At 36.5% G+C, this 144,179-nt stretch overlaps 3 protein-coding genes across 5 annotated transcripts; all 3 read right to left on the bottom strand.

Moving 5' to 3' along the window:
• Positions 1 to 40,394: 40,394 nt before the first annotated feature.
• LOC129259608 (2-oxoisovalerate dehydrogenase subunit beta, mitochondrial-like) lies at positions 40,395 to 87,349 on the bottom strand. Of its 2 annotated transcripts, XM_064098308.1 has the most exons (10): positions 87,076 to 87,349; positions 81,338 to 81,415; positions 79,373 to 79,441; positions 76,000 to 76,133; positions 69,838 to 69,993; positions 67,555 to 67,663; positions 61,980 to 62,042; positions 59,416 to 59,561; positions 53,313 to 53,399; positions 40,395 to 42,893 (listed from the first exon to the last, which is right to left on the bottom strand). In XM_064098308.1, the coding sequence occupies exons 1-10, from the start codon at positions 87,221 to 87,223 to the stop codon at positions 42,753 to 42,755; spliced, it is 1,131 nt and encodes a 376-aa protein (XP_063954378.1). In that variant the 5' UTR covers positions 87,224 to 87,349; the 3' UTR covers positions 40,395 to 42,752. The 2 variants fall into 2 exon arrangements, 1 of the variants encoding a protein (XP_063954378.1); XR_010293341.1 differs by lacking the exons at positions 40,395 to 42,893; positions 53,313 to 53,399 and adding an exon at positions 55,827 to 58,339 and having other exon boundaries at positions 58,531 to 59,561; positions 87,076 to 87,279.
• Positions 87,350 to 88,049: 700 nt separating this feature from the next.
• On the bottom strand, positions 88,050 to 108,531 carry LOC129259080 (coiled-coil domain-containing protein 60-like). 2 transcript variants are annotated; one of them, XM_054897347.2, is made up of 17 exons: positions 107,284 to 108,531; positions 106,486 to 106,664; positions 105,487 to 105,556; positions 104,826 to 104,953; positions 103,769 to 103,819; positions 103,007 to 103,240; positions 102,307 to 102,417; positions 101,624 to 101,735; positions 101,036 to 101,059; positions 99,074 to 99,266; positions 98,334 to 98,394; positions 97,070 to 97,145; positions 96,092 to 96,192; positions 95,437 to 95,580; positions 94,301 to 94,459; positions 93,500 to 93,689; positions 88,050 to 92,921 (listed from the first exon to the last, which is right to left on the bottom strand). In XM_054897347.2, the coding sequence occupies exons 1-17, from the start codon at positions 107,686 to 107,688 to the stop codon at positions 92,808 to 92,810; spliced, it is 2,352 nt and encodes a 783-aa protein (XP_054753322.2). In that variant the 5' UTR covers positions 107,689 to 108,531; the 3' UTR covers positions 88,050 to 92,807. The 2 variants fall into 2 exon arrangements, with proteins under 2 accessions (XP_054753322.2, XP_054753323.2); XM_054897348.2 differs by lacking the exon at positions 101,036 to 101,059.
• A 4,599-nt stretch (positions 108,532 to 113,130) lies between these two features.
• LOC129258486 (uncharacterized) lies at positions 113,131 to 120,210 on the bottom strand. Its single transcript, XM_054896746.2, has 2 exons — positions 120,039 to 120,210; positions 113,131 to 119,833 (listed from the first exon to the last, which is right to left on the bottom strand). The coding sequence occupies exon 2, from the start codon at positions 119,822 to 119,824 to the stop codon at positions 117,425 to 117,427; it is 2,400 nt and encodes a 799-aa protein (XP_054752721.2). The 5' UTR covers positions 119,825 to 119,833; positions 120,039 to 120,210; the 3' UTR covers positions 113,131 to 117,424.
• Positions 120,211 to 144,179: the final 23,969 nt, after the last annotated feature.

The following is a 144,179-nucleotide window of genomic DNA, read 5'->3' as shown; positions in this document are numbered from 1 at the left end:
GATGGTTTGAAACTCATGAAGAGAAGCGAGGGTGAAGAGAGAGAGAGAGAGGGGGTGGGGGCAAGGCGACCAAAAACAGCAATATCTTTGGGGCCCCATTGCAAGATCCTATATATCTGATATAATGCTGATCAATGGAGGGGGCTTCTCGCACTTATCTTGATATATCTTGAGTTACTTGCCGGAGTACGATCATGTCCTTAGTTCTTCTTACAGACACCCCCCCCCCCCCCCACGGTCACATGCCCTGATTTAATTTGAAACTCATTTGATCAATAAATTGGTCTTCACGCAAGACTAGCACTAAACTTGATGTTTCATTTCTCTTTCATACACACAAGACATTGTAGGTTGCGCAATCAGACCAATCAAAACGAGTGAAGGATTAATTTGCACAGCAGACATACCCTCGACCTACCCCCCCCCCCCCCCCCCGCCTCGTATGAGCCCTTTCCACTCCATAATTCCACGTAAATCTGATTTCTAAACCCATCCCCCCTCCCTCACTCTTTCCATGATCTTCATTATAGTACCATGGAAAACCAGAGATAACACCTCTCTCCAATTAAGGAGTGTGTCAAGGATTGACCGGGGAGGGGAGGGGGGGGGGGGGAGCAGAGGCAAACAAAATACGTCAAGCTCAGCAATATCGAAAGCCATTGCTAAAAAACATCCAAATAGAGCCCCTGGGCCCCCTGTCGCCGCCCCTGTCTGTCTAGAATAATTATCCTCCTCTTGGTAGTCTGTTTTATCTAATTTGAGCTTAGTATAATTTACAAATTTAAATATCGTGCAAAGAAACTTTTAAAGAAAAAAAGGAAAATATATAATTTTTCCTATGCTATAAGAGGCCAATTATTGATTTGAATATGTATTGAATATGTTTTATGGTTAAACATGCAAAATCGCTAACCATAATCTGTCAACTATTATCTGTAAGGGCCTCGATATTTCTGTACATCTCTCAGGGGCCGCAAAGGGGGGGGGGCTGGAGGGGGGCTTCAGCCCCCCAGTTTTTTCCAAAACCATGTACAAAAACGTAAAAATGACCATATGATTATGATTTTTTGCATGGTCAGCCCCCCCCCCACATTGAAAACCGTTCTGCGGCCCCTGTCTCTCTCCCTCTGTATGTCATATTTATATTTATTTATGTAATTGATTTGTAACTTTGTGTTTCAATGTAATTGTCCATAAAAGTGTTTATTTGTATTATTGAGAATGATCCAATATGTGTGGATTTTAATCAATAAATTTTGAAACTTGAAACTAACCAGCAAGTACAGTATAGGGAGCCGCGGAACCGGGGGCGGGGGCTTCAGCCACTATACCCTTTTTCACGAAATGTGTGCAAAACCACTTCGCGGCCCTTGGAGAGAAGTGTACCACACGTTATTTTGATGACGTAAAAACGCTCCAGTATTGTACCAGTTCAAGGGCAGATTAACAACTAAGCGCATGTCCCATTTTGAAATGATACAATACATTCAATAGCTGACGTACGTCAACTATATATTATTCTAAAAGAATAGACCTACATGATGGTTTACTGGTGACTCTTTTCAAGTAGGCTATGTATTATTGTATTGTTTCATACTGTGCATTATAAACCATGCCACCCATGGAAATATTAAATGTACATATTGCTTGTTAAAACAATATGAAATATGAAAATATGGACACGAATGAGAGGGAGAGAGAGTGAGAGAGGGTCAGAGGTAGGCTATAATTATGAACAGAGAGGAATGGAGTAGGGAGAGAGAACGAGAGAGTGGGGGAGAAGGGGGGGGGGGTACCCGTAAATAGAGGGATGAGAGTGAAAATATAACAGGGGGAACAATAGCAATATCATGTCATTAAAAGTTGTATAAAGAGGAAAAATTACATTTCTTGGTGCTCCTATCCATCATTTTACATTATGATTATGAAGGTAATTAAAAACTGATAGAAATATTAATATCCCATATCCCCCCGAGTGCCTTATTCTTGAACTTTTTTCTTATCAGTCCCAGCAATACGCTCGACCTTCGCAATGTAATACTCGATGGACCTTTTTAACAGGAAGTAGAATCTTATTTAAACCCCGTTAATATACGGTGTTAACACAATTGCCCTTCTATTTATATATAAAAAAAATAGTCAACGATTCTAGAATCTCCGTTCCAACATCCTTCTCTTATATAACTTCAGCCTGAAAGGAAAACACAACAACAATAAATTATGTTCATGTTAAACATTATACAATGAAGGGGGAGGGGGGGGGGGGGTGCGCTCGACCATCGAGAAATGCTAAAAAGGTATCAAGTGGATAATAGGAAATTATTTTTATTATGAAAGGGTATGTTTATGGTATAATGTGGCAGACAGTTTTTCACAAATTCTGATTTTTAAAGAATTATATTTTCAAGATTTCAGTTACAATGTATATTTAGGACAGGGAAATACTTTTATGTTTAGATCGACAACATCTCTCCGAAGTGCGTTTTATTTTTGCTCATTTGAAAATGTATTTTCAAATTCATTCATTTCTTTATTTGTTTTGCCTATTTTGCAACCAACTGACCAATATGTAGATTTTGGTAGCGAGAAAATCATTTGTCTTTGCATTTCGAAGTGATTGCCAAAGCACGTGTGTCCTATTTTAATTTTTCCCCCAATATTTAGAACACCGTATAATTCAAGCGACTATAGTATAATGACCAACCGGAGACATGGGGAATATACGAATGTGGGGGGGGGGGGAGGTCTGGAGGAGATTATGTAAAAACAACTTTAGGTTTCATATTACCAATTATAGAGTATTATTTATATTTCTTGAGATTTTATCAAATAATTAGAGGCGACTGTAAAGGGGGGAAAGAGGAGAGACTATACCCGCTACAAGTTTTCAACTAGCGAGTCGTGTAACTAGAGTATATACCCTATTATTTAAATTTAAAAATATGATGTCACCATTTTGGTCGTTCCCCCTCCCCCCCCCCCTCCTCTTCTCCCCTGGCGCAGCCACTGGAACTGGTTCATATCATTATTTTGTTCTCTTTTGTAAAGCGCATGGAGAATAATCCTGTTTAATATGCGGTATAATTATTATAAGGGATGTATATTTATTATCATTGCATTATTGCATTATTGCAAATTCCACACGAAGGAACACACATGGAATATGGTTTAGGCGGGAAGGAGTGGCCTTTTTTAAGTTTCCGATATGGAGGAATCCTGCTTTTAATATTGTAATTGAAATATTAGTAATGAAATAATTATTTCTGATATATATATGGAAAACTGATGTAAATAAGGATGGTGGTTATCGATACTTTTTATACCTGCATTTGCAAATGATACAATATTCTATTTTAATCACTGAAACCATGCATGGAAACGCGGTATAGAGTTTTTTTAAGCATGTTAAGTGAATTTCCCTATTCAGCAATTTGTCTTATCCTTCCCGTTTGTTTATTATGGGACGTTTATTATAAAATGAGTAATAAGGCAATAACTCCATAATTATATACATCCGTAAATATTCAAATCACAAAAAATAAATGTATCAAATATGAATAAATTGTCACTTATTTTCGACTTTATCTTTATCCAAGTTCATGAAGTTCCAACAGAATGACTGCATCCTAATGACATAAGTACATTCGATGGGGGGGGGGGGGTATTTAAATGAACGATAAATTCTTCTCCGATATCGTATTGATTTTTACATCGTTTTGGCCCGCATGCATGACCGCATTTTCAGTAGATAGTGGCAAAAGGGCGAAAGTTACATCTTAGCATGTTTAATCTTGCATGCAATACAATTTGGCTCAGAAGGAACTTTTGTTTGGTATGTCACAAGCTATCATTTGCAGTGGCGTATGAGCAAAAAATTGAGGGGCTATGGCATATCGGGCAAATTTTATATATTAAAAATAAAAGTTGCGAGCGAGCACAACTTTCAACATTTTTATCAAAAATCAAATTCTGTGATAATTTTTAACGTAATATTCAGTATTCAGGAAATAAAATGAGATTTTACCCCTTCTCGTTCCCTTTCTTTCTTTTTCTCTCTTTTCTCGTTGGTCATGAAAAATTGTGGGGGGCGAACCCCCAATCTGTCTGTACGCCACTGATAATTTGCCACTGAAAGCCACACGGCCATATGGTCACCTTGGCCGCTGTGTCTTTAATATCGGACCTCCTCAACCATACCAATTTCCATATATGAGACTATATGGCCAGAAAATAGTACTATTGTGATGAGTGATGATATTTCTCTATAAGTTCTAGGTAATACTATATTAACGCTATTGATTTTTATGTTGGGAATGAAAAAAAGAAATAATTAAATTGAATAGATTTAATTTAGATGTAGACCTAAATTTATCATGATTTTCCAACAATTATCGATTGGTCTAATTGGACTATCATTTTGGCCTTCGACGAATTTATGTGAGAAACCAGAGGACCATTGGCCTAGCCCCCAAAATGGCACTATTTAAATGACACACCAAATAGGTTTCGAACCAAGGGCTCCAATCATCAAGGTGACGAGACGACTTTGTCAACTTAGCCTCGAATCTTTATCCCTTGTTTGTATGATGTCATCTCTGAACCCTCCCACCTGCTTTTCTTCCATTAAGCCTGTTCTATTTCTTTCACTCTGATCTGTCCAAGTCCTTCTACCCAGACCATGACCTTCAACACGACATTCTACACAGTAACGGATCCACCCCCCTCCTGGATGACCAACCGTCAGTGCATTCATTATACAACGAGATGGCGAGTGTCCCACCGGGGTAGGGGAGGGGGTGTTTGATGACGTTTAGTTCTTTTTGCCATTTGTGTTTACGGAACATATGGATTCATAACATTTCAATTGATTTTCTCACAGTTTCTTATACAATAATCACAATGCCACCACGATAGAGTAATATTTTCATACCCCTTTAAGCGGTACAAGGATCTTTATTATTATTTCCTAAATTTGGCCATGAGGAAAAGGTTGTTTGCGTGATTCAAAATAATCCCCCAAAACATCGCAACATCGGGACTTGAAAGATTCATAAAGCCCTATACCCTCCTCATTCCTGACTGTATAATTATTATCATTTCCGGTGAATTTCTCTGAAGATTCCCCCTTTCCTCTTTGCGACGTACAACTTTCCATGACAACTTCAACAAATTATGATATTCATTGTTGACCTCAGACAATTTTTATCACATTATCCAACGGGTATGACAGGGGGCGAACCTTTTTCTGATAAATTCTAAATTTAACCCAGCTTCCTTTAAATTCAATAAATCAATTAGGAAAAGGAATAGTCTGGGTAAAACTTGACCTTTGTAGTGTCTGTAGTAAAATCACCCCTTCTCCAATCCTGGTTAAAGTGATTAGAAATTGTAGATGCTATTGGAATGTGTGCAAAATTTTGTTTGGTTATCTTTTATTCACTGATAATCGAAAGTGAAGAAATAAATCCTGTTCATGGAAAAACTATTTTGATTTACAACCTATGCAGATCGAGCCCCACCAGTCTGCATTCATGACAACAATGACGATGATTATGGTAATAATGATGACGATGACGGTGGTAATGATTATGACGATGATGATGATGGTAATGAAGATGATGCCTATGATGGTGATCATCATCATCATGAAGATAATGACGACGACGGCGATGATGATAATGATGACGATGATCACGATGACGACGACGATGATGATATTGACGATAATGATGATTACGATGACGATGATGATGATAATTATATTATAACAAATGATAATAACGAATTTCACCTACATGCGTACTACTTCATATGATTAGGCATATTATAAAAATCTACCACCACCTTTTTGCATATAGGCCCCTATTCTAGTCTTTGACATGTTTGAAAAATTTCAAAATGGCCTTCGTTAGAAGTAATTAAGGTTATGTTATCAGTTATCAGAAATGCTACTTCCTCAGGGAGTTATTTTTCATGGGTGCAAGCCCATTGCCATCCTTGTAAGCATAGCTGTAATTATGATAATTACCCTCCCCCTTTTTTTCTCTCGAAATTTCAGTATAGAAAAAGAATCAGTAGCTTCATATCAACTGATTAATGCATGGATTAGGTCTCGGGAGCATCGGACTTCCAAAAAAAATTCCGCGACCAAGATTTAAAAAAATTGAAAAAAGGAGAAAGGAAAAGAAGAGGAAAGGAAAAAGGTGAAAGATAAAAAGATATTTTGAATATAAGTAAAAATTTATTACATGATTCGATATTTAGTTTAGAAAATGCATATATATTCGCTTGCAAGTGACTTAGTTTCTCCCATATTTTGCACATCCTCATATTTTGTGTGCTCAGTACGTCACTACATAATAATGAATACAGGCCTATCACTGGGTAAATGGCATTTCTAATAATATATAACTAATAACTCCTAAATGACTCGCTGACTTGAAATAAATCATTGTTTGCCGTTTAACAATATGCAATATACAGCATTTACAGTATGACACGATATGTTGCATTTTGGAAAACCACTTCACATGCTTTGGACTGGAGGCGGGGGCGGGGGGGGGGGGGTAGGAATATGCTACCGCTGTTCGTATTTTTTTTTTTTTTTGGGGGGGGGGGGTGGGGGTAACCTTTTGATCGATAGGTAGACTATATAGAGTAAATGATAATGACCTTGTATTCACGAAAAGGAGATTGTTATTACGCCCGCATATTTGCCATCATTTCCAATGCTGTACTAGGAATAAATCTTGTCAAGCACCGGATTCAATAATGCTTGAATTACAGTTCTTTTTTTTGCATGGGTGATATCTAATGCCATTTTCCTTTACGATCCGCAGAGTGACACTGACATTTCGTATCACTTGTCTGTCACGCCCCTGGAAGACGCAAAACTACCAGTCAGTGACACCGGTGTACTACGGGCAGGTAGGGTGATGGGGGTGGTACGAGAGTTGAGACACAGAATTTCAAAGGGTAGTTCTTTATCTGAAATATTTGTGTTATCATCATTTCTTTATCGAATTTTCTATATTAAATGTGCAAAATGGAAACTCTTCTTGTAGGGCTATCTATACATATTTTAATAACAAAAATAATCTTGAAAATGTCGATTTTTTTTTGTACGACTCGATCGCTTCAGCCCATCGTAATTTTTCAGAACTCACTATTGATATCGTTTAAGTTGTCAACCCCTCACAATTATAATCAGGTTTTTTTTAATCTTTGATTTGATCAATCTTTTTTCGGGGGGGGGGGGGGTAATGGAAGTCAGTGACATGGCGGGAATATATAAACATAATTTTTAATTAATTCATTAAAGCCACTTGACAGACATGATTGTTTGTTTGTTTGTTTGCATTTATTTCCATATAAAAAGAATTAAATATATACATGATCAAATTCAACAAATCGTCAAATAAAATGTGGAGGATGACCCCAATTCAGCGGTATTAACAGAATACCACTGTTCTGGGGTCCTTTTCTGATCATGAATACCTGACAGTTTAATGAGCTATCAAACACCGTATTTTTTCCTTCGAATTCAGATGGGTTAGGATCGGATAATGTTAACATGTGTACGTAATTAATAAGATAAATCCTTCGTGTGATAATGGCTTAATAGCTTTCATCACACCTGTTAACTGTTTACATTCGATTAGAAAAATAGGTCATAGGAAGTTCCAATTGTCTACAGTCCACACGAATTATAATGTCACTGGTATAGGATTCGGAGTGGGCGGGGAGGATTTGCGGCGGTGGGGGGGGGGGGGGGTGTTAGTAATCCTAAGTAATTGGCGCTGCTGATGTTGTTTTTGTTATTACTGTTATCATCATTATTATCATTACTATTGTTATTATGAATATTATTATTATTATTATTATCATCATCATCATTATCACAATTATTATTATGTTGTTATAATAATAATTGATGATAACTGCTGATGAGGTTTTCAGGGTTAAGTGGAGGGTCCGCGGGGGGGGGGGGGTGGTGCTAATATTTAAATATGTATATATATCAGTCCAATAATTATAATATTCCAAGATTGCCGTCACTACTGCTGGTGTTATTATTATCATTACCATTTTATTTACTGCTGCTGCTGCGGCTTATGAAGATGATAATCATAATGAAATGACAATGTTTGTCATGACAGTTATGACAGGTCTGGATATACAGAATCGAATATTTTCATTTAAAATTTCGATATCCTTTGGCTCAATCGCTTCGCCCGCCCGTAAATTTTCTGAAATCTTGCAGCTGCTCTTATTTTTGTATACTACTGCAGCTGTTGATGATGATGCTATCATAATGAAATGATCGTAATTATAGGCCTGATAATGCTAATAACAATATAACAACAATAAAAATGATTGGTGATAATATTGATCAGTTGATTTTATAATAATAATAACATAATATTGTATTAATTTTTAATCCGCCACTGAGCTGATGAAGGAAACCTAGTAGACGATTATTAGCCCGGCTAACTTCTTTCATATCACCATCATTTCACTTCTTCATTTCAATTTAGCATTTACACCGATAATCATTGCATGGTGATACATGTATTTAATTACAAAATACCAAAACCAGACGGACACTAACACCTCCCACGCCATTACAATAATAGTCATGAGGCGAATAGCCAATGATAATTGGTAAACGAGGGGAGGGGGAAGGGGGCTATCCAATATAGGGAGGGGCAGCTATAGTTGCGTTGGGGCAGATGGATGTATTCTGGACGCCCCGTTGGTTATTAACACATTGTATTTTAGTTTTTTTTTCATAATGGAAGGGGGGCGACTATATATGGGAGGGATGGTATCAGTGCTTTACGATGCGTAATACCACCAAATATACTCTTTAGTCAGTTGTGTTCACAATCAGTGGACTTTCGCTCTTGATATAATTAACGCCTCCGTATATTTTGATTGGTTGTGAAATGTGATCAGATAAAAATATAGACTATAGTCAATCTAGTTTATATAGAGCCTATACGTGTATGAATATGTCACTTGCATATGCAGGCTTTGTGACCATAAAAGGACATCGAGTTCATTAAGATTATAGTCATGCAGTTTAACACCATATTGCGTATCGCTTCAAGTTCTAAAGTAGCATCTTTTCAACTTGATTATTTTGGTGTGTGGGCCTGAATCAGATTCAGGGCCTTCACATTAATGGTTATATCTTATATACACTGGGGAGGAGGGGGGGGGGGGGGGGGGGGCTTGGGGCCATACTCCAACAGTTCTACGACAACGAAAATGAAAGAAAGGGAAAGCAAAATGGTAAGATAATTTTCTAGATACTATGTCAAAATCTATGACAAAATGTAAAAGATTGTCATTGTGAAAAGGTCAAGTTTTGATCGCTTGCTTCTCTCACTCGGTAATTAATGTTCCACACATGCTATCCTGTGCCCCTCAAGGTTTTTACTCATTACACTACTGGTAAAAAACATTTTAACCTCCCCCCCTCCCCGAAAGTGGCTTCATGTGATACAACGATATTTTAGGGGGGGGGGGGGTTGTTGTTCGAGTATATATGGACCTTACGTAGTGTTTCCTCTAAAATACCATTTGGCTCATCGCCATTTCTAAAAAATGGAAAATGACTGGTATTAATGGTATAACTACCAGATTTAGTTTTTGTAAATGATCAGCACGAAGTTGCAATACTTCCGGATAGAGCGTTTCAACAACATTTTGTCGCCTGATAAGTTGCAATTTCCTTGATTTAGATTGACTGAGAAGCACAATCGTCTGACGGTTACTATGGTAACTATCAGATAGAGAAAACTTGTCAGTGCATACAACTTTCATGAAATGGATCCAATGACATAGAGGATTTACACAGATGATAACATATCTGCAAAAAATTAAATAATTGTCAATTGTCAATTTTTTTTTTTTTGGGGGGGGGGGGGGCGCTTCAGCACCCCCAGCACTCCCGCTTCCAAGTGCCATAAATAAAAGAAAATACTACCTCCCCACGATTTCTGCCAGTTTCTTTATAATTATGATACACTCTTAAAAATATTTGTCACTAATATTCAAATCTGTTTGTGCATGCTGTGGATATGTGTATGAGTCAGACCAAAAATAAAGGTCAAAATCAGCCAACATTGTAATAAGCTCTCACCAATAATTTAGTTCACCATTTGGAGGGATATTCACTAATACACTGGTTATTCTGACCAAAATAATTTGTGAGAGTGGACAGGGCATAGTAGACATGTTATAGGCATTAAACTACTATACCGATACTCGTCACGGACTGTATGTCTGTCAAAGGAAAACTGTCTCACTTACAGTCAGTGCTACCAGTGGCGGCACCAGGGTTTTTAAAAATGGGGATGGGGCAAGTCGAGGGGAAAAAATAAAATGTTGTGGGGGGGGGATTACTCTCCAAATCTTTTCTCAAATTTTCACTTTTTGATTGGGGGGGGGGCGCCCCTTCTCCCCTTGTGCATTAACTGCCGCCGGGACTCTTTACAGGTTAAAGTGTTGAGAAGGTGACCCCTCCACAGGAACACACAAACCTCCCGCAGGGACAAACCTTGATACAGAACTTGTCCGTATTAACATATGTTACTACTCCATCATAATATCATGAACCTAATACGAGTACTCGATCAGAGTAAAGGCGGATGACGGTTAACTGAAAGTATAGTCTGTGCAATCAGACCGTTAGACATGTTTGATGTGGTGCTATGTCGGTAGATTTGACTGATAGACCTGCGTACGGAGCCTAGCTTGCGTGCATAATAGTCTCGCTTATCATCTGAACATTTAAATTTAGCATATTATGTGCAGGTGATAAGAGAACCAAACAGAACAAATTATAACAGTCTAAAAATGAACATCTAAATAAAGATGGGGGTGGGGCGGGCTCGAAATTCATTTTAGGATGAGTTGCCTATAAAAACAGTTTAGAGTAGATACAAAGGGAGAAAGGCAAAGATGACTGTAGTGTAAGGAGAATACATAGAGAAGGGAAGAAAGAAAGGAGGAAGAAGGAAACAAGGGGACAGATAAGAAAGAAAGAACACAATACATAAATAAATATATGAATAAATAAATAAATAAACAAATAAATAAATAAATGAATAAATAAATGAATAAACAAATAAATAAATAAATAAACAAATAAATAAATGAATAAATAAATAAATAAACAAATAAATAAATGAATGAATAAATAAATGAATTAATAAATAAATAAATAAATAGAATAATTGAATAATAAGAAAGAAAGGGTAGAATTTAAAGAAATTGCGACAGCTAAACCCAGGGGCAAAGAACCACCCCAAACAAGAGCTAGTCAAACGAACGAACGCGCTGACCCAATACAAAAACCACTGGCAGACAGATTGACAGTCAAAATAAGGGATAAAAATAAACTAATAACAAAAAAAAATGAATGAGAGAGACCGCATCAATGGAGTATTTTGAGATAATTAACACCAGCCTTCCAGCTTTTGACTTAGACCTCTCCTGAAATTGGAGACTATAATCTGTGTCGTATACTCTCCACGGTATTCTTGTATATTAGAAGTTTTATTTTAACACCAGTCGGCAGAGAATTTTAGTGTTCTTAATTTCATATCCATATTTGTATATCCCGTATGAATGGAAAGTATAATGCACTGTACATGGATCCAACACACCCTTCATCTATAACCTAACTATATCCTGTATATTTTTATCGTATGAGTAACGCTATTAAGGTGTTTTCCGATAATATATTTTTTTAAATTATCCATCTGATGGATTTAAAATCCCTTTTTTTTTTGTACAAACAACGATTTAGTTTTATTATAGCGATCCGGGAATCTTGGTGCGACAAATGCGAATATTTGTTGGAGTTGTTGTTATTTGTTATTATCAGTCTGAAACATGGATTTATTCACTAAAATCATCGTTGTGGTTACATCATTACATCTTGCTTAATAAATATAAGCGTAATGTATAATTTACAGAAAATAACCATATCGCATGAAACATATTTGTGAATTGGGACTTCCAACATTTTATCATTTAATCACGAACGCATTTTCTATTCACGTTTGCATGCGTCGGTAGAATATAGAAATTGTTTTGATAGAAAATATATAATTAGGATTATTGGAAATATAATGCCTGTGATACAATAATATGCGTTCACAAAAGCCAGCTGAGTCAATAGACAAATGGACATAAACATGATAAACGAGGTATTATATTGGAATTAAAGAAAAAGACAAGGAAAATACCACTGGGTTAGATATGTGTTCCCCACCTTTGAAGGGCGGCGTCAGAGTATTTTAATGGAGGGAGGGAGGGGGGGGGGGGGCAATCAAAAGGTTACGTCGTATTTTTCCGAACATGGGCAAGGCCCTGGAAACGATTAAAAAAATTAATAATTTAAACAGGGGTGCTGATGTAAATTTAACAAGAAAGCCATTTCGCACCCGAGAAATCTGACGAGCCCCCCAAAAAAGTTTCACTACAAAATATACGTCATTTTGCTGCCTATGGAGAAAAACACGCAGCACCCCCCACTAAAATCTGGGGGGGGGGGTGCTTCAGCACCCCAGGGCCATGGACATGGGTATGCCTAATATAGGGATACGCAATCAAGACCTCTGTTGTATTCTTTTTCCATTTTCCTTCTTTCTCCCCATCACGTCTTTCCCCTTAATACGAGTTTAAGAGTAGCTCCAGTGTATTTCGATGGGGATAAGGCAAACCAAATTTGACATTTTCTCCTCCCTTTGTCCCCCACAACTTATAAAATATCTTAAATCGCCCCTACCCTCCTTGTCGTGTCCCAGACTGCATAATTTAAGGACGCGTATACAAAACTCAATTGAAAGGGTTTAATTTTGTTTAACTTCTACCCATTACATCATTGTGCCCAGCGATGCGGCGTAACTGTAAACAGGATTCTCCATAATCGTGTCCCATGGGCAAAGAATCACAAATGGTCGTGTTCATTTTTTTTAAATTATTATCATTCTTATTTTTTTAAAACAGAATTACGTAATTGTCTAGCGGAGGACTGATTTACACCCAAACAAACAGGACGCGCAATAGCGGAGGTTTCGGATTCCGGTGACCCGGGTTCGATTCCCACTTGGTGCGCTAGTGCCCTTTGGTAAGGCATTAATCCTCATTACCATGTCCCTCGGAGAGGACCTTAAGCAATCGGTCCTCTTGTTGCCTGCTTACAAGCATTAATGCCTTTTCAGCAACCAGGTAAAAACTCGTCAACACCAACCCCCGAGAAATTAATCTTTTAAACTTTTTAGTAGATCTATAGGGACCTTTCCGGGGGGACCTTTTCAAACGTAAATCTTGAATCATCATTGGAATAATGATTGCAATTCGTCCTTAGAATCATCGGACCTTACACACGCTCACTCGAAAACTGTGATTTGAATTCGAATTCCCGAGCGAAGGCGGTATGTGTCCTTGGTGACTTGTCAATCAAAGCACTGCATCGCAGATACAAACAGTGACAATTGTATTACGTAATTACGTAATTCTGTAAAGCTGTCCGCGATTACTATTCTCACCTTTCAATCATGTGGTATGATGCGAATAAAGTTCTTGGAATTGCAAAGATTTGCCACTTCTCAAATCAACCATTCTTTGCTTCGGACAAGACAAGGAGACATCCCTTGCGATTATACAGGGAATTAAAAATGGGTAAAAATAAATATTTTTGTGGAAACTTAAAATAAGTCAAATAAATAGGATAATGGATAAGAAAGTTACATGCTCGTGTAGGGGGCATATACATTTACATTTACATGCAAGCCTGTAATATCTTGAATACAGGGGCGGCCAAGGGCCAAAGGTGATTTACAGGGACGATTCTTTTTTACAGTTACAGACAAGTTACAGACCTCTGTAATTGATAGTCTTATCTATTGTTCTATTACATTTCCTCATCTTTTATCATTTTTGAAATTATAATATTTTTCTCCAAAATCCCTGCCATAAAATTGATATAGCAGTTATTACAAAAAGATAATCACACAAAATAGATAAATAAATGAGGGGAAGCATAATTTTGTATCCATCATAATTTATTCCCAAATAGTTAAAAATACAGGGTAGACAGTATAGGCCTATTTACTCTGGCAAAATGTGAATGATGTAACAAGAATACTTATTCTGACTGCATAATAATAATACATTATAGTGTTTCCAGTTCATACTAAAATGTCTTTCAGTGGTATGACCAACACACATAAATATCTGAAACCATGTACATATTTCAACAAATACATTGGTCAACATACATTTACGCTTTCACATGATAATGAAAATATTGAATTGAATTTGATTTCCACAATCAAAATAGAAGTGTACAAAGTCAGCATATTATAATACAGTGGAGGGGATAACAAAAGTAAATTACTTATCTAGTTATCCCCTTACAAACAACAAGTACACATGCACATATAGATTTAAACATTTCAAGACCACCAAGGATTTTGTGCATATTTCAAATATTATATGATTATTAATATTTAATATCCCATTCAAATCATAGTTCGAAAGGAAGATATAGAGCCACTTGAGTACAGGAAAAAACAAAACAAATAACAAGAGGGTGTGTGTGTGTGTGTGGGGGGGGGGCTCCCATGAACCCTCGTGCAAGTTTTGCAGGTGCATACATGGTAGTTTAGTCATGTTTGTCTTCATACAAATCAATAGAGGGGGAAAAACACCCCATGTAATCACAATTTTCTTGTGAAAGCATGTAGATATCCTATGTTCCCAAATTTGTAGATTTTAAAATAATCTTTGTCAAATTAATGGAAGCACTTCCATATATATTTCCTTGATCAATATGCAATGTAAAAAAACTATCTTATGGGACCAGACCAAAATTAGACCAAGAAAATGCACTTGATCATCATGATCATACTTGCACCAAGCTAAATTTGCCAACATCCTACGTCATAGTGCACTCTTACCAAACAAACCACAAATTTAAGCGTATGCATACAAACATAACAAGCCTGCTCTGGTGCCCCTGTAAGTAAATTGACTTAAATCAGAATACAGTTCTACTGTAAACATATATCCTTTTCAATTCCTGTCATCTACAAGCAAACATGCTTCAAGTGAATATTCATCATTATGATCGATTGACAAAAGGGACTCCAACTTAAAAAAAAAAGGAAAAACAACTAGTCAAATTTTTTCCCACTTTTAATACCCCCTCGTACATTTATCAGGTTAATTGCTTCTCAATAATCATGTCCAGTAAATGTATCCAAGAGAGGGTTGTGATATTATATACAAAACAATAAATATACACATTTAGTATAAGATCATGTTATCATGAGTGTGTGTGTGGGAAGGGGGGACTGGGCTCAACCCCGAGATATTGAACATTTGAACAGATTAATAATTGACGACATTGACCTTCAGAATTAGTTCACTGAAAAACATGAATACAAAAAATATTATTGTCATACATGTACTCATGCAGATCATATTGACTCGATGAACCCAAAATCTGAAGTCCAATTCAACTTTATAGACCATGGTCTAACTTTGTGCTTAAAATTACATGAAGCTGTAAATGTCAAAACGTGTGTGTACAATGTATATTTTAGATGTTTACAGGAATTACAGCACTCTTTAAAGGACAAGTCCACCCCAGAAAAATGTTGATTTGAATAAATATAGAAAAATCAAACTAGCATAACGCTGAAAATTTTATCAAAATCGTATGTAAAATAAGAAAGTTATGGCATTTTAAAGTTTCGCTTATTTTCACAAAACAGTGATATGCACAACTCAGTGACATGCAAATGGGTCGGTTGATGATGTCCATCACTCACTATTTCTTTTGTTTTTTATTGTTTGAATTATACAATATTTCATTTTTTACAGATTTGACATTGAGGACCAACTTGACTGAACCATTTAGTATTAAAAAATGCTAATTCCATATGTTGAGGGAGGAATTAATCTTTGTTTCACTTGTCAATCAGGAGAAAATAAGAATATTTCATATAATAAAATACAAAAGAAATAGTGAGCGGATGAGGTCATCCGTCTCCTCATTTGCATACCGACCAGGATGTGCATATAACTGTTTTGTGAAATGAAGCGAAACTTTAAAATGTCATAACTTTTTTAGTTTACATCCGAATTTGATGAAATTTTCAGCATTATGCTTGTCTGATTTTTCTCTGTTGATTCAAATCAAAAATTTTCTGGGGTGGACTTGACCTTTAATCATGCTTTACGGTAAAGAAAACAATTTTTACCATTCCCTGTCATTTATGATTATTTGATTGTCAAATGAGCTCATAAGTTAATTCTACTCTATAGAGATTAGTGTCAGTTCACCAACCACAATTCTAGAGGGTTTCAAGGAAAGATCCATGACATTTGCTCCGGCGACAATTGCTCTGCTGAAAATTCCACACACCGATTGAATGACCAACCTCAACCCTGGGTTTAACACTATACCCTACCCTAAACCTAACTGTAAACCCAACATGAAACCCTATAGCAACCTTAACCCTACCCCTACACCTTTGGAACAATTAAGCCCGAAGCAATTGTCCCTGGAGCAAATTTCATGTTGCCTAAAGGAATTGTTTCCCATCAGTTGTTCGAAATTCTTTCAGAAAGTCCTGTCATAAATGAAAGGGTCACAATGTGTCAAAGTTGTTTAAATGGATCTCAACCACAAAATAATTGCCTTTTACATGCTGTCAAACTACATTTTATTCCTAGGATATCTAGTATGACAAATTAGCTGTAGTTACTGAACTCGAGAATGATAAACCTTTACCAAGGCCTGAAGGCTATCAATACCAGGTTTTAATGAAATGAGAAATTGTCACTAATGATCCTCTGCATGAAAGTGCCGAACCATGACAAGCTTCGTCAATCTCAGTCATTTTTGTGCCTAGATTATGGAAATGATACTTGGATATCATTCCATTGTTTTATGGTAGAGACATCTCGGTCTAGTGGAGCATATAATGTATAATTATAAACTTTACACATTAATGATTATATTATTTGCGTTGAGTTTTAGCATCACAAAATGATATTCATCAGTGCATCATTAGGTTTCTATAAAAATATATATGGTATATGAAGAATTTCAAGAAAACACAAAAAGCACACAAATGTTGTAAAGAATTTGTTATTAATAACAAATGATGGAAATTTACAATAAATTTGCCCATAGCCAATCAAATTGAAGGATTTCAGTAGCCTATAACAAAACTTATAATTCATCTTTGATGAAAGAAACATGAGTGGGTTGGAATTCAGTAATTAATTCAACAAAGTCAAGTGAATCTAGTAAGTCATGATAAAAACATTATAAAATAAGCGTCTACACACTAATTTCAGTGGAGTCAAATTTGACTAAGAATGGGATTAGGTGGGAGTGTATTCTACCGACTCATATTGGAGTAGCAACTAAGAATCCTGAGGAAACTGGAAGTCAGAGTAACTGGAAAACAAGTACCCATATTCAGCTGACTACCTGCTGACACTACATCCAAGTTGACGTTGACTACTACGAAATATGAGAGTAGTCCGATCTATAAACAAGAATATCTTTGATTTCAAATCAATTTGACTTCCAGCACATCCCATTTTCATGGTTGAACTTGAATTTGATTCAGAGGGTAGTCAGACCTGCCAAATGTCTTGACTCTGTTAACAGAGTGTTGAGAATACAAAGAAAATATATCTTATTTACATATCAGCAGAAATAGAATGAATGCGATCCACACAAGCAGCGGTGGCACGGGCACACATCTCAGATCTGTAAATAAAGAAGAAAGAAAAGAACGTACAATCATAAGCTAAACATGACTTGCATACCACTGAGCTTCTTGATACTTGGACAACTAAAATATCATGTTATCATAATTCAAAGTTGAATTTTACTTCCTCAGAAAAAAATAGAGAGAAAATTAAATTACTTGTGTTCTTCAATAGTTTCCATTTTGTAAAGGGAGGGGGGGGGGGAGATGCAGTGTGTGTATTGTCATGTTCCCCTACCCCTCCCCATCAGTCTGACACCCATCCCCAGCATAAAAAAAAGAAGAGAAAACTTAGAAAATCTTTATTGCATAACTTTGGAGAGACAAATCAAAGAACCTGTTCACATTCATTTTCCTAACCAGTTCCTACTAAACCAATTCTGGGGGACTGCAGACCAAGTGCAAAGCACCAGAAATCTGAATATAAGTATACGTCTACATTTTAATATCGAATGTCATCAAATTAGTTATGAAAATAGTGAAATTAGGGGATATACAATTTAATATCAAATACTTTCTCCCACATGTTTAATTATCAGAAAAACAAACAAATAACTAATTGGATTATAATAAACAACTATAGAATTACAATACCACATGAGAGTAAAGTAGGATTGGAAGAGAGTATGAGAGGAATGATTATTATTCCTTAAGTATTGAAGGTAAAAGAATGTCACTGCAACAAATAATCACTAGAAAATCTTTAAAATCAAGGTTAATTGTTACCATAGTTTCATCTATCTAGATCCGGTACATTAATGTAAACTCATATCCTTGTGAAATAATAAAATCTTAGCTGGAAACTGATAATTCTGATGAATACTAACACAGAAAAACATATGCAGGACAGTGTATTAATATTGCTTGGAAAAAGACCCATTTGATGGAATTTGGTGCTTACTTTGCTCATTTATCAGCAATTCACACATTTCAATTGCACATATTTCTTATTTATACACAAACACTTGGGTGGTCGTTTTATTGGATTCTGTTTGAATTCATATTGAGACTGTTACCACAACTGGCATTTATCTTGAAAGGAAACCAAAATACAAGGAGTGTATCAATCTCATCAGAGAGAATAAAATATGAGGAGCAATCTAAAACTTGTTTCATCAATATCGGTTACAAAATAAAAGAATTATGGATGTTTGAAAAGTCTTGAGTGTACTTTCTATGGGGATCCTCAAATTAGCAAACATGCTTCAAAATGGCTGATTTTGTGGTCAACTGTCCATTTGTTTTATACAAAAATTTCAAAGATTTTCCCCTTTATTTTACATATTATCTCCTCCTGACCTTGGCTTATGTGGTGTAGATTATATTTTCCCATGACATATGTTATGATCAGGAGATGCAATTTGAAAGATAATTAGGAAAATCTGAAAAATTGTGTACAAAACAAATGGAGAGTTGTCTACAAAATCTGCCATTCTGCAAAATCTGCATGTTGGCCAATTTCAGGATCCCCATAGAAAGTACAACAAGACATTTTAAATGTCCATAACCGATTTTAAAGAAACGTGTTTTAAAATTTTCCTTTCATTTTACTCTTTCCAATAAGATTGTTTCTCTTCTTGGGTTTTGGTTTCCTTTGATTCTCCAAATAAGGAGGCAATAAATTGTAACCCTCGGACTGATGGTATACACACTTGATGAAGAAAAGCCAACAAATGCCTTTAAACAAAAGAACAATTATGAAGAAGAACCAATAACAAATCAAGAAACAGTCATAACAATGAATAGAAACTGAAAAGGAGCCTTTAACCAAAATGATTTTGATATCACGTGCATATTGAAGTTGGAAATACATGTAAATGTGGTAAAAACCCTTGTGATCTGAAAGAGATATGAACTTTGTTCTGTAAATAAAACACTTAAGTTATTGCATCAAATAAACAAAACTATCATAATATTTGCTCTTCTTCATGTGATGTACTGCGAATTGAATAACAGATAACACAAAGGATACCATTTGTATCATTTAATTGAAACATTTGATATTGATGAACATGGATCAATTTTCAAGTAACTAAATACTAATTGTAATGAAAAGACGAGCCCAGGCTGCCAGCCTTCCTTGTAGCATTTGAGCACTTTTACTCTATAAGAATTTTGTTGTTGTTTGAAGTCAAAATAATAAAAAGAAAGCATGAAAAATACATAGAATTGCAAAGAGTTTGGAAGGGTATATATATTTCATTTCCTTTCCATTTCTAAAAGTACAATTATCTTTTACAATATCATATTGTTTACACTTCAATCTTGAAAAATAAAATGAAAACAAAGGGTTCTCTTTCCCTTGTATCCTGTACTTGTGGTTTGTAACGAGATTACTTTGAACAACAAGATACATGTATGATTCCAGTTGAAGACGTTATTTAATGTTCATCATTGGAGGCGTCACATAAATTTTGTTATATTAATCAACTGTGGACATAAAACTTAAATATCATTTTACATGGGAGGGGGTGGGGGTTTATTACAAGAAAAGGGAAGTTAAAATGACAAGAACAAAAAGAGAAGAAAGAGTTATATGGGTTTACTAGAATACACATCTATTTTCCATTGCACTTATGCAGTTTTATTATTTAAAAAAAGCCAGTGTGAAAGGAAATTAATCATAATATCCCCAAAAGAAAATACTTGCTAGGTAATTGTCAAAATGGTGGGAGCTTTTGCGGGAATTTTCCGAGGTTGCGGGTGTTCTTGCAGAGTGGAAGCAAGCAAATAGGGAGAACTTTCCAGCTCAGTGAGTACATTGGGTCGTTGTGTGGCTACTTCGCAGTTTGCATGCTAATAACAGTTGATTTTCATTTGGTCTAGAATAATGCCAATTCGTCCAATTACCAACTCACCTATCATTCAGTCTACCATCAGTTTGTCCACTATCCACATGGTCTGATCGCCATTTTGGCCACTCACCATTTCGTCTAATAACCAGTTGGTCAAATAGCCATTTAGTCCATATACCATTTAGTATAATTGGGCAAAATGAATGAAAATAAAATGGATATTGAACCAACTGGTTATGAGACGAAATGGTCATAGACAAACTGGTGATTAGACGAAGTGATGATTGGACAAAATGGTCGTTAGATAAAATGTTGATGGAGGAAATGGCTTTAGACTATGAAGCTAGACCATGCGATATGTGGACGTGCTGGCAATCGATGAACTGGCAGTTTCCCCTAATAACTTTCAGAACTTACACCGAAAGGGTCCGGTTCGGTTGGTTATCAATGCAGGACAATAATCCTCAGAAATTCTGAGGCCTGAACAAGCTCTCATAAATGTAATGGTATTTTGGTGATTGAGTCGGTGTGAAGTCACCCACTGGTACCATCTGAGTGAAACAAGTTGCCTACATGGCAACAAACTTTTTTTGTTTTTTACACCACACACAGGCACTGACAGTTACTTAACACACCAAATGGTATAAAATGGGTCATAATCAAGCGCAGTTCAAGCAACCTGCCCATATTAAGTTTGACGTCAAAATGCAAGTGGACGGAACCAGCATGAAGGGGATGATGCAGGCAACTCATATCTGGCTGTCGTCACGGTTACGATGAGATCTGGTGGAGCGCGGTGGTATGAAGCCATCGTCTCATCTAGAGCGAACCGCATCATAACACCATCTGGTCCTGGCCTGTTTGAGGCTCTGTTCAGACCAGAGGAAATTCATAGGGATACAGACTAGAGAATGTACTTGTATATTGCAAAATATACAACCTGGTTGAAGACACTAATTGATCGCTTATTATTTAAAATTTAATGAAAATATTAGAAATTCATACCGTAACGTTTTTCTAATAATTATTGTTTAAAAGTTAAACATTGTTGTTTTAATTCTTAAAACATTTGTTTAAACTCTCAAACAATAACTGAAAGTTTATTTAGAAAACCTGGTTTTAATTTTTTTGTGTGTGAAATTTATTTTTACTGTGTATGACGAAACTACACATTTAGGTCAAGACGACTCGCCAATTAGAATTTCACGATTTCAAGCTCCAGCCACTGATTATCATCACACTAAAGGAAGTAAGAAGGCAACTGAAGAATAATTTTGAATGAAAACTATAATTTCAGCCTACCACATGAAAGGATTGAAGACAACATTTTTTAGTTTTCACTGAAAACTGAAGAGAGGCAACACCAAACAGCATGAAATGAATATCTATGGCCTCGGCACTCTTGTTTCCTGAAGACCAATTTTTATGGTTAGATAACAAGGACCAAATTCAAGCAATTTTCCACTGTAAATATTCACTTGATTTCCTAAATCAAGTTTCTTTTCATAGCTTTAAGCATTCTATCGCAATCTGCACCCAATGTTTTACATTTAATTGGATATTGTTGAAACTAGGCCAGAACCTCATCATGCTACGCAAGACCAATGTAGTCCACTAAATGATGAATCTGTCAGTCTGAATGGGGGTATACAGATGATACCTAGGAAGGAGATATCTGCATTAATGCACAGCAGTTCAACGTCACCTTTAATGAAGCATACGTTTTGTTTAGACCCGAAATGCAATGAATAACTAACAGATGACCCCCAAAATAAAATAAATACCTCCAAATTGGGGCCTCAGCATGTTACTGCTTACAGTATCGTTAATTTTGGAAACTGAAATTGCTATTATTGTGGTTAATATCTTGTCCTTTTATGATGACCTTGTGTGAGGAAAAATAAACCAACCAAACCCCAATGCCATCACCACAACCTTGGTGACAACAAAATATTCCATCACCATGGTATCACAGTTTCATATTAATGATCCAAATGACAGTTGTCCCCGTCCCCCCCAAAAGTTTTTTTATACAATTATAAAAATTTGAAATTATATACATGAAATATAATTCTCAAACAGGAAAGGGACAACTTCTCCATTGGTCTAATACAAACTCACAGAAATTAATTATTTCTTTGCAAGTTTCACTCAAATAATGATATTCTTGTATGAAGAAATGTACTAGTAGATATTTTCTGTATTATATTTTTATACCGTCCAGAGAGAAAACCCCACATCCCTAATGTACAAGTACATGTGAGAATTGTCTCTACCACTAGCAAATTTCAGATTTACCAATAAAGTACAGGTGTACATGATCATTTTCCCCCAAACAGCCATTATTTTCTTGTTCCTCATCAGGTTTCTTTAAAACTTCCCCAATTCAGTTTTTGTCTTTTTCTGGTAGTCTAGATAGTTTGTTCGGGAGACCCCTACAGTACACTCACTCAACTCATTGCCCCGGGGGGGGGCCACTTCCATTCACGAGTGGATACCATGCGCGACCATGGTGTCTCGAAAAGCACCCTAAACACGTAATTTCCATATTCTGAAAATGCACCCCTTAACAAGTATTGGCGTGTGAAACCCTACCCTTAACAAGTATTGGAAACAAAACGATACTCTTGGCAAATGTTCCCTGAAATGAACCCCTAAACAAGTACAGGAATGTTTGATTGTTACGGGTCCTTCGGTCGTCGGCTTTACCTTATTGGTTTAGTACGACCCCACCTTCTACACCTCGCGCAAATCGGACTCTAAACACGAAGTGTTGGGGCAAAAAGGACATCCTTTATAAAACATTTTAATTTTGTTTTATCATCCCCGCGAATTCTACCCTAAACACGTAATTTTCATAGCGAAATAGATACCCTTTTTTCATTATTTTTGTGTTTTTGACACCCTTATCACGTTACGTACGTAACATGCCCTGTCGTGAAAAAGACATCCTTTTTACGTGTTTTTTTGGTCGCGCATGGTATCCACTCGTCAATGTAAGTGGCCCCCCCCGGGCTCATTGCACTTCATACACAGATATGCCTATTCCTTTGATTTTTTTCAATAGGCATATTGCCAAGTAGTAGACTTGTTAACTGCAAAAAAAGGGGTGAACGCTGCATTTTTGAGTACAAATGTCCCACTTGGCACAAATGTTCCTTGAGTCAAAAGAAAAGGATTCATCCAAAGAGACACGCTGTATCTATGCAAATAAGCAAGTAATTTGCATAAATTTGCATATTATGTCGATATAGTAAAAACAAGTATTTCAGAATAAATTTTTAACCAGAACTGCCCTAAAATTGGTAATAAAGACTTAGGGTAAGAAAGGGAAGAAAATTGTCATAAAATAATTGGGATATCCTTGTTTATTATTACCTAATTTACATAAATTATGCAAATTATAATTTAAAACAAAGTATTTTTTCATGAATCCTGAACTGTTTTATAAATAACAGCAATTAATACACAATGTCAACATTCTACATGGAAGAGAATATATTAGCGAAAACATCGATATGCTTCATGACAGTATTAGTGTCTTAATTTGCTTAGAAAGAGGGCAAATATGTCAAAATGTATGACGTGCTATTGCGCTAAAACGAGACCAAAACAACCTCTATATCACAGTCACACTCACGAATCGGACAATAAAGCGATCAATGGTATGTCATTCGAGATAACACAATCTCAACACAATAGCTTCCATCGGCTTCTCGTATCGCTTTTGTTGGTGTGTCTGCCATACCGTAATCTATGGTATATACGGGCAAAATGCATTTCGGTATCGGTAAAACACTATTAATTTTTTTTTGTTTCTAATTTGTTTCTCTTGGAAAATCTACAGGAGACATTGCTTTGCAGGTTACTGCTTTAATGAAGCTCTGGCACATGAATCATGACGAACGTACCCCACCTCAATCCATATTCTAACTTTATTAAAATATATATCTTTTGGAGACCCCGAAGTGGCAAAACTGCATTCCCCACGGCATTCCCGCTACTTTACAAAACCAGTTTGACTTGTATTATCGACTTGGAAAAGACAGAAGTATGAGACATCAGTTAACATGTTTCCAGAAGATAGTTTTTTATTGTTTATTTAAGCCTACGTCCATGGGAGCCCTCCGAATTTACCCCATCCCCTCTCTGTATTTCGACACTACATAAAAAAAAAATATCGTGTTTTAAAGCCACCGGCAAGGCAAATTGCGTTTTTGGTATAATAAAGCAACTTTTATATCTATATTTCATATTTATCTATATTAATATTATTATTATCATTAATATTATTATTATTATTATTATTATTGTTATTATTATTGTTGTTGTTGTTGTTTTGCAGTTTGTAATAATGCTCTAGCACAGTAAAGGCTATAACTCGACATGAGCGTGCCTAGGATACCCTTTCCCCTTTTGGTTTTATGTATTCAAAAATAGTTTATTGTCTTTAGAACTCATATCTTGGAATAGATTGAGGTGAAAATACTCTACAATTGACATGTAGAAGAGCTGTGGTACATTGAATAAAAGCCACACGTAAGCTCTAAAATACCCCTTTATTGATTCCACTCTATGTTAAATTTAAATATTTTTAGAGTCCATTCGGAAGAAAGATACATTTCTACTACACACAGTAAAGCCTCTTTACTTTCTCCTCTTGAAAAAAAAAACATAGAAGGCATTGTTTTATATCGCATAAAATAAGTTCGTGTAAATGACGGTGGCCTGTCGAAGTTGCCCAACCCTTTATTTTGTTTTGACAATATATATTTAGAATATCGTCTAAATGAAGCCCTCATCTGGAAAAGGGCACTTATTAAAGGCAGCATCTACATTATATAGAGGAGGCCCTGGTACTTGGAAGCGGGGGCTGAAGCACCCGCAAGATTTTTCTGAAGGGGGGGGGGATGTGCTGCGTGTGTTATTCTCCATAGACAGCACCCCCTGGAATTCCGGCAGATGTGACAAAACGAAAAAAAAAAAACGTTACCAAAAAAAACCCCTTCATTTTGTAGTGCAATCCATTTTGTTTATTTGCTTGTTAAATTTCTTGATGTAAATTTGAAAAGCAAAAAAGTTTCAATGTAAAATTTTGGTCCGAAGAAATTTAACAAGCTTCAGTCCCCTCTTCCCAGTGCCAGGGCCTCCTATATATGGTGTAGATGCTGCCTTTAATAAGTGCCCTTTTCCAGATGAGGGTTTCAGATCATTTAGACGATATTCTAAATATATATTGTCGAAACAAAATAAACGGTTGGGCAACTTCGACAGGCCACCGTCACGTACACGAACTTATTTTATGAGATATAAAACAATGCCTTCTATGTTTTTTTTTTTCAAGAGGAGAATGCAAAGAGGCTTTACTTTGTGTAGTAGAAATTCATCTTTCTTCCGGTTGGGCTCTAAAAATATTTAAATTTAACATGGAGTGGAATCAATAAAGGGCTGTGTGGCTGTTCTTCAATGTACCACAGCTCCTCTTCATGTCAGTTGTAGAGTATTTTCTCCTCAATCTATTCCAAGATATCAATACAAACAAAAGTAATCTTTTAAGAGTTCTAAAGACAATAAACTATTTTTGAATACATAAAACCAAAAAGGGAGAGGGTATCCTAGGCATGCTCATGTTGGGTTATAGCCTTTACTGTGCTAGAGCACTATTACAAATGGCAGAACAATAATAATAATAATAATAATAATAATAACAGTAATAATAATAATAATAATAATATTAATAATAATTATAATAATATCAATAATGATGAATGTAAATATAAAAATATAGATATAAAAGTTGCTTTATTATACCAATAAACGCAATTTGCCTTGCCGATGGTTTTAAAACACGATATTTTTTTTATTTAAAGTCGAAATACGGAGAGGGGATGGGGTAAATTCGGAGGGCTCCCGTGGGCGTAGGCTTAAATAAACAAAAAGAAAAATCTTCAGGAAACATGTTGACTGATGTCTCATACATCTGTCTTTTCCAAGTCGATTATACAAGTCAAACTGGTTTTGTAAAGTGGCGGGAATGCAGGGGGATGCAGTTTTGCCACCTCGGGGTCTCCAAAAAGATATATATTTTAATAAAGTTAAAATATGGATTGAGGTAGGATACATTCGTCATGATTCATGTGCCAGAGTTTCATTAAAGCAGTAACCTGCAAAGCAATGTCTCCTGTAAATTTTCCAAGAGAAACAAATTAGAAACAAATAAAACAAAATTAATAGTGTTTTACCGATACCGAAATGCATTTTGCCCGTATATACCATAGATTACGGTGTGGCATACACACCAACAAAAGCGATACGAGAAGCCGATGGAAGCTATTGTGTTGAGATTGTGTTATCTCGAATGACATACCATTGATCGCTTTATTGTCCGATTCGTGAGTGTGACTGTGACATAGAGATTGTTTTGGTCTCGTTTTAGCGCAATATCACGTCATACATTTTGACATATTTGCCCTCTTTCTAAGCAAATTAAGACACTAATACTGTCATGAAGCATATCGATGTTTTCGCTAATATATTATCTTTCATGAAGAATGTTGACATTGTGTATTAGTTGCTGTTTTTTAAAAGCAGTTCAGGATTCATGAAAAAATACTCTGTTTTAAATTATAATTTGCATAATTTATGTAAATTAGGTAATAATAAGCAAGGATATCCCAATTATTTTATGACAATTTTCTTCCCTTTCTTACCCTAAGTCTTTATTTCCAATTTTAGGGCAGTTCTGGTTAAATATATATTCTGAAATACTTGTTTTTACTATATTGACATAATATGCAAATTTATGCAAATTACTTGCTTATTTGCATAGATACAGCGTGTCTCTTTGGATGAATCTTTTTCTTTTGACTCAAGGAACATTTGTGCCAAGTGGGACATTTGTACTCAAAAATGCAGCGTTCAACCTCTTAACAAGTCTACTAAAGTGTAGAGTGCAACCAAGGAGAGGTGATATCTCCTTGGTGCAACGAGTCGTCGGTGCACAGGTTTTCCGAACAAAAAAACCCATTCGGATCTAGATTACTGGAGGATCACAGCTGTTTAACTGTGTGGCCCACTTAAGAGGAAAGGGTTCATCGCGTCTGTCATCGTCCAATTTCTTCTTCAAAACAACTTGTGATTTTTCAGCTTGAACTTCTTCAGAAGTTGAGTGAAAGTAACTGATGTAGAGTTGCATCTTTGACCTTTCAATCCCTTCCTCCTCCTCTTTCTCCTCCTCCCTCTCCTCCTCCTTCTTCCCTTCTCCTTCTTCCCCTTCTTTTTCTCCTCCTCCTTCTCCCTCTTCTTCTTCTTCTCCTCTTTCTCCTCCTCTTCCTTCTTCTCCCTCTTCTTCTCCTCCTATTCTTGTAATTCCTCCCCTTCTTCTTCTCCTCCTTCTTCTTCCTCTCCTCCTTCTTCTTCTTCTCCTCCTCCCTCTCCTCCTTCTTCTTCTCCTCCTCCTTCCTCTCCTCCTTCATCTTCTTCTCCTCCTCCTTCATCTTCATCTCCTCCTCCTTCCTCTCCTCCTCCTTCTTCTCCTCCTCCTCCCTCTCCTCCTTCTTCTTCTCCTTCCTCTCCTCCTTCATCTTCTCCTCCTCCTTCCTCTCCTCCTCCTTCTTCTCCTCCTCCTCCCTCTCCTCCTTCTTCTTCTCCTTCCTCTCCTCCTTCATCTTCTTCTCCTCCTCCTTCCTCTCCTTCCTCTCCTCCTCCTTCTTCTTCTTCTCCTCCTCCTCCCTCTCCTCCTTCTTCTTCTCCTCCCCCTTCCTCTCCTCCTCCCCCTACATCTTCTTCTTCTCCTCCTCCTTCTTCTCCTCCTCCTTCCTCTCCTCCTCCTTCTCCTCCTTCCTCTCCTCCTCCTCATTCTTCTCCTCCTCCTTCCTCCTCTTATTCTTCTTCCTCTTCATTTCCCCCCTTCTTCAAAGTGTTTGAGAAAATATGAGAAAGAGCAAGGAAGAAAGAAAGACAGAGAGTGGTCCTATACAAAAACCCAGAGACACAATAATATAAAATGGAGACCCCCCCCCCCCCCGAGTAAAATGGATCAACATCAGAAGTTCTGTTTATTTCCATGCATTACTAGAAAGTTTCCTTATTACCAAGGCAGATGTGGATAAGTTGAATAAAATTCCAATCTCATCAAAGTATACCTAAACATATTCCTTCAAAATACAAAATATACTTTGAAATAATGCTCGCGATGCAGCTGTCTGAGTTTAAAAATGAATGCGTTCAAATACGTTTGTCAGCTTGTCACGTAGTGGGCTTTGTTTACAAAAACATGCAGAGTCAACATATCAACAGTCAAGAGATTCTTCAGTAAAAACTAAGTTTGGACAGTGTGTTATGTCTCCTCAAGCTCAAGAATAGTGTGTATGATGCAAAAAACTCAAGAGGATGGTGAATTTTGCCTTTCCTAAAGTTTGTTGTGATTTTCAAGTGTTCATGAATATTCATTGCAAAAAATATACAACACAATTAATACACAAATTATAACAACACTGACATGTATAGTATGCTACATGTAAGACAAGAAAAGTACAGAAAATAGATTTCAAAATAAAGAATATCGCAATTCAAGTTTTGCATTAATTTACACAAGAATCCAATGACCAATTTACATAAGCTTATGTTATAACCCTAATGATTATGGTTGGAAATACATTGCTTTATAGTAAAATTTGAAAAATGAGCACAACAGGCCCATTTCTGAGTTAATTATACCTATTTGTGTTGAAAATGTTCAGCATTCATTATTTCACAAGAAAGTACCATCTCAATTCACCTTGAGACTTTCTCTCAAATTATTGTTTACCATCGAGTACTCTAGTCTGGTTCTAGTGTTTTGTTCCCAGAGCCCTGTCTACCAAAAATAGTGATTGACTTGATCTGATCGATCGTTACTTCAGATAGCCAACAACCCTAACATCTAGAATGCATATTGCCATTCAAAAAGCACTCTAAATATGACTACCAAGTACTCTAGTATGGTTCTAATGTTTTGTTCCCACGGCCCTGTCTACCAAAAAGTTGTGATTGATCTGATCGATTTTAACTACAGATAGCCAACAGCATCTAGAATGCATATGACCATTCAAAAAGCACTCTAAGGCTGTGTTTATGCTTCCACTTTTCTGGCCAGAATCAGTGTTTTCATACGTGATTAGTCCAAAACACGGTTGCGACCGTTGTGTCCATGCTTACTTTCATTTAAACGACGTTTCAGAATGCCCATCGTAAACTTACAAAAGGTGCGTTTCTAAACATTGTTTGACCAGAATCAGGCATATTGCCATTTAAAAAGCACTCTTAATAGGATGTACACATGTACTCCTGCATGCACCTTCATCTGAACAAATCAGAGTGCTGCTCCTTATTTAAAAATACACATATGAAGAATTAATAACATTGACAGATTTCCACAATTGCCATTGATCAGATTGGTCAAAACCCTCTGTGTGGCAGGCAACAGGAATCCGTCTGATTAACAAACTTCTCATTGCATCACTTAAAAATTATAAAATCAAACTTTGAACTGGACAGTATTGGGAATTACAATAGCCAAGTGAGAAAATGGAAGAACAAAGTCAACGGCCTCTTTGCAATGATTCCTCTTCATTATCCCAAATCACAAACTATATCCCCTATGACCTTTGAAACGAAAATTGTTTCCCCATGCCCCTTAACGCACCCACTCAGAGTGTATGATTAATATACACAGTAAGCATGGACTACCAACTAGAAGTAATCATCACTTTTTCAGCAATGGAAATTTATGGCACTACGTGATTTCATACCTCCCAGATCACAAGAAATACCTTGAGGATATTTTGCCAGTGCAAAAGTATACTGCTTGTACATGTAGTATCCCAAAATCAATATACAGGACTACCTGCAGAGTAGAAGGTACTTTTCAAAGTTTGTGAAAACTTGGGCAGGGGTTCCTTAAAGGACAAGTCCACCCCAACGAAAAGTTGATTTAAATAAAAAGAGAAAAATCCAACAAGCATTACACTGAAAATTTCATCAAAATCGGATGTAAAATAAGAAAGTTATGACATTTTAAAGTTTTGCTTAATTTCCAAAACAGTTACATGCACATCCTGTTCGGTATGCAAATGAGGAGACTGATGACGTCATCCACTCACTATTTCTTTTGTATTTTATAATATGAAATATTCTTATTTTCTCCTCATTGTCAAGTGAAACAATGATTAATTTCTCCCTGAACATGTGGAATTAGCATTGCTTAAGACTGTATGGTCCACTCAAGTTGGTCCTCATTGTCAAATCTGTAAAAAAATGAAATATTGTATGATTCAAACAAAAGAAAACAAAAGAAATAGTGAGTGAAGGACATTATCGACTGTCTCATTTGCATGTCACTGAATTGTGCATATCATTGTTTTGTGAAAAATTAGCGAAACTTTAAAATGTCATAACTTTCTTATTTTACATCCAATTTTGATGAAATTTTCAGCATAATTCTAGTTTGATTTTTCTCTATTTATTCAAATGAGCATTTTACTGGGGTGGACTTGACCTTTAATGGTCACAGGAACAGTGTGAAAGCAAATTATGAGAAATATTATTATATGAGGAAAGAGTTATAGGTCTGTATCCTTTCTCAATACAGGAATGAGAGGATCGTATTCAGAACTCGGGGTTTAATTCAAAGAGCAATGCTATACAGAGCAATGTTTTCCTGGCTTTTTGCCCGCAACACAAAGGTTAGTGATCAATCGCTAAATGAAAGGGCCTATCAAAATCGTTGTTGCATGCAGGATTTGCTCGTTAGACTGACGATGAACCAATCAGAATTGTCCTTTCAAATGACTTTATTAGCGATTAATCGCTAATCTTTGTTTTACGGGCCCTGGTCTAAATTTGTGGTCAACTATGGACAGCCAATTGTGTTACAAATCTCTTACAAGTAGAGGTTGTTGATCCATTTTGCTGGGGGGGGGGGAGGGTTCTCTGGTTTTTGTATAGGCCCACTCTCTGTCTTTCTTTCGTCCTCGCTCTTTCTCATATTTTCTCAAACACTTTGAAGGGGGGGGGGGGGGGAGATGAAGAGGAAGAAGAAGAGGAAGAAGAAGAATAGGGGGAGGGGGAGGAATAATGGATGAGAATAGGAGGGGGAAGAATGATATAGAGGACAAGTGTCTTCACCTTTCAGGAATGGGGAAAGGCCATAGTAAACAAAAGAATCATGCATTGTAAACAAATTTTGACATATTTGGCTTCCCATGTGCAAACAAACTTTAGCGCAAAGTAATTACCACCCTAAAACTAGTTTAGTGGAAACTAGTTTAACGTGTCATGAGATCAGTCGAAGCGGTCTTGGAAGCGATTTTCTAAACCAGTTCGGAAAACCATCTCGAGACGTAGTTTTCAAGATCGCTTTGTATCGTTGTGCGGACACAACCGTTCTTCGGGAAGCCATCTTCGCACATTTTGAGCTCCATACTCCACAAACTGTGAGTAGAATGATTACGTTGCGGTTTCGAATTTCACGCGAAACATGTCACCCCCACTGAGAGCATTCCCATAGCAACAAGGACGTTTTTTCGGCTGATCAAATGGGAAAGCTAGCAAGGTGATCTTCCAAACTGGTTTCCTAAATCGGTTTCCAGCAAACCAGTTTTAGAAAGTATAATGAGAACAGTGTCAAAGACCATGGTCCAAGTTAAACTAAATGTCAAAATACGGTCAAGAAAGTCTCATTGCAGGGTCATGACCTTGAGAAATTAACCACCCTTTCACACGGTGAAAAAAATTGTAATTTGAATGATTATTCAAGTGAAAAATAAGGCTAATGACGAATATTTAGCATGTGTGAAACAAAACAAGAACATGATTAGAATCATGAACGCTAATCACAATCACAAAATCAAATTCAACTCCGGAGGTGATTACGGTACGAATTTTGCGTGTGAAAGGCTTGACATCCAAAACATCTTTTCGGGGGCGGAGCTTACGTGACCTTTAGAGCACTTCCGTAGATAATACAATTGTCATGCACTGATCGTAGTTTGTATTTGCGATGCAGTGCTTTGATTGACAAATCACCAAGGACACATACCCCCTTCGCTCGCGAATTAAATTCACAGTTTTCAATTCAGTTCTCAAATGAGCTTGTGAAAGGTCCGATGATTCTAAAGACGAAGTGCAATAATTATTACAATGATGATTCAAGATTCACGTGTGAAAAGGCCTTAGATCTGTTTCAGACAGGTGTAAATGCACAACAATTGAAAGAGCTGAACAATTTCTTCTAATCAAGAGGTATTCTTCATAAGCCGGCGAGTGTGAATATCCCTCTCAGAACATCTGGAAATTGGGAGAGCGAAGATGGCAGTCTGGACTGAGTGACACCATCTTGACCTAGCTTCTAAGCTTCTAATAACTGTAAGTTTGTTGCAACATAACAGGTTGATATTCCTTCAGAATTTTCCCCATATTTTGGTATTTTGTGGTACTCGCCCCCCCCCCAAAAAAAAAGGGGGGGAGGAATGGGGAAGTAAGGTTTCTGTACCATACAAACTCTATGCGAGTCTTGTAAATGAATTTGTCCCTGCCCATTCTTTTCGAGCAAATATGAACCAGCAAAAATAAAACACTGTCTGAAGCCTAAATCTCAACATGATGAATTCTAAACCATGACAAATAATAAGATGTAGGGCCGACAGTAAAGGATTGGCAATTGTATAAACTTAGAAATTAAATGCAGACTCAGCTATACTTCCATCACAAAATATTACACTTCTACAATGAATATAGAGAAGGTCAAATAATTTAAAGCCCCCCCCCCAAAAAAAAAATAATAATTACAAAAATATTAATCAAATGAAAACACCATTGGGATTGATCAATAAAAATAAAGAAAAAAAAAAGGTCAGTAATTTGCAGCTGTTTCTGCTTGTTTGATTGATTTAAATTGTTTCTCTTGCCTTTAGCTGTAGCACACAATCACATCATATTTAATACCCGCTAGTTATAACACCCCCCATCCCCCCTAAAATGTCTGGACTGACTTGCGAAGTCAACAATCAGGTTTATATCACCATGTATTTTTGCATTTTCAATAGTTAAATTGAAGGATTTGGTGCACAATTTTGGTGAACTATAATCAAAATTTTGGAAAAGAAGTTAATTTCCATTTTCTTTCTTTTTTTTTTGTTTGGGGGGGGGGGGGCTGTGACTCTGATTTTTCTTCAAGAATGCCTATTAATAAATGGATACGTCTGAGGATTAAAATTCATTTTTTTTTAAATTTTTTATTCTAAAGGCAATTTGTACACAAAAAAAAGAGTCATCTGTGACATAAAAAGAAGACTAGTCTTTTACAAGGACTGGAATTGGCCTGCGTGAAAAATGGCTACTTGCAAAAGTATAACATACATTGGATTTCCTTTTGTGAAATTAAAACATTTAAAGAATTAAAAAAAATATATAGTTCCTCTTCAAATGGAGCATGCAACAACATTTTTTGTAAAAGTATAATATATGTAAATATGAAATCCATACTTTTTATGTTATTGTAATAAATCCATGCCCATTAAATTAATATTAAATTAACTTAAAGAAAGCTATTATTCAATTAACTTAAAGAAAGATATTATTCAATGAAAATGAAATTAAAGGAAGAAATATGAACTATCAAAATAGGAAATGTGTGTACGTGCATACTAGTCACTACTTATACAAATGAAGTACTTAAAATGATATCAACTTACTTATAAATAAGAGTGCTAAGTATTTCCTAGAGCAACAAATACTGAAAATTCTGTTAACCCAATAGAGACTGGGCCTGCATATATGCGGGCTGGAGTTTATAGAAAACATGCATTATAGCAAGATCTTAAAGATATAATGTGACCTTGCAGGCCCGACCGTGAAAGCATGTTATGATATCACAAACTTTCTTTTAAAAAAAGGCAAATAACCCATGAAAACAATAACCATGATTATTTTCCTCTCATAAAATGCAATGTTAATTACAAATAGTTGATAATTTAAGCTTCCACTAAATTTCCAAAAACTCTTCTACGTTCTGTTGCATTGAAGTCTACTTGAAACAAGGAAATAATGCTGTAATTCTAGAAATATACCGAGAGAGATTCCATCTTCATCTCTTAGAATATAATGATACATCTATGTCATAAACAGGATGCTTAGAGCTATATGTGGTGACAATTCCTAGTATTTGTGTACCAAATTATAAAATAATTTCCCCCTTTTTGAAGTGTACTAAAAGTAATTTGTTTTGTATCAGAGGGCTGTGTTAAAGATACTGTTTTACACTGTATACTTTTAACATTGACAAATTTGGGTTCGTTTTGTATAGTGAGACTGAGGGGCATCATACTTGAGGAATTGTGAACCTAATGCACTATTTGGAAACAAAATCAATGCACCAAAAAAAAAGAAGAAGTGGAATGCCTCTGGCGGTCTCACCTGCATCACGCGATTCAATATAGCAGCAGTGCTGACTTTGAAAACTACTATAACTTGCACAAGATGTTCAGTGATACTTGGTTACTCTAATGTACACGTTTTATGAACTAGACCAATACACTTACAGAGATATGATGGTAATTCAACAAATACCCCCAACATGACCAAAGTTCATTGACCTTACATGACCTTTGACCTTGAACATGTGACCTAAAACTCGCACAGGATGTTCAGTGATACTTGATTACTCTTATGTCCAAGTTTCATGAGTCAGATCCATAAACTTTCAAAGTTATGATGGTAATTCAACAGATACCTCCATTATGGCCAAAGTTCATTGACCTTTGACCTTGGTCATGTGACCTGAAATGCGCACAGAATATTCATTGATACTTGATTACTCTTATGTCCAAGTTTTATGAACTAGACCAATATACTTTCAAAGTTATGATGGTAATTCAACAAATACCCCCAATTTGGCCAAAGTTCATTGACCCTAAATGACCTTTGACCATAATCATGTGACCTGAAACTTGCACAGGATGTTCAGTAATACTTGGTTACTATTATTAGGGTCCAAGTTTCATGAATCAGATCCATAAACTTTCAAAGTTATGATGGTAATTCAACAAATACCCCCAACATGGCCAAAGTTCGTTGACCTTACATGACCTTTGACCTTGAACATGTGACCTAAAACTCGCACAGGATGTTCAGTGATACTTGATTACTCTTATGTCCAAGTTTCATGAGTCAGATCCATAAACTTTCAAAGTTATGATGGTAATTCAACAGATACCCCCATTATGGCCAAAGTTCATTGACCTTTGACCTTGGTCATGTGACCTGAAATGCGCACAGAATATTCAGTGATACTTGATTACTCTTATGTCCAAGTTTTATGAACTAGACGAATATACAAAGTTCATTGACCCTAAATGACCTTTGACCTTGGTCATGTGACGTGAAACTCATGCATGAAGTTCAGTGATACTTGATTAATTTTATGTCCAAGTTTCATGAACTATGTCCATTTATTTTCTAAGTTATGATGACATTTCAAAAACTTAACCTTAGGTTAAGATTTGATGTTGATTCCCCAAACATGGTCTAAGTTCATTGACCCTAAATGACCTTTGACCTTGGTCATGTGACATGAAACTCAGGCAGGTTGTTCAGTAATACTTGATTAACCTTATGGCCAAGTTCCATGAACTAGGTCCATATACTTTCTAAGTTATGTTGTAATTTCAAAAACTTAACCTTCGGTTAAGATTTGGTGTTGACGCCACCACCGTCACCGGAAAAGCGGCGCCTATAGTCTCACTCTGCTATGCAGGTGAGACAAAAACTCTGAAAGATAAAAAAATGATATCCCTACGGCAAAGTATACATGTACATGTATTTGATTGAATTCAAATTATCGATAAAAAATCATATTTTCTATTTGCTAAATGCAGAGATATGACAATGGATGAAGATTTCAAATTTTTCATTCCCTAACTCTTAAATGTGGCTAGGGAAAAAGAAAATCAGACAAAATATCACATGGGTGCAAGTGGTAACTGGCCAGTGGAATGTTCAAATACATATAGCCCTCATATATGGAAGTTGCAATTGAGCACCTGTAAATTTGTTACTGGTTTTTAACACAAAGTGTAGTTTAGTGTGATTTGAAGTGGGTAAAATAGCCCCCACTCATTTTTTTTCTCTGATGAAACCCCCCCCCCCCCCCAAGATCAGTAGAAGATCTAGATAAGAAACTCATTGCATTCAAAAGTGACCTATCCATTTACATGTACATCTAGGTAAGGATGTAGTCTGTAAGCACAGACTCATATTTGACAAAAAGTAACAGGCATAGAGTGAAGACCAGACACCAAAGACTCTGTCTGTGTCAAAAACAGTACATAGTGAATCTAGTCTCACTATTTCAGACTCTCCATTTTGCAGTATGTGAATTGCGAGAATCAAAGGTCTGTGCCTGCACGCTAGCTATGACGCCCCTGCCATTTCCAGCAAAGCTAATGTAAAAGTTTTTTAACAGTTGTCAGAATTTTGTTCTAATCACAAACAAATCACTCAATGAATTGGTACGCATTATATTAACTGATCCTTGTATAGAGTTTAAATATTAAAAAAGTTTATCACTTTATTGTACATGTACTCCAAGTAAATGTGTGAATAAATTGAAATTTGTTGGAAATGTCAAAATTACTATTTTCACCAAAAAATTAGCATTCTATTAGCTACTTAAAGTGTCTTAACCCAATAAGACGGGGGGGGGGGGTTGATTCAGTCCCCAACATTTTTCACGATAAATCCGCTGCGCCAATTTTATTGACCACGTCGCTCACTGAATTTTTACTTTTAAGTCTCGCGTAACTTTAGAGACCAAATTGCGATCAACGAGTATGCGGTTCTGAAATAACCCAACATTTTGTGAGTGCATGCAAACCCAAAATTGCTCAAAAACGTGAATTCTAGTACCAATCCAATGCAAATTTAGTGTTTTTAGCAAAAATTTATAAATGTATCATTATTTTTCCTCTTACTGATTAAAATCAATTAATTTCATGTTATTTATGGTAAAAATAAAGTCCCCAACAATTTCTATTAAAAAAACAATTTAAAAAGTTGAAAAACAAAGAAATACATAAGAAAATAAATTTGTTGTTGAAATTTTTTTGAAGTACATTTGATCAGATTCCTGTAAAGAGTCTGTGAAAAAAAAAATGCATTTTAGGGGCATTACTTAATTAATTAGAGCAAAATTTTCAATTTATGCATAAATTAACAATGAGTTTTTTGCAGAATTTGATCATATATGGTTTTGTATTATGCCATGGGTAACGAGCGTACCAATTTATGTCACGATCATGTGATCGACGGCCGAGATCATAAGGGGGGGGGGGGGCTGAATCAGCTTTAGGGTTAAAGGAAAAAACATAATTTCGTGCTGTACATTTATTTGCATCATTAATTACTTTTAAAATATAAAAAAAAATAACTTTAGTCTTTTAGTTCACATCCAGCTCTACGCCTGTGCATATTTTCATGCCGATCAGCAGCCAAGATCTAAAAAGGAGGGTCAAATTGACCCCCTCCCCCCGTGAAATCCTGGTCTGAAATAGTCCAGCTAAAATTGGGTTAAAGGGGAAGTACACACTAACTTAAAGTTTATTCTGATAAAATCACAGTTATGGCTTTGGCTTTTTACTCAGTGATACTGTGACGTCACAAGCAAGCAGCTCTCCATTCCACAACATGCCATTTCATTAGAAAAGTGAAAGTGATTTTACTTTTACATTCAATATACCAACTGATATATGATTTCATACCCAAGCTATATTAAAGGAACAAAATTGAAAGGGAGGAAGGTTATGGAATTTATATTGCATGACATATGGGACAGCTGCTCACAAATGAAGTCACAAATTCAAATTTTATAATTTCAAAACTCTCGATATTCTTTGAGGGATTTTCCGTCATATCTTCACCAAAATATTCTCTTCTGCTATCTTTAAAACCAACTTCCCTTCAAAATATTGATTTAAAAATGAGGCTGCATACTCAAATTAGTTTCAGTCCATTTGACAACCAGCTGGATTGTGTGATAATCCCCTTTATAAAAGGTGGGATAATACTAGATTTGCATTCTTCTGTGAGCCTATGCACTATGCACATAACCTGTTGAACATTTCTGCATATTATCACACATGCAAAAAATTAATTGATTTTTAATATTGATTTAATTCTTCATATAATCAAATGTACATGTAGATTAAACAAGGTTATGAAATCACCTTGCAAGGATTCATTATTCAGAATAATGTGAAATTCTAAAGCCTCATTTCAAGTTTTAGTAAGTCCCCTCAAAGATAACAATATATTTGTAAAGCGCATAGAGATGTTGTTCCAATGTATTAAGCGCTATATAAATGCGTAATATTATTATTATTATCAAAGATGCACATCGCTATTCCAATGAATAAATAAGATCATGTTATACTGTCGGTATTTTCCTGGACTTCTCCAAGGCCTTCGACACTATAAACCACGAAATTCTTCTTCATAAACTACGTCATTATGGAGTTAGAGGGAAGGCCTTGGAGTGGTTCAGGAGCTACCTCACTGATAGGACCCAATTTGTATCAGTAAATAATAGCATTTCATCTACTCTTCCAATTACTTGCGGTGTCCCCCAGGGTAGCCTACTAGGCCCACTTCTTTTTATTACTTATATCAATGATATAAAAAATACATCAGATTTACTTTCATTTATACTTTTTGCTGACGACTCCAATATTTTCTTTTCCCATGATGATATTAACCAACTCGTTAGAATCATAAATTCTGAACTAACAAATGTTACAGATTGGATCAAGGCCAACAAACTTTCGCTTAATCACCAGAAAACAAACTACATGCTTTTTAGTAATAAAATCAATACTCTACCAGACAGTATTTTCTTTGATAATTTCGTTCTTAATAATGTTTCCACTACCAGATTCTTGGGTGTCCTTATCGACAACAAATTATCCTGGAAGCCTCATATCGATAGTACATGTAAAACAATTTCTAGAAATATTGGAATTATTAATAAACTCAAACATTTTCTCCCTTCTCGAACTTTGTTAATATTATACTACACACTTATTCTACCATATATTAATTACGGAATAATTGCCTGGGGATGTGCAATACACACACAACTAAAATAGAATATCACTTCTCCAGAAAAAAGCTCTAAGAATAATTTTTCAAACACACTTTAGATCACATACTGATATCTTATTTTTTGAAAATAACATCCTCAAAGTAAGTGACATATACCTCTTCGAACTAAGTCAATTTATGTTCAAATTAAGCAAGGACGAGCTCCCCACTATTTTCTCAAATATGTTCCATAAAAATGCATCCGTACACTGTTACCCAACAAGGCAACGACAATATTATCATCTCCCATTAACAAGAACTCTATTTGCAAAGAATTCATTTGTCTTTTCCGGGCCTGCCTACTGGAACTCTCTGCCTCAAGATTTTAAAGAATCCCCTAATATAAATATTTTTAAACGCAAACTGAAAAAAATGTTAATTTTGCAATACTCGTTGCAAGCAGATCATGCTGAATAACTGAATATTATTTGTTATTACTGTTTTCTTCTTAAAATTGCAACTAGCCAAAGTACCTGCTCCTGCTGCCCGCTTTCTTTCTATGTTATGTACCCTGCACTTCTCTGTCCCTCCCCTCTTCTCCCCCTCACATTCCCCCTCTCTCCCTAATGCTATAAAACAAAATATTTCTCACATCAGTTACTTTTTTTTTCGTAAAATGCACCAAAATTGTATTTATTCTTAAAATTCTTTATATCATTACGACCCAGTGTTTTTTGTTTTTTTTGTAATGAAACTAAGTTTATTTAGGGGCTTGCCTTTTGTACAAGCTTTGCTTTTTTCGGCAAGACCCTCCGTTTTACTTTAAAATACAATTGTCATACAAGGTAATTTTATTTATTGAATTGTGTTCCTTAAATCTAAGATTATGTTATATATATTTTATTACGTCTTGCATTATTTTCGACCTTGTTTTGTTATACTTATCATGCTTATGTTGTGAAACGGAAATCAATAAATCAAATCAAATCAAATCAAATGTTGATGTGTACACCCTAGAACAGTTGTGACAGATACACTGTAGAATAAAAATTTGCTTGAGTTTTTTATTTTACATTTAAAAATAAAATAAAATATCTGCATAGTTTACTTCCTCTTTGATATAATAAAACCTCTTCCCATGCATTAGATGGGCTGAAAATTCCAGAATACAATCTTCGTAGTTTTTTTTATATCAAATCAATGAATTGGTATTAATAAGTGCTCAAAAGTCCCTTGTTTTAGTGAACTAGCATATCAATGATGTGGAGCTCATCTGGCATCTTGCGACAAAATTTACCACAATTCTTAATTTCAGCCCAGTTGACACTGTAGTGAATTATATCGGTGACATATATATATTGAGGAAACAAAATTGAAATTAATGAAGAAATGACAGAGAAGCATTTTTTTTTATTTATAAATAAATTTCCTATAAATTAGCATGAATAATTTTAAAGTCAAAATTTCTAAATTTTCAAAATCCGTCAACAAATAAATAAGCATTTCTTGTGAGTTTTGAAAAATGTGCATAAATTAGCATATTTAATGAGTTTCAAAATTCTGTGTAGAAATTTTGTATCCCTATCTAGAGCTATCATATAAAGCAAACAGAATTGAAATTGATCAACAAATGAAAAAGAAAAAGCATTTTTTGTGATTTATGAATAAATTTTGCATAAATTAGCATAGATAATTTTCTAGTCAAAATTTCAAAATTCTGTGTGGAAGTTTAGACCCTCATGTAGCTCTACCAGATGGATGAAAAAAAAAAAATTGGTCAAAAAATAAAGAAGCAGCATTTTTTTGTGATTATGAATAAATTTTGCATAAATTAGCGTAAATAATTTTCTATTCAAAATTTCAAAATTCTGTGTAGAAGTTTGGTGAACCTCATGCAGCTCTACCAGATGGAAGAAAAAAAAAATCAAAATCGTTCAACAAATAAAGAAGAGGCATTTTCTGTGATTTATGAATAAATTTTGCATAAATTAGCATAGATATTTTTCTACCCAAAATTTCAAAATTCTGTGTAATGTTTGGTGAACGTCATGAAGTTCCTCCAGATGGAAGAAACAAAATTAAAATCGGTCAACAAAAGAAGAATTTTATGTGAATTTTTAAAAATACCGGTATGCATAAATTAATTTCGCATCAATGAGCATTAAAAAATTTCTCATAAAAAATTCAAAATTCTGTGTCGAAGTTGGTGAACCTCATGAAGTTCTACCAGGGGAAGCAAAAAAAAAAATCAAAATCGGTCAACAAATAAAGGAGAAGCATTTTTTGTGAATTTTGAAAATGCACATAAATCTAATAGCATATTTCATGAGTTTAAAAATTGTGTAGAAGTTTTGAATCCCCCACCTAATGCTATCATATATTAGCAAACAGAATTGAAATCGGACTTGAAATGACGAAGAAGAAGCATTTTGAAATTCGGTCAACAAATAAAGAAGAGGCATTTTGTGAGATTTATGAATTTCGCAAATATAATTTCTACTCAAACTTTCAAAATTCTGTGTAAAAGTTTGTGAACCTCATGAAGCTCTACCAGGTGGAAGCAAAGAATAAAAAAATCGGTCAACAAATAAAGAAGGAATTGCATTTTTTGTGAATTTTGAGAAATGTGCAAAATTAGCATATTTAATGAATTTCAAAATTCTGTGTAGAAGTTTTGAATCCCCCCCACTAGTGCTTTCATATAAAGCAAACAGAATTGAAATCGGACTTGAAATGACGAAGAAGAAGCATTTTGAAATTGTGGACGGACGACAGACGACGAACACCATGCCACGGCATAAGCTCATCTGGCCCTTCAGGCCAAATGAGCAAAAAATAAAACAATCATCAAGAGAGGGTGTTAGGAGAAATTTCAAATTGAATTCTGAATGAGATGAGACTAAATGAGCATAAATAATGTGTTTTACCAAGCTTCTTACCTTGCTGGATACTTAAGCATCCAGAGCATATATTCTTTATACTTTTAGGAGGAAGTAATACTCACCATAAATATTGCAATATTCGGTTTTCAGTAGTTTAGCATCTTCTTGATAGAATCGAGGCATCTCCATTTATCTGGGAGGTAGAATGGTTCAAAGACGTGCGGGAACGGCGAGTCCCAGCCGCAGACCCTCTGGATAGGAGCTTCGAGGTTTAGGAAACACTCCTCCTGGAAAAACAAGATACAAGAAAATCTTGAGTCCAGGTGGCAACAATACTTGAAGGGAATGAGCTCTACATGTACAAGTATGGGGGGAGGGAGAATGGTAGTGGGGTGAGCCTCGGTCCCAGACCCTCTGGATAGGAGCTTCGAGATGTAGGAAACACTCCTCCTGGAAAAACAAGATACAAGAAAATCGTGAGTCCAGGTGGCAACAAAACTTGGAGGGAATGAACTCTACATGTACAAGTACGGGGGGAGGGAGAATGGTAGTGGGGCGAGTCCCAGCCGCAGACCCTCTGGATAGGAGCTTCGAGGTGTAGGAAACACTCCTCCTGGAAAAACAAGATACAAGAAAATCATGAGTCCAGGTGGCAACAAAACTTGAAGGGAATTAAACTCTACATGTACAAGTACGGGGGGAGGGAGAATGGTAGTGGGGTGAGTCTCAGTCCCAAACCCTCTGGATAGGAGCTTCCAGGTGTAGGAAACACTCCTCCTGGAAAAACAAGATAGAAGAAAACCGTGAGTCCAGGTGGCAACAATACTTGAAGGGAATGAGCTCTACATGTACAAGTACGGGGGGAGGGAGAATGGTAGTGGGGCGAGTCCCAGCCGCAGACCCTCTGGATAGGAGCTTCGAGGTGTAGGAAACTCTCCTCCTGGAAAAACAAGATACAAGAAAATCATGAGTTCAGGTGGTAACAAAACTTGAAAGGACTGAACTCTACTTGAACATGGATAACAGGGGAAATATTACATGGGTGCTCCTTAATGCACAGATGAGCCCTGGAAACTCAAAATGGAGCCATGGAGAACCTCCATCCATTGCAAGGTTGAAGATTATCCAATGATGCAGATTTAGTTGTAAAAAGTAGCCTCTAAAAGTAAAAACTTATCATTTTGCCTGATAATAAATCTTGGAGGAACAATGTGATTGAGGGTGAGTACCAGCAGCTTCTAGTGTTAGGAAAATGAGATAAAGAAAATGGTTAGTTTCACAAAAGGACTTGTTGGATGTTTCATCTGACAAAGTCTATTTCATCCAACAGATACATATACCATAGTAGACATCAGATACCTCTGCTTCTCAGCCAATCAAACTCAAGGAAAGTTGTCAGAATTTGATAACACAGTCACCTGGTAATGACAAGAACTTGAAGGAAATGTAAAGTCTGGGAAGACAAGGGGTTTGAATGTAAAAAAGAATGGCAAGTCCCAGCCAATCATCATTTGGATTTAAGCTTTTTTTTACAGTAGAAAGACCTACAAGAAAATAAAGGAACATGGTTTGGTGAGTTAGGGTCATGACAATAAAGGCGTATATTAGGGATAAGAACCCTAAATTGTGTTTCTTTGGAAAAGAGAAGAGTTTGAGGGTGTAGGAGAAGGGCAAAATAAAGCCATAGGTACATTGTATATGTGCAGGGAATATTGTTCTAGCCTGAAAGAAGGAAAGAGTAATGAAAGCAGAAAGTGTATTTCTAGGCTATGGTTGTAACTTGCTGCAACTTGAAGCAGTTCATCCCTACTAATTTGTAAGTGGGTATATAACAAAGCTTTCACTGGTTAACAAAAGTGCAAATAGTGATTAATAGCAGTTTTCCCCTGGCCCTGGATATTGATAGCCTTACTGGACGCAATAGAATAATGTCTATTCTATACAGGCAAAGCTTCAAACATTGTAGTCAGGCAATTAATATAATTCTTTCCATTGCTGATTATGCTATAAGAAACCTTGTGGATGTAGCCTAATCATCATTTCAGATCACCAGCAGGGGACGTAATAAATTTTCACTCTTTCTTTTAAAAAATTGTGTTTGTTCTAATATTGAGCTGTTCAATGTGTACACTTAAAAATGTACTTGTTCAATAGAATTTGACTTTCTCCATTATATGTAGTTTTGTTAAAGTGACACATTTTATATTGGAAAATGTATCTGTACTTCCCCACCATCAACGTGCGTAACAAAACAGAACTTAAGCAAATCATCATAGCATGGGATCTATAGGCCTGCTCCTGGCAGAGCCCCCCCCCCCCCATTCCCCATTATTAAACAGTATTCAGAGGTGACACCTGCCATGGAATGGTGCCCAGGTCAGTGGTATTCTTGAACACTTTGAATGCAGGAAAGTATTACTCCTGATTTCCCTTGAAAATAAAATTGATGAACTACATGCCAATATTATACCTACATGTATAGTACAAACTGGAGCAGGAAATGATCAGCGGACCTACCTTTTAGCATTTTTGAGCCATTTTCTCTAAAAAAAGTATCTTTAATACTATCGAAGCGAGCTGAAAGGGCCAGGCTTCAGAAAAAGACTCTCCAAATGGCAACCATGCATATTTTTTTTAATTATTATTAAAAGGCTCTGTCAAATACCAAGGTAATCAAGCTACAATATTGTTTAAAAGTCATGCAATGGTACAACTATCATGGAAACAATGCACAACAATGACAACATCCAGAACTCTCCTTAAATTCCCCCAAATGCATGTTTTGGGGGGACCATTCTTTCTAGATTCACTTAAAGATATGTCACAAACAATATTCAAGATTATTTAGAAAATCAATAGGCCTATTCTAACTTTGGCAAAATAATGATATTTGCTTTTACTAAATAATTGTTGTAAAAAGTGGAGAAAAAATAGCCCCTAAAAATAAAAATTATTTCCTACCCTGCATCCAAGGATTCCTTGTAATGATTCCATGGTTACCACAAGTACAGTGTATAACATGGTGACACGACATTTGCTCTGGCGACAATTGCTCTGGGCTTTATTTCATCTCAGAAGGTGGTTTCAGACTGCCTCGAAGTTCGTCAGTTCCAGGTATTCTCTGATCGGGAAATTTACCCCCATCAGAAAATACCAGGTATTTTGGTAATGTGAAAGCAAACTACGCGTAATTTCCCCGAAAGAAAATACCCGCTAAATAGTAGGTACTTGGCGAAATTACGAGAACTTTCGCGGGGATTTTTCCAAGGTCGCAGGTATTTTGGCGATGTGAAAGCAAATTACGGGAACTTTTAGCCCAGCGTGTCGTTGGGTGCGGCGCCGTGGGTGGCTGCTGGGCTAGTGGTTTTGAATCTCGCGCCTTGCCTGCTTATTAGACCATACTGCACATGCTCCTAACTTCAGGAATTTATCCCGAAGTGTATGTTTCGGGGCGGTCTGAATGCAGGAATAATTAATGGGTATTTTTTAGCCTAAAAATGTTCTCGTTATTTAACGGGGATTCTTGTGATCGAGGCGGTTTGAAACCACCTAGATACAGGGTTAGGGTTGCAATAGGTTTTTATGTTAGGTTTAGGATAGGGTATACTAGTAGTATTATCTCCAGGGTTGAAGTTGGATCATTCCATTAGTGTGTGGAATTTACAGTGGAGCAATTGTCGCCGGAGCAAATGTCATGGAAGTACATGTACAACATTACCACATTATGCTAAAGTCGGCATATATGCATTATCAAACATTATACAATACAAACATCAAATTCATCAAGTTATGAAACAAAGCCGCCACATGAACACCAAATTTGATGATAGTGAGCATGGAAGCTCATTAAATTTGATAAAAAGGTGTGCTCGTGACACTGATACGCTATTATACTGTAGAACAGCCGCATCTGTACACAAAGAACAAACAAAAGTATATATAACCTTCACCCAATGTCAACCTGCTTAGCCCTCCTATGTAACATTAGCAGTATGCAAGATAAGGTAAACAAATATATTTAGTATGTTTCTTTGACAAACAGATGCAATGTTGGGTATGTGACCCCCAAAATATGATAACATTGTGTTCAATTCCAGATTAAACGGGTAATGACGCAGTTAACCAAGTGATTTGTTTTGGATTATAAGTACAGTGTAAATGGAGGTGAACTTTGTATGGATTTCCTAGTAAGACAAATATAGAGAAAATGAGAAGGAAAACATGAAAAGAAATTAAGGTCTGAGGCAAGTAAAGATGAGACCCAAATATGAAGTACAATGAGTGCAGACTGCAAATAAATCTTCAAACAAAAATGCAAAATCATAATAAATTATTTCTTTCCATAGAAAAAAAATATATAATTATAAATCATAAATTTGATTGTGAGAACTTATTCAGCAGTCCACCACAGAACATAGCAGACTTTCCTAGAACCAGCCCTGCTCTGAAAAAACCCAGTAATTTTATTGATTTGACCTACATGTAGTTTATGCAGTCCTCATTCTTCATAAAATTGCATGTAAAGATGGAAAAAAAAAGATCAAGGAAGAACTCACATTTGGCTCTAATTCCATTCAGATACAGGGTTGCTTGTGATGCACAGGTGTCGGGGTCTAGTGGATATGTTATTGGACTTTAAGATATAATGTTATGAGTTCAAATCCAGCTGTGGCACTCATGTTTTTTTGCAAGGCATTGCTCATTATTTGCAACATTTGACTCCGGTATTTATGTAAATGGGCACTTGGCCTTATTTCACGAATAATGCTAAAGCCGAGGTTATAAATGTGGAGAATTGGCCAGGAGTGTCAAACTTATATGTGGCATGGACATGATATAAATTCCTATGTCCCGTATTCTGAATGCAGGTTTCATTCAAACTCTGGTCTAAAGTTGTGGTTGAAGTCGTTGAACTATGGAAAGCTAATTGCGAAAGAAATTTCTCAACAGTACAGGTTCGATTTTTCAGCTCACCTGTCACTCAGATCACTCCTACTTGAATGATTTTTTATTCCTTCCCCATTATAATATAGCACAATGAAAGTGCGTAGTGAACATTAAGAAACAAGAATTTTGATGTCTTCAGGACTAAGTCAAACCGGACTTCATGCAGAATACAGGCCAATATCATTATGATTATGATTTTTAAAATTATAATTGCATCTTGAGCAACTGTAGGACCAGTATTCGGATGTCTTCTGTTCAGACAGAAACACTGCAACTAAGTGGTGGCAACTGGCATGGTCTCTGCTTTTTTTTTAAAATTGCCCTAATAACTTGTGAACAAATTTTTGTGTTAAATTCTTGGGGAAAATCTTGCTCCAGCTTGGACTATCGATGCTTTTGGCCCAACTTGATCAACAAAATAACCATGAATTTACAAGAACTTGTTCATGCTTCAAACTACCTGATACCTGTGGAGTATTTCATGAAAGGACTTGTCATACATTTTATCTGACAATTCCTGTTTTATCCAACAGTTATCATAGTATCAGTGCCTCTCAGCCAAACAAAATCTAGGAAAGTTGTCAGATCTGACAAATGTGACAACTTGTTTGACACAAATACTGATGAATCCCTCTCCTGATATAAAGGGGAAGTTCACCCTGAAGAAAAGTTTGTTGTAAAAACAGCAAAAAAATAATAAAAAATATTGGTGAAGGTTTGAGGAAAATCCATTAATTATCAGGAAAGTTATTAGAATCTTAAGTTCAGGATTTGTGACGTCATATTAAACGAGCAGCTGCCCCGTATGTTATGTAATATAAAATGCATGAATTTCATTTTTCAATGGTTCCTGGTGATTTAATTTTGTTTTCTTTTTATGATTGGGTGTAAAATGATTTGTCTATTGATATACAAAAGGTACAGTAAAAATCGTTTTCATTTTTTTCAGAAAATGACATTTCACTGATTTTTACCATTTGCTATGTAGGAATACTGCTTGCATATGACATCACAAATCAAATAATTTACAATAACTTTTGAATTCTTTGATGGATTTTTCTTAAACCTTCGGCAATATTTTTTATTATTTTCTCTGCTACTTTTACAATAAACTTTTTGTCAGTGTGAATTGGGAGAAAAAATTTATTAAGAAAATGATTTCTAAAATGTCAGAAGCCCTTCTATGTTTGCAAACTTCTGAAGAGTGCAATACACTTTGTCATTCTACTGCTTGTTTCGCTACAAGGAAACATTCAAGTACTGAAATACGTGACAAGGGAACTGACCACTCTACTAAAGATGATTGTCAGAGCTAGATGAGCATTGAATGGTAGCCATTAATTAGTCTGAGGGCACAAAACCTTGGTTTTTTGCATAGTGCATATTAAATACAGAGTCTGCACTTGGAGACTAGATGTAAACACGTACTGTAGCTGATCTTATTCAACCCAGACAGAGGTTGTGGGGTCTGGTCTCCATCTTAGACATTTTTCTCAGAGTCAAATTTGGGTCTGTACTTATAGACTAGCAATCAATGCCTTGTTAACATCCTTGTGTCTCTCAGAAGTTTATTTCATCCAAGTGTTTGCGGGGGAAACATTGCACAACATCCAAGTATGAACATGAGTGTTGATGCGGAAAAAGGGGAAAAACAGTTTCCTTCTTATTAAAGAGCACTTTACTATAGGATGTATGAAAAGGAAATATACACTTAACTAGAGATGCTCGGCGGGTCGCGCGGCCAAGCACATGTATCTCCCGAACCCACCGCGTCATCCGTCATTGCGATATATAGAGCTCACACAGAAATTTGACAAATAAATACAATTATGGCAACAATGACCCTGCCCACATTTTGCCTGTGGGTACCAAATTTGATGACAATAATATGACGTAGCGGCGTGACTCTGCAGAACCTAAAGTATTGTCCAGTATCACCTGTTGGGGAATACAATTGTAGAGTAATCTGGATATATTTTGTAAACCTAACCCTAAGACCCCCACCAAAAATAAAAGGCATCTTCGCTTCACCTTCTAATATTGCTTCTGTGTGCCAACGGTTATGACAAACTGAAAAAAAGCAGAAGTTACAGGTTTTACCAAATTTTCCAAAAAAATCTGGTTACCATGGCAACCATGTCTCCACCCACTCCAAAATCATTAGGCGGCTTTGCTTTACCATTATGGACCTGCAAGACAAATTTGAAGATAATTGGAGAAGAAATGCAGCCAGTAGAGCACTCACAAGGAAATCTCTGCTATTTCCACAAAAAATCTTGTTACCATGGCAACGATCTCCCCGCCCACACCAAAATCAATAGGCGGCTTTGCTTAATGGACCTTCATGCCACATTTGAAGATGATCGGAGAATTAATTCAGCTGGTAGAGCGCTCACAAGGACATCTCTGCTATTTCCTCAAAAACTCTTGTTACCATGGCAACGAAGTCTCCGCCCACACCAATATCAATACGCGGCTTTGCTTTACCATAATGGACCTTCATGCCACATTTGAAGATGATCGGAGAAGAAATGCAGCTGGTAGAGCGCTCACAAGGACATCTCTATTTCCACAAATACTCGTTACCATGGCAACAATGTCTCCGCCCACACTAAAATAAATAGGCAGCTTTGCTTTACCATAATGGACCTTCATGCCACATTTGAAGATGATCGGAGAAGAAATGCAGCTGGTAGAGCGCTAACAAGGACATCTCTGCTATTTCCACAAAAACTCTTGTTACCGTGGTAACGATGTCTCCGCATACACCAAAATCGATAGGCGGCTTTGCTTTACCATAATGGACCTTCATGCCACATTTGAAGATGATCGGAGAAGAAATGCAGCTGGTAGAGCGCTCAAAAGGACATCTCTATTTCCACAAATACTCGTTACCATGGCAACAATGTCTCCGCCCACACTAAAATAAATAGGCAGCTTTGCTTTACCATAATGGACCTTCATGCCACATTTGAAGATGATCGGAGAAGAAAATGCAGCTGATAGAGCGCTCACTAGGAAATCTCTGCGGCGGCGGACGCGACGAGGCCAAATCCATAGTCCTCTGAACTCTGTTGTAGTCCAATCCTTCTGGCTCACAGAAGGAAACATAACTTCTTCCAATACATAGAGACACTGAAAATGTAGCTTGAGTGTAGGTACATATTAGTACTGTCAAACTTTGGATGGATTTCAGAAGTAGACAAAGATAAATACAGTGTACAGTGAACACAAATTATTTTTTTTTTCTTTCAAATAGCAACAATTTTTTGTTGTTGCTGATTTAGATGTAAAGTGTATACTATACTTATTGCCACCTTTATCTCAAATCTTAACAACACAATTTGGGGGCATTTAACTTTAGAATGTTGCACTCACTAGCGTACCTACGGCGGGGGGGGCAGGGGGGGCACTCTGCCCCCCCCCTGACGAGTCACAACCCATGCAAAAACGTATCTTTGCCCCCCCTGACGGGCTTGAAAATTTTTTTTTGCCCCCCCCTGACGAGCTTTAAGACCTGATGCGCTTGAAGACCTTTTTTTTTTTTTTTTTTTTTTTTTTTTTTTTTTTTTTTTTTTTTGCTTGTCAATTTTTTTCTGGTACGAAATCCTATATTTGTGATCGAAGACCTTTTTTTTTTTTTTTTTTTTTTTTTTTTTTTTTGCTTGTCAAATTTTTTTCTGGTACGAAATCCTATATTGTGATCGAAGACCTTTTTTTTTTTTTTTTTTTTTGCTTGTCAAATTTTTTGGTGGACGGTTTTGCCCCCCCTGTGGAAAATCCTAGGTACGCCACTGGTTGCACTCTCATATCATCCCAACCATAATACTGTACATACATTGATTATTGCAATTGCACACAGTGGGAGAGAGGAGAGAGAGAGAGAGAAAGACAGAGGGACACCGACAAAAGGGGGGGGGGGGAGAATAGATAAATAAGGAATTACTAGGGATGAAGGGGGTATGTTGGAGGGAGGCGGGTGGAGGTGGAGGAGAGGGAGAGGCAAAAACCTCCCACAACAAACACTGCATAAAGCAACCCTTGAACTTGCTACTCTTTTCAAACAATGTTATCAATCCTCTGCGGTGGCTTCAAATATTACAAAATGGGAGATAAAAACATAACAACTGAAGTGCTTTATTATTGAAGGGTTATCTTGTTAAAGTGACCTTCAAATAATATTTGTTCAAGAGTGGTTCATTACCAAACAATGATCTGGTAGCTACCAGCAATTCCCAAATAGCAATCATTGACAAACCTGCAAAACCAATCTGGTATGTTACATATTCTACTAATGATAGGTGTTTAATTAAAAGTATTTTATTTCCAAGGTCAGTTGCAGTGAATGGAGCATAAATACATACAGTATGGTATGAAAAAAAGGTTACATTTTGGCATAAACGTAAACAAATGTGTCTCTAAATATGAAAGTGATTATTTTGAACAATGACAGCGGCACTGAACTCTTTTCTATCTAATGCTAGCATTTGTATAAGACCCTGTTCACATAAATCTGCTATTCTGGACCAATGTAGGGGGGGGGGGGGTATTTAAGTGGAGTGACATGTACAGGCATGACCAGAAACTTCTGTAAAAATGGGTAGCCTTTTCTAATTAAGAATTAAGATGCAAAATGGGTGTGATGCATTAACTCACTATTACACTATAACAGCACAGAATACATGTAGGTTCAGTGAACCAAATCTTTTGTTCTGTGCTTTTTATATAGTGTAACAGAGATGCCAACCTAAAGGGATGGTTGTCAGGAATATTTACCATATTTGTCAGGAACAAATGGGAGTTTCTCAGGAACATCCCGCGAAGTAGCATCGCCATTGACATTGTGCATGCATGAACCGCGGCTTGCACTGCGCACTTCGCTGTGTATTCAGCAGCAGCGCGCGGAGGCGCTTGCAATAGAAATCTCAGTAGAGAAACTCCCGTTGGTTTACCGTTGGCCACACACACGCTGCATGCACGATACATGTATACACAATACACGCATATACATGCACAATACACAATACACGCATATATACACATGCACAGCAAAGCAATACACATGTATTGTACATGTAGTTGTTTTTTCCGTAACCTTTTTATTGTTGCCGTAACACCGTAATTGGAGGAATAAAATCGGAACAAATACGGCGAATCCGTAACGGTTGGCATCTCTGGTGTAATAGTGGCTTAAAAAAATTGTGAAGGGTACTGTGGTGCTTAAACTTTCAGAGAACTTTAGTACTTTAAAAGAATTTCAGTCTCCTTTTCATGGGCGTAAATCTATGACATTATAAGTGGAGGGGGGGGGGGGGGTGAAACAATAGTTCATCCCAATTCCCCCAAACAATAGGTTCACCACTTGGAGTTAAGCCAGAGCTCTTTTTCCTCAACATCAATTTTTTCTATTTCTTCTTTCTGACATTCCTCTTACTTTTGTACCATTTTGTACTACAACTGTACCATTCACTTTCCATATTTCTATTTCCCTATGGAAGTATTAATATGGCTATCATCGCTTGGATGTGTACTGAAATTTAACTCTGTACAAATTCATGTAATTCAGCCTTTGGCTGCTAATTGCATCTAGATACCCAAAACCTCTCTATCTTAAGGGGTACGTTTGCACTCTAAAGTTTCTTACACTTACAGAATTATATTTTATACGGTTTACATCTGTTTGCAAATGTGTTTCTTAAATCAATGTTCAGTTTGTTAAAACTATGTAGCATGTATGGAAGATTGTGATCATTTCTCACCTGTACGCTGGAAGAAATCTCTGATGCAAATCCACCTGTGATGGGTGCTTCATGGGCTACCAGTAATCTACCAGTCTTCTGTACTGACTGTAATGATAAAGATAAAGGATGAACTATTCAATGATTTGTAGTGTTAATATTAATCAGTTCAATTAAAAAGGTTCCAAAACCTTCCCACCCCAACCCCAACTCCCCCCCCAACAAAAATACCCTCACCCCCCAAAAAATGAATGAATAATTAAAAAAATATGTAAAACAAACAAAGAAGTAAATAAAAATAAATAAATAAATAATTAAATAAATGAATGAATAAAATTTACTTTGAAGAAAATAATAAAATGAATCTGAAATAGGATGGTGCTCTTTATCTCTGGATTGCCAAGATACCATCCCATTTCTCTTAATACATATTTGAACAAGCCTCAAATGTACACAGATCTACAAATAACACAAAATCCGGAAAATGACACTACATTTGCTTGAATAAATATTTCTTACATCACTCATCAGAATTCATGGCTAATATCCTGGTGGGGCTTGGTGCCCTCCTGCTTGCTGCTCCGTTCACCTACAATTGAAGGGGCAAGCCTTGTCAGCTCAGTACTCACAGGAACTCTAGCAATGAGAACACCGGTCCCCACAGGAAGCCAATCAGTGAGTGACAACAACCAAAATAAAAATGTGCACAATGTATAAAAATATCTTTATTTCATATGATTAAATTTAGTCTAATTTTAATCTTTTGAGAACATAATGCTCTTTTCCTTCCATGAAACAGACATGGCTGTTTTTCCTTTAAAAACGTCTACGTAATTGTGTTTTAACACTTTTCTGGGTGTCAGCAAAAACGTGTGATATACTGTATAACCTCTCCACTGGTCCAAAATTACAGGGGTCTTTTGTTTCGGTAACTAGAGCATAGACCTACATGTTCATGGGGATATCTAAAGGGCCCTGTTACATGTGTGTTGGCTTTGAAGCTGGCCCAAGCGCCAGATTTGGAGCTGCCTTTAAGCCTGACATCTGAAGCGCCTCAAGATCATTATACCCCTGTTACACATGGTCCCAGGCCTGCAGTTGTGTGTCTACACTTATGCCAGCGTCACATCCCCTATTCGTGACATGAGTCACCTGACATTTCGGGAAAACACCATGCACTGTTTTTGCATGGTTCGTAGCTATGACTTTTGTCCTTTAAGCCAGCCCATGTCCACTTTGGTGCTATATATACACCAATTGTGTGACTGATGCCGGACTCATGCCTGCTTGAAACTACATACAGAGGGGACTCAGTCCAAGCTGGCATCAGTCCGGCTTTTTTTAAAAGGGAGGGGGGGGGAGTACATGTGACGAGCCACGTCAGGGGCCAGCCTCAATCCATTTTTGAGGCATGTGCAACAGGGGTCTACATATATGTATACAGGTTGGATTGTAATAAGGTCGCATAGAGGTCTTCAGCTGGCAATCAATAACATTTCTGACAATCATTTGTTTGAGAAGAAATCAATAAAATTCAATTAATTTAGGAAGGATGCAGACATATGTGATTATAAAATTGATATGTTATGATAGGAAGGATAGCTGCTCAGATACTTAAGTAAAGAGTGTCACAGTGTCAAGGATTTTTTTTTCTGATGTATTATTTCTCAATTAGAGAAATCATACATTTACTGTTCATTTCTAAGTTTCTTTTAAATATGAATAAACATATTACTAATATTTTTTATTTTTTCATTCTTTCATCCATCCATCAATCCATCCATTCATTCATTCATTCATTCATCCATCCATTCATCTATATCTTTATTATATTTATTATGTTCCTTCTATAATTTTATACAGCTGTCATCTTATTAGATTTTTTAAGTTATTAATAGATGTGATTCATTAACTCAACTTTATTGGTGAGCTACAAAACTTTCCATTTCAACTCATATCTGTATCTATACTACAAAATAAAATCAATATCAGATGAAATCAGAAATATAATAACATTATAAAATATATAAAATTAAGATTAGGTTGGCCTATTTCCAGCAACTATTTTTCTCCGATAACTGCTAGTCGGCCTACGGGGGATTCCTCCATGTATCGACAGCTCATCAGCCCTTTGCTTTAATTCTTTTGTGACGCATTTTGATTCATGAATCTGAGTGCGCACAGTCAGCCTTGTTGATGCGCTTACTTCAATGCGCGCAAACACACACGTTCAAAATGTACGTACACACATACTTAGTGGTACACACTGAAGAAGAAAGCTCAACCGTGCAATGGAAAAATAAAAAATGCATGGTCGCCGTGCAATGGAAAATAAAATTTGCATGAAGCACAAAATGGATCAAATATTGAATGGCTCTCAACCAATCAAATAACAAGAATCTTTTTGTGAGTTGTATAACACTCATTCATCCATCAAACACTTCGCAGTTACATGATAACTTTGTTTCTGTGGGTGTCTGAAGTTAGACTAATTGTAGATTTTTTAAATATCATTTTACATTTTTTTTTTTGGGGGGGGGGCAAATACAAAGACCTCCCCCCCCCAACTGTGCGAGGCGAGGTCATATTTTAAATGATCTGGGCTACAAAAAAGGTTTGAGATCAATTGCTTAATGCCAATGACCAATCAAAATCATTGTTGCATGCACACTTTGATCAAGACAATGACCAGTAACCAATCAGAGTGGTTCTTTCATATTTGTAATTTATTGCTAACCTTTATGTTTATAATTGGCCCTGTGGATGAAGGCCAACAAGGACTATAACATACAGTTTTACTTGAACATTTCTAATTGTTTAAGATTTGTGTCTGAATGCTCCACAGGGCACAGAATAAAGCAAGTAATATTTTACACAAAACTAAGTTCAAGTATATATGTATCACTTCGTCTCAATAGGGGACTGTCCTAAATCTTGATCCTTCACATTCTTGGGCATGATGCCAAGTACATGTTGTGTTCACCTTTATAAAACAATTATCTATTACTGTTATCAAGAGATTAGACCCACATTGTTTTGAAATACTTGTTTATAGACTTGAGGCCCTACAAACTCCTAGGAATTGTTGGTATGAATATTGCTTATCGGTCAAAAATTTACATAATCTATAATCATACAGAAAGAGCACACAATCCGTAACGATATATATATATGTACATATTTATGGATAAAAAGAATAATCCATTGAAAACTGAAATCAAATTTCTTTAGTTGTTTTGATTCTAAATTGATTCTGATCAACTGAACAGCAGGAATCAAATAACACAGGATCGGCTGATATTTAAAGTGGCAGTCACTTAAATATGATCATAGTCAGTGCAATGCACAATATGAAATTGACCAGTACAGGACAGGGACTTGTTGTAACATACAGTATGGGGTGTTGCGGTCTAGTGGTTCTGACTCTCGTCTTTCAATTAATAGAGGGTCGTGGGTTCCAATCCCAGCCATAGCGTGTTTTCTTTCCCTTCAGTGAGAAATTTACCCACATTGTGCTGCACTCAACCAAGGTGAGGTGAATGGGTACCCGGCAGGATTAATTCCTTGAATGCACTAAGCGCTGGAAGGCAGCTTGAGCTAAAACCGAGATTACAATACTCTTCAGAATAGATTATTTCAAGATAGATGTATTCATGTAGCTTTGCATTCACAGCATACAAAGCTGGCGGAGTGAAGCACTGCGAGAAAAAACTGAGCAGGACCAAACTATCATATGCCTATCAAATGAACTGTGCATGAAAACATGGATTTCTCTAAATATCTTCCACTAGATGGACTAGCAATGTTCTGGTAATAGGTGCTTGCGCATGTTCCGTGCATTGCAGTGATTCACTCCTTTTATTTATGTAAGCCATGTTCAAAATGCAGGTCCACTAGTCAATGAATAATGAAAGAACTCAAACGAAAATCAAACAATCAATTTCCATTCCCTAAAAAAAACCCACAATAATACGAATAAAAGCGAGGAAACCTAGAGCAACCACAAAGACAATAGAGAACCTACTTCGAGAAACGTAAACAATGTCAAAATCACATTGAGGGATGCCGTAAGGATATCACCTGACCTGACCTCAATCTGATCTCATTGTGAGTCATGTTCACATGACTCCCTGGATACGTTATACCTTGTAGATTATCACTGAATAATTAGGATTATCGTTGTGGAAACACACCCTTATCCTCATTGAACTTGTGCTAGTTTAATATTCAAAAAGTCAATTAGGGTAATTTGAAATCTTGCATGTGGGAAGGACTTTTGTTGAGGTTCCGTACAAGTTTGCAAAAGGAATGGGTGACAGATAGATGGGAATGGTAAAGACACAAACCCAAAGCACCTTTTAAGCGAGACAATACCATGGATACTCCAAGCACACGGGAGACTGTGGCAAAAAGAAAAGACAATAATATTTCATCTTTATTAACTGAGGGTGGTCACTTCATTTAGAAAGTGGAGCGCCTCTGGCAGTCTCACCTGCATTACGCGATTCAATATGGCAGCAGTGCTGACTTTCAAAACTACATGTATACGTATTCACAAAAAACACCATTCTTATAATGATAAAATACTACGTTCATTGACCCTAAATGACATTTGACCTTGATCATGTGACCTAAGACTTGTCAGTGATACTTGATTACCCCTTTGTATGTCAACAATTCATTAACTATATCCATAAACTTTGAAAGTTTTGACAGCAATTTAATAAAAACCTCCATGGCCAAAGTTCACTTACCTCAAATGACCTTTGACCTTAGTCATGTGACCTGAAACTCACACAAAGTGATACTTGATAACTCTTGTGTCCAGGTTTTATGAACTAGACCAATATATTTTCAGAGTTATGATGGTAATTCAACAAATACCCCAACTTGGCCAAAGTTCATTGACCCTAAATGACCTTTGACCTTGGTCATGTGACCTGAAAATCAGGCAGGATGTTCAGTAATATTTGATTACCCTTATGGCCAAGTTTCATGAACTAGGTCCATATACTTTCTAAGTTATGATGACATTTCAAAAACTTAACCTTAGGTTAAGATTTTGATATTGACTCCCCAACATGGCCTAAGTTCATTGACCCTAAATGACCTTTGGCCTTGGTTATGTGACCTTAAACTCGGGCAGGATGTTCAGTAATACTTGATTAATCTTATGTCCATGTTTCATGAACTAGGTCCATATACTTTTTAAGTTATGCTGTCATTTCAAAAACTTAACCTTAGGTTAAGATTTGATGTTGACGCTGCTGCTGCCGACGTCCACTCTGCTATGCAGGCGAGACAAAAACGGCTCTACCAGTGGGCCCTGCATAAAATACTACCCTTCTCCGATCTGAATGCTGAGCGAATAGCAAGAAGGCAGAGGTCCCATTTTCATAAGTCTTTAGTATAAATAAATAAATAATAAGGCTTTAATAGGAGAAATTATAATTTGTAAACAAATTTTCGGCATTACTCCCATGTGTTTAAGATCGCATGCTCGATCTCTAATGCCGAAATTTTGTTTACAAAAGCCTATTTATTTATTTACTATCTATTGTCCACGGTGGACTGCATTTGCATATTAATGAGTCAGAAAGTAGAGGATCGAGGGTATTTGTAATCCAGTTCATCGTGACTTAGCCTTAAACCAGAATAGCCTGGTGGTTGAGTCGCTGCCTGGCAAGCAGTAGATGGCAGGTTCAAATCCCACTGGTTCCAATTTTTTCTGATCGAGCATGCGATCTTAAACACATAGGAATAATGTCTTTAGTATAACTCGGTCAGGGATCGAACCCATGACCTTCCGTTCATGAGGCGAGCGTTCTACCACAAAGTCACCATGCCCAGTTGGAGAGAACACATTAGATAGACGACATCACCAGCACAAAGCACAATAATTCTTGTGACCTGACCAGAGACTACTCTCAGGGTTAGTAGTAACAATCAGGTGATATCAGCTGATGCAGATACAGTTTTGACAGGGTGGGATAAGAGAGGAGAAATACAGCTAGAGTTGGAGAAATTCAAAGTCAAGCAGGAAAATTGAAGTCTCTTGGATGGATTTGAAAGAAGGGAGCGAGACGAAACAAATTCAAATAGGAAACGGGAAGGCCATATTCACCTTAAATATAGTTTCTCTGTCCCATGGTAAGATGGTAACCAGGTCAATAAGCTCACAGCTGACTCCTAGCTTCTCTTGGGCTAGCTGGGCAACCTCTCTCAGAACATGGATCTGGGTACCCCATCCTACCAGTGTCACATCACTGCCTGCAAATACAAAAAATAATAATAACAAAATAAAATAAATTGCAAATTAAAGAATTAAGTCTAAAGATAGATAAATGAAGTCTTAACAGGGGAGCATTTCATGAATAGACTTGGTGGATGCTTCTCTTGGGCTAGTTGGGCAACATCCCTCAGATCTTTGTACCACTCCCTACCAGAGTTTTTCAGGGCTTTTATCCAGTTTTTTTTTCAGGTCCTTAGTCTGGGCATTGTACCAAATTGGACTTAGGTACATTTAACTGAGACGATATATATATCTACATGTAGTTTGCTGTTTATAGGAGAATCATTGCTTGAAGTCATTGACCTATTGATCAGTAATTCAAAGCTTTATTTAATTATGTAATAAGAACAAAACATGGAAAAACATACATTTATGTTACTTCTGCCTACTGTACAGGAAATCATTTAAAAAATAGATGTGATTCAAATGGCTAGTTAAGCATTTTAAGAAAGGCACTTGTGATATACAGTTATAAGCAGTACAGCGATTTATTGTATACCCCAAAACAAATTTAAGGGTCTGGCAAATGTATGTTGAGCATTTGCCATGAAGTTTCATTTGTTAAACTGTTTATTACTCTTTATTTCCTTTAAAAAAAACAGTATTTTTTGTGGGAATAATATAAAAAACAGAAAGTAAAGGTCCACTGTACAAGTGTCAAAAATATTGAAAACCAATCACTTTTTATAAACATATGCCATATGCATTTATTAAAATTCCTACCAGCTGACGATATATAGGTCAATGAAATAAATACGTAACTAATCCATAAGGTAAATGTCATGTGAACCAGCCATATGTTTAGCACATAATCTATACTGAATGACAGGATGTTGTTTTAGCTATATATCTATTTTGAAATCTCCTTAACATACAACTTAAGATAACACTAGTTCCTGAATCAACTATAATTAACTGAACCTACTTCATTTAAATTTTCAAACTATTTGCATGTAATGAAATTCAAGATTCATGTACATATCCATGCATAACACTGGGCAGTTGAAATATGATTTCAGTCAGTAGTTTAGAATTAATAAGAAACTGACTGGGCTTTTTGAGAGGTATTGAGGACTAAGGGGAGGGGGGAGCATGATGGCCCCCCTTCTGATCTCGGCCACTTTTTGCGCGATCGCGCCAAAATCTGGCACGCGCATTCTTTATCACATAAACTACAAGCCAGTATATAAGAAAATTTCTGAAAATAATATTTTTTATCTATTATAAACAAAATATGCAAATTTATTCATGAAAAACACTGGGGTGTTGGCTCAGTTGGAAGAGCGTCCGTTTCACAACCGGGAGGTCAGGGGTTCATCATGGCCCCCTATCCTTTTAGGGTTAAAGAATCAAATATCCATGAAAAATAAATGAACATTTTGGACCACCTGAAAGTTAGACATTTCAATACTACATGTAGTGTATAACATTTACAGAAGACACCACTGGTGAAGGAATGTAATATATATTCAATTAATGAGGACTGATCATTATATTAAGAGTGATTATATTATTGTACAAAAGTAATATTTTCAAGAAAATGTGATTTCTGCCCTCCCCTCAAAATAATCAATTAATCACACAAATATTAAAGGAAAATATAAGATTGTGTTTCAATAACCCTTTTGATTATTGAAGTGTGTGGCTAAGAATTCTCATGCACCGTGCCATGTGAATGGAATCATGCTTGTTTCGTTATGTTGATTCTTGAGCACAGATATCAAATTCATTTCCAATGCATTCCTACAACCCAACCCCGCCCCTCAATAAAACAGTAAATATAGCATATATGCAGCTCTTGCTGGAATATTCCACTGTGAGTAAAAAAGTGCATTTATCATACCGCTGAGTGGACAAGCCCGATGAATTGGGGCATTATCATTGTGTATTAAAGACATATAAAAGTGAAATATTATCATTGGTATTATAATCACACTTTCAAACCGGCATGACACCTACACTTATCATACAAACACAGCTTTGGAACCACAGAGATAAACAAGTATTCAATATCATTTTCTGTACAAAGTGTAAACAAGCATCCTATTTTGAACAGCTGGTAAAACATTAGAGTTATTGATATAACTGTAATGAAATTGACAATAAAAGTGATAATGATGGTTTAATTTACAACACATTTTCTTTTGCCTTTTTGCTTCATGTATCTTGATTACGTTTATAAATAAACAAAGTTATGAGATGCAGATATATGTATTTTCTATCAAAGGAGTATTTCAATGTGTCATTAGCATATGAAAATGTGTTAGCATACAAGGGTAGCATTAAAAAAACTGTGATACCTATGAAAAGACACAGATTGTTTTTGATATTTTCAATAATTCCATGATATTCAACTTTTCAAGAAGTCATGGTTATAATTAACCTCCATAGCTTACCTTCTTGCAGTACTTCTGCTTTTGACAAGGGAACCATGTAATCTTTGACTGGTACTTGCTCAACTGTAACACAATAATACACAGGAGGACAGAGAGAGGAAAGAAGAAGAAAGAAAATAAGGGGAGAAAAAATATACAGGCATTCTAATAAATCACAAAAATATCAACATACACATAGTAAAATAGAATACCACAGCATGACAGAGCTATGATTGAAAAGCTACCAGCATAGGAAATACATGATGGTGACGGGCGCTTTTTGCCCTCATGACAGCCCAAATAGCCCCTAAAATTCCCTCAAAAGGCATGCTTTGGGCAAGCATTCTTTCTAGAATCACCCCCAAGATCTGTCACAAAAAATATTCAAGATTGATAAAAATCAATATTCTATTAAACTATGGCAGAATACTAGTCCAACCTCTCTTATCCGGCCTCCCCTTATTCGGATCTCACTATTATCCGGATGTACACTTGCCAATATATATTTTTTTTCAATCTAGTACATGGGGAAATGAGATTTTGAATCTAAAATCAAAATTCCTACGCAAACCTGCTTTGATTACATACATTTTCCAATATAGTCTACCTACAACCACATTATCTTTTTATGAAAATAACTTACCCAAATCACAGAAAGAACATAGACAGAATAATTTCCCAGTAAATCAGGGCACAGCACAACCATTTCATCAAGTTATTTTTTTTGCAGGGCCATAACAACACATGTCTCGCTAGTTAGCGCTAGCGCTATGCTAGGCATCCATACGGACAGCTCCATCCATCATGTTTCAGCCTACAGTCCAACAATGGCTGACTTTGCGAAGCTGCGATGCCCGGCATTATTATCCAATTTTTTAACTTAGTTTCATCGAGTCATTCACTTTCTTTCGAGGTATGCTCAATGTATTCCTCAATCATTTCAGCAGGTAATTATCCAAGGGTTTTGGCAACCAATCGATTTTGTTTCCGTAAAAAAACGCCTAATTTGCACTTACACTGAAGTGAATACTGTCTGTACGCCCACTACAATACTACGTGTATGGGGAGGTGCAGCTGCGTGTATTTAATATTGGGTCTCCCAGATCCGGATAGATCCCTTATCCGGATTGGTGCTGGTCCCAACGTGTCCAGATAAGAGAGGTCGGACTGTAATCATATTTGCTTTTACTGCATAATTGCTTGTTACCCTTAAAAAGTAGCCCTTAAAATGAACGAAATAGCCCAAAAAATTCCACAAGCCTCCAATGTGGAAAAAAGATAGCCCCTAAAAATTAAAATTATTTCCAACCCTAAAAGCTACGTATCTTTACCACAAGCACTTTCTGTAATTGTGTAATTTAAAGTAACTAGAAACACTGTCCCAATTTTACTCCATATACAACCTGTGTTACAATCAGACTCCCAACGAGATAAATTCACTCCTGATCTTTCACCCACAGTTATCTGGAAAGTGTCTGCATATTTTTATTTTCTTCCTGTTTGTTTTCAGATCCATATGAACAATATTTAATAAAAAAGCATCAAAGTTCTGGAATTTTAAGATAAGGTCTTTGTAATGTTAGCCGATTTGTTTTTAACTTGCATACAACCTTGAGTATCTCAAAGTACATTTGTAAATATCTTTATTCCCTGATTTAATTAAAATCTCATAAATAGCTCTTTAAGTATATCTTCTCAGCTTCTCTATTGAAACCTGACCAAATAAAGAACAGGATATGCTTTGACTATAAAGTTTGAAACCAATGATCCACTTTCCAAGAGATTCTATAGAAATATAACTATTGTTATATTGTAGATTATGAAAGGATAATCCCCAAAGGTATTCTTGCACGTCATTCTTTAATCCTCTTGATGTCTGGCATGATAAGACACTAATAACCTAACAGATTACAATCTGTGTTTGACTTTATAATGCTTCTTTTAACCAGTTAATTCTTTTGGGGCATGGACATTGTTACCTTTTTTATTGGAAAGTCAAAAAGGGGCCTAAGCTTTCGATCCTAGCAGAATCTTCGTCGGAGGCAAAATGACAAACATATAAAGTGGAACAACCATAATATAGACCACAAACAAGCTACAGCAACACTAGAAACAAGGAGACAAAAGGGGCATTAGTGAGTAGAGAAGACCAATCAGGTTAGTGAAGGGGTAAGCTAAGTCTAATTATTTTTGTTTATTTTTTTCATATCTAATGCAGAAGATTTTCATTTCAGAAAACTTTTGACGTTAGGTTTACTTCAAGTTAGGGCTGCTATCGATAACGTCTTTATCGCTAGTCTTGTTGATAATCGCTTGTTTTTTGCCACTTAGCGATATCTATAACCTTTCTCTCGTTGTCAATAATACCCGCTATTATGTAGGGACACAGTGATTGATTTTCTGCAATTTCACAGAAACGGCCTTTTGAAAGTGACTTTCAAACGGAAAATCACGGAAAACATATGTTTCCTCAAAGTACTGCACAGAACAGCAACAGAAATTACTCCAAAATCTCAACAAAATAGGAATACTTACAAGCCACAAAACACAATCTCATCCCCAATTCGCTATAATCATGACAATCCAAACATTGTGACTGCACTCGACTCCATTCGATAAAATCAAAAACATTAAAAGCGCAAGCTCAATTTTAGCGAAGTACCAACTAACGTAGAAGGCAGCACAGGGCCGTGTGTTGCTGCCCTCTACGTTAGAAGATGTACAGCACGATATCAAAATGACGGATAGGCGAAAGACGTTGACTGCTCAGAACAATGTCCAAAAAACCCTAAAATTATCAATAAAACTTCATCCAACCCTGAAATAATGCTAATAACATGAAAGGTGAGGATGTATTTTTGCTACATATTTTTGTTAAAAGATATTATGTAATCATTTACATCCAATGAATGCGGATTTTAAAGCATTACTGGCAATGGCAGATACAAATTTTTACCAACGCGAGTATGTGACATCGCTGTAATGCATACAAAATGCGTATTGTTTATGTTCTTTTGTCGATAGTCATCGATATCAGTAAGATATTTTTAGCGATATATCGATAGAGAATTTTCCTAACGATAACAGCCCTAATTCAAGTATATTTTTATCAAAACATACATTATATCAATGGTGACTGTAATGTGGAAATCCTGTTTGTAAGAAGTTAAATTTGCTTTCCAAGAATTTTAGTAGCTAGCTTCTCTCATGCACAATTGCCCAAGATAATGTGTAAGTTACACACGATTTACACACAGTTTATTTGTGATCTTTTCTTGTCTTGCGATAAATGAGTGACTCCATTCTTTTTCCATCGGAGTGAATTCTCTTAAAATCTCATCTGATTTTGTAAATGTTACACTTAGAAACAAGAAATTTAAATCTTTTCGTGCTGAATTGATTTTAAAGGGATAAATAATAAGTAATGTTCTTTTGATAATTTCACTGGTTATCTCAAAAGTTGCACGAGACTTAAAAGTAGAAAGTCAGAGAGCCGACGCGGTCAAAAAATTTTGCACGGCGGATTTACATGAAAAATATCGAGGGGGGGCTGCATCAGCCCCCCAGTCTTATTAGGGTTAAGCTTTGAACTTAAAGGTACACTGTACAAAGGTGAAGGACAAAGCTAATTATTAATTGTCGGAATGTGCAATTTTGCAATATCCGAGTGCAAAAGGTTAACTGTCATTCATTGGATTTCAACTTTAGCTGATGGCATTACAATGAGTCACCAGTCATGTGCATACACTTGTCGTAAGGCCACCTCACACCTTACGACCCGACTGGTCTACGACTGGTCTGCAACTGAGTGAGGGGAGATGAATCGCAAGGTAGTCATACATGTAAGCCTCGACACTATGTTCTATGTTCGATCATAGAGCTGATTTTTACAATCGATCAAATACAATATCCAATGCAATCAATCGAAGAAATTAGCCCCATGATCAATTGCTATGCTTTATGAAGTAGCTCTTACGTCTTGTTTACTTAAAGCTCAAGGCATGTCACATTGTTCCGTGCAAACCTTGCGGGTGAATTGCGGGCAATCATTCGTAACAAAGTTCTCGGCATGTTCAAAGCCTTTCTGCATGAAAAATCAGACTTGCATGCACATCTGAGGGCAAATCATACTTGCCAACTTTAGAAAAAAAAAAAGAGGAATCAATTTTTCAGAGTAACGAGCGTGTGACGTGAAATGGGGGTTTCCTTCACTTTTGAAGTGCCTTTTACCTGTCCACAAAGAAGAAAAAATCCTATAATTTTGTCCCAGTGTAATGAAGCATGAAACAGGAAAATCAACAGGATTCATTTCATGAAATTGTACCAAATCTTGAGACTTCAAAAACATGTATTTCCATTACAATATTGTACTGTACTGTGGATATATCCTGAATGAAAATTTGGATGAGATTAATAGAGGGCTGATTTAATGAAAGACTTACATCTATTCTTTGTCTGAGCCCTTCAAACCTGCTGTAGTAGCACTCTTTGCTTTTGCCAAAAGTTCCTGTGAATATTTCACAGAGTAGCAAGGAGTTCCATGAGACAGAGAAGTCAGTATGGCAAAGTTGACAGTAAAGTCAGTAGGCAAAATACTCTCCATTACCCAACCGTGAAATAACTGGACATTTCTCAGAATACTCCTTGTATTTCTGATCAATTTTGGGTTTGCTCATTTTGACTTTATTTCACGAAAACAGACCAACAGTCTAAATGCACATGTTACTTACACATGAACTTGCAATTGCAAATGCACCGGTACGGTACTCACTCACTGTCACTTAATCCCGGCCTGGGTTAACTGTCACTGTGTTGTACAGCCCACAGCACTGTCTGTATAACGATCGGAATCACAGTCACATTCACAATCCAAACGATGCATTGGCGACGGTATCCACTTTCCACACACTAAATTTGTAATTTTGGCTATAAAATTCCACGGAAAAACTATATCCTTTGGCCATTAGCATTAGTCCAACGATCGTTGAGCTGGATCTTACGTTTGCACACGTATTATGCACTTGTAATAATAAGTGTAACTAATATAATGCATGCAGCGTGGTATACTCGCGACGTCGCAGCATGCATTGTATTTGCACGTGTTGTCGCTCTAGCTGTGTTTGCACGCGATTCTGCAATGTGTGCGCCATGTAAGATAGGCAAAGTGAAAAACTACGTACAAGAGTGTGTTCAGTTGGTGGAAAAATAATGCTATTTGGGATATCGCGATATCCAGGTGTCCGCAAGCTTCAGTTTGGTCTAACCTTCGCTCCAGCTGTTTTTTCAATATTATCAATTATAAAAATTAATGAAAATCGGATGCGGAATTGGCAATAAAAAATCGGGATGCTTGGCAAGTATGGCAAATGCGTGTGAGATACTGTCACTGCGGGCGACCTGCGGGTAGCAAAAAGGGTCATCTGCAAGTCGCACGCGGGGCTTTCACGGAATGATGTGACAGGGCCTTTAGCGATTGATCGCGGAGCTGATTTTTACGATTGATCATACATAATCATCACTGCGATTAATCATAGAAATCAGCCTCATGATCAATTGCTAAGCTTTATGAAGTAGATCCTAGGTCTAATTTACTTACCAGCTGCACGGTAGAGTACCTTGGGTTCAAAGAAGACACACGGGTTGGGATCTCGTATACAGGATAATAATAGACCCTTGGCTTGGATGGGACTACGTGGAACTACAACCTGAATAAAAGTATTATACAGAGAGATAGAAAGATAGCATAAGGGAGAGAGAGATGAATATGGAACAGGAGGTAAGGGAAAGAGAAGAGATAAAAGTGAGTGAAAGGACCAAACGGAATCAAATTTACAGGAGTGAAAGATAGAAAAATTGAGAAAAAGAAGTGAAAGAGAGAGAGAACAATACAGTATACAGGAGAGAGAAGATACATGGTGAACTATATATTGAAGATTTGTTGATCGTAAAGCAAAGCTCTTAATAGTGAATGATTTTTTTTTCAAGAGAAAGGTGCTAACATCATCATGTGTTATCCTAACACCATAAAGTATAGGGAATAATTTTCCTGGTATTGCATCGCAATTTGCTCCACATTTTTGAAAGACTACTATGCATAAAATCTTTGGTATAGCATATTTTTACATAGGACTGTAGGACTGCTCTTCTCTTATGACCAAAAATGTTATTCAAATTTGTGAAGCAAAATAATTCCCTTAAGTACTATCTAAAGTTATGACACAGTTTACATAATCCCAATGCTGTGAAATGGGAGTCAAGACTGCACCCATAGAGATGTACATTATCATTACTTGGAAAAAGACCTTTCAACTATGGAGCATGAAGCGCTCATTACTTGGCAAGTATTCACTTAAAAATAATTCTGTGGGTGATTCTGTTCAAATTCATTTTATGGTTGTTACCACAGCAGGGGGGTGTTTCACAAAGATTAAGTATGACTTAATTCGCACTTAAATGACGACGCGTACATGATATGCAACGCGCGATCTTATTGATAGATACGCAGTAGTGCGCGTCCTCATGACACGATCTGAACAATGCGGACAAGCCTTTCATACCGTTCGCAACTCGGTATTTAAGTGCGACTCTAAGTCATACGTAATTCTTTGTGAAACACCCCCTGGTAACTATGTTTGAAATTTTAGGCGCAAATTCATGGCACAGAGAGCTAATTCAAAGACTTTTTACGCAATTAACAAATTCACCCTCAAAAACTCTGATTGGATGTGGATCAGAATATTGCAGCACGGCAATAAAATCTTCATTCATGAATTCAGAATTGGTCTGGATTGTTGTTTTATGAGCACAGTGAGGAAATAGTGCAGCTTATCGTGATGGTAAGAGTAAATGAAGTGCCTGTGTGTGGGAAAGAGGTCCTTTGACCGCAGAATAAGCTGCATTATTTGTGAATCCTGTTTATGATTTAAATGAGATTGGATTTGGATCGAGTTTGTATTGAGTCCTCCCAAGAGGACTAAAATATTCTGGTCCTCGACCTTTTATGAATTGAAATAAGCAACATCTGGGCCCGACTTACAAAGAGTTGCTAATGATTCGATCAACCACAACTATGGAAAGCCAGCAACTTCACCAAATAAAACAGATGTTTGTTCAAATTATTTTCAAGATATGGATATTCATACATTTATCTTTTTCTTGACAATTTAGCATGCTCCTCTTTGTTAACAAAGGATAACGTTCAAAATTCTTTTATAAAATATTATGACATTGATGGATTTCCATATAGTTGAGGTTGATCAGACCAATCCCAACCGTTTTAAAGATGGGACCAGGGACCCGTCTTACAAAGAGTTGCAATTGATCCCATCAACCACAACTATGGAAAGCCAGCAACACCAACATCTATAATGTATGATTGTTCAAAATATTTTCTACCTATGATGTATATTCATTGTTTTCTTGAAATTTCAGTGTGCTTCTCTTTGTTTACAAAGGATAATGTTCAAATTTTGTGTAGAAAATGTTATAACAATGATGGATTTCCATAGAATTGAGGATGATTGGACCAATCACAGCCCTTTGTAAGATGGGAACCAAAGCCCCGTCTTAACAAAGAGTTACGATTGATCTGATCAACCTCAAGTATACTATATGGAAATCCATCAGTGTCATAATTTTTTTCATTAGGAAATTTCTGCAATGTCCTTTGAAAACACAGAAGCATACTGAATTGTCAAGAAAACAATGAATGTATGAATATACATCATTTCTAGAAAACATTTTGAACAAACATGTATTTAGATGTTGACATTGCTGGGTTTCCATAGTTGTGGCTGATTGGATCAATCGTAACTCTTTGTAAGACGGGCCCCTGATTTGTATTCATGAAAGGAGTATCAGTAGCAAAGTCCATGCTTACTTTGATTCCTGGAATATGTGCAAAGAAGGCTTCTGGACTCTGTGAGTGATAGAGGGCGCCGTGACCAACCGCTCCCCATGGCGCTCGGATGGTGAGAGCACCGACGTCAAACATATTGCCTGACCTATACCGGAACTTTGCAGCTTCATTAACAATCTGAAAAAAAATGTCAATGAGTTTGGAAAGTATTAGGAAAGTTTGTTTTGGCAAAAAGAAGCTGCTGAAAACTGCTCATCTAATAAAAGAGAGCCAATGGAGTAAATTAGAAAGTCAAAAGGGGCCTAAGCTTTCGATCCTAGCAGAATCTTCGTCGGAGGCAAAATGAAAGTTTGTTTTAACGAACAAAGTATAAGTGGAAGTTGAGTTCTGGTGTTGCAAACACTGACATCAACTCTATATTGCCTGGGGTGGTATTCTGAGGTAATTTTATCTCTGAGATGTCATTTTAAAGTTTTATCTGCGATAAACTTTATCTTGCTTATCTATAGATGATACGCGACAGAGTAGTGCCTGCGTAGACATATCCATCACAGATGATGTGCTTGCGCTCAGGTTTAATTTGAAGAAAAATTAAAATAAACTTAAAATAGGGTTTGGGTTATTTTCTCTACAGGATGTTCATTTCAGCAATATTGCAAATGGTAAAATGAAAATGAAGTAAATTTGTATAGCTACTGAAAGTAACACCTTAACATTATTACTGTAGAATTAGGAATTATTTCATGAGCTTTTTCTTGACTAATATTGTATTTGAAATGATGCTTGTAATGATGCAATATTGACATCGTAAAAAAAAAAGATGGGAATGTTGTCATTTGTTACAAAATAAATCTATGTGAATATGCGCTAGCGTATAGTGCAAGCGCATTTGAATTCAATAAATTGACGCAATCTCGCTTGTTTGCCACACCTCTTGGCGGAATGGATATTCATTGGTTGAATAAGATGAGAGAGCTATAAAACCGTGTTTCTCATTGGATATTGCTTCAAAATTAGGTGTGTGTTATAGATGTAAAAATAAAGATAAAATTGTTCTCAGAATACCAATTCAGAGAGATTTTAAGGGTATTTTATCTCACTGATTTTAACGGAGATAAAATATTTCATTTTATCTGAGATAAAATGGATCTCAGAATACCACCCATGACCTTCTTCAGAACCTTACTGCTTTTCTTACAATTTGAACAATGAATATTACAATGAAACTCTGTGCCGTTTTCATGAATCTTGTCTCAAAAGGAAACTACTGAATAATAGAAAGTTGATTGAATAAGAGCTAAATTGCCATTTGATTTCAGCATTTTTTCTTTTATAACAAGTCTTATGAAACAGGCCCCAGTAAGTGGTAACAAGCCAAATCCTACAAGAAGACAAGGGCCCATATTCTGAAGTCGGGTTTAACTCAGACCATGGACCTATAGACAGGTCCAGATTTGAGAAAAGTAAACTGTCTTAGGCAAATCGTGTTAATGCTGAATTGAGAAGTGTTTTAACATAATTTGAGGGCGCTGAGTCCAAATTTGCTGTTTGCCAACCTTGATTTTGATGTTAAAATCCTCAAATTGGCAAAAACAATATGGCCGCCATTCTACACCCATTTTTACTCTATTCTGACCCCCAAAACTTGTAACAAAAATGTTTGTCAACGGTTTTTGGTACTATTTGATCTCAGAAATAACATACTAAAAATCCATCAAAATCCGTATCCGGGAAAGTGGTTATTTTTAAGATGGCGTCTAAGATGGCAGCCATTAACTGAAAATTAATATAACCGGCACTTTTCTACCCTAGACACCTTTTTCGGTGCATACATGTATTCAATGGTGGAGAGCATAAAAGGAAAGAGTGAACATAAGCACTCCATGGTACCTGAAAGTCCAAGATTGCGCAAAAATGGCTGCCATGGCCTAAAAATTCATAATTCATCTATTACGTATTTTATTTGGGTTTTATTCATTGGTGATTTCAAGGGTCAAGAAGTAAACCGGAACAAGTTATAAGGACAGTCAACGGTCCACTATGTCCAAAAATCCAAGATGGCTTTCAAAATTGGAGTCTAAAATAGCTGTTGTTATCTAAAAACCCCCAAACCCGACATAGTTTGTTTAATATTTGCCTTGAGGATATGATGTTGGTGTCTAACCCATGGTTTAATGGGTCAAGAAATACGTTGGGACAAGTAACAAAGACAGTCTATGGTCCTCCATGTCCAAAAATCCTAGATGGCTGCAAAAATGGAGTATAAAATGTCTGTCGTTAATTACAAACCGACACAGTTTGTTTAATAACCGCCAGGAGAATATGATTTTTTAGTATAACGCATGGTTTAAAGGGTCAAGTATTAGATTGAGACAAGTTACAAGGACAGTAAGTGGTTCCAGTATGTCCAAAAATCCATAATGGCTTCCAAAACTGGAGTCTATATAAGCCGTTCTTACCGAAAAACTGACATAGTTTGTTTAATATCAGCCTGGGGTATATGATTTGGGTGTTCAACCCATGGTTTAAAGGGTCAAGTAATAAATTAGGACAAGTTACAAGGACAGTCAGAGGTCCAGCATGTCCAAGAATCCAAAAAGACTTCCAAAATTGGAGTCTAAAATGGCTATTGTTACCTAAAAACTGACATAGTTTGTTTAATATCCGCCTGGGGTACATGATTATGTTGTCTAACCCTTGGTTTAAATGGTCAAGTAATACATTAGGATAAGTTACAAGGGCAATCAATGGTCCTGTATGTCTAAAAATCCAAGATGGATTCCAATTAAGGACTCTAAAATTGTTGCTGGTACTTAAAAATTGACATAATCTATTTAGAATCCATCTGGGATATATGATGTTGGTGTCTACACTACGGTTTCAAGGGTTAAATAATACTTTTGGATTAGTTACAATGGTATGAAGCTGTCCATTTTGCCTATTATTCAAAGATGGCTTTCAAAGTGAGTCTAAAAAGACTTCCATCACCTAAACATAGTCATAATTAGGTGAACAAAATCTACAATATTGTGGTTTGAAGGCTAAAATAATAAATCGGGACAAATAAAAAGGATGGTCAGTTTCCTTTTCGTCGTAAAAAGTCCAATGCGACTTCTGAAATTGCGTAAAAAATGACTACTGTCCATTAATCATAAAACCATAGGATCGTCCTAAGCACAAAAATGACGTGTCTTGAAATACTTATCAGTGAATTATGGAAAATTTTTAGGTGAGAGTGTACCTTACTTTTTTAAAGTTAGTTTTTTTATGTTTACCTATTGTCGCACCACCGTCTAATTGTGTCACTAATTCTTGTAAAACATATTTTCATGAGTCTTAGAAACAGAGACGCCAAAATAGTGGCACTAGATGGGACACGAAGTATTGTCATTTTTGTAACAATGGTGGCCAACTTGAATGCAATTTTTGGAGCGTTCTTCATTTTTTTACAAGATGGACAACATTGTATCCCTGTAATTCGTCTTCACCTATATCATTCGACCCTTGAAATCATGAGAAAGACACAAACATGTTTCTAGGTAGATAGTATATGGACTTTGCAGCCAGATTTTTAAGAAATAGCAACTATTTTTTAAGCCATCATCATTTTTTTTGCAAAACTGCACCACTGATAAACCTTGAAATCTTTCCAATGTAATTTTTCTCTTTGGAACCATGATTTTATATATGTTTTATTTTATTCTCGGTAGACCCCAAAGTTATTTCTACCAGGTGGATATTCTATGAATTTGGACCATTTCAAAGTTGCAACGTCCATTATAGACGCCATTTTGGATGGTCATCTTGGATTCTCTGACACACTCACTGACCATCTTGTAAAAAACATTTTCTGTTTCATTATTTGCCTTGAAAGTTTTTGATGATTTTGATTTTGATTTTGAGGATTTACTTTATTTTTTTAGTTGACGGTACAACGACTGCCGTTGTGGACGCAATGTTGGATTTCCAGGTAACCTTGGCGACCTTTTGTAACTATAACCTGTGTCAATAGACTTTGTTTAATCTTGACATGCCTAAGTTTCATGAAATAGACATCTATACCCTAAAAGTTATGACATTTCAAAAACTTAATCTCGGTTAAGATTTCATGTCGACTTCGCCACCGCCGTCGGAAAAGCGACGTCCATGTTTTGCTTCTGCTATGCAGGCGAGGGAAAAATGGCGGACACGTTAAAGATACCACAATATGAATATGCCAGCATCGCCTCAAAATTATCAAACATTTGGCCATATTATTTATCAAATCAGCAGCTGTGAATCATGGCAGCCATCTTGGAATTAAAGATGGCTGACGAATCAGTCGGACACATTATGTTTGCAACCCTGGGTATCAAAAATAACGCATAGATCCCAATTTCTGAAATATAATCACCCATAAAAATCGTTTAATATGGGAAACTGCATTAAAAATGCCGCCATTTTGTTTTTTGCCGATTTGAGGATGAAAACGTCGGAATCAAGTTTGGCAAACAGCATTTTTGGATTCAGCACCCCTGAATTACCTTAAAACAATTGATAAATCAGCATTAACACAAAATGCCTAAAGCACTTTTTCTGAGCACATTTTTTCAATTCTGGACCTGACTACTATTACGAATGGACATTCAACGAATCCCCTCCTTTGACCCAAAGACCGTCGCCGCTAATCCTTTTATAAACAGAGCGCTGGCAGCTGACACCCATCAAGCCGGTCGTAAAACACGCTCTCACTGATGGACAGCGGAAATCAATTGTACGCTGCTCCTACCCATTGCGATGTTGTTCGTTCACTTTATCAAAAGCAACGCACAGCAGCGAACGTTAGCGCTATGAAAATGATAGCAGAAACAAGAAAACAGACGTGCATAAACGTATTTTTTACGTACATCGCTAACAACCGGAAATGAAATGCATTGACATCACCTTGCAGATCCGTATATCTACGGCAAAAAAGCAGTTGAAATTCGACGAAAAAATCTGCGGAAAAACGTTAAAATTTCATCTTTTTCGGACAGTATTGATGTCGATAGTAGCGCTTACCTTCGGTCAGAAGTTGATTTTCATTTGGGCATAAAATTCCACAGGATTGATGAAATTTAACGGGATTTTTTTTGATGGACAGACGACAATCGCACATTATAGACAGCCTAAAATAATGTACTGAAAACCGGATATGAATTGCGCATTGCATTCTAGGTAATGTAGGGACTTTCCCTATTGGCAATCGGGGCTACAACATGACCGTCTTTGGTCGAAAGAGGGCCAGTGATCGATCGGTGACGATCATCGGCCGAAAGGAGCTTGTGTAAACAATCGCCCCGGGCGGTCGTCGTAAAAACCGCGTAAAGAGAAAGTTAAGGGTTAGACAGCAATTTTGACAGCTGGAAACAGGTGGTGGTCATAAAATGCTCTCGTTGAATGTCCATTCGTAATAGGTCCATGCTCAGACCATGGTCTAACTCTGTGCTAAAATTATGGGAAGCCAAACGGTTCAAAATTTGTTTACAGTGAATGCTTCTCATGTTTACTGTGCTCTTTCCTAATTCTTTAATGGTGAAGACAACCGTCATACTCATCCTTCCCAGGCATTTAATAATGTTTTGGGAGTCAAATGAGCTGATACATTGAACCTCTACTGTTATAGATTTATGTAACAACTGGCTTTCCATAATTAAACCACAACTTAAAACCAGAGTTTAAATTAAACCCGACTTCAGAATACGGGCCAAGGTGATCAAGTTACTTTCAACAGAATAAGATAGATCAAAGAAAAAGAAAATTAACCTATGATGAAGATTTGATAAACACTGTGAATGCAATAATGCATTTGAATTACAGGTGATGATAATGGAACATTAAAAAAATATTTTGAATGAGTTCTAAATGTTACTTCAGAGGAGTTACTTGGTGGTCTGTTTGATCAATTACAACATTCATCATAACTTTCTTCTATTTGTAACCAGATTTTTATAGACCATTCATGGCAATCTCATTTGGAAAACGGTAGTTGTTAATCTTTAGAATCATCAAATTGTTTAGAAGTTTCCATGTCAATACTGAACAATAAATAAGACTTGAAAGTCCATGCTTCAGTCACATTTCTATGCTTCATTGCTTTTAACACTGAATAGATGTCAGGGGTTGAATTTGCCTGGCAGCTGTCAGTTGGATAAATTCACTTACTTGATCAAAGGCTGGGAAGATATAATCAGCAAACTGTATTTCAGCGATAGCGGTTGCTCCCACCGAGGCCATACCGATGCCAAAGCCGACGATCCCTTGTTCACAGAGTGGTGTGTTGAATACCCTGTCTTTACCTATTAGAATATAGAAATGGCAAATAAAAATAAATCCACATTCATTAATACAGGGTAAGAATATTGTTCCATAGGGTTTTCTGAACTTTCCACTTTCCTTATGTTTTCTGTTAAAATGCAAAAGCAGACATATCATATTTTATATGTTACTTGCAAAAATTGGCAGTTGCTGCAAATAAAAAGAATATGTTATACAAAGTGTATATATATATATATATATATATATATATATATATATATATATATTGATTTGAATTAGTGATTGGTCAAAAATCCACCAAGTGACCAGAGCTGAAAGGATCTCATTTGTTTAATTACAGGTTTTGACATCACCTCAGTAAATATCAGAGAATCAAACAGTTACATTCACTGATCTGAGGCGATCCACTGCTGTTATAATCGGGTAGCTCTCTTGAAGTACATGTACACAATTGTGTATAAGCATAGCTTGCATGATGTACATACTAGCTCTGTTTTCTATTAAAGGTAAAAGAAAGTAGTTGCATCAAACAATTATTTCATGAGAAAGTCTTTAAAATCAAGTTTAATTGCCATCATATTGTTAAAGATCTAGATCTGGTACATTTAAATAAACTTGACTTTGTGAAATTAGAAATCTTAGCTGAAAACCAATAATTCTGATGATTACTAACACAAAAAGGCATATGTGGTACAGTGTATTAATTCGCATGGAAAAATACCTGACACTTTATAAAATTCTGAGCTGATTTTGCTAATTTCTCAGCAATTACACAGTTTCTCCCAGAGCTATTTGGCACATATTTTTTATTCATACATGTACATACTAACACTTGGGTGGTCATTTTATTGGATTCTGTTCTAACTCATTTTTTGAGATCGTTACCAAACCTGGCATTTATTTTAAATGCATGAAAATGCATCACAGCTACAGCAAGCAGTGCAAGTTAAAGGGAGAGCTAAATGACCCACACTTGTGCGGTCTCTCATCGGCTCATGTGAGGTGGTACTATTAAAGCTGCTGGTTTGTATATCATTGAATGCTATCCAGACTGTGGTGGCGTATCTACATAGACTGCATAATGTAATAGATTTACATGGTCTATCTATTTAATACATGTACATAACATTTCTTCTCCCCTCAAAAGCTATAATTTACCCTCCAGACTATATTTCCCTCAACGCTATGCACTTCAAGCAAAATATAATCTCTATGGAAAAATAAATATAACTTCATTGGGGAAACAGAATGTTGTATTCAACCTCTTAGTAGGCAATAATATTTAACCCAAGGCTCGACATTAGCGGTTGCCCGGTGGCCCGGGGCCACCAAAAATTCACCTCGGGCAACCATTATTGATAAAATGTTAAGTTTTGGTGGCCCGAATCGGGCAACCAATAATTTTCAAAGTAGCGCAATTTTTCTCCCAATTTTGCACGCATTTATCAACTTTCTACAGCTCAAATTGCAAGCCAGTTCGTCACATGTGCGCCTTTTTTGTTGATCTACACACAAATACACACACACACATTTTGCATATTAGGCCTACAGCTATAGCATACAGTAGCTATTATCCAGCCAGCTGCGCCGGCCGGCTGGCGTGAGCTTTGCATGAAGCCACTGCATACAGCTGTGCTCTAGATCTAGCTCAGCCTATTCAGACTCAGGGAGCTGCGATAAAAAATGTTGCTGCTGAGAAGTCTTCCACAGAACTTTGAAAATCTAAGTCAAAGTCACCTTTTACACCAATGAAATTAAATTCTACAGTCTATATTACGAAAATCTGGTGTACCCTGATTATTTGCAAGTATTAAGAAGAGGAATTATGACCTCTCTTTTGACTCAAAAAGACCGATTTCCACATGAATTAATGCACATAAAAACACATAGGCAAGTACATCACAGTCCCACGTGTGCATTTGTATGTATGTTGATACTTGGTTTCTTTCGAAGCTGTGTATTTTCTAGCCTTAAACAAACAGACAGTTTCTTTCTTTCTTGTTTATAAATGACTTCTTAAACCACTCTTGAGAAAGTAAATACTTTGGGAAGGCATTTCATTGATATGAAATGTGATTTTTTTTCCCAACATTTTGGCAAATATAGGGAAGGACTTTTCTCACACTTTTTTTCCAATATAGTTTTTGCCGTTTTCTTTTTTTTTCTTTCATTTTTTTTGACAGTGGTTAAACCATTTATACCCCTTCCCATTGAATATGCCTGATTAAAAAATATGTTTCTACTGAAAATAAAATAATACAAACTAAAGGATATAAAAATAGAAATGTGCCATTCCCAAAAGGTAAGTGAAAATTATATGCTTGGCTTTTAATTATATTCCAGTCAGAATAGACTGTTGCCACAGCTGTTAAAAATATATGTAATGGCTTCTTAATTTTCCCCTTTTCCCCATTTTTATATTAACTTTGTTTTATTAATTTTTCTTTAATTTTCTTTTCTTTTTTCTCTCTAATTTTTTTCTTTTCTTTTTTTCTTTTTTTCCCTGTTCTTTGTTTTTTTCTTTCTTCATTTTCTTTCTTTTGTTTTATTTCACTAATTCCTTTTATTATTTTTGTTTTCTTTTTGTTATATACTTTTTGAAAATAATTTTCGTTTGTTTCTCCCTTTTATGCATTGTTCTAATTTTGCAGCATATCTTTCTGTGATTTTCTCCTTCTATATGCTGCAAAAGAGAAAACAGAAATAAACTGGATTTGGGGCATGCATAATCTAGGTTTTAGGATTCAAAGAGGAAGGAAGGAAAAACCATTGTTTTGTACATCTATCTGAGTTTGCTATGCACTATTTATTTACTTTACCATTATCTCTATACAGAGATTGTAAAAAAAGTCCACACAACCTGCGAACAATACAATTCATTTATTCACTTTCAATCATTTCATTTTTACAACGATAGAAACAATTATCAATTAGCAAAGTAAAATAACAGCAAACAAGGTTTACATACAAGATGTATAAAGTGAAAGGAACTTAGTGGTAGTGGCTGCAGAATTAATATTTCAGAAGTTTGTTTTATTAATTTTTAATGTTTTTCTTTATATTTTTCGGGCCACCAAACTTTAATATCGGGCCACCAAAAAAAATTATTTGATGGTTTTGGTGGCCCGAACGGGCCACCACCAAAAAAAGTTAATGTGGAGCCTTGTTTAACCTCTTGGGAAATAATATCTATATAATATCTACAAATCTCAATCAATACTATTATAACATCCTTTGAACACTGGCCTATGATACTCACCATGTTTATCTGCCAACCCAACAGTACATCTGAAAACACCACCAAAAGCAACATCTTCACCAAATACAACTGGATAAACAGAACAGAAATTTGCAATTCATGTGTCAAGTGAAGCTCATTTCTCTCTCTACACAATCTTTAATACATAAGTATTCTTCTTGAATACTAAATATTTGCACAAACATTAAAAGCATGTCTAACTATTTTTTTTCATAGAAAATGACTGACATTGTGAAAATTAAGAGGACGATTTATAGTAAGGTGCCATTCAAAGGCATTGGCTACTAAAAATTAGTGCTTGAATATCTGATGAAATCAAAAAGCATATCAGCTAACAGTTCGTGAAAGATTTTTGAAAGACAGTCTTGAATATCAGCTGTAGTATTTCATGTAACTAGTTAAAGGAGAATGAAACCTTTGGAACAAGACAGCGTGTGTAAAAACAGAAAAATCAAAGAAACAGATCAACAAAAGTTTGAGAAAAATCGGACAAATAATAAGAAAGTTATGAGAATTTGAATATTGCGATCACTAATGCTATGGAGATCCTCAAATTGGCAATGCGGCACTATGTATGATGTCACTTGTGAACAACTCTCCCCATTACCTTAGTATATATTTCACTTAACCCTCAATCTCCCGGGGTATTTTGATTCTTGTCATTCCCGGGGGGGGGGGGGGGGGGGGGGGCCATTATGGCCCCCCTTAAGATCTCAGCCGTGGATTGCGCGATCACAACGAAAATTTGCATAATGGTAGAGAATGACGTAATCTACGCTGTTGCATTGGTAAATTTCACTTAATTCATATATTTTTATTTTATATGAATTAATTATGAAATCATACTTTTTGCTCTGATTCACTAAATAAAGCTCCTAGAATGCTATTTTTGGGGTGAAAATATTTTTTATAGCATTCTTAACAATTGTGAATGAAAAAAATTCTGGTACCAAGACCGATTTCTTATGTATTTTATTGTTTTTTTAATTTCTTATGTATTTCCTTGTTTTTTTACTTTTTGTTTTTTTATTGTTTTTTCGATGGAAATCGTTCCAGACTTAATTCTGATCATAAACAAGGCAAAATTAATTAAGTTTAATCAGTAAAAGTAGAAATAATGATACATTTATGAATTTTGGCCAAATACACAATTTGCATTGGATTTGTACATGAAATCACATTTATGAGCAATTTTGGGTCTGACATGCACTTACATAATGTTGCGTAATGTCGTAATCGCGTACCCGGGCGTCACAAATTTGGTCTCAAAATTTGCGCGAGACTTGAAAGTAAAAAGTCAGTGAGCTGCGAGGTCAAAAAATTTTGCACAGCAGATATATCGCGAAAATTGTCAAGGGGGGGGGGGGCCATTATGGCCCCCCCCCGGGAGAATTAGGGTTAAATTGCCTCTTTTATCACATCTATCAGTAGATCATGTGTTCTTTCTATAGGAGGGCATGTAATACAGATTTTTAAAGAATACATCATTGATAAAGAGTTTGTATCACCATAAGAAAAAGCAAAAAGAGACATTTTGAGGGTATTTTATAGTCCATCAAAGGGAAAGTTGTTCACATGTGACATCACACATCCGTGTCGCATTACCAATATGAGGATCTCCATAGCATTAGTGATTGCAATATTCAAATGCTCATAACTTTCTCATTATTAGTCCGATTTTTCTCAAACTTTCTTTGTTCTTATTCTTTGATTTGTCTGTTTCCACACAAGCCTACTTTTCCGAAGGTTTCATTCCCCTTTAACTACTCTTTGAAGGAATGCTGAGATCGTGTAATATTTTAGAAAATATATGAAAGCAAAATCTCTTTTTTACAAAGGCCGGAAAATGTATAAAAGCAATAATGTACACATAGGTACAGATTAATTGAGGGGGAGATGAGGAAGAAGGGAAAGGGGGGGGGGTGGCAAAATGAAGAGAGAAGGTGAATTAAAATATAAACTCACCTGCAGTAGGGTCTGTTGTCAAGGCTACATCCATAGCATTATTGAGAGCCTGAAATAGATTCATCTTTGTGGTTTCCCCTGCAGTTAAAAGAGAATAAACAGACATAAAGGAATAAGAAGTGACTGCAAACCACAAAGGCAAGAGAAAGCATTCTCAAAGGCATATGGTTGTTTCTCCACAATGAAAATGTAATATACTGTCTTACTGGTAGTTTCCACATTTTTGTCACTCTAAATCTTGCATTGTAAAATGATTGAATGAATGAAATAGGAAATGATGTCTGTCAAGATTATTCTATGAATTGAAATATACTTTTGAAAACATTTGTATTCTTTGAATGTTGTATTGTAATATTTGTACGATGCTTTCTAATTTGTGTTGTATAAATGTAACATGAGAAGTAACAGCAACATTTCAAGCAGCAAAATTGTGTTTAAACAGGAAGTTAACCCTGATGAAAAGTTAGTTGCAAACATACCAAAAAAATATTCTTAAAAATTAGAGATTTGAAAAAAATCCAACATAGATTAAGAAAAATATTAGAATTTCGAGTTTTTAATTTGTGACAACACATAAGAGCAGCTGTCCCATTTGTTATGACATATAAAATGCATTTATGGTTCATGACTAAAAACTTGTTTCTTCCTAGAGTGAGTGTAAAATGATTGGTCTGTTTTCTTTTCTGAGGGTACATTATAAACAATTTTCATTTTTTTTTTAGAAAATGACACTTGATTTGATTTTTTTTACTTCATGATACATGGGAAGCTGCTCACATACATGATGTCAGTCATGTCATTAATAAAAAAAGTAATATTGTACTACTTCTTTGATAGATTTTCCTCAAACCTTCACTGATATTTTTTTCTCATTTTCCTGCCATTTTTACAATATATTTTTGATCAGGGCAAACTTCCCCTCTGACTACATGAACTTAAACTCACAGAATTGTTGCCACTTGTCCACGGGAGTAAATTTTTTCAGCACGTGAATGCTTCCCGCCTTCAAGGACACTTTTTCTTCACAATTCGTCCGCACAAATTTCTCAAACACATTGTCATATCTGCAGAACCTTCGAAAGTTTTTGTACATTTGTAGAAAAAAAAATAAAATGAAATTACGAATGACTCATGCAAGCATCCGAAATGTGCAAAGCTCACGGAAATAGTAGCTTGCGATTCATGGCCATTCAATACTTTTATTTTGTTCACATATCTTTGTGTATGTTGGTCACAGACCGGCTACAGTTTAATAACAATGATACACACAACATTCGCACAAACTTTAACTTTCAATTTCCTGAGAAATTTGTGCAAGCGCTGCTAATACAGTTTTGTACCAGCTGACTTTGACTATCGTAAAGTTCCCCACCAGTAACTGTTTGCTAAAGTCATAGCAAGTCTCTCAATCACATTTCAAAGTCAATATGCCCACCGCTTTTCTAAATCGTTCAAATTCTCAGTCAGACATCACTTCGCCGTAATTTTGATACGCATGGACTGAATATAGCAAACAAAATCAGGCAAACAGGCGGCGAAAAAATAGGTGAGCTGCCACAGGCAGATCTTTTGGTCGCTTACTTCTGTCTATATTAAAACTACGACAAAGCCAAGCATGACAAGAGAAGCGATGACAAGAGAAGCGATGACCAATGTCCGATTCTGAATGAGAATTCACCAAGCAATGATATCGAGATTGAGCCAAAGCAAATTCATCTTTTCCCGCTTGGGATGTTCCGAAGAGCAGTGGCAGGCATACATTTCTGATGACCTTGAATTGAATTGTGATTGAGAGACTTGCTATGACATTGGCGCTAATGCAGTTTTACACCGCCCGACCAGGCGATGTTAGGAAACTAATTTCTCCTCAATTTTTTCAGAATTTTTTGCCAGATATCTATCAGACGTTTAGATCTAATCGATCCTCTACATGAATTTCACTTCAGCCACATCACACCCATGGGTGCATTACTGCTGCCGTGTACAGGAAAATTGCAACAAAATCCTGCAAATTTTATGAGAGGATTAACAGAATCAAGTCCTACAAAACTTACCGAACGATGTGAAGTCAATTCCCCCTAATATGATGATTATCCCTCAAATAGCGTCATTTAAGCATTGATTTTTCTTCTTGTTGACAAAATACGGAGCGAGCTTGCGATTTCCCAAATTTTTTGTCTAATAAGCTAAAGAGGGTGCGTGAATTTATCTTCATATCAAAGACACTACAAGGGAAAACTAGGCACAAAACCTATTTTACACGTAAATCGATGCAAAGCATTACACGAAGTCGGCAAAGTGTTCAATCTTTTTACTGTAAAAACTTTGGTGGAACGTGTATTGACAAACGAACGGTAGCACTGCAGGCTTCGCTCAAGATACGTAGAATTTTCTATTTTATTGTTTAATTTGTCATCACTTTGAATGTTTTCCAAAAAGTATTGTCGTCAGCAAAAATAATATAAAAGGTACGTTTTTTAAGTTATTGCATTTATTGGTGTATATTTTATCAAACAATCATGGGAATTGTGCATACAATGAATCAAGAATCTAGTTTGAAAAATACTGACAAGCTGAATTAAGGTTGTGAACTGTATTAGCGCCACCAACGACCTTCCTTTTATTTCCGTGGAAAAGACATGCGAAGCAACCGAGGTAAGCTATTTTGCTCTTTTTTATATGCTTTTTACATAAAAAATATTTGTAAAATTGAAAATGAAACGCTTTTCACCAGAATAAGCCCTGGTGAGTAGCGGAATGAGTTTCGGCTAACATTATTCGCGTTACGAAGCGATGTTAACCAACAACTCTAAAATCCATTGCGTAAACACGTTCGTAGTGCGAGGTTAGTATAGTATACTAACCTCGCAATACGTGTGAGTGGCCACATCAGGCATCGGGAATGGCTGTATTTCGGCTTCAATCTCATCCTTCAAATTCTCACACAGACATCGCCGTAGCTTTGATTTTGATATTGACTGAAATTAGTGACCAAAATCTTGCAAAAGCATGGCCTGGGTGAGCTGCTGCGCACCCAAGGGTTCATTACATGCCGCCACGCACAGAAAAATCAAGCCATAGAAGTCGTATGTTGTGGAAACCAGAAGTGGGATCCCAGCACGCGCGACCCACTACTTAGAAATCAACTGCCAAACGCGGTTCATGGAGCGAGGTTAGTATACTAATACTAACCTCGCAATACGTGTGAGTGCTGCTGCGGGCAGATACTAATATTAGGGATGCCACTCGCGCGCCGAGAAATTCCTGCCAATGCCGATGGTTATCTTCACAAATTCTTGGCAGGAATGATTAAATTTATTCCAACAATGCAAAAAAAGTATACATATAACAACAAAAACAATAGTACTCACATTAACCTGACGAAAAACTCTTTCAAGTTCTTATATTTTCATACCCATTGCTGACACATAACTCAACTACGACTTCGATGAAATCCTAGCATAATGATCAGCTGATTCCCATTGATCAAAATTTATGGACCGAAGAATTTGATCTTAAGCGGGGGGGGGGGGGGGGGGGGGGGGGGGATCGGGATGTGAAGAGTATTTTGAAACTCTATTAGAGAAGTGATCTTATTGCCCAATTTCATTTTTTTAACCCCCATGTCAAAGAGGAACATTCTGAGTTAACTTCCTTGACAACGAAAATATCCGCAGGGCGGGAAATTTGAGTATTGGAAGACCAGAACAACGTCTATCGTTGGTAAGTTGATTAGAATTAAGATTTCTGAATGTCTAAAGGAACTTTTGTCAATTTCGCTTGTAATTGCACAATCCTGATTTCTTACACTTCATATCTAGCCATTTTAATGATGATCTGATAACTTAATCACTCAGATATTTGAGATAATATAACCAGGTATGCCAATTTCACTTTCTCAGTAACCGAGTCTGCACATTCTCTCCTATGAGCCCGTGTGTTATATGAATGACTTCCGGGAAAAAATAGCGACCCGCATTGGCTCGCGTAAGTGTCAATTTTTTGTGACGACATGTTTCCAAAATCCATTAACATCGCGAAATCGTCCGAAAAATCCACTTTTTTAGACCCCGTATTTCTTAATTATGATGTTAAGGAAATGCGATTGTGACATTTTTAGTGCGAGATGTGGTCATTTAGATAAGAAAATTTCACTTTTGTTCGAGATTTTGCCCATGTCATTGGATGATTTTGTTCTGTGATAGGGAGCTTGTGAATGCGTGGGGTGCATGTATTGTATTGAGTTTGTGGCTGTGTTCAGTGGTATTTTGCGAAGTATGCTGAACGTTTTATTTTGTATACGACAATTACGAGTGTTGAGCTGTGTTTTCTTGAGTTAATTTATCGATTTTATTTTATTTGAGGAAAAGTAGTTAACGTTCTAACTTCCAAGGCTAACGGCAAGGGCGAGGCCGGGGTATGTGTGAAGTACATTGCATTGTATGTTATAAATGATACCATGTACCCCGGCTCAATGATTTTTCTACTGCGCGTGCGCACTTACGTTAATCTGCCGATCCATTTATTGTATTTAAACCCTAGTAGTGTGAAATGTTATTGAATTTTTTTTAAGGTTCAAAGTATTCAATAATGAGTGATATAATTATAAAAGAGTTTTTAGTATGGATTGGAAGTTACATCAATATGAGATTAATATTAAATTTCCTAGTCTTAAGGACCTCTTAATAAATAATATTTTGTATTAAGCATTGGCTTTTGCCATTCAAATCAGTTATAACTTTAGTTAGGCAATTTTCCCATTCGTTATGTATAAATTAATATTCATTTATTACCTAATTTGCATAGTATTATATTTATGCTCACAAGAAAAACAGATATGAAGTAAACTTAAGAACTCTGCACCTCTGTGAAATTTGGTGATTACTTGCCCATCCACTTTCAAATTAAGCCATTTTCGCATACTAATTAGATGGACTTAGTCATTTTTGCCAATTTCCTCTGGTGCCATAGGCGAAAATTTGTGTTTTCCCCATTTTTTGAACTCCGTTAATATGAAAACGAAAAGTAGTTTGGACCCAATTTTTCAGGTACTTGTTGGTGGTTTACATGTTAGGTGCCCCAAGAAAAAGCAACCTCTATACTTCATCAAGTTTTAAAATAGGTAGCTTTAAAAATGGCAAAAAATACAATTTTTCCATTTTGGCGACTTTCTGGCAGGAAATCGGCTTTTTCAAAATTTGAATTTGCCGTATCTCGGCAACCCGTGGTCCAATTTTCATGATCTTGGTGTCATTTTACTCGTGCTTCAAAGCTTATTCCAGTTAAACTATTTAAAACTAAATTTAGGCCTAGGCTACACCATTTCAATTTTTTGGGGTGGCATCCCTACTAATACTACTAGTCTAGTAATAGTAATATTTTGAGGTAAAAAGACTTAGTTTAACATCGTCATCGCCAGGATTGGTCGGCCGGTGTGAAGCTGCATTAACGCCATGACGTTTGCGGACATCGAGCAAATTTTTCCACAAGGCAGTATAGTACTGATGGAAAAATTTGCTAGATGTCAGCCGGTGCGAAACTGCATTAGCGCCGATCTATTTAGCTTCGCGATCACATCATCGGCCCGGTCCAACGTCCAGCACCAGAGCGGCCCGGGAGCTGTAGCCCGTGTAGGCCTACCGTGACGTGACGTTCATCCCGGTCCCACTTATTGAAAACAATGACAAGTTTGGCAAATTATAGATCGAGACTGTTCCAGTTCCAGACAATTTCCTTACCATCCGATGGAGAGGCTGCATCAGGGACAAATGTAAATGCAGAAGCCAACCTTCTCGATCCATTCGTTATTACAGGTGTTTTCTTGGCAGACAATTCCTGCAATGACTTGGAAGTCACCCTTCCGAAAATTTGCCTGAGTAGCGCCATCGTAAACCTCTAGTTCTACACACGTCGGCCCAATTCTGTAAAACGCGCTCGCTCTGTGGTGTATTTCGAGTTCGCCCAGATACATACAGCCACTCGACTCGTCTAGTCGTTCTGGATGTTCTCGACTCGGTATTCTCTCTGACTGCATGCTCATGATTTTTCAAGCGAAAAAAAGAAGAAAAATGTGTAACGAAAATAAAAAGAGAAAGGTCATGGTGTGTAACTAATACCCGGCCTTTCTAATCTAAAAAAACTGTAAATCAAGGTGTCTTGCCCCCGCCCCTGGAAAAGCATTAGTGATGGAAAGAGCCAGAATGTGTGAAAAACAGAGAGGGAAAATGAGGAAGAAAGAATGGGAAATATAAGTAAGAAATAAGAGCGACAGGAAGAATTAAAGTACCATTTCTCCCAAATTTGAACAAAGTTTAAAAAGTTGCTGAATTGCTTAAAGTGATGCATGGTATGTTGCCTAAAGTTGTCAGGGAAACTAACAGATGATTGAATAACAATTTCCAAGTTTAAAAGGATCCCTTTCAATCAGGGGGAGGGGAATTTTGATAGGGCCAGGTTAATTAGAAGGGGTGTACTGTACAGTTATACAACTCAGATGTATCTCTTTTATATGATCAAATTTCTCCTCTTTTTTTCTTTTTCTCTTTCACCACTTGGAAAATCATGCAAGGATGGTCACCTCCCGCCCCCTGAAGCACCAGCCGTGCTGTAAAACTATCAAGATGTAAAAAATATCCAGTTTCAAAAGGAGCAAAATAAGAAACAAAGTATATTTTAAAAGAAACAGTAAATTAAAAGCATGCCTTATGTACCATTATGTTTCATTGTAAAAGTAATTTATTCATGTACAGACATGTGTAATACAAGCGGCATTTTAACAATTTAACACATGATCGATTGGAGGAAGAATCCATTTTACAATGCAAGAAAATATATCTTTTATTGCAATATCTGTGCATCCCTTAGTGTCAGTTTACACAATTATAGTGATTTAAAATTAAAAAACATGGTTCATTCACTTTATTCATGAAGCTCAACATACAGCATAGCCTAGATATGTGACACAATTACTCAAATCATTAATGCCAATTCCTAAGCAATGAGTGCTAAGTTTTGAGAATTAATTCTCTGACTTCATCTATTACTAGGGCAGATAGAAGTTATATCTTTTTTAAGAAAACCCTTTTTATACAAACACCCTGTACTATATTCAGCCATAAAAAACAAGACTATTTTGACTTGGTTTATCATTGGGTGATTTCAAGTTCAGTGTTGACCTCTTGGTGTTGGTATTAAGTCAATTTTTACATGAGTGTAACACCAAACATAAAATGAAGATGGTCTTGAAAAGTCACTCACTATGTGTTGAGCTGTCAATATTGTGATCTGGAATATTTGTTTTAACTCAGAATAGGTTTTGGAACTAGGAAACACAATCCAAAATGTGCATCCAACACCAACACCAACACTGAACTTGAAATCACCCATTGTGAATCATATAAACACTTATAAGATTGAAGAATTACTCTCTTTCTTTTATCCATCCTCAGTACAGAACCTAGAAGTTAACAGAAAACATTCCATGTAGAACATGAATGACAAATTCACAACATGGCAAACAAAATACAAAATCTATCTTAGAAAAATCAACACAAACATTTTCATAATACAAATTGTGATGCCCATTAACATTAATTACAAAACAACGTACTAGTTTTCAATGTTTCAATTTTTGCTTTGATACCCCAATAAATGATTATTAAATTCATATACTTAAAAAGTTAAAGTAACTGTCGTATTTGAAAGACTAAGATTTTTAAAATTAGATAGATAAAAGAAAGCGTGTATTGTTTTATTTACATAATTACTCAATTCCGTGCAGCATTTTGATCACAACAAAAGTGATTACACATCAATTTCCCAAAATGTGATTCGCTTATTGCAAATAAAAAAAAAGAAATCAAGTAAATTTGAAAATTACAATGATTCACTTCCTTCAATAATAATGTTTACATTATCCTCATGATTGAAAACAAAGCTAAGCAGTCATTTCAATATTGCATATTAATAGTATAGTTTTCTGTCAACAAAGATATCCTACATGTGCTCTATAATTCATCTTCATGTATGTTCATGTACACTCTAACACAGTTGCCAGAGTAATTAATATTCGATTCTTAAGAACAGTTACATATACTGTATAAGCTCCCATGTTATTAAATAAAGCAACCATTGGGGATACTTGAAATAAAAAAGACCTAGTGTAAATACAAAAATATTGTATAGATTTGATGTGGAAAATCCATAATAATTTCTGGCATATAAAATAGCTATCTATTCCTACATCTTAATACGGTTATGACATTAATATCATTAAAATCATACAAGGATATAAATAGTTGATTACTTATAGCATAAAATGATTAATACAATTTTAATAAATACTTGCTTTTGATAACAAGATATCTTGGAAGATATCTCAAAACATGAATATGCATGTAATTGTTCAATTTACCTCAAAATCAGAACAGCAGCACAGAATATTTGTTGGCATTGTTTACTCAACTTCAAATTGATCATAAGCATGATATATGTATTATTGAGCTTCATATTCAAGTAAATGGTATTTAAACATAAACATGATTAAATTCATCTATTATCCTGAGGCAAATTAAAACAAAAACTGCATATTTAACATGTTAAAAAAAATAATTTGTGTGAAAAAGTCTACAAAATGAATGCATGTATTGATATCAATCTTTACAATTAGGAGCTAGAAAACAGCTTATCAGATACATTTTAGTCAGCGCAATACTAAATGATGTTTGTTATTGTTGTAAACAACATTAATATCTCATCCTCATTTTCATGATGTGACCCTACAAGCAAATATCAATGTTTATTATTTATATTATTTTGAACTAGATTTTTCTGTTTCAAGTCTATCATCTTAATATAATATTCATTAAATATTGTACAAACATGGTATAAAAAAATTGAATTGCATACTTTTAACTCTCTAAAACGGCCACAAAACGAAATGCTGCAGTATTATCTCTCTTGTTCTAGCACTCTTATGACAATTCTTGAAACAGCAACAATTTTTACTGCTTATTATCAACTTAACATACATAGCCATTATGGTAATCTTTTAACAAATAGACAATGTGCTCATGACTTACAAAAACATGACAAATCACTAATACATTGCCCTTGTTCGGCAATGTCTATCAATAAATTTGTCAAATAAAGTATGTTTGGTCCTGCAATATCAAGGAAATATTTCTACATGTAAGTACATGTATAAAAAACACACATTTCATATAACATTGGAAGGCAAGGTAAGATTCATATAAAACCAAATTTCAAGGTGTTCATCACTGCAAAATTGTATTTGTGATTAATAGAGAAGCATTTAAAAATGTTCATTGGTCTACACGCAGCAAATTTTGTTCATTTTTTTGTACAATAGTATTGAAAGAAAGCAGAAAGCTTAAGCAAGGTAAAATATCTTAGAAATAGCTGCCAAGATATGTAAGCATATTTCTGTACATTCTGCTACTACCTTCTTCGGTAAGTAAGTACATTTTATTTTGCAAAGTTTTATATTCAGCATAAACCCTGTTGCTTGGAAACAAAGTACAAAGAAAACTGGCTTAACGATAAGTTTTTATATAAACAGACTCTTATGATGCACTCTTTAACTTAGCACATGTTTTTAAATTGAGATACTTAAATAGGAACATAGGAACTATCACATAAGGTGACAAAACTACTTTCCTTTAAACAAACTTTGATGGAAAAGAAACATGAAAATATTGGACACTATAACCCTTTCTTGCATCTAGTTATAAAAACAACATAAAAGGAACATTCTTCACACAGCAGTTGCTGTGTTATCCATGTGGTATTGTTGGAGAAAAATGAATATCTTATTACTTTATCACCCAACAAATTAATTATTCTTTTGAAAGGATCATTCTTGTTGCTTTAGATAGAACAAAAGTACTAAAATATGATTTTTATACATTAACTACAAGTAAGATACCCTGTAAAAAGATTCAGCACGAGTATTTATCAAGATATCTCTGGAAAATAACTGTGTTCAAAATATCACATTTAACTAGTATATGGAACATATGTTGAGTTATTTAAGAGCAATATCTTGTGTTATAAAATTACAAAGATGCTCTATTTACTTCTACTGTATAGGTTGCAAGTTAAAGTTTGATTGCAATTCGCATTGCTGCACAATTACTTTAAAATTAGCACATTTCAGGTTCTGATTTTCAGTTGCATAACATAATACTCTAATCATTTCTTTATTCTGTATTCTTAAGTAAATTGAATAAGAAAGGGAAATTATTCATCCACTTTACATTTGCAGATTGTATATAACATTATTTCATACAAGTATAATTACTTATCTAAGAATTAGGAAGTACAAATTAACATCAATGATCAACATCATCGTTGAACTAATGAACTTGACACTACATATATCACATATACATGTACATGCGCACACATACTGAATTCTGACACATAACGAGACCTTAAAACAACTTATTGGTCCTCGCATTAATCATTGCACAGTAGAAAAACTACAGTAATCTTTTTTTTTTAATGACTAGAAAAAACTTATGAAGGTATTTGATTAAAAAAAGGAATTTTTCATTATTTAATACTCTCTGTTTGTAACAATGCATTCAAAATAACTAAAATTCTATTTTCATAAATCTAATTTTGCTACTAATTCTATTGGAAGCTAGGAAAATACTGAGAACTACTGTTCATACATCTCTGTCTAAATACTATCGATTGGTTGGTTGGGTTGATCAAATCAATGACACAGGATCCCCTAAAGTACTAGTTGAAAATAGCGAAACCTGCAGACAATGCTAGAGGGTAAGCCGGCTTGTTGAATAAATCAGGGCTCCATAACACAAAGATTAGCCATCAACCGCTAAATGGATTGGCCTACCCTGGTGTCTGTTTCATAAGACACAACTTTTGGATATTTGCTATTATTGTAACTACCATGGAAACCTTGATTGTGATTGAGTGCTGAACCTGATTACTTTGGTAGTTGCCATAATGGCCAAGTTACAATAATTGTAACTCTTTATGAAATGGACCCCTGGTGACCATATATGTTGTATGTTAATGCCAAGTTGGCTTCGTGTTCTTGTCTGTTATCTATCAAGTCTTGTCAACAAATTTCATGGGGCCTGTTACATAAAACTTTGTAATTGATCATAGAGCTGATTTACATTGATTATTATGTGCAATCAAGCACAAAAATAAACTTTAAGATCTCGCTATAAAAAGCTTTAAAGTTATGATAATAAATACTAATAACAATAATAATATGCTTTATATAGCTCTGAATACATCAGCACGACGACAAAGTTATGGGCCTCAGAGCAAACTACCTTCAAAATAAACCATGAAGTGTTACAACCCAAGAAATCCTGATTCCATACCAAATCCCAAGAGTACAAACTAAATACTCAGAATTGATCTGCTCCTAAATGGGGGGCAAATCTTTACCCCTCTATCGACTATGGGATCATGATGTGGTAGCCGGTGGTGCACTCTTGGATCTTGCAATGTTGGGCATTTCTGCTTGGTACCATGCCTCAAACTCCTCTACTGCCATCCCGACAACCTTCTCTCGAACAAACTGTGAAAGATATAACAGATAATTATGCTACCATTTAGATTGCCAAGAGAAAGGGACCAAACACTTTATAGAGGTGAATGCAGCAAAGCATCAGACACAGGATTTATATTTTAAAAAGGCTATCTTCCATTACTACTATATATTCAAACCCCATAAAGAGAGCACTTTGTGTGGAAAGAGTACCATTTCATGCATTCAAAATACACAAATGATATGTTATGCCAGCTTGCGAATATTCTCTCTTGTGGACTAACAGGACTGCATTACATGTATTTCTACAGTATACTTATCTCAATAATCATAGAAAATGGAATTCTTGAATTTTTTTAATGAAAGACCATCGCTAATGAGAGATAAAACTGAAAATGGCTCTTTTTGGAAGTAACACTTCACAAATGGTTCTATAAATGGTTCTGTGGTTATTTCAAGAACAAAATGGGAGGGACGAACAACATGCATGAATATTGGGTAAGGCATCAACAATCACAATTGAGAATGTCTTGCAGAAACATATGAATCTATATAGGCAATTCAAATTTTATGTAAGGTTGAATTATGTAAAGCAAATGTAATCTCACCTCTATAGCAGCACTGATGTCCGGTGAGCAGATCTCCCAATGCCTCAGACCAGCTAAAACATTGAGGAACTTCTGTGGTGTGGCCTTCCTACTCTCAATCTTTCCAAGACTCTGAAGCTTGTCCAAGATGGCCATGCAAGGTCTGTCGTTGTTGATGTCTGCAGGAAGGTTCCGCACCAACTCTTGATACCTGTGGGCAGGGATAAATGGATAGTTTACAGTACTATATTCTGTTCATAATAAAAAAAAATGAAAATTTTCCTAGTTTTACACAATCTACAAACACAAAGAACTAATAATGTAGTCACTCAAGATTAAAGACAAATATTCACATTATTCACTACAATCTCTTTATATTTTTTTTCAACAACAAAGATTTTCATAAGATGGGGGGGGGGGGGGGTTGTAACGAACCAGGGTAAAGAATGCTTCTGGGGCGTTTTTCTTGCTTCTGTTCATTCCAGATAGCTTTTCATATTCATACCACTGGTAATTTATGGGGGCTTTTTCAGTGGCTAAACTTCCCTTGAGTCATTTGATATTTTTGCTATAAAGCGACAATCCCCCTGCATCAACCTCTGGTAGTACTACAATGACGTAATGTTAGCCATGTAAATGACAGGACATGTTCAAGTCTCAGTGTTATCCCTATCCTGGTAGGAAGTTATTCTTTGAATACGTAGTGCCCGATCAGGGTAGCTATAAGCTAAAATCATGGTAAGCGTATGCAGTGCTAAGAAACATTGTATTAAGCACTATACAAGTGATACAATTACAACCAGTACTGATCCATAGACTCACCATTTGCTTTCATCTTCCAGTTTTTTCTTTCGTTTATTTTCTTCCGCGAGAAGCTCATCTTTATCCTGTCCGGCCTCTTTGAGCAGGGCCAGTTGAGAGCTGATGTGGACATTGGTACGGATTGACTGGAACTTATTCTCACTCCTTTCAAGTCGTTTCCTGGAAAGGTAGAAATAGTAAAAGTTTGTAAAGTAAAGTCACAAAAATTCAGAAACCCAGGGCAAGTGGCTTTATTAGTATACCGTTAAAAGCACCTAATAGAGATGAAATGTGACAAACCTGGCGGGTGTTTCGTAAAGTTATAAAATTACCCAATGCACGACTGGTGACCATTTTTTGTGCTAAATATTCCCTAGTTAGCTGACTTAGCAACTAAGAACATGGTCCAATTGTGCATAAAATAATGTGTGAATTTATGGAGAGCATTATGAAACACCCAGCTGGCCATTAATATTAAGAGGGCGTGTACAAGTCTGGGCCCTGTTGCATTATGGTAACTTTGCCATGCAATGGTTACTTGCATGGAATCCTTGATTTTGATTGGCTGTTGATCATCATTACAATGGTAGTTACCATTGGACGGCAGAGTAACCATGATAGTAACTTTTATGCAACAGGGACCTGGTCCCCATGACTGGATGTCCATTTCATGAAAATCATCAGCACTGACAATTTTGGTGAATCCACGGTTTTGATTGGCTGGGAAATTCTGGGAAGTGTTTCACATAGTATCAAGTCATGCTTTAGTATCAACATGCACATGAAATGACATTCGATGTATAACCTCATTGATTAATTTGCAAAAGAGAGAGCATCTTCTGAGCATGACCGGACCAATGTGAAGATGCCCTATATATTAAAAGCAACTAGGAATTCAAGCATGATATCAATTCAGATTTTAAACCTTTGCGAAACATATGGCCCTGGTCTCTGACTTTTTGCATGGTTACTGTCCAGAGAATTAAAACTTCACATCTTTTTATTAAATAGTGCATAGGAGAGCATACCCCCCCCCCCAAAAAAAAAGTTGTCAGTCATTATTATTGACAGCAACCTCTTGGCCTCATTACAGGCAGTAAAACAAGGGGGCAATCCAAAAAACAATAATTGGACAAGGTTTTGTTCATTTTACTCACTTTTCCATAGCTTCTAGCTTGTCATGAAGCATGAGGGCTTGATCTTCAGTGACATCAGCAAACTGGGTTCGGAGTTCCTTGGCTAGATAAAGATGCTTCCGGCTTGGAAAGATGGGCTTGAATTCTTGGTTTCTTATTGGAGCACTGAAAAATACAATCATCAATTGGAAACCGTGGTGGATTAAAATGAAGGCATATGTCCAGCATATGTCCCATGCACTTCTTAAGTAAAAATAAACTTGCATTTATGCCCTCTTTATGAATATCATTTACCTTTCCCCTCCTTAAGCAATAGCATCTAAGAAGAGGGGGACTTGTCAGACAATTACTGTATATGTATGTAGAAACTGCCACATATTTTATCATGGGAGCCTTTGGTTTTTTTTTTCTTCTAGTGAGTACGATGAAATAATTGCATCGTATTTTGAAGTGACACCCATTTATCATCATCAGAGTGTTTCTTAACATTTTCAAAATATCTATTTGTGTCCCTCCTTTTATAATCTCAAACAATACTGTAAATATATTCACTATCTACAGAATTCTACATGCCTGTAAGAATATTCTCACAATAGAATCCTACATAAAATTGTTTTATTATATCTCCTTTGAATAGTTTCCCATATAGCCAACCATGAATAGAATTTAGACATACCTTTGTGATCTATGTAGTTTCCTATTAGTAGAAGCAACCCATGTGCTAACCTGTCTCTCCCTTGGTCTTTCCTGCTTGTCTTTCTCCTCTAGGTCTTGTTTCTATGACAGGGGAAAAATAATATGAGTAAAAGCTTAACCATATAGGCTGTATTCTCAGAGGTTTCAATTGTACCATGGTACAAAACCATGGGCTATGCAGATTTTTGTGCACAATTGAAACCTCTTTTGAGAATACAGACCATTACGTTCCAGGGATTAAATTAATCCAAGGCCATCCACGGCCATGGGTGAAAAGTTTATTACCCTCAATGCCCCTTTCACTAGCCTTGGATAACTTTTAAGCCATTTTTCGCATAATCCCATTAATGATGTAATACAATATGTGCCTCTTTGAAGAGTGGCCTTGTGCTAAAAATATCAATATTAGAGGCCTGAGGATCCCCAAAATGTACCACAAAATAAATTTTCAATGCAGGGTATTGTCACTTGATGTCACAAATTTTATAGGATTGTGATACTGTTTGATCACTGTAAATTTAAAATAAACATTCTTTGTAGAAAATTAATCATGTCCAAACCATTAAAATCAACCCTGTAACTCTTCAAAATATTCATACACAATTTACTAAAAAGAGTTTACTGAATACAAAGTATTTGTTTTCTTTGTTTATTTTATAATTATTTTGAAATAATCTTTTATTTTTGCAGTGCAGTCTACCAATACTCATTTTTTGTTCAATGTTATTCAATTTCTTTGTTAGGTGCAAATCTACCGTATATATTGAAGAAAGGAGCAAAACATCCATGCAGCATATGGCACTTTCCGGTAAACAAAACAATGTCAATATATACAACAGATCTAGCATTATAATTATGTGCTTCATTAATTGGTTAACAGATCATGAATTTGCTATCAGACAATGGTTACTACATGAATTGACAATTTGGTCTACATGTAGATCAGATTTATACTCACAGATAACTTATTGACAACTGATCCACTTCTCTTTGATGAAGGGGTTGCTGTTCTTTCACTCAACACAGATGGCGATCTGAAAGTTTTCAAGACATAGAGTATTAACGGCAAATGGAGATACTGGGGGAGGACTCTGCATTCTATAAAATGTTACATCAATAGAACATCACGACAAGTACTTATGTACCATGCTCTCTGAAACTAAAAGGTTAGTGTCTTAGTCAGTGGCGTACCTAGGATTTTTCACAGGGGGGGCAAAACCGTCCGCCAAAAAATTTGACAAGCAAAGAGAAAAAAAAAAGGTCTTCAATCACAAATGAAGGATTTCGTACCAGAAAAAAATTTGACTAGCAAAAAAAAAAAAAAAAAAAAGGTCTTCAATCACAAATGAAGGATTCCGTACCAGAATTTTTTTTTAAGCTCGTCAGGGGGGGGGGGGGGGCAATAAAAGGTCTTCAAGCTCGTCAGGGGGGGCAAAAAAGGTCTTTCAAGCTCGTCAGGGGGGGCAGGGATACGTCCTTTGCATGGGTTGTGGCTCGTCAGGGGGGGGCAGACTGCCCCCTCTGCCCCCCCCCCCCCCCCCCCCCGTAGGTACGCTAGTGGTTTTAGTTGTTAGTTGTAAGAGAGGTTCTTCGTTGTGAGGATGAAAATGATAAATGGCATTGGGTAAGGGGTAATGTTTGTAACATTTGGGACTTTAGTCATGTTTGCTTTACATGAACATACAGATTTTCAATTGACAAAGATCTTCAGCAAATATATGTGATAAATCATTCGTTAACAATAGTATCAATGCCACGTGTAAACCTGACTATATGATCGATATGAGAGTAGAGGTTTCACAGTACACCATCCGTTTTTATGTGAGCAAGTGATGGTCCTGAAAATGATCGACCACCCAAACACGACATTTCGACAAGTGTGTCCTCCTGAAGACGACAAGAACACACTTGTTGGAATATCAAGTTTGGGTGGTTCTTTCCAGGACCAACATACATATATGCCAACAAGAGAATGCATGGTGTGTGAAACCTCTACACTCTTTCTTCATCACCATGGATACCTTCAAAAGTGATTGACATCAGACTTTAATAGTAGGGCAATTCCGTAAAATAATTTTTTTCTAAAAATGTTTTTAAATTCTGATTTCATTTTCATAAACTGACCAAGTCATTGTCATTTGACAGCATTACAGACTGTCATAAGAACCAAAAGTCAGAGATAGGAAATTTCCTGAAGGTCTCACAAAAGCATGATACCTCACCTGTGTAACTTCCCAGGAGTTTCCCCTCCCTGTATTGAAACACTGTCGGGAATTTCAGCCACTGTATAAAAACAAAGAGTAAAACATTGTAATAATAAAACAACAATATTAAACAGAGAAATCATTATTTTGTATTTCATCTTGAGAAGGTCACAAAACTATCAGAAAATATATCCCATAGGCTTGTGTACAAAATTTACCGTTGAGTATGAGACCACATTCAACAGTCTAGTGCGCATGCGCGAATGTAACGCGTACAAGAATGAAAGCAATGCGAGGCGCAGCATAGATCACAATTACGCTCAATGACGTCATAATGAACTACATGTAAGTCGCATGTAAATTCCCAAAATTGATCCTAAAGTGGTGATGTGATAAGACGTGTAAAATCAAATTTTCCCTCTTTTTTATTTTTTTTTGGGGGGTGTAGATTATAATAATTATATTGGATGGCTTTATTGCATGAAATACCAGAAATATTCCACTCGTTAGGGTCAATATTCCACTCATCTGCGATTCTGGAGTTTTCCCAATATTTCTGGTATTCCATTCTGAGCCATCCAATATAATACAAATATTTCAAGAAAATGACAATGACACTCATTCCAAAGATTTCCTTCCTTTTGTTAGTGGATGGCAGCATATACCTCTAATTCAAAAGTTTACTGACCCATCTTCTAAGTCAGTATGTCTACATTTCTATAATAAGTGGCAAGGTTTCTGATATAAATCATTCTTACATTTATCTGCAGCCTCTAGGAATGAACTCGCCGTATCTTCAGCCTTTGGCGAGAGAGGACTTTGGTCAACTGAACTTTGACCCATCGCTGATGCCGCTCTGTTAGCCGTACTGTTTGCGGAGAGACGACGCAACGTCCGTGAGAAACCTGAATTTTGAGTGGAAAGCAAGCCTCTTGCTGGGGAACGTGATTTCTGTTGTAATAAAAAGAAAAGATTTACAAAATTATCAAATTTATGAAATGATTTACAAGTAACTAATCAGTTATATAACTACTGACGCATGTAGGAATACTGATTATAATTTCAATGCAAAGAAACAGACAATTGCTTTTTTGTTTACCCAGTAACTTTAAAGACAATCCAAAGACTTGTATATTCATAAAAGTCCTTCCCTTAAATTCACTTGTCAAGTTTAATTAAAAAGGCTAAACTCTATCATAAAGTGATGAGTCAAACTCAATCTGGATTGAATAAGTGCATATGTTTGTAAACAAGTTTGATATTGAAAAATCATTTTACAAATCAGCATCATTTAACAGTAAACTAATGTCTAGAAGGGTGATGCTGCAATGATCTCACAAGCAAATCAATTATAAATAGTAATCAACAACAACAACAACAACAACAAAACCAAGACTGAAAGAAATATGGCAATCAACATCACAACCAACCAAAACTTTTTGTACAACCTCTGAGGCAGAATACACATGACCGTCATAAGAAAAACATCAAGATTAGTGGTTGATTGACAAATACAAAAAAAAAAGATAAATGCAAGCAAATAAACCAAGAGAATTCGACCATGTAGTAAGATCCTTAAACATCAAAGGTAAACTGACGATGCCATAAACAAACCCATTAACATGTTTAAATTATTAACATCATGTACTAAAAATAATTAGTATTTAAAAGCGGAAGGTAAACACAATAAAACATTAGTGTACACTCAACGCACAAAGTCCTGGATTTATGATACTAATGGACCATCAGATTTGATTATAACGCTTACAAAGATGTATCTGAAGCTGCAACATACTGTACATGTACATGTAATAAAAGCTGCTGTTCATGAAAATTGGCAATGTGACAAACATAACCAAAAATCAACCAAAACGGTGTGCAAAATCATTATCATTTAATCATGTTATAAAGCTATAGATAGCAAGCACATGCAAATCTGTCTCGCTTGATGAAACAGTCAAATCCCAAATCTTGCCATAATCATAATTTCTTAACAAGTGATTTATTGTGATGTTTCCTTTATATTTTCCAAGGAATAATTTTGCAGAAATTTACGCAGAGATCCATTCATACAGGTAGAAAAAATATCAATCTCACACACAAGGAAATTAAGAAATCAGAGTAGAGAGAATGGAAAGGAACTAATTGTCCAGGACCATACATAGGACTCCTCGAAACAGAGTTCAGGAATCTGGTCCTTGTAACATAAATGTAAAGCCTAGTGAAAGATCATGGAGCTGATTTTTACTATTGATCATACACAATAATCAATGCAATCAATAATAGAAATCAGACCCGCAAATAATCACCAAGTTTCTATTCACTTGAATGTTACATGGCCAAGGGGCATGTTTCATAAAGAACTTACAACTGTTGTAACTTTGCCATTATGGCAACTACCATGGTAACAGAGTTCAGCAGCCAATCAAAATTGTGAAATGGGCCCCTGATCTTGAGCAATTGTTTTATCCTCTCAATCCTTGGAACCAAGTAAGCATGGATTATTTGAGAAGGTAAAACAAAAAATAATCCATGCAACCCAGATGTAAAAACACTCCAGGGGAAGAAGTTCATACTAAATTGACAGAATAGTACTGAGCAAAAGAGATGTTAAAATTTCAATTGAAAGTTATCAATTAAAACCTTGAAATAAGTTGTTAGTATCATGCAGAGAAAACAAGTCCTGACACATTCACAGAAGAGCACAAAACTCATTTTACCTGCAATAAACTAGGCAAGCCAGCCTGTTGGGGGGGGGGGGGGTTGCAAAGAAAGGAGAGCAGTGGAAAATGGAATGACGCATGAATATAAGATAGAAAAACAACATGCAACATATACATATCACTGAAAGATAATGGCACTTAAAATTACTAAAAACTTACTCGGGGGGGATATGCAAGACAAAGACACATACATATATATTCATATACTAAACAATTCTTACATATATATACTAAATGATTCAGTGCAAATGAAAATGGACCATAACAAATGAGCAATGGATAGCATACAAACAAAATTTTAATATTTCATGCAGTAATCTCGTAACAAATATCATTACTAGCATTTTGTTTTAATGCAATATTTCATGCAATATGTACTTCAGACTCAGAGTAATCTGTAATATTCACGATTGAGTAGCATACATGTAACACAAATTGAGATTGAAATGTGATGAACTCATCAATATCTATGAGATTAAAGGGCATGGAACAGAAAAGCGCAATCATTCAAGCACAAAATATACTTGTAATATAAAGATCTTCATATTAAGGAAAGGAAATAGAAAGAAAGAAAATGACCCTTACCAGATGACCAGCACCCTCGGCCGATATGAAAGCATTCCATCTTGTGTCTAAAGCCTTCTCTTTTCTTAATCTCTGGACAGTAGTTTTACAATACGATCGGTTCTCCATATCCCTGCAAACAAAACAATCATACCAAGATAAAAATAAGTAAGATGTACAGTATGTACTTTAATCAAATGCTGACTGAAAAGTATTCTTATACTTAAAAAAAATTATGTAAAACAAGCTGGAGTTGCACTGCCTTTCAAAATTTTGGCAATCAATGTTCCAGATTCGGATCATTCTCTTAAGATTAGTTCTGAACAAGCCCATGCCAGGAATTGCTTCTATCCAGTAAAATATCTTCTGGCAGGAGGCTTCTTTTCAACTTCTCTTCAAAAACTGAATTTAGGATTGTGCCCAAACATAATTTACTTGGGAGCTTTGGGAAAACAATACAAAAGTAAGGGTAAATTGCCCCCGGAATGCAAAAATAAAAACAATTTTAAAAAAATGGCCCATATACAATGTGTAAACAATGAAAAATCTTAATCAAACTGCTTTTGCCTTCAATAAAGTATAAATTGGCAAGAACAACAATAGGATAAATTTGAACTATACAGAAATATCAAATTATATTTTTAAACCACATTTTTCACATTTTTTATAGGGAAAAGAGGGGGGGGGGGGAAGCTGCTCCTTACCTATATTTAATTTTCCAGCATTTACTGATGGGCTCCATAGCTGCAGGTGGCTCTATCATCATTGCTTCTAAGATCCAATTCACTGCACACATCTGACGAAATATGGCTTTCCTGGATAAATAATAATAAAAAATATCCTTCAAGTATAATATCAGGAAAGGTGAAAGAAAATCAATGTTTCTGATGTTATCTTTCATATACATGGATGAAGATCTTGTTGATGAGAGGTACAGCAGTGTAGAATGCTCTCATACTTCAACTACAAGAGAAAACAATGAAGATATATATATATATATCTATATATATAACTAGAACTGTTCAAATTGAGCAGTCATATAAAACTTGCAAATATTTCTTTCCATCAAAATATTAATGGATTGTTAAGGAATTTTTCACCTTCCTCAAATACCATTTTTTGTAGGCAATGCTTGAAATAAAATGAATCATGGGGCCATGGCCGAACTAATTAAGAATTTTGACTGATTCAGGTTGATCTTAAATTGTGAATGACTTTAATGCAGGAGTCCTAGAGGGCCATTCACAAATTAAATGAAAAAACAAAAATCTTATACTTACATGTATTTCATCTCACTTACAATTCATTTCGATTTCAGTGAATCATACCTCAGGTTAATTTCAAATTAATGACATTGAATTGAGTAAATCCTTTTTTTCCATGATCATCTAGAAACATACTTACTTGTCCGTTTCATCCCCGTCTGGATCGATATTGATGTTTGTATGGCAGGGAGTGTAGGGGCGTGGCGGTTCCACCAGTCTCTTATTCCGCCTCCTCTTGGTGGGTGACGATGCCCCACTCAGGATGGATTTAGATGGTGTCGTTGCCATGGCAGTGGTCATCATGGCGGTGGTAGAGAGGCGAGTTGTATCCCCCTGCTCTGTTTGGTTGTCCGGGACAGTACTAGCTGCGTCACTGTGTAGAAATAATGATGATGATAATTACATGTATGACAATCACAAATTCCGTGATTACATAGTGCAAAAAAAAAGGCTTTACAGCAATTGCAAATAGAAGTATAGAAAAGAAACCTAGATATTTTTTTATCTAAATGTTTGACATACATGTGTATTTCATGACGGATAACTTGAACAAAATATTATAAAACTTAGAGCATGAATTTTGTTTTTTACACTGTCACCAATTTTATGCCACTTTTAAAACTGATGTCAATTTCTAAAAAAATTCATCTCACCGATTCACATCTATTCATGTTTTTCTTTTCCCCCTTTTTATCTTTCTTTCTTCATTCTTTTAATTTTTTTTTTCTTCTTCCTCTTTATTCTTTCTCATCTTACATCTTTTTTTAAATAGATTTTTTTAAACCTTTGATTTTAAATATACACATGATATATTTATGAACCGAATCAATTTGAAATCAATGGAATCGAGGAAGAACGGAGCTTCACAATACTCTTTCCATGTAAGACCCTTTGTACTTACAATGCAAAAGACACCTCCTTTCTGCTCTCTGCACCTTGATTCATATAAACACTGAAAAATAAACATAGACACACATGAAACAGGATGTTAATGACTTTATCTTTAAACTCCTGGAGAACCAAAGAAAACTGCAATAAATCCAAACACATTTACTGCATAATCTAATACCCATAAGCTGAAAAGCAAACATGATTTTTCAGATGATAATGATGTAAGGTTATTGTGCAACAAAGGCCATGTTTGCAGTACACAGTAGCTCAATTAAATGTTGTTGAGTTGTTCAATTCACTGGTGGATCCAGGGGGGGGGGGGCAAAGCCGGCCCGGTCCCCCCCCCTCAATTAAAATTTATAGTGTAAAAATGCTGTTAAAACAGGAGTGCCCCCCCTTTTGAAACTTTTGAAAGCGAACACCTTCTTTTTTTTTTTTTTTTGCTTGTCAAATTTTTCCTCAGGAAAATGTGCCCCCCTTTCGGAAAATCCTGGATACGCCCCTGGTTCATGTCAATAGTGAGTTAGTGACTCAACAAAAATTCACTAATATTTTGCATTGCTTTATGTTTGTAACCAGTGCTGCATGATATCACATTTTAAGTTACTCCAATATTGTCACCACTGATACAATCAGCTCCAAGGAAAGAAATTACAAGAGGCCCAGGGTAATTTCGCCCCCAAAATACTTAAGAGCCCCTGAAATTCCCCATTCTCAGCAATGTTGAAGCTTATCTAACTTTGGGAGATTAGACAATCCAAAGTGAAAAGTAGCCCTTGAAATGAAAATAAAAAATTGTCAGGTCTGCCCTTGAAATAGTCCATGTTCAGTAATTTCATAGTATTTCCTCTTTTTTGTATATGTTTCAGGGGGTAGATTTTTTTTTCATGATAGCAGCAGCTGCAATGAACAGTGATGATAGTCATTTTATACACTTTAATATCAATTGTATTTGTAACGGCTCCTCTATCCTTAGTTGTAACATTAGACAAAACTCAATATTGAGCGCATATTTTTCTTCATATTGTGATATTTTCACATTACTGTAATATGAATCTTTGGCCTACCTAAGACTTTCTTCCTTTTCTAACTCTTCATCTGTCTCTCCTTCGTCTGATACTTCCACAACAGCTGGTTGCCATTCCTTCTTCCTTTGTTCTTCTTTTCTTCTTCTTTCATTATGTTCTGCATTCACCTGCATTGTGAATAATAAAACAAATAACATTGATGAAAATAAAAATCGCCCCTACAAAAATGGATTGCGATTTTTTTTTCCTCTCCAACTATATGTATCCATACTGGAAATCACAACAAAAATGATTTCTAAATGGATCATCATTTTTTTAAATATTTCCTTGCGATTAATATCCTGTGAAGTTCACACACAAGCATATGTTTTAAGCAATGTGGTGAAAGATGTGACTTGGAAATTTGATTTTTTTTTTCCTTCTTCTGCTCCTGCAAATTACACTTTTTTATTGAACCAAATAGAAATTAACTGATGTTTTATCGCAACCTCCATAGATTATATACATTGGGCATGCACATCAGCTTCTGTAGATTTTCCCCATGGCCAGGGTGGGACTAGATAACCCTCTCCTACAGGCTACTACCAAAAAAAAAAAAAGATTCCGTCAAGGACATGGCACCCCCCAATCTGGATTGCGACAAGATATGTTTTTAATTTTAAAACAGAAAAACAATAGAATAATGAGAAGGGAGACTCACCCTCAGCTCTTCTTGTTCTCTGATCATTGTAAAGACCCCATGTCCGAGCTTAGCCCATTTCACCATTACTCTGAAAAAAAACCAAGAAAATGCAACAAAAACAAAAATCAGCATCAATATTCCCTTGTCCTCTAGCAAACCGGAAAATTCTTTAATCACAGGCAAATTTGCTCTCTTTGCAATCAGATGGAAAAATTTAGGAGCTAATAACAGTTGTCATTGAAAATCACTTATAAATCACTTGGTAAAACACATCCCTGGTGGGCACTTAACAAAGAATCGTCAGAGGTTTTTAATGAAAAATTTGATTTCAGTCAATCAGTTAGGGCTCTTGAGGAGATGAAAGAAATTGCTGGAATCATGAATGGAAAATATTGAAGAGTTTCAATGGCAGTCAGTGCAATACTCCTGATTACAAAAGTATTTTCAACTTCAAGTACAGGTACTGGTAGTCACCCCCAAATTACTATATGAAATGGTGTTCTAGTGAGTATTTCATAAAAAATATCTTTATAACAGTAGTCAGAAGGAGAGAAATATCCCTACATAACAAGCATTTTATCAGGCATCTTAGAACCATTCTCATTCACAGCTTTCCTTTTTTGAAAATCAGACAGATCTATGCAAGTCTTTCTGCAGATTTGAATGGCCATCATTGATTAACACTGCCAAATCATTTCACGAAGCACTACCCAGTAGTCTAACTCTTCTTCTTCTTCTTCAAGCTACACTGCCTCCTTCAATCCTGAAGATTCTTGCAGTATTGTAGTACCGGGGACCGGCAGGTGCAATACACCGGGTGAACACCCTACTCTTTGACGAATAAGTGTATTGGTTTTAACGTGCATAGGTTGTGACTCTCCTATACACGGGACCAACATTTGCGTCCTTTCCGATGGACAGAGTGTTTTCCAACTGCATTCACACCCGCACTGAACACAGCGGTGAGGCACGTTAACACACAACGCTAGCATCAGTTTTTTTGTTAGACTCACATACCTGCCAGTAGAAACTTCCTTATGAAGTGATTTATGGTTCTTGCTGTTCCGCCTGACAACAAATTTATATGGTTTGACTGCATCCGCGCTCTCCTCCTCCCCGTTTCCACCTTTCCCATCTTTTTTCCCTTCATCCTGCTTCTCACTGGATACCCCCTTTGACTCAGATGCTGAATAGTTCTAGAAAAAGGGAAATTCATACAAAAAATGTATTACTGCCAATATTAAAATGTGATAATATGAATAAGTTTTTAACTTGCTACACTTCTTATCTGGGCACTTAATTTATTCTCACTTCATATTACAACTGGCACGTACATGTACATGTAGGCATAAGCCTTTCCTTTGTGGCAAGTACAACACCGATTTCTTCGGGAATCTTTAATTTAGAAGCAGACTTAAAGAAAAAGACAAAAAAATTTGTTCTCATAATTTCCAAAGACTTCATAAAAGGCCAAAAAAGAGTGCTATATGCTCTGAAGATTGGTTTCAGCCTGAATCTCTGTAGGGTCTATAGAAACTCATGTCAGGTCAATTATATTGAAGCAGTTGCTCAAATTATGTAACCTCCTTTAAAAAAAAAATACATATATTATTTTCAATATTAATATCAAATTCAAAACTCTTGATCGATCCGGAAAGAATATAGGCCTACACCATTTCATTCATTTTATATTTACAGGCCCCAAAGAATCTGCTTCAACATTATAAAAATAATAAAAGCAGAAACATGGTTCATTATAATAATCAAAAAGCATTGATTACATTGACAGAATATTATTATAATTAATATACTTACATCCCGTTTACTTTGACCAAGCGCAGAGAGAATTAGCTGCTTTTCGTCCAAAACTACCGGCCCTCCTAAAAGTTGATAGGGTTTATAATTTACAGAATTATAACCTTGTTCATTCAGCTGTTTTGTCCTTCGTGCATAGTTATCAAGAAAAACATCCTCTCTTGATGGCGAGGCACAATTATAGTGGCTACTTGATCGAGCAAGAATTTGAAGACCTTGATGCGACTTCAGCGGCAATGGCTTGGTTTGCAGGACGCCATCCTCTTTAACCGCCAGAACTCCGGGGAAGTATCCGCCCGCCGCGGCGGTGCGGTAAATGTCGTTGACGGCTTCATGCGATTTGACAGGAGCGGTTTTCGACTGGCCATAGTGCCCCTTTACAGGCATTGTTTTCGCGAAAACCATTAATTCTTGACAATTATATTTCTTCCAATATAATACATTACATTTTCATCCTTTGAAACATGAAACAAAGTGCATGTTTCAATACATCGCAACAAATTTCAGAAGACGTCTTCAAGCTCCAAGAGTCCAACTTGGCACACGGACCAAAAATCCCTTCACTCCACTCTCAACTTTGAAGCGATTTTCTACGTTTTCGGTACTACTCGATCTTGAAGAAATAACGAGAGTGAGAATCAAAGATTCCTTCCTAAGTCCTGTATATTCCTGCTAACTCCAAATAAAAATTGTCGGAAATTTAGGGATGAATTACACAGCGTTCTCCCACTTGTATTTGTACACAACGGGTGGCCTAGGATTTTTCTTGACGAGATAGGGGTAATGATTTTTCACGCTTGCTTACACACCGCAGTGGTAGAGGGTCTATTCCCTGTCTGTGTATTGTGATCTCTCGTATTTTTCCGCCTCCCTCACCGGACAGAAATACGTTCCAAAATACAGCAATAATTTACACTTAAAACATTAAATTTACAAAGAATAACTTAAATAATATATAAAAATTGATTTTGTAATAGAAAAATTAAGATGTTATCTTAGATATAACATTTTGCAGGATATTCTTGACTCTAATGCACAGAAGTAAAGGGAGGGTACACTATAAAAATAACAGCCAGTTACATGTCCGCTCCGTAGTTGCTATGTAACGCCAGTAAACTATTGTGCCGCTAACGTGTCCCGCACTGGTAATTTTTGGTGCTACACACAATTGCTACTACTGTTATGCGTAGAACCTTGGTTAATTGTTTACAGTGGTTAACAAAAAAGGTGGGAAGGATGGGATAGAAGAATTGAACGAGGGAACTTGCTTTCTGTTTGACCATTTGTGGCCATTGATTGCATTGTATTAAGTGTATAATGACTCTGAACTAACTGCTTCTATAAATACAAATAGCAGCAATAAGAAAGGGTGAGATTTTGCGGTTCATGATATCCCCTCTTTAATCCATTCTTCTTTCCCTTTCTTTATTTCTTTCATTCACCCCCCAATAAAAACGTCCTCGACTCTTCTTTTATTCCGTAATATTCGCTTTCTTTTCCCCATTTAGTTTCCCCCTTCCGATTCTCCCTTTCCTTCTTTCCATAATTTCTCTTAATTTCTCTCAATTGAGGACCCACAAAAATTAATGATAATGTTTCATTGGGTGGTTGTGAGATTATAAAACGTATTATAAACCTCTCTTTAAGAATGTCGAATAATCCGTTCCTCTGATTGGTCAAAACTGAGGTCATGTAAACGACCATGCCTTCAAAACAACAAATTAAGGTGGTAACCAAGGGCAACGGGCATAGTTAACAAGATTTCTGCCCGTTGCCCCTGACCCACCCCTTAACGACGGGCATGGCAAAATTTGGCCGAGATCCCCATTTGATTGCATGCAAAATGTTGCTTTCTGCAGTGATTGCGGATACCATAAATATCCGCGCGATTTGATCGGAAGTTTTAGACAATTCGCGCATTTACGCGCTTATAGCGCTAGTGCGCGCAACGGATATGTCACATCGATGGAAAGATGCCGATCTTTGTCTTTTGCTTGTTGATTCCTGTTAAAATATATGTCATTATTTAAAAGAAGACTAACTTATTAAGGACATAACGGATGTATCAATCATCAAGTCTTGTTGCAGTTTTTCATTGAAATGCATGCTCGCAAAAGGTGAGTCGAATGAAAAGATAATACCGTACGGTCACTGCACTTTCTAATTAAAGTTAGATTTATAAGTAACGTTAGAGTCTAACGTTAGACTACTCGTTAGGTATGACAAACGACAACGTTAGGTCGTGAAATCTACCGTTAGCTTTTATAGGAGTTAAGAGTAGATTCAAGATCTAAGTTAGATCTAATTAACGTTAGGCCTAATGTTCCGTTTAATCTTACTTTGGATTTGACGTAGCCGAGATCTAACGTTCATGACGTCGGTTATATCTAACTTAGACTGTAACGTTAATGGAGATTTAACGTTAAGTCAGTAAACTTAACTTGGGGTAGCCTAGTTCAGACCCTAATTTGGTTCCTAAATAGGCCTAGTGGCAGTACTCAGTAGATCTAATTGGTATGGAATGCTTTAGTATTCGACTTCGAGACCTAACGTCAGGGGCAGGGCTAAGTTAGGGCCTAACGTTAGGCCTAATGTAATGTTAGCCTGTGGCTTAGGGCTTTTAGGCCTAAAACTTGTTTAAGATCTAGATCTAGCGTTAATTCGGTTCATAAAATATATATGGACTGCTTTTATATTCGAGACATGGTTGTTTCTTTCGGCTCGCGGGTACCGCATCGGCCAGACCATGCCCTCGGGCAAAGCCCTCGGGCATAGTCGCGCTGCGGCCCCCTTGAGCCTCTAGAAACAACCATGCCTCTCAAAGCAGTCCATATATCTATACTGGAGTACTGGACCTATATTTCTGCGAGCCCTCTCTCTCTAAAAAAAAATCATAAAAACAGACAAACCTAAGAACGATGAAAATAATTGTGAAAGGTTTTAGTTCAATTGTTTGTTTTTCATCTCCAAAAACAAACAAACAAATACTCCCCCCCCCCCTTTCTCTCTCTCTTTTCGGCAGCCTCACTCGAGATTTCGTGCCCAGCACGGGACCTGTCCATCTTCTCTTCCCTCTGAACTTTATTACTTCAAAAACAGAAAAGGAATTCTGCCACCAACGTTGATAAGACGCTGTATAGATTCGACAGGAGTCTCTAAAGAAATTAACATCATGAATCCGTTCTCTGCCCCCTCTTTCCTGGCCCCCCTCAGTTTGTCTCTTTCGCTCACTTTCTCTCGCTTCCTTTTATCTGACAGGACTGAACACAGAACTGTATTTTGAAATCCTCCTCTTGCCAGAATACCCCGCCCCTCCATCCGACCTCAAAAATTAACCCCCACCTCCCCTCCCGGTATTGGACGTGAAAGTACTCCCAAAGACCTAAAACGTGGTAATAATTGTGATTTTTTTTTTTTTTTTTTTTTTTTTTTTGGGGGGGGGGGGGTCTTAATCGCCAAAAGAACGAGGTATGTGTCATGTACACCATTGCTCTCGCGCTTTCTTGTAAATATAATCAACCATTCAAAATCCTTCTGTATAGGTCCAGTACTCCAGTATGTTTTATAATCTCACAACCACCCAATGAAATTCTGTAGCGGACGTCTTAATTCAAGGCTACATCAAATGCATCATTAGTTGTCATGTGTATACTTTTTCCTTGTCTCCAAGCAAACTACCGCCATCATCATCATGACAAAAACATCTGCTCAATTTTTCCCCACACCACACCATCAGCATGATCAGAACACTGGGTGCTTTGTTTCTGTCTACATCATATACATACAAGAAAATTAGATCAACAGACGGTAAACATTAACTGAGAGATTTTCGGTAACAAGGTTTCCCGCCAAAATAATCACAAATGAGCACGAGGAAACAGGTAGGTTTCCTTGCAGAATGTGACAGAGTGAGGACACGGGGTTATCGGTTACATCGCGGATGATCCTAAATGACTTTGGCATTCATTGTCACAAATTTTGAGAAATGTTCCCAGGCTGGTATGAACCAACATTTTGATGGTACATCACTCTACCCCCCCCCCCCCCCATTACATAGAAGTTCATGGCCGTTAAAAAAAAAAATTTTGCTTGGGGATGGAGGGCAAAATTTGGAAAATGCTCGAGAACGTGATTAAACGAGTGAGCGAAGTGACAGAACTTACTACGGAGGAGGTGTTTTTATTCAAGTTTTCAAACGAAAGCTAGCATAACTATGGCAACGTTCTCATTTATGAGTCGAAAATTTGATAACCTATAGGCCCTTGATTCTTGAATGCTCTGACGATAATAATTGTTACCTGGATGCGTGAAACGTTCGCAAGATTTTCTCTCTTTTTTAGCCTACCCTGAAATTAAATGATTTCTGACGCTTCCAAACCAAAAGTTTTTGAAATATTAAAGGCTGATGTAGGATTCTGTCATATTTTGACATCCGCATCCTACGCAAAAATGTTTTAATAAAGGGTGGAGGAAGACCGTTACCATTGATTTTCAACATTATTTCAAAGTGTGAAATGAAAAAAAAGGGGGTGGGAGGAAAAACGGGCCAAACAAACAAAGAGGTTAGTTCGGTGTAAGCCTATATTACTCACTCCTCTTACACCCCCCCCCCCTAAATAAAAAAAAGAAGGAAAAATGTCACTTTCAGAACGTCTGCTCCCTCTATCAATCTTTCCGCCAGGTCCCTGCCCAATAACATATTTCCATAAATTTTTATTCTCTCAAATTAAAAAGATAATAATTTGATTTAATTTGATAATTTGATTTTTTTTCTCGTCATAAAATGTTTGCCCCTCGTGATGACTTGAACATGTTGAACCATTAATATGTTGCAAGGGGCATATTGCACATTCTCTACACTCTAAAAAATATTGGGTAAAACTGTTCCAATAGGGTAATTATGTGTCCAACCAACATTGGGCTTTTTTTTATTCAGTGCTATGAAAATTTTGCTCATTCTAAAGTAATTGCTGCTTATTTTTTTAACCTTACTGGACAATATGCTTCCGGCATTGGGTTAAATACTGCCCCAAATTGGTCGCACACATAATTACCCTCGTGCTGCTCTGGTTAAAATTTACCCAATATTTTTACAGTGTATAGAAAGCCGTATATTGTAACATATTCTTTCTATCTCTTTGCTTTAATCTGTTAATTCTTGTTTCAATTATTCAGCTATCTAAATGATTGGACTAAACCTTGAACCAGTCGTTAGGATTTTTTTCAATTTCAATGGATATATTCATTTCTGTGATACCGTTCTTAACACTGATTAGATAATTAGAAAAATATATATTTGAATTCATTTTATTCCACATGTTCACCAATAATGAAATTATAATGGCAACCAAATAATATCAAATTAAATCACAGTTCTAATCTCCTCAATTCGAATTTCACAATCCCCATGCAATCCCCCATCCCTCCTCCTCCCACCCCCCCCCCCATCTTCCCTCTCTTTACATTTCTCTTTATCTCTCTCTCTCTCTGCCTTTATATCCCGACTAGCTCACAAAAACTCACATCTCAACTGTCTTCATTTTATCTTTATCATATTTCGGCTAATTTTTCCTCTTGATATATGTGTCAAGATAATAATCAATATAGTATTTGAACATTCTAATTTCAATTTCAATATTCTAATTCGAATTAGAATATTCCAATATGAATATTCAAATTTTAACTAAGATTGCTTCTAATTCTGGAAAAAAACTACCGGAAATGCAAAACAGATGATCATAATCTAAATAGTCTCTGTCTTCTATTTAGAACGTAACCTGCAAAAAGGAAAATAAAACAAGAACCGTTGGACTAAAAATAAAATGACGAGGCTCACTAAGTCGCGTATAAAAAAAAATTTATTCATTTATTTAGCAGTATTATAAGAATATTATCTCTTCATTATCAGTCATCTTCCGCATAATATTAACATATTTTAATAACACAAAATTTCCATTTGCAATGGATAGAGCACCATATTGAAAAATATACAATCAAACAATTGTCGTTGAGTATAAAAATGTTAATGAAATTCATTACAGACATGACATATGGATGATCATATTTGGAAAAAACAACATTCATTTAACAATGCCAATTGCATAAAATGATAATCTGAGCAAATTAATATTCTATCATTTAAAAAAGTAAGGAAAAGTTCCGATATCATTTCGTCTCATTGAATGATTATAATTCAGAACATGTTTATGCATGGAAAAAAACGTCAGATTTTAAATGCATTTTAGGTTATTATACATGTTGTATGACACATGATATATTGTATGAAAACAAAATGAACAATGTATTTCTAATAATATGACAGGTGATTTGCTCCGAGTTAGTTTAAATTTCTGAAAATAGTGGTAAATACCGATCCATCATTACTGCATTTTACCCAATATATCAGGTAAACCTTTTTTAGAGTGTAAATGCACCGGCCAAGCAAGCCAGGATACCAGTTTAAAATGTATTCTTATATGACGGGTGACTTGCTCCGAGTTATTGCATTTTAAACTTCTGAAAAATGGTGTTAAATACCCATCCATCATTACTGCAAATGGTCTAATATTTGGAGAGTATGGTGATAAATTACAATAAATATAATTATGTGAGAATGAAGCATTTTCTCGACAGTTTTGCTCAAAAGCAATTTTGTTTTGTTCGGCGTTGGGGTTAAGCACCGGTCAAGCAAGCCGGGGTACCAGTCCAAAATTTCGGTCTGGGCGACATAATATTCTTACATTTTTACTATCATTTTTTAAACATCAAGTATTATCATGATAATATTCCCAGCGAAGTTGTGTATCATTTTTATGATAGAAAAGACTGCCGAGTATGAAAATATATTGATTGTTCATCGCCCTGTAGGAAACACGAAAATACCGACATCCGTTTACCTTTGGCGATGATTCAACAGACAATCTCTAGGCCTAGACAGTGTTGTGTTCAGGGACGTTAACTGTTTTATAATATCGTGGGAGGGGGAGGGGGCGTCCCCCGATCATGTGATTTCATGAAGTAAACATTTATACCAAGGAGACGCTTCGACAAGGGGAGTGACAACAACTAAGCTTTGACGCCCCTTAATTCTTGCTCTAAAAAATAACGAAGAATTGGACAATGGAGTTTACCCTGTAATAATCTAAAATACATTCATGGCTGTTTTTTTTGCCCCGAATCGAAAGGAAATCAATTCATTTGGTTAAGGTATTGACCAAAATCAAGATCAGAATTATACAAGGCTTACTAATGCAGTATATAAGGGAGAACTGTCTGCACCCCTCCTGCGCCGAGCATCAAAATCCTAGAGAGAGAGAGAGGGGAAAGATGGGGGTGATCAGACCCCTCCCGACAACTAGAAACGCGATTTCATAAGTAGCCGCAGAAAGAGTTACCTTCATTTTCATAATTTCTCCTAAACCACCCTATGAATATGTCTTCCCCCATACACCCCCATTTCCCCCCACTCCCAACGGCCCTCCCTGTCATTACAAAACGCTATGCCATACTGCAGCTCGTGCCAACCGACGTGACGTGACATCAGACAATTGATCTAAGTATGTGCATCATTCTTTGAAAGATTTGCGTAATACAAAGTCTAGACAAAATTCATCACCAACATGACCGATGCTTATCATATAAAAACTCCTTATTTCTATTTTCATCATGGTAGGTGATAAGAACATATAATAAGATGCGTCATTTATGTTTCACACCAGGCCATAGCGTCCTGCTATAGCCAATTTTGAGGATATAGCCGAATAATCAAAAGTCTCAAAAGATTTCACTGTGCATTACTGACTGAATCACAAGAGTTGCAGTCCAACGCAAAATTTTCCAAACTCTGTATATGCGTATAACTTGACCTACAACTAACTAAGAATATAGATTGAGAAATGCGAAACGGAGTTTTAATGCGATCTCGTCAAATACTCTACCATGCTTTATGCACATCTTTGTCTCAAAATAATCAATATCTAATCCAAAAAAACAATGATAATCCGAAACTCACAATTTTGAAAGAAAAAATATCAAATTTAACGAACTCAACGAACTTGCAGTGCGGTAGTACCACACAAGCTGACAACAAAAGTCTGCTGTAGTAGAAGGTCCCCCGCGATTTTTTTACCCCGTCAGTCCTTGTGTACCTAACATGAGAGTAGTCTTTGAACCACACAACAAATCTCGGACAAGTATTTTTCAGAATTTTGCCTCAATTTCTAATTTAAAACTTCTTTCAAAAATCGTTCCAGGCGAGACTCGAACCTGCGTCAATGAACTTGAATGCAGGTGATGGCTTGATTGAGCCACACCAATCGAGCTGATCAACGGGTCGGAAATTACGCTATTATGGCTATATCCTAATGTTTCGTGTCGCCGTGAATATTCATGAGTTGTAGTCTGACCAAATAAATCCTCTTATATTGTCATTTCAATGTACTTATTCATAAACAAATTACGGCTACGGTATACCCCCATCTCGCGTCAGGTACACAAGTACTGACGGAAAAAAATCGCCCCTCCGCCCTCCAAATTGTTTTTCCTACGACTTAATGGTAAATTTCTCTTTCCGTACAAATATAAGCCGTTTTTACTTTTCAAATTGTGCTAAACGACTTTGGCTTGAATTTTGTTCAGTCCCACCCGAATTATTATAAAAAATAATGAAAAAAAAAATCATATTAAGTTATTTCCTATATTGGGATTCGAGCCCGCAACCTTACCATTATACGTTACTTGTTATAAGCACAAGGATTATCCCATTGCGCCATGGTGACAAGTTGTACAAGTCGTTACCAATTACTTTACAGCTTTACGATTCGTGTCTATGAAATATTTATGAAAAGTAGTCTTTGACGAAATAACCATATTCTGACGCCGTGTTTGAAAATGTCGTAGGAAAAGTAATTTAGCCCCCACCTTCCCATCCACAATCCCATCATCCCACCCGACACCCCCTCATTCCCGCTCTTTGACTCATCATTCTTTGCTACAACCATAGATGTAACAATTCCTGGCTATAACCAAGGGACCGTCTCATGAAAGTTGTCAGCACTGACAAGTTGTCTTTCTCCGACAGTAACCATAGTAACAGTCAGAGGCCAGTGCCTTTCAGCCAATCAAAACCAAGGATTTCACTGAAATTGTCAGCTCTGACAATTTAGTCAGTGCTGACAAATTTCATGAAATACCCACCAGGTCCATACTACAACACAATGCATGCTGCAATGCTACTGTCATTAATAAATGCAGCAAAACATAGGGTCTCAAGCCCCTCAACCAATTATTATAAATGATGATCTTTTTTTAATAAGTATTATGTAATCTAATGTCTAACTGGACAGATGTTTGATGTACAGGTGTACGTGATCTCATTATGATACACCACATAGTTATAATCTTAATGTCCTTGGTGGCACCGAGGTCATAAAGATTATAACTATGTCTAACAAATTAATATAGAGTTCTAACTGATAGAGATAAGTGAAAGCCCAGAAATAGATTCATAGAATCAACTAGTTTAATATCCCAACATGCAGGACGAATTTGCACACGATTTGTGAAAGAAAACTAATTTCTTTCACGCTACAGGACGTCCCAACAATTATTTGATCGCTTTGATCTTTTCGGTTGCACTCTTTTCGTGAAGTATAAATATTTACCAAGTAACGAGTTAGAAACGATTTTACAAAGTCTGAATAGCCATAGCAACATCGTACGCATTAAATAGTATCACCTTTACCTGTTTACAGAAAGTTTGCCGTAACGAATCGACCCCTATCCGTTATCAATGACTACGGCCATGCCATACATAAGTATGATAAGAGGAATGATGGAAGATATTCGATAAGGACTACAACTTCGTATCTTATTATTGATTGATACTCACAAAGGTTGATCTAACAAACACGTACAAACTCAAAATATACAATCATTACACAAAGTACCGTGTTAATTGCTAGTCTTTTCCGATACGTCTTTACCAGACGGTTCATGGATTCCGAATCCATCCAAAAGCAGGCCGCTATTGGATATTCGTTGATGAACTTCACCATCATCTTGTACCGATCATCGTCTGTAATTCAATCTCGAAGTATGTAATTACGTTGTATCATACTTTGCGTAGGCGCTATATATAGTTTCAGCAAACGACCTCACTTAACAAATCATTGTCATCATCAATATTTTTATCTTCCACCTGCGTCCCGCGTGTTCTCTTAATTTTGGCATAAACTGGCATCTTTTTAGGTTCAGCTTCCTTGCCCAAATTTGATTCCGCGACAGTTTGCTCTGGTAACGTTGACTGATCCTTCTGCTCAAGGACGTCTATGGTCGCATACGGTGATGACATGTCGCAATCCATGACATCATCACTGCTTGCGGCATCGTAACCACTCTCGTAGCTACTGGCTAGAGACAGGGCAAAGTCTTTGACAGATTGGAGGCCATTCTCCTGCAAGGTGTCCGGTGAGTTCGGTCGAGAATGGGTGAAGAAGTGAATGGGTGAAGAAGCTCTTGGTGGAGTATCAATCTCGGCGTATTCATCACCTGCGGGTGAGAAGGCTGTAGCGACATGGGATCTCCTGTATGCACCAGGTAACGTATCCGACATGACACGTCGTACAACTGACATTGTCACACTGTCCCCACTACTTTCAGTTGCGCTTGACCCCTTCGCGAACGCGTCTCTGGGAATGTTGTAATGACTTCTGTTCATAACTGCCTCGATAGGCGCAGCGGGTAACGGTCTTAAGCAGCTCTTGCTCCTTCGCAAAGATGACGTTCCGCCTCCTAGGGTTACATCCGTTATGGCATAAGCTGCGACTGTACTCATGTCTCCGTCACCTGTGGAGATTTGCGAATCCGGCCGCACATAGTCATTCATTTGAACTCCTGCTGGTGTCCTTAGGCTTGCATCCCTGCGCAGAACGTTGTACTCTGACGCAGAGTCGTTCATGATCATGTGACTACATGTGCGTTCAAGACGACGTACTTTTCGTTTCCCAGGTTCCAACGTAAAATACTTTGGTCCTAAGCACTCTGCATCGTCGCATTCCATCTCGGCACTCTCGCTATTTAACGTTCTGTTGGCAGGTGACACATCAGGATGTCGAAGTTCATCCATGTGAATGTCACTTTTACGGGAGTCGTCTTTGTCGGCCGTACTGCCATGCGCGACACGATTTTGACGAACAAGAAAGAGCAAGAGAACAACGATGACGCACACAAGGAGGACTGCGATGACCGATCCAATGGCTATTACGGGAACCATCATATTTGACCACTTGTTCTCACTAGTGCTTCCAAGGCCAGATGGAAGGTCATCATGAGCAACATTGGATGGGGGTATTGGAGATCTTAGAATTTCATTATTGACAGTTGTATTCACCGAGGGTTCCTTCGTCACAGGTTTTGCAGTATCTTGTATTTCAGGCGATGTGACTGCTTGTGAATCGCTTGTCACTTTATCTGCCGTAGATTGCGTCGTCTTGCCTTGTGGAACGCCTATAAAGTGGGTATCCAGTGTCACACTGGATGAATCTTGCGATCTTTCAACAACCGCTTCTGTGGTCACAGATGGAATATTCTTAGGGTAAACGTACAGAATGGAACTGGCGTTTCCGGTCATTTGTGCGATATCATCACGGGTTCTACATTCCACTCTGGTATTGTTGTGATCCAAAGTGACGGGAGAGAAGAGATACTTGTCCTTTCTGGCATTGTAATCTCTCAAACCATTGATATACCATTCATAGGTAAGAGGGTTCTTACTAGCTATGATGCATCTGAATGAAACATCCTGACCCTGCACTGCTTGCATCTGCTTTGGAAAAAGAATCACAGGAACATTTGTCTCGAGAGGGGTAATGGTACACGCCTTGCTGAAGGTAGGTTCTATCAATGATGCCTCTTTGCACATATAACTTTCACCAAAGTCAGTTGGTCTAAGTGTGATGTTTAGTTGACTGTATCGAGTATTGCCTGTTTGATTGACGTTTGTAGACCCGAAAATTACTTGTTCAGGTTCTGCAGGTCTGTGCCACGACAAGCTCACATCAAGGCCCGGATTATGGGAAGCACAAGAAAGGGTGACAGTCACTCCTGGTGCAAGTGACTCTGAAGACGATAGGCTACACGTTGGTTGTTCAACGACTATCAAAGACACCGGGGGAGACATGATCGTTTGCCTGGTTTCAGTTGAATACACACCGCAGGCATATGTACCATTATCGCCGCGAGTCACCTGTCGAAAGACAAGATGGTACTCTCCTAATAACGTGTTGCCTTCGATCCTCAGTCTTCTCCGAAGGGCCCGCTTGATGATCTTGCTGTCGGTACTGATGATGCTTTTGTTGTCAATCCGAAACCATCGGACGGGCTCGCTTCCTTGATCTGCTACTCGACATGTTAGTCTAGCATAGGTACCAAGGTCACTTGCAGTGTTGGTTGGACCCTCTAAGATTGTTATTGCAGATACAGTGCATACCCAGGCGGAAATGAAGAGAAGGGAAATCAAAGACATCTGAACTTCGGGCATCATGACTGGAATCTGGCGAAAGAACAAAATAGAAACAGGAATATTCCATTATTAATTAACGAAAAAGACAACTGTATACTTCCATTTAAAACTGTAGGAAGAAATAGATGGATTTGAAATACCAATTGACGGACTAAGGGGGGTAAAAGAAAGAATAAAGGAAAGAGAGGTAAAAAAGAGGTACATTGTAGGATATAAACTTTCGATTGTTACCAACCTTTATGCACTCGAACTTTGCTGACTACTTTGAACAAGTTCGAAAGAAGTTGTATCTCCATGCATTATTAGAGTCTCGAAACCTGATGAACCTTATAGTTTTGACAACCGACATGGTTTGCCTATCTTCATGTGAAAATTTTCGCACATTTCTCCATTGGCGACAAGGTCATGTCTGGGTAAGCTTTATAGCATTGACCGTCCAGCCCATTCTTATTTACTTCCATAACAAATCTATCTGACGCAGATTTTTTTGGTATATATTTGGTTAAGTTTTACTGAGAGCGGAATTGAAGTTCATTGGCACGTTTTGGTCTGACTCACGGGAGGGTGCGAAATATAGTCTTTATGGACAGACGCTAGTCTGATGGAAGTGTACTCTTGCTTCTAGTGTTACGCACAGGTTCCCTCTCTCTTCAGTCGCAGCCGGACCGACGAAGCTGACTCCAGAAAGATTACCACTATTGAGTTAGTTTCAATGACATACCATCAGTCGATTACTAGTCGGTTTTGTTGGTGTTACTGTCCTATTACTGATGAGGCAGGATGCTCATGGGAAGCCTTGGTGGTTTTAAACTAGCTCAACAACTTAATGAGAATACTGGCCGAAGTCCAGTTGAGTTGTAACGTCACATGAAAAGGAAATTTAACCTTAACCACAGACAACTTCTCTAATTTAGATAAGATGATCCAAAGAAGTAGAAATGCTGTTGCTTTTAAATTCAAATCATCAGGAAAAGAATTACTTCATCAATAAGCAATGGTGTACAATTTGTTTTAGGATCTGCTTATCTCCCCAGTTTTCTTTAACTATATTTATCACATTCCGCTGTAAAACATTCAATCGGAATATATTTATGAAAATATAATTTATGGGGTATAAAATGAGTTGACAGAGGGATTTCGTGTAGAATCATAATTATGGAAGCGGGGAGATCTCTACATATGCGTTTTCTTCATAACCATAATAACGCTTTCATATTGGATCCATGCGATTTCCAAAGCCTGTAATATCACAACAGTTAGTTAATGCCGTTAATCCTCTGTCTTCATGGCCTTAGAAGAAGTCATAATCATTTCTGTGAGACATTTGGAGCTTGGCCTTGTTTCATGCAAAGGCTTATCCATGCCAAGTCACAAACTATCGTGATAAGCTACTGAAATTCTGGAACCCGATTGGTCAAGAATAATTTTGCAACAGAATGCAAAGCACTTGTTATTGAAAATTAGTGTTGTGAAACATAGACTGGTCAGGGGACCCCCTCTCCAGGATGCGGGGGAGGGCGGCAAACCTGGAGCGGTCGTTACGGCTTCCTTTCATAATATCGAATCAGTGTATAGCTATACAGTATAGCGAGACTTCAGGAGACGATCCAGCCAACTTGAACAGAAGTTGTGACCATGTTGACATGATGCCTACAAAAGATATGATATGTATTTTTCAAACATATACATAGAGCGGATATGATTGATTTTGTTGGAGATCCAAGACCAGACTCTTATCTTTAAATCTTTAATCGTCATCCTGATGTGTTGTTCTATGAAGTCAGTATTTATGACGTATCAAAACCTAAAGTTTCATTAACAGTCTGGTGACCTTTTCTATTAAATGTTTTAACGGTAAAGGAATTTCGAAAAGGATATCACTTGAATTTATTTAACAATACTTGATCGAATTTCTCGTCCTGCTCGTAGGCGATACCTCGGTAACGTATTTTCACTTTCTGAAAGTTAATAGGCTATATGTTTGCATTGTACATAAGCAAGGTACACTCTAAAAAAAAAAGTCATACTTCTATCTTAATACAAAATTAACATAAAATAGCAGCAGTGTCAATAGGCTACCAGGAAAGAGGAGAGCAAACTTAAACACGGAAGCATAATAAAATAGATATGCCGAGGATCTATCAATGATCAGGGGCCATTTCATAAGAAATTACAAATATTGTAACTTTGCCATTCGGGCAAATACCATGGTAACAGGGATCAGCAGCCAATCACATTCAGGGTTTTCCTGGAAGTTATAATAGTTGCACCTCTTTATGAAACGGACCCTGGACACCTCAAAACCAGTACACTTTGATACACTCGGTTTATATTTATTCCTACTTGTATTATGATGTTATCTTTGGAAGGAAAATATGAAATTGATATAGTCATTAGCATCGGTCAATTACCCCGACACCCCAGCCATGAAGCAACCACGAGTCCATGGCCCAAATAAGCTTAACATCTGTTTTACAATGCCAACGTCAATACCACAAAACGAAACTGTCTTGATAGTAGAGTATTTTAGCATCTTCGCAGACGCTTTCTAAAACGTTCAGAATACATTGAAAATGCCCGTGAAATCACAATGGACAGATTAGAGGCCTTTGTCGAAAGTTGGTGGACCGGGACAGCACATGATCTTAAGATTCGGACCGGACATAAGAATGCAAATATGTCGTTTGTCGAGAGTCAAGGACGACACTGCCGTTTTGACTTAGCAATTTTCGACAAATCCTGTTTTGACAAAAATTCTCTGCGTTACAGAAAGCGTCTGCGAAGTATTGCTAAAATCCCCACTTCCTCCTCAAAACGGGACATTAGCCCTATTAAAAAAAAACAGTCTCACCAAAAAAGAGATCGATTCGCACCCAAGCCCGATAACGGATTGAACAAAGAGACAATGACCCAACAGAGCTAGGAACCGGAGTCCGTTCTATACGTATCCTGTAGTCAATGCAGTCGGTGTGACTAGGTCTCTGTCGAGGTGGATGGGATGGCGGGTTGGAGACCACCGCAACACGGAATACATCTGAACCGCATAAGTCATTTCCACATATCATTCACCATAATCATGAGGTATAGAATACACGATACGAATTTAGTCGCAGGTTTTTTTATGAAATGAAATAGGATTATTAGGCCTACAGGGGGCTATTTGTGCCGCCTTGGGTCATGATTCGGAGAAAAGATCGTGCCACTGTCATACCAATGAAATCGACCCCAAATCGACAAGTAGAAGGTTATGAAAAACAATGCAAAAGAAAACAAAACGCATTAGCTTTGAGCTGTCATGAGGTCTGGAGTTGGTTTCGTTTGTGGGACAGTGCTTATCGGTCTGGTGTCAGAACAAAGGAATTCAGTACCAGTTTCCCTTCGAGATCGTGATCGACACCAAAAGGATGTAGAACTTCCTTTTGAGAAGTGATCAGCTGGTCAATTATATTATTCTACGCAAATCAACATTTCAGAATAATAACTTTTTACAATATGAATTTCGTTATTCAGCTGCATGATATTCTGCATTGCATCACACACATCATGATGGGAGTACGCATCCTCCACTATGTTGGCTATACCAAGTTTTTAATTAGGATCATATCAATCAATTATTGATAGCATCGTAATTATTTCAATCTTGTAAAAGCATAATATCCCTTTCTCCCACATTGCACCTCTGTGGTATGACTCCTATCTCTCACACCACCCTATCTTGCTGTGTACCCCCACACAGGAGCCTTACGAGCTCATCTCATATTAATCCTTTGCTGATGTCAGGTCCATTTGTCTATCTTAACGTGGACATAATGACGGGAAGCAATTTTTAATCAATTTCACTTGAATTTATAACAAAAAATACTAAACATGCTAAAGGGGATCATATTTTAAAGTGGTGTAAAACCACTTTGACTATCAAGCATGTTCTACGAACTTTTTTTTTTTTTTTTTGCAGGATTTTCTGCATTTATTGGAATATAAACAAAACAAATTTACAATGCTTGAGACATAATCATAATATAGCATAAAGTACATAACCAAGTGACAATCTTATATGTAGTGACTGGAGAAAGACATAAATACAATATATGAAAAATATATATAATTAGTAAAATGCAGAGGCAAACTATATAAGCAAATATATGCTTGAAGCATAGCAGCCAATGTCATATGTTTTCAATGTCATACCCCTCTCAAATGCTGCAAGATGAAATATTTTATTACATTTCAAACGCAATGCAATATACTGTATTATCTGTATACTAAGAAGTAGGTCACTAATCACATGACACAGATATATCAAATGTTGGTCGTAATGATTCATATCGTCTGTCACTTTCTCTTCCTCACAGCTCGGAAAACAATTTTCCATAATTCTCAGAGAAGGGCGTTTCATGCAATATGATCGCCCCCTTCCCTCTTAATACAAATGTCATAATATTACAGGGATTTGGCCTACGGCTGGCAGTGAATTCATTAACAAGATGATTGAATCAAGATTACTCATAGGACTTATATATATTTCTTCGATACGATCGAATATTGGGAGAACACTTAACCATGTTCACATTATTTCTGATTTTCTTCTGTCCCAAAACGGACCTTCGGTATGTTTGGGACAATTTCGTGCGTTCTCACTCCTGTTCATCTATACCCTGGTTCATGTGTGTATAAGTTTCCCTTCCGTAATTATGTTATATAATGATTTATAGGAAATATAAAAACAAAACATGAGCCTGGAAAATTGGATGCTGTTTCTCGTACAGTCACGACAATTTTCGTATAAACCATAATTACAAAATACTTACGAATTTGAAAATGAATCGGCCAAGTGTAAGGCATGCTAATTCCGATTAAATTCGTCGGGCCATGCAAGCGCGGATCAAATAAGGGTGCAAAGGGGAAGTGTCCCGCTTGGGGGACCTTTTGTTTTCTTCCATTTCTCTTGTAAGAGAAGTGCTTCCGTTGGTGCCCTGTGACCTCTATCAGAATCGTTGTGCCCCCTGGTAAATCCTGCACCCGCCCCTATATAGGGGTGATATTTTTTAAAAATAAAACTTAGATTAAAAAAGTATACAACCTCATGTAATTCTTAGAATGAAGGGAAATCAATAGATATTATATGAATGAACACGATGAAAATAAATAAGAAAAAATAGTAATAAATCTTCATTTTGAATAATCACAATTCATGACAACCCCGGTAGGCCCTTTAGAGACGGAACGGTAATTAATAATTTAACTATTTTAATGGCAACTGACAGATGAAATTTTATACATGCAAAATGTATCATGCTACCTTAATTTCTCTAACGGGGTAAAAAAATACTAAAAATGAAAATAAATTGAATTCTGAGTCTGTTAGCTGAGACCGCGGAAATGTACTTATTTTGAGAAGGGCAAATCTTCCGGACAGTAATGAGTCATCCAACGCTCGCACACTCGACGGATTCCCACGTCCAAGGCTCAGTCACATTCGCAAAACAATTTGATCATGATCAAAATGTGACAGATCAGTATTAGGTCTTTCTCTGAACGTTCATTTTAGTCTGTTATCGGTCTTGATGTGACTAGCATACCCATATTACTAGCATATAGTGCAGCAGAGGGGTCGTTTGTGAGACCAACATTCGCGAGAACAAAAGAAAATAGGAAAGAAAGAAAGAACAAAATGATTCAAAATAAAGATTAATAATATATTATAAAGAAATGGAAATGTAAAGGTAAAAAAGGAGAAAAAAATGGAAAAGGGAAGGAAGGGAAGAAAGAAACACACTCAGAAAAAAGGGTTAGGGAAGAAGAGGCAAGGAAATGGAGAAGGATCGGCGAGAGAGGAAAGACAAGAGACTGGGGATGGAAGTGGTCTCAGAGAGATTTTGAGATAGATACATAAATTGAAATATAAATAGATAGATAGAGATAGAGAGGGGGTGAAAAAGACGTATCATCATGTGCATGGTCATGATGTTATGTACATGGGAGATGGAGAGATGGAATGGAGAGACTTGCACGGAAACACATATAGTGAATTAAGGAATATTTTGTACATTTGGACTAATTTTAAGGGTTTGAAATAAACCGGATTGCTGTGAATAGTGACCATCCGAAAAGTATTAAAGAACTGAACCGTGCGAATTTGAATTTGAAGCATAAAGACTTTTTAATCAAAATCTTTCGATATTAAAAAGTTAATGTTTAGGAGTAAAAAGTAAATTTAATGTTCCGCTGCATGGTCACTATATTTATTCATAGCCAGTCTTGATTTATTGTAAATTCTTAAAATTCGTAGTGTACGTGCTGTAGGAGAGGGGAAACAGAAGCGGAGAATACCCTTACACACACACACGCACCCTCACACGCACACCCTCACACACATTCTCAAACATCCAAACATAGTCCGAAAGTATCATCACCTCCACCTTAATATAGGGACAATTCCTTCCCTTTAAAGTAGTCTGCATCACAAGCCAAGTCCAATATCATTCGACAGATGGTAGAGTAATCTATCGAAACTCATGAGCCGACTGGTTATGGATTTCATAGCTATACCCGAATTGAAATCCGAAAGAAAACCTATTTTTCAAAAAATCAGTCGACCGGTTATCAATGCCAAATGTATATAAGGTCCGAAGGTCTTTGAAATGCTAAGAATCAATTTAGTGTCTTTTCAATTCCATCAATTTCCCCAAAAGTCCAATTCGTTTCAGGGAATGGTGCATATTTAATAAAAGCCCGGGATTTAAGATGAATTAGGCTGTCAAACCAAATTCATGATAATAAAACAATGGTATTTGGCAATACTGAAGCAGGTCTCATCCTACTGTGAAATAGAACTATAATACATAAGAAAATTAGATGATAATTTTCATTCGTAATCAGTATACAGTTTTTATACCAAAGGGCCTAGTAAATTGTGTAACCATGGAGCTAGCTCCATGCTGTAATAATTATTTTTTTAGAAACAACGATCAATACCTTTTAGATTGAAAATGGAATCCAGTGGATATGTGCAGTTCTTATCAAGACTCTGGAGTTCAATAAATCACTTTTAAGCTCTACGACTGGAATTTAGTTCATTAAAATTGAGATTACAAATATATTTGAAACAAGATCTTAGTCTTCTTTGAAACGAAGTTAAAATGCTTTCAACATGACCATGGGCACGATTCGGCCTTTGACGTTGATTCAATACAGTAGTTCCTTTCAGCACTCAACTTTAATAATCATTCATATTTCAAAATTCATTTTTGAGAACACTATAATTTCAGTCAGCTTGGCTACGTGTTAATCCCTCAATCATCTGGCGTTGCTGTGAGATATTTGAGAGTACAAACTACAGCTGATTAATAACCAAGTGATGACACTTTGATCTTGGGGCTAGACGACTTTCACACTTGAAGCAAAATGCATGCATGGTTTGTCTTCACATAGCCCTCCAACCATTCCCACCCCCAAACTTGAAAAGGGGAGAGTTAGCGGATTTAATTTAATTTTTGTCAATGTCGATTCACGTAATGGGTGACACAGGAGTGCATCTGCAGAGCAGAACCGGATGCGCCAAAGAAAAAAGGGGTTTATTTACTTATTTATTTATTTATTATTATTTTTTTTTTTTTTTTATTTTTTTTTTTTTGGGGGGGGGGGGCGTTATAAGTAAAATGGCAAGTGAGTTGTCGATATTTAGGCAGCTTATGGCTTTCTTGCATCAACATGTTTGATCGACGCAACTTTGTAAATGTCGATGTTCAAGCGTCAGTTAAAGCAGGGAAATGTCCAGGTCAAAGCATTGTAATTGTTCAAAATATTTTTCAAGTAGACAATTATTAAAATTTCAAGTTCACTCAATCAAATATTTGATTAGAATGATAAAAAAGACAGGCACAAACATGATATTTCCAAACAATTCTGGTGTAAGAAATTATGCCCTTTCAGAGTTTCGCTATTAAAAAAACAACAAAAATCATTCACATAATGGACAAGGCTGTACACAAATGAAGGGATTGATGATGTCACACACTCACTACTTTTTGTAATTTACTACATTAAGAATAAAATATTGTCCCTTTCTTCCAACAATATAAAAATTGGTTCGATTCCACTATGAACATGTATTATCGTGATTCCTTGAACTTCAGAAGAAACCCCTTTCTGAACCAGGGTGTGAATTGGGCCAGGAAGCGATGAATAGGAGAGTCGCACTTGTCGGAAGAGTGATTAGCGGCCGGTAGACCGTTTCTCAGCCGGAGCTCTTCCGACCTGTAAGGTTGGGAGAACGCTTGAAGGTCGACCAATTATAACGCACCCCTTTTCACTCACTTTTTTTGTGACCCATGGCTTTGTCTTAGACCTACAGCTGAATCACACAAGGTTATTCTAATTCCCCCAAAATTAACTGCTTTTTGTACTGATTATTAATGTAAAATTTATTAAGAGAAATTGGCTATTTAAGACTATATTTTTCTGAGGCTTTTATGAACACTGGCGTAAAGGTGTTTGTGTGTGTGGGGGGGGGGGGGGTCTGGCAGAGAGGGAAAAAGGATGAAAAAAGAGAAAGGAAATCAAAGAGAAAGGTGTAAAATATGAAAAAATAAGACTATTTTCTGATTAAATCTGTAACCAATTAAAATTTTCTTCTTAAATGTATAGGTATATGTATCGGCCCTTCGGTATAAAAGACCTGTTACAAATACTAATTACACTTTATGCGACCTTAAAATTAATTCTAAACTAAAGCAATGTCAATCAGGTTTTCATCGTCATGTACTTGTATGTCATGATGACGAGTGACACCCAGTAGCGCAGATCCTCTACGTCACGTCTCTGCACAATAGCACTTGAGTTTCTCGTTAGTTTGAAAACGCAGACCCTTTGTCATGTTTGTAGTGTAGTAATCATGTAGTCTTCAAGAATGACATCATGACAATGATTAATAAATGCCCTTTATTGGAGCTGATTATGACAACACATACACCGACAAGACTGAGCTTGGATCAGACTTCAGAGAGATTCCAGGCAAAGAGGTTCGGGTTAGCTCATTGAATTGAGTATGCGCCATGAGACTAATGTTCCCCGCAGAACCCGGATGCGAGGGAAATTATATCCCACTCTTGACATCATCTTCACCTTCTGACATTTTATACATAAAGTTTATGCTCTCTGCTGACATTCAACTAAGCATAAACTCATACAGAAATGTAACATTAACGTCACCCTTTTTTTTCTCACACGCCAAGATTCTTCGCCTGACGTAGTGTTGCGTTATATTTTTTCCTGCGTCAGGCGACACCGATATGCTAAACAAGTACGTATGCTAACTGAAACGCAAATGCGACAGTGAATTTACTTTTGTTACTATGGTACTGAGCTTATTAACAAGCTCTGGAAAAAAGAGGACAACATAAAAAATAATGTTAAAAAAGAAAAGAAAGACAGACAGACAGAAAGAAAGATCTATGCAAGCTCAGCTTCTACAATTCCTTCGGACTAAGGAACCGATATTTATCCTATCTACCGTCCCCTTTCATGTCCGTCATATTTTCGACAGCTACCTATTCTTTCTTACGTAGACTTCGCCCTAGTAAAAAGTTCGTATTCAACGTATAGGAATAGGATGGGATACTAGAGCAGGAGTTAGCAGGGGTCAGCATAGTTGGAAATAATGGAAAGGTAGACACGATTCCCCATATCACACAGTGCAATGAATGGGGCGTCTGGTGGGTGTGGCTGTAGGGGCCGTAAAATGAGGCCCCAACAATTGAGCTGCATCAGCTGGAAAATTGTATCATATAAAAACAACGGAAACATGTTCGGCATATAGTTTACTGGTACAAACATGAATGACACTAACTGACACTTAGTGGTGGAGCGCGCACGACAGACGCCCCCAAATCCCGAGCCCCAATTTGGGCCCCAAACTGAGCAAGATCAGTTGGAAAGGTATACGCGAATTACAGGTAAATGCATGGGCTTGTAAACATTTCAAAAGTTTCTTAACGCTGCATCTCATTCAGAGTCGGAAAATGACGCACAATGTGGCCCAGGTAGATTTGTCGCAAAACCACAATATTGACATTATTGGCATGAGTAAGGGAACATAGCGATTGCAAGTTTGTTAAAGTGGCAAAAGAGGTAAATTTTGCAATAGTTCTTTGCATAATCCTATCATAAATCATGTTGACAAATCAATGCTAATTAAATTTCCTTAGGAGGAAGTGTGTAATCTTTTGGAAATGTTGGCAAACTGAGTTGAACTCATGGGTGTCAGGACGCTCATTTGAACAGTGAACATTGCTCCATTTATTAACTTGCAATAATGGGAGTGGGTGGATTCAGGTAACGGGACAGCTATCAATTCTTAAGTAAATGTGCAAAAATGTGAAAACTGAAAATACCATCTTTTGTGATTTTTCAAATGGTTAGTCCCCATTTTCGGTTCACCCCCCCCCCCACCCACACACACATATTTTCAACACTGGTCCGCGGGCCATTATGATGTCTTACTATTATTATTATTCTTCCTTTTTTTATAAGTGGCATTCATATTAGTTTTTATCATTACCATTATCGCATTGTCAGTATTTAATCAGGGGCTGCGGAACCAGAGGGCTGGAGGCTCCAGCAACCCCCCCTTTTTTTTTTCCAAAACCGTGAAAAAAAAAAAACAACGTGAAAATTACCATCTGATTATGACCTTTTGCATCGGATCAGCCCCCCCCCCCTATCGAAACCGATGCGCGGCCCATGTTACTAACGGCATTAATTAGCGATATGACTTGCCCACTGCGAAAATAGCGAAAACATGAACAAATATCGTAATGTCCATTGCCACGCAACCAATGGCAACATAGACCCAATGGGGTCATCTGATTCAGCTCATTGTCAAATGTCAGTCAAGTATCAGCCAAAGCTGCTTGTATTCTTTAATATTTCTTTTCTTTTTCTGTTTCTTTCCATATATTGTAGCCCCATTGCAGCCTTGCGTTCTACAAGTCATGATTCAATTTGCATAAGTCGTACATGAAGGGGCACTTTAAATTTCGTGGAGTGAGAACGAAACCATGAGATGACTGTACATACCATTCTCCTGAGACAATCACACACGTCTCATCCAATCTGTTCGACTGGTGAAAAAGTCACAAAGGACTCATTCAACCTCGCAACTTTCGATGTCAGGTTGTGAAGTCAGGTATCTATCTTCGTTAGCTCTGATTGCTCCCGTGACACTCATTGATTGGAATGATGCGTTTTGGTGAATAAGTCATGGCATGGGCAAATGAGGAATGGGGTCTGCTTTGCAGATGTCCCATCACCACGCACCCCTTCGTCACGCTTCGACCTACCAATGACCGTTAAGAAAAAACATACCCAAATACAGATACAAAATGTAAAAAGGACATTGTAAACAATTTTTGTGTATGTGTGTGTATGGGGGGGGGGGGGCTGCGTCGGGGAAGTATCATAGTTTAGTTACCATAATAGTACATTTTATGCAGCGGGGCCCTGGTCCCACTCCCCTAAAAAAAAAGGTCAGCGCTCCCCAATCACCATGACCACCATCGTCATGCCACCCCCTATCCTCATGATGATCATGATGATGCCTGATATTTCAGACATGGGGAGAATAATGAAAACATATATGAAAAGACACATAGACAGCCAGACAGACAGATAGATAGGTGATAGATAGATAAATAGACAGATAGATTGAGATAAACAGATAGATAGATAGATGGATGGATGGATGGATGGGTGGGTGGATGGATGGATGGAGAGATAGGCAGCCAGAAATAAACAGATGGATAGATAGAGGGATGTGACTTCCCAATAGTGACGAATATTGATGATGTAATCCAGTCAAGGAAGGATGGGGGCTGTAAATTTGGCATATTGGATAACTTTTGTGGGGAGATTTTCTCAGAAACTAAGTTGTTCAGTTCTCGGACAGAAATCGCAAATAAAATCAGAACTACACATTTTCATCTCGAACAATATACATGATATTAACGTGGCATTGGATATGCAATACTTTCAATCGTAACTGAATGCCTGCATGCTAAAATAAGTTTAGGCCTTGCCAAATGTGATTCTAAAATTAATGATGATATGAACATAATACCGAATATAAAGTCCATTATTTGGTTAGTTGGTTGAATTGACTAAAAAGGGATATTGTCACTTTTAATTAGCAATCTTGTGATTGATTTACGTATATCCCCGAATTCTACCCAGAAGAGTCCCAAATGAAGGAAATAAATGAACAAAATCCCCAAATGGACATTCACATTGTTTTCCTTGATTCAAAATGAATTACCATGCACTATTAAGTACTCAGCTGTAAGTAATCAGCTCTGTCACAGGGCTCACAGAACCAAGAATCTTTCTTCAGTCGATATCAGCATTAAGACATCGGAAGGGCTAAAAATGGTGGCTCAGATACCTATCATTGAACATTGGTCAGTTGGCACGCAGATATGCCTGGATGGCATCAGGTTTAGCTCAATTTGTGCTTCTACGGATTAGGTAATGACAGAGAATATAATTTTGACAAAATCTGCACAGCAGATTTTAACTTAATTACGATAAGTCTACTACGGCAGTCGTCAGAAGAATTGAAAATTTTAGTTAACAGTAAAAACAAGATAAAATTCTATTCAATCTTTTGAATTTGAAAATCCTGTAATAAAATTAAAGATGATTGAGAAACCTAGGTGGCTTGCCATAGTCTTCTCACTGATTCGTAAGCATATTAAAGTCATGGATAACTTTGCGAACTTCTCTATAAAGATCGGCCTTATACGGATTTGATACGTAAATTATGTAAATAGGGAGTATGGGGTGATCAACACCATGCAATAAGGATCATTTTGAAATATTCCGAATGAATCAATTACTCCACCAATCAACGTAGAATTCCATGAGTACGTAATAACTAGATGATGAATTACGATTGAACTAATTATAAGAATAATGATGAATAGAGCGTCATAAGTTAATTTGAAATTATGGAGATTTGAAAAATATGTATTAACATGTAATGAATCAATAAAGAATAACTAATTATCAAAAAATAAAATTATAAAATGAAGAACTGCATTATTAATAAAGAAAGGATTATAGAAAGAATGAAAAATTTGATGAATTTTTTTTTTGCCGAAAGATAGATATATAAGAATAAAGAAAAAAATGATAACAACACGTGTGTGTAAAGAGAATACAAAGTTAAATAGATGATGGAATAAATGAACGAAATATAAATGAGCAGAATAGATGAACTATGGCTAAATCCTGAATTAATATGTAGTCCTTATTACACATTATCTGTCAATTGCGATAAAATCGGATTTGCTCCCCAAATAGACTCATAAAGCGTTTACATCACGTCAGTCTTCTGATGATCTTGATTAATTCCTTGACCTTTCCGTTCACTTCCTAACACACAGGTATATCCTTAAAATACTCATTATCGGATTGAAGAGCTCTTCCTGAACATCTTCAGGATGGTCTTAGAGGGTCGCAAAAATACGTGGGAGAGGGTGAACAAGGGAGGGGTGGGGGTTATTTGGTTGCACTCCTCGTTTTCCCAATCCGAATATATTGGGCTTAAAAATGTTAAACTGCCCCCAATTCAAAAACAAAAGCATAAGAAAATATTTTGGTATTTTGATAACCACCCCCCCCCCCCAATGAATAGATAATAACATGAATGAAAGGAGATAATAATGAAATTAAAGATGAAAATAAATACATAAACAATAAAAATAGAATTAAAAACATGAATAAACAAATATCAAGATGTGCAATGAAATTAACAACATTCCAATCTATTAGTTTCTGGTGGTGGATGTATACTTTTTGTGGGGTAGAGGCTCTGCTGAATTGGATCCAAGGAGAGGTAGGGATATCGTGTTTTTTGTGGCTCCCTGACCATGTTACAGTTTGTTTACAGAGACACCCCTACAAAAAGGAAATACATACATCTAGAGCAAGATCTGACCAAGTGCAGTTATTGCACTTAACAATACCCAATTAGATATCAATATTGGACCGGATTAGAAAATTCAATGATAATACCGGTATGATAGTTGATTAAATAAGTATATCATTAACAGTAGCTCACTGTTAGAAAGTACATTTTGTGATATAGGCCTATTAACTTTTATTAACTTACATATATTATTCAGGCTTACGTATGATGTATTTGTGGTATAACTACAAGTTAGCGCCATGCAATTTATAATCAATATGTCTACCTTTAGAAAATATTGCCAATCGTTGGATTGATAAATTTTCATTGAAATCATATTGAACATGTTGAAACTTGGACGGAAATGAAGAAATTCGTATTTGTAATATGTTCATCATTACATTACTCATATATATTGTTTATTCCAGGAGGACTAGGCCCTATAAATATCATATTCCTATTTTCAAAAGTTATAATGCATTGGGATATATAAGCCTCTACATGGAAAAATATGGCTATCATGCATGTCATGACAATAGTGTAACATAAATGAGAGTAGACAAACCCTCCACATACTTCATGCTTAGGGACCCCGCGACCGCCATTTCCCGCCCCTAAAAGGCTATAAGATCGAATATTTCTAGAGTTGTTAGATACCCCTTCTCCCCCGCTTACCCCTCATCCTCTCGCGACTAAATGCATCACTTTTTTGTAAGGAAGTGCACACCCTCGCTTACTGAAACTTTCCGGTGTTTGAGACCTGATTAGATTTTTGTTGAGGGATCTCCAAGGGGCCTCGAAAAAGGATCGTCTTCTGTTCCCTAGCCTCCAACCAAGGGAGTAAAAGACCGTATTTTTTGAAGGTCAAGTTTGCACACGTACGACGGTGAAAATTCTGTCGAGATTGGAGGTGAAATCAGAAAGTTAAAGCATCTTAAAGTTCTGTGTTTAATATAAAAATGGAATCAAGTTCTGTGGTTGTGAAATAAAGTGGATATGAATAACATGGACGACGGAAACTAGGCAGTCAATGACGTCACACGTTTTTTTTTCTTCTTAATTATATGAATTATTATTGCGAGAATACAACCCACCCAGTTATAAAATCAAGAGCAGTAGTATAATAATTTTACAAATCCCCCAGAAAAAAATAAAACAGTTGTAATTTTCGGACAACTTAATATTCTAAATTTCATTTGCAAGAAAAATTTATAGTTTTATGTGAAGTTATAGGGTATAGGCTCACTCACTTACTAGCTGTTTTATGAAACAATGCATGTAGCACGACGTGAATTTTCTTTTTTACTCGTGTAGTTTCTCAATCTTTTAAAAATCTACATTTCGTTCTGCAGAACATTATATCACAACAAAAAGTGAAATCTTTAAAAATATTATTAATACACCATCAAGAAACCAGCAACGGGCGTGAGTGAAGTGACCTTAGCAACATATAATTAAAGTGGCTATTAAAATATGAACTTATTTTTCCTGTTCATTATTTTTTTCAAATCCTTGTCCGGGGTCCCGTTAGAAAAGACTTATCATGATAACAAATGCACAATTTCTATAACAGGTTTACTATCAGCCAATCACACTAACTGTTACCATGGTTACTGTAAATTGTTATTAGATGTCCTAATTTGTCTTGTGTTGCCGATTCATTCGAATGCAACATCATCGACACTTTAATGAAATAATGACCCCAAAATATAACCTTTTCACCATTTGACATTATTTCTGTTGTTTTACACAGAATGTTTCAGTTCTCTGTATTGTGTTTCTACGTGTAAACTACATAGGCTAATTCCATGTACATGAAAAGTGCATTTGAGCCTTTAAGAAGACTATCATACACTGAGTTGAAATTGGCAAGATTAGACAGAATCCGTTGAATAAATTGATATTTAGGGAACTTGCATCCAAATTAGGCGCGAGTTTAAATGGGTGTAATTAGGAAGCAAATTGCTTGGAGGCCATGGCAAACGACGGCACGAGACTACGGTAAGAAGAATTGCGCGGGAAGTTTTTGTGTCATGAATCATTACAGACATACAACACGTTCGAAGAAGACATGCATGTTTGCCAGCCATACTTGGATCTGTAATTGCATGAATGGACCTTTCAATAATTCTATTTTCAAAATGACTTTTTTAACACTCACTCATTTTGAAGAACTACATGTGAATAAGATATACAATTGCGATGAACGAAACCATACCTAAGTTAATCGCGTAAACGGTTAAGCTAGAAAAGAAAATGCTTGATAATTGCCTGTCCAAGTTCGATGGCATAGTTCGTTGGCTGCAGAATACCTCTTTTAATTTTGCCACTGTCCTGTATATTCTCATCAGTGCAATATGAGTGATGATATTGTACACGATAATCTGCTAATAGGCCTAAAATTGGCACGTGCACCTTGGCTTCCCAACATGAACAGACGAAACGGTTGGTTATGCATGAAGCACTTGTAAGAAAAGTTTGATTATTATTTTTTTTATGTCAGCGCCATAACCACGACGCATATTATTCATATAAACATACATTGATAAATGGATTAAAAGTAAATAAGTACACTTATCATGTAACTATTACGAAATACAAAACAAAGGGAAGAAACTGCACTTTGGTCATACATAAATAACAAAATGACTAATTATCGAAAGTAAAATACATCAAAAAAATAAATAGGAAACATATTCAATCGTTTTTTAAAGCGAATACAATGCATTTTCGGCCATCATGAGTAGGTTGACCGTGGTGATTAATATGGGCCCAAAGAGAGGTGCTGGGAAGGGGAAGGGGGGGGGGGTGTGATGTGACAAAAAGTTTTGGCTGGGGTTTCAAATATGAATTTCAACCTTGACATCTATCCATATTGTATACTGACACAGGCAGCCGACTATAAAATCAACCATAAATGCCCAATTACAGTACTTGACAGCCCTGATTGTCAGTTCGATGATGTATTCTCGGTTGATAAAATCGCCTACTTTCCAACTGCTCACGTCATACACATCGCGATTGCACAACTTACCTTAAAGAGACATACAAATCCCTATGGTAACTATATAGGCCAATGATGTCGCCATAGTAATTGATTAGTTCCAGGTCTGAATATATCACCAAACTGATCTAGGTCCTTATCGTGCTCATACGACTTCGATAATTTTTGATTTATCGATTTATGATATAGGCCTATCACTGTCACAGGTGAATTGCTGATGTATTTTTGGTTTTCCTTACTTCCCCGAGCTGTAAAATTATACGTTACTGTGTTTAGATTTTCATCTTTTATCAAAGATAGCTGCAATGGCTGCTCCTACATGTATCTATATAGTCTACGTACCGATGATATATTCAAGTTTACTTACATTTGCTTTCAGCATAGATTTAGCATTGCATATTTCGGAGGATGATGTTTCTTTTTAAAAAAATGTAAATGTAAATGTCAAAGGATAGAATGGATAAAAAAATGCCATATAAAAAGAAAAAGGCCACAGCAATCATTTATAGTTGGAGTGCAATGGGAAAACTAAGAAAGGCTATAACTAAGCCTAAGGAATGAATATTTTATGGTCTGAGGTATATTCAAACATGCAGTATGATTTGTTTTCCGTCACAAGTAAGAGGTATATCCGTATCAGATATAATTTCGGAAAATAGTTTGATTGGCATATGAAACCATTAAGAGTTTGATTTTATTTTCTATTTTTAAAGAAGTATGGGGAGTCAATGTCGTTTGTGATTTCAAGAATGACTAACTTACAACGATGTTTTTGATGGAGACGGTTTCTGATATTTCATAAAATTTGAGACACTTTTCTGGCAGTCATGATCATTGCCCTACAATGATAGGCGTAAACAATGAACTGAAGAGTTATCATATGCCTCAACTGGTAGCGATAAAAGGGGTGTTGTATATAGTTGTGAGCGCGCTAACACTTACTATCATTCGATTATTAAATACCAACAGGATTTATTTATTTTCAATGGAGCAAAATGGTTTAGAGACAATCAAATACAAAACAAAAGTAATTTCAGACTTCATGTTTGTCATATAGATTTATAGGGGTAACAAGCTCGAAATGAAAATCTATATGTGCAATAATTATGGTAAGGGCACGAGTGGAGGGCATAGATAAACTATAACATTTTAGCCCCCCCCCCCCCCTTCTCTCTCTATCTCTGTTCCTCATGATAGGGATTTTAAAACGAAAATCACAGAAAACATTTGACTAAAACCATTTAAAAAATCGGTAAGATGCACTCCCATTTTGACCCCCTCAATTCCCGCACCCTCTGCCCCATTTGCCCCTCCCACATTCGCCCCCTCCTATATGTTTCCCATTTGGTCTCCGGGAACATGTAAGTATAATGATTATGGCGAGATACAATCAAGATTCTGTCTCATGCTGCTGCCAAACATAGGAAGGCATGTGTCTCTGAACACGCTAAAGAGTCAGGTGACAAAGTCAATAGAACTGAATTTCTTGGCCCTAACTTTGTAATCCAACCATCGTTTTGGCAGATTATAAATAAATACGAACGGTATAAACGATTCAATAATGGAGATACTTCTTGAGGATGGGAAGTTATTAAAATATATGTATATACAGCAACATTACATTCGCAGATATTAAACTAAATGAACAGTGGCAATAATCGGCACGATGAGTGAAACCAATTAACTTGTACAAAATGACACACACAGAAATGACAGATGTAGTAATATAATCACGATAACATACCTTTGAGCCCATCTATACACATAAATAAGACGGAAAGAGCAGTTTTCAGTTTTCACGGAGTTCCATCGGATGAAAGCTTTCGCCAAGGCAGACTGAGGTTAAAGACCCGTAAAATCCAAAGACCTAAATCAGGTGGACTGTTCCTCGCAAACAAACTGCAACTGATCTCCTCATCAGGTGTCTTTGGAAATCATAACTCCGAAACACACTGTAATGTCGCTTGAAGTTAGATAGTGACGCTACTCTTAAAAGTTCAATACAATGTCTTGTTGCCTTTACATACGACACATAAATGTGTAAAACTTGGAGATAAAAGACTCACAGGTTCATACTTCACACACTATGAACGATTCACCATCCACGTTTCTCTCTGGAGTCTAGAGGTGGACTACCGTTCTGTGATGTTAGATTTCGGCTTTGAAGAGCGCGCTGCACGGATGCCAAATTTCGTCTGTCGTCGGGAGCTTAACGCGCGCGGGAATCGTATGGTTTTTCAATCTCAGGCTCGAGCGATGTGAGTCACGAAAGTTGTTTCATCACATTGTTACGTATCATGATATGAACGTTCTTCAGAAGTGTTTTTCTTTATCTGAGGAAGATAGATATCTTCAGTTGATGAGATGGATTCATAATATGAGGAATGGATAAATGAATGTCTGACTCAAGATGATGACGAAGCTTGGGTGTATCTGCATGCAGAAAAGAGCAACGCGCCTATATAAACGCTTTGTACAGTGACATTATAGTTAGCTATGGTATGAAAGTTGTAAACCAACCATTTTAATGCGTTTCAATATCTTCTTCTTTATTTAATTATTGTAATTATCAACAGCAAAGGAAAAACTGCACTGCATAACAAGGTCTAAATATTGCAAATGACGTGTGACGTAAAATTCCTTCACTCAAGATATACCGGTTCGTATACCGCTTACAGAACCAACGCCATCTTGTCTGAAAATACCAATGCTACACAATTCGTAGAGATTGAAAATAGTAGCGATCATACATGTGTAGAACATGATGTAGAAGTGATATTTGTTTTCTTTCGCATCGACAAAGCAAAGTAAAGAAGTTCAAAGTAATTGTGGCTTCCATTTTCAGGGGTATAAATAATTTCTTTTTTGTTTGATATCTGCTTTTTTAATATGATACACATGGAATAATCCACTATTTTCTTCATATTTTCGTCAGTTCGTTCCAAGCTGGCAATAGCGGTCTAAGTCTGAAGATAGAGTTACACACCCACTTTTTAAATTCATCAGTCGAGAACAAAAGCGGTGACAAAGTCGTTTGTGTTAATAACCTCCCAGACTGTATGTCATTTTAATTGACCCCATCAGCAAGTATTTATTAGATTGAGACAACCTATATACTAATTACACGCATCATTTAGAAGACCAAGCTACCTCGTTATACGTTGACCTTGCCTCAAGTCTACATGAATAAAATATAATGTAGCAGTAGAAGGTTATGGGGCATAGCATTTGACCCCATTTACAAAATTGAAAAAAAGAAATACTATATATATATATATATATATATATATATATATATATATATATATATATATATATATATATATATATATATATATATATATACATATATATATATATATATATATTATATAAATATATATACATTTTTTAATGAAATTGGTAATTGTAATGCTTGAATGCGTATACCTGAATCATTACCCAACACACACCATTGGACACACACACATTTACTTATTATAATGTTGTAACAACAACAAAATCCTCTCCCTTTTTTAATTCGCAATCATTTTGCCAGCAACTCGATTATACATATATACACAATGTATACAGTATTTATGCTACAGATTAATAAAAAAACATATTTGATAATAATGGTATACATTACATTTTGTTTATGTTAGGTTTCAACTGATTTATCATTTTTTACATAATAATGTTAACCCCCTTTCCGCCCATGGCCATACGAAGAACATTTCCCGGGGGGGGGGGGGGGGAGGATGCGTACAATTTTTTAAAAGAAACTTGTAAGCGAGGGAGCTTATTTCGCAACCGTGCTTGTCATGGGGGCGCTTTGGAATTTTATACAGTGAAACTGTAAGATTTCGTACCCCCTTTGGTGGAAATTTATGAAAACTTTTAGTGAAAATATTAATTGTCAACCACCTTCCCTGTTGCTAACGGTCATGCCCCCAATACACACAACGTACACATCCTCAATAAAGTTGGATACTTGTGCTGGGATAGGAGACTATCAATGCTAATGGGATAGCGCCTCTGCTCATATATAGTTACACTAGTAATCCTGCGTCTGTCTTCGGAGATCCTAAACGAATAGCTGGGACTACCGCTTCAAATCATCGCAGATATTCATCCGACAGAAGAATTCCGAGAAAAATGGTTCAAGTTGAAGAGGGGGAATATAGCGACTAATAACATTAAATGTCTCCAGTATAGTCTCAAACGATTATGAATATAAATTATTAATATAATCTTGAAGTAGCCAAAATCATAGAAGATTATTTGACAAATTATAAGACAAATCGAAAATGATTACCTTAAGGCTAATAAACAAATAAAATTCCACCTGATATTGGATTAATTGTTATAAGGATAGTCGAGTACTTCCCCTATCTTGAGCCACGCCATTTTAGAATCTATTTTTATTTTTTAAACAACATTCTACTAAAAGTTTGCACCTGATCGTTTCACAAACTCCGATTAAAAAATTTAGAATGTGCCTTATTTTATAGTCAGCATGGTCGTTTTGCATCCTCGCTTATATTATTTTTTTTTAAATCCACGTAAGGTAAACAACCCCGTGAGATGGAAATATATTTATTTCTCTGATGTGAACAGGGTCATGGAACATGACAGTGTGAATGTACCTTTTATTAGAATTAGTCATCTATCTAATCCTAACACCTGCCATGCAGTCATAACACATATGGACTCGAATTAGCGTTGACTTAAGGAAAGTATATTGGTTTTCATTTTCATGTTGCAAATTACATCACTTCACCGACTTCCTGCTCAAGTGGCAAGTAATTGGGTTTTAATCGTCATTGTCAGATTATAAAGGGGAGGGGAACAGCAACGCGGAGATATTTTGGCTGTACTCATTGAATTAAAAACAAAATGGATTGACAATGTACATTGTGCTTTGGGTCACAAGACCATTATATAATATTGACTGGCCTTGAGGGGAACATCAAATATATTGCCAGCAAAAGAATCGTATTGCCCCGAGTCTTCAGACGAGGGCAATATTGGTCTTTTAAGGGAAATATATTTGATGTTCCCCAAAAGAAGAGCACGTCAATAATTTTATCATCATCCAAATCAGGGGGGGGGGGGTGTATTTCATCAACATTTTGGTCCGACAATTGTCTGGTACGGGTAATAATAGACAAGATAACGATATGATAAAATTGAAAAAAGTGACAAAAATGAGAGACTGTAAATTGTGAATTACACAGTGAAGTGTGCATTAAAAAGTGGAGCGTAAATGTGTACTGATAAGAAAATGTACACCTCAGCAAAGTGTGCGTCAGGAATAGAAACACAGTAAAGTGTGCATCAAAAATATACACAGTAAAGTGTACATGAGGAAAATATACACAGTAAAGCATCAGGGAAATATACATAGTAAAGTATGCATAAGGAAAATATCCACAGTAAAGTATGCGTCAGGAAAATATACACAGTAAAGTGTGCATCAGGAAAATATACACAGTAAAGTGTGCATCAGGAAAATATACACAGTAAAGTGTGCATCAGGAAAATATACACAGTAAAGTGTGCAACAGGAAAATATACACTGTAAAGTGTGCATCAGGAAAATATGCACAGTAAAGTATGCGTCCGGAAAATATACACAGTAAAGTGTTTAACAGGAAAATATACACAGTAAAGTGTGCATCAGGACAATATACACAGTAAAGTGTGCAACAGGAAAATATACACAGTAAAGTGTGCATCAGGACAATATACACAGTAAAGTGTGCAACAGGAAAATATACACAGTAAAGTGTGCATCAGGATAATATACACCGTAAAGTATGCGTCAGGAAAATATACACAGTAAACTTCTCGAACCATTTTTTTGAGGTTTAAACTAGTTTTCAAAATTTCCTTTATAAGAAATGACCAAAAAATATAACTTTAAATTCTTTTTGAATAAACCTTGCTTCTGGAGATTTTTTAAAAAACAACACAATACTGAAATCTGGAAAATACATCGATCTCTCATTTCAATTTGTGAACAAATGCATTTCGTCAACTGGTATGGCTGAAAATGTTTATTATTACTACCACAAATATACGCGATGTTTTTGTCTTTTTAATAAAACGCTTAATAAAAAACAAATCAGTAAAACAATTTCCATTCCCTTGACCGTAATCTGAAAATCAATAAAACTCAACTAGCATTGTTGATTTGATCGAGATTCGCTTTCACTAAGGTATTTATGAAAATATTGATGGAACGATTATGGGTTTATTGTCGTTGACTGAAATTTGTTTTTACTTTTCCTGAGGTGAATCCAGGATTTTTTTAAAGAGAAGGGACGACTTTGTGGCGCAAGAGATCTTCCCCTTCCCTAGTCGCATGTTTTTTTTTTGTTGTCTCGTTCAATAAGTTGATACTCGGGGGGGGGGGGGGAGTGTGGGTTCTAGCGGGGGAAGCTGTTACCTTCACCAGTAAGGACACCCACATAAGCCGAGAGAAAAAAGAACAATTGGTCTCAACGAATGCGGAGGTAACTGTTAAAATTCGAACCCACGACATCCTTTGAAGAAATTAATAATGCCACTCTCAACCCATTTGTAAAAAGTGCACCGAAAATCGCCGAAAGTTTTCCTGATCGACTGCCAAAGGTGCCGGCATGTGTGAATAGCATGAAGATAGAACATAGCAGAGTCAAAGAAGGCCTATAGTGCTATGTCAGGGGTTGCGGAACGGTTTTGATATCGTGTGTGTGTGTGTGAGGGGGGGGGTGGCTCTCAAATCCTCCATAAGCCATTGGTCGACAGGGTTTGATGAACTACGCTGCAACGTCTAGACGTAGTGAAGTTTTTGATAATGAAATTTTGTACTTTTTAAAAAATTGTTTGTTAGAAATAAAGGTCTCGTACCCCATGCCCCCGTCGAACTCGTCCTATATTCCTCCATATAGGCCTACATACATGTGAAGGTCATCCCAATAAGAAATGCAAGGGTACAGGAAACCGGTGTTGTTATGTCTGCAGTTATATCGACTAAGCAGACCAAGTCGATGAAAAGTAGGGGCACCAAAGAGCCCTCAACGATTCTTGACAATGAGCTTCAGACCAGAATCCAAATCCTTTGGTAGCTTGGAACAACCCAGGTAGGGGTGTTAAGAACGACAAAGGAGCCCAAAGACTTCTAATGACATAAATGAGACTCAAAGGATGGCACAAACAATGCAAGAGCGGTGTCCCGCCTCCTACCCCATTGGGTGATTCAAAGTTTGGTGTTGGTGTTAAAAGCGTGAAAAGGCTGCTGAACCGAGCTCCAACACCGAGCTGGGTTCAGCATGTTCAGGGGAGAACGACAACGATCGCGTCATCGAAAGCCTATGACGTCGCTGCGCTGCTCTATCATCTCAACTTTACGCGAGAACTTCTCGACGACGAAAGGGGGAGAA

This window comes from Lytechinus pictus, chromosome 4 (genome assembly GCF_037042905.1).
Source record: "Lytechinus pictus isolate F3 Inbred chromosome 4, Lp3.0, whole genome shotgun sequence".
Classification (NCBI taxonomy): domain Eukaryota; kingdom Metazoa; phylum Echinodermata; class Echinoidea; order Temnopleuroida; family Toxopneustidae; genus Lytechinus; species Lytechinus pictus.
Note: the sequence above shows the minus strand (reverse complement) of the source record. Positions and strands in the feature narration are given on the sequence as shown.

Coding starts and splice junctions, on each gene's coding strand:
- LOC129259608 (XM_064098308.1), bottom strand. CDS start 87,223: ATGGCGCTACTCAGGCAAATTTTCGGAAGGGTGACTTCCAAGTCATTG. Junction 79,442..81,337: donor GACAACAGACCCTACTGCAG/GTGAGTTTATAT, acceptor CTGTTTATCCAG/TTGTATTTGGTGAAGATGTT. Junction 59,562..61,979: donor AGCAGAAGTACTGCAAGAAG/GTAAGCTATGGA, acceptor TTGTATTTGCAG/GCAGTGATGTGACACTGGTA.
- LOC129259080 (XM_054897347.2), bottom strand. CDS start 107,688: ATGGTTTTCGCGAAAACAATGCCTGTAAAGGGGCACTATGGCCAGTCG. Junction 105,557..106,485: donor AAGGAAGTTTCTACTGGCAG/GTATGTGAGTCT, acceptor GTTTTTTTTCAG/AGTAATGGTGAAATGGGCTA. Junction 94,460..95,436: donor AAGCTAGAAGCTATGGAAAA/GTGAGTAAAATG, acceptor CTACCTTTCCAG/GAAACGACTTGAAAGGAGTG.
- LOC129258486 (XM_054896746.2), bottom strand. CDS start 119,824: ATGATGCCCGAAGTTCAGATGTCTTTGATTTCCCTTCTCTTCATTTCC.